We start from the raw sequence: 144179 nt of genomic DNA on the forward strand, positions 1-144179 counted from the left end.
TGCGATGAGGGAGTTCATCTTTAGCACAGACGACAGGATTCCAAGAAGCCGTATACGAACTGTGGTTCAAAAGGTAATAAAGTTCTCAGGTATCCATTGATTTGTGTGTATGTGTTTTTTCTTCTTCTTCACAGGTAATAATAAGTTGTCAATTCGATCCTGACCTTTTGCTTGAAAATGTCTGACGAATGACCGTTTCTTCGTTTCGTCTCCTCACTCTGATTCAGGAGAGCTTCGATACGATGGATCTCTTGAGTGGTTAATGGTGGACAAGAATGTTCACGCAAGTCTTTATACCACTGATGCAACACGTCTTCGTCCGAGATGAGACTCCAAGCTTCGTCCAGATATTCGTCCAATTTTTCTTCTTGACTTAACATCAGGCATTTATCGTGTTGAATTTGACTGGGATGATCGTTTTGACATCCATAGCAATTTTTCTTGATCAATTCTGTCATTTTTTCCACCAAGTGTTTGGCAAAACAGGAGACTAAATGGGCTTCTTGTTCTGGCCATCTTGACTTCATCATAACTTCATCGTCTTTGTCTTGGGATTCTCCTTCCACGGTCTCCTTACATTCCATGTCCAAAGTTTCTCCACTAGGTAAAGAGGGATAACAGTCTTCCATGGTTTCTAGTAATCTAGAATGACTTCTCTCAAACTGTTAATTTCTATGGTATTATCGAATTCTGCATACAGGATTACGTTCACTGTCTCGTCCAGTGGCTTTGCACACTGAAGTTCCACACGAATCTGGCCGGATTTTATAGGGTGGAAATGTCCCTCGTCGCTGCCTTGGTCTGGAGTGAAATCGAAAGCCCACAAAGCGTAGCCTCCTGCATAATCCTCGTACGTAATGCCGTGACTGGTGTTGGTTCCTAACTGTCCAGTGGCTTCGTACAGTGACAAGTACGACCTCAAGTAATTCTTCTTGTCAAAGTTAGGTTCGAAAGGTCGGGTACACAAGGTCTTGCCATCGCGACTGACTTCGATCTTGGACACGTCAAAGTGTTGAAAGTAGAAAGGATTTTTAGCGATAGCTCCGTTGAAGGCTGTATTCTCGACCATACCAACGATTAAACGTTTGGGTAGCTGTCCTTGGAACAGATGATCTTCGATCATGGATCGCTGTCCCCTAGGAATGGTGAAGGTTTTCACTTCTACGCGTCGGATCGGATACTTGGCGGTCGTTCTGCTCAACGTCTGACTGATGTCGTTTCCCACTTTAGGTAACACTTCCACACGGCGTACGTAGAGTCTGGCTTCTTGGATTTTGGTTTTGTAATTATCGTCACTATCAGCTATTAAATGGAAAGCGGTATTGCTGCGATTCAGTCTCAGGCGGACATCCACCCCGTTCAGCAAATACTTTTCTTGCAACCACATGTCCAAATGCAAACGATCCATCAGTTCTAATCTGATTTTGTCTCTTCGTTCTACAAATCCCGCATTGTGTTCTTTGGTTGGATCAGTTTTGAATGTTTCAAATTCGCCTGCATCGTCAGCTTCCCATACCACACAGGCATTGAGATGAGTGTTCTTGGCGTCTATTCCGTACGTCAAGAGATTTTCCAGGTACGCTCGATAAGGGTAAGTATCCATGCTGCTACTGACTAGTTTGTTATTCAAGTACAAGTCCACTCCGCTAAACAAGGAATGCATGAAATTGTTGACGGGAGCTACTGGCTCAGTGTCTATAGCATTTCCATCCTTATCTTGAACTTTGACTTTCAAGTACAAGTAACTGATATTCAGATCGATGTAATCTTCGGGCTGTGCTTTGATTTCAAAGTCGATGGGAGCGGAATCGGTCAATGAGGAGACGGGATGAAATTCCACCCATTGGGATTCTTGCATGGTCATCATGGTGGGTGGCATGGCAAACAGATCCAGTTCCGTCCTGGAACAGGCGCAAGACTCTCGATGCATCATTTTTTGTTGCTGTGTCTCAATAATCGAAAACGTCTAAGTCTCGAACGGTTCTTCTTTTCTTGGTCTTTCTCGCTTTAGACGTGTGAAGTCTGGTGAAAGGATGTTTTCTTCGTCGTCTCTTTCTGCCTTGTCCTTGCTGAATGCCTGACTCGGTAGCGTGCAGGGCATTTATAGGTGTTTCTCGGCGGCCCAAAAGGTCTTTGCCCGTTTTCAGCAAGACATTTTTGCCTGCCCTCATGAAGGCTTCTTTAGGGTTTTGTTTGTCGATGCTGACATTTTGGAGAAATTCTTTGCCTTGCGTCAGTGCCGCATCTTTCAAGGCGTGCAATCCGCGTGTCACCATCGGTTTCAAGACTGGGGCCACCGAACGAAAGGCCGATTTTAACATATCTCCTAAACCGTGTCCTCGCTGCCGAGCAACCCCTCGATACACTGGATACATGACTTACGAGTCGTGAGAGAACCGTTTTCGAAAATGGAGTTTCACCGTGACTTTTCCTTTGGTGAATGAAATATTTTGTCCTAGATCTCCTTTTATAGCAATGTTGACCGTGTCCAAATACGACTTGCTGACAGGCAAATAGTGAGGATGTACAAATTCGCGGTGAACGTGATCAGTGTTTCCACCTTCCTGGTCACTGGTCGTGGTACTATCCACTTTGAAAGGAATGACACGCAGTAACGGCACAGAGGTGTGTCCCACCACGTTGTACTCCACCACATCGGAGTACACAAACATCAAATTCAGTCCTTGGTTCAGTTCTACCGGGTTTCCAAAAGCTTTGTAAAAGTCCATATTACTGTTGATCTTGGGGCTCCAATTGTTTGCGACCATTGTTGGATGTCCACCCAAAATTTCAAACAAACGACCATTGAACCTGAGGGACAACATTTGGGTGTCCTGAAATTTCATCAGTAAGCGACGAGCCACTTTATGGTAGTCCAGGGTGACACGTTTGTTAGTTTGTTTGTTCAGGGCTTTGCCAAAGGCTAACTCGAACCTGGAAGCAATGGTATCCGCCAAATGTTGGCCACTAAAATAAAACCCTGCCGGAATTTTCAAGGTGTAGATACTGAAGGCTGGATTGCTGGATGGTCTTGTGATCCCTGAAAACCCGATGTCATTTATGGCTTGTTGTAATTGTTCGTTCAGGATTTCGACCTCAAAAAAGTTTTCAGTTTCAGTGATGTTTTGGATTTGTGTAGGGTAAATCATTTCTACTAAAGCCACTTCCCAATGGGCTTCGTGATCTAACTGGATGGCTTGAGGTAATTTGGCCGTGTAACAGCACAACGTGTTCTTGGGAAACACCTCCATGGAACTGTCACTGGGTAAGGTTAAGTAAAATTGGTTTTGGTGACTCATAATTCCAGAGTTCTGTGGCTGTCCGAGGGGTTACTGGACGTCAGAGGCGTGTCTCCGCCCAAAATGGGGTTCTGGTTGTGGTTGTGGTTGGAGTGGTGACTGGCACTGGAACTGGACACAAGGTTCCCGTGGTTCCCGTTCGAGGAGAATTTCAGGGAGGGATTGGGAAGCAGGTAACCGATGCAACTGCTCAATAAAATGGTCCACAATTGTTTGTCTCCTTGTTGCAAACTCAAATTGGCGATGGCTGCCCCGATGACACAATACACCACGAAGATTTGACAGAAAAAGACGATTTGCGTTTTAGGCACACGTTCTCCACACCACACCCACAAGGGTTGTTTTTATAAATCTTGCACAGAAGAACTAGGTGAAGGAGGAGTGGTCGACGTAGCTGCGTCTGTGTGAAAGGGCATGATGGTCACTTCTTGTTATAGTCGATGACTTGCGAAGCGTCGATCCAAGAATCAAAACTAGGTGGATATCCTTTCCAACGTACTTTGAATTCTTTGACACGTCGTTTGCCCACTTTACGGGTTCTGCGTTCGAGAATGCTTTCGATGTCGTACACGTCGTCTTCTTTTTTGGTGACACGTTGTAACTCGGGCAAATAAAACGTTCCTTTGAGCACTTCTCCGTTCATGTCTTCCAATTTATAGACGGCAGGATGACGGCCATGCACTCGTCCAGTGACGCGAAACAATTTGGTCGTCCAGTTAGGTAAGTAACCTTTGTCGAAAGTGCGTTTGGTTTTGCCAATGCGCACCCAATCTCCTACGGCCAAGTCTCCACTTTTCCTGGGGACAGCCCTCGTCGGGGACGTACCAAACAGGCGCTCAAACACCAACACTTCGTTGTCGGGAGTCACGTCTTGCGGGGCACGTCCGATGCTTCGATGGTAAGATTGGTTGTACGCTTGCACCAGGTGCGGTAAGATGTCGATGTACTTCAGAGTGTGGTGATGCGTAAAATATTTCCACATGCGCTCTTTCAAAGTGCGTTGAAAACGTTCCACGATACTGGCTTTGGTTTCGGGATTCTCGGTGGTAAAAAAATGAACGTCACGTTTCTTTAATTCTTTTTGGAAAGCTTGGTTCAGAAATTCGGTACCTTTGTCCGTTTGCCATCGAAGAGGGTGACGACCGCTTTGTTTCAACACCCGTTGCAGGGCTCGCACTAACTCGCTGCTGGATTTGGAAGTCAAGGGCACGACCCAGGCAAATTTGGAAAAGACGTCGATGACACAAAACAAATATTTGTAGCCGCGATTGTAGCTGGCCAAATGAGAGACATCGGCAAAATCGGCTTGCCATTGATGATCGATGCCTTCCACTCGGGTGCGACTTCTGGCAAACTTGCGTCGAATGGGTTTGTGTAAAGTGTAGGTAGCTTGTTCTTGTAACCATCGTTGCACTTGAGGTAAACGGAGACTTTTCAGTCGCGTTTTGGCAGCACGATACAATTTTTGAACTCCTGCGTAACCTGCAGGATGAGAGGGATCGTAGTATATGCTGGCTAAGACTTTTTCCATTTTTTATTTTTTGTGTTTGTATGTTAATAAGACACCCACTCTTGGAGGATGCTACTCTTTTTCTCTTGGGGTATTTTCTTGGATTGCAATGCTTTGCGCGTGCGACCAGCAATAGGTGTTGAAGAGGAGGATGTCTGAGCGGGGGATATCGGTTCTTGTTTCACTTCTGTCTTCACTTCTGTCTTCACTTTCTTTTTCTCTTGTGATGAAGAAGGGGTGGCCATCATCTTTTTAATCCATCCAATTCTGGAGGTAGGTGGTGTTGTTAACTTGCGTACTTTTTCTGGTGGAGTTTGAAACCCTTCTTCTTCTTCTTCTTCTTCTTCTTCTTTTTCTGTCTTGGTCACTGGTAGTGGTGGTACTGGTACTGGTACTGGTACTGGTGATGGTGCTGGACTTTTCATCAAGGTCTTAAAATCTTTCAGAGTGGGTAGAGCTGTTTCGTCTAAAGCTTTCTGGTGAAAGAGTTGCAGTCGTTGCAAAAGTTGACCGTACTTTTGCGATTTTTCTGTTTCGGACAAATCTTGGCGATCCATCAAGGACTGCAATTCGTGTTGTAACTGGGACATATCGCTCAAATTGGGATTGGGAGGTAAATGCGGGGTACGTTGTTCTTGCCACCGATGGTATTCCATCCATCGTTTGTATGGCACTAAAGCTAGTTTTCGTCCTTCCATGGGGTTGTCAGGGGTCGATTCTGAGATCTTGGGACTTCCGAAGGCCTTTTTATCTTGCTCCCACCAGTCCTCCCAACATGGTTCCCAAGACTCCTTTCAGTATGGGGCCTAACAAGAGAGGCAAAATGCCTCCACGTTGGACCAACATCTTCTTCTTTTGACGAATGGGAATTTTCTTTTGAACCATTTGGCGAAGAACGTGACGATGTTTGCTTAAGCATTGTTTCTGGTGTTTGGACAAAGGGATCGTGCCTTTCAAGACGTTCAAACAACATTCGCACACGGTATCGATGACCTCTTTGGACGCCGATTGAATGAGTTTTTTTCGTAGAGGTGGAGAAGCTTTGGACAGGATAGATAACATGTCCCCATGTTCGACTAAACGTGGTGATAGTCCTTTACTTTTCTTTCCTTGGGGTTTTCTGGAGGGTGACATCTTTGAGTCTTCAGGAGCACCAAAAAAACACTGATACCCCCGACTTGGTCACAGGCCTTTTTTTATACTGGAACGCGTCGCCACTGATTGTCTTTACGTCGTATTAGTTTGAGGACAGGCATGACACGTCGTGCAGGGGTACGCAACGGACTAAATCGAGCCAGTTCTTGCTTGGACAAATCCAGTAAACTTTGTAACATGCCCGATCTTTCTTGAACTTTGATTTTGGGAGAAGGTACTTTGTGAGCAGCAGCCACTGCCGCTAAATTGGAGGGTCCTGCCACTGGGGAAGTTCTTTTTGGGGTAAATAACGGAGAAGTTCTTGGTGTGATCAACGTCTCCAAGTACTTGGTGTCATCAACGGAGAAGTGGATGAACGTGAGGATGCCGGAGACGCAGTCACCGCCGTGGCAGGTTGTGGTTTGCGAGTGTAAAGTTGCATCCTGGCCGAAGTGCCTCTCTTGCGACTAGTTTTCTTCTGTGGACTTTTCTTTTTCTGGGGACTTTTTCTCTGTTTCTTTTTCTGGGGGCTTCTTTTCTTTTTCCGGGGTGGTGTCTGGTCAGAGGAGGATCCTGCCACTGGAGAAGTTCTCCTTGGGGACCTGGTCTTTTTCTTTTTCTTCTTGGGGCTTCGTTGGACTTTTTTCTTGGGTATAACTTTGGGGGCATTAGGATCCCATCTTAAGAGAGAGCGAATGATGACCCCTCCTAGAGTACCGCTCCCTCCAGGTTTCAAAATGATTTGTTTTTTGGTTTGAGTGACGATGCGGGGATCGGCCAGTTGGACCAAAGCGACTTTGTTTCGATCGAAAAAGCGTTTGGTTTGATGAGGAATCTGAATGATTCCTTGGAGTAATTGACGTGCCGTCACCGTGAACCATCGTAAGACTTCTTTGAGACTAGCTTCTAAGACACGAGCTCGTATTTGTGGATTTTTTTCTCGACTGATGCCATACAAGGCACGAATCAATTTGACGGGAAGATGTGACTGAAGGGACGTCATATTGACGTTGTGTGAGACAGACGAAAAAGGGTCTGAGGTTTTTATAGATTTTTTTATGTGGAGTGAAATTAAGTCGAGGACGGAGACGTGTACAGGACAGGCCCTCCGTCTTGGCACCAGTGGTGAAACAAGTGGGTACGAAATCGCAAATCCTCGGGGGTCGTAGGTTTCAAATCGACGAGTAAATAGGCGTGTGGAGTTTGAGTTGCATCGTCGTACGCCTGAGTCAGCCAAGGCGTTCCTAACTGTTTGGCTAAGACTTGCACTTGCGATTTATCTCGAGGGCTTTTAAACAAGACCACGTAATGCGCATTGAGACTGATGGTACGATGGGCTTTACTTTGTTGAAACAAATTTTGGGTGATGTAAACGACACTGGCATTACGGTGATGCCCTTTGCGCGTGAACCACAGTTTAATTTCTTCTTCGTCTTCTCCTAACATGTCGTCGAAAATGACCAAATGGGTTTGACGGGAGTCAGAGACGATGCCGTCGTCTTCTTTAGGAATGCCTTCCAAAAACACGATGGAAGCGCCTTGACTTTCTCGCAAGAGGCTGTACGCCGATTGCCACTCTTTGTAACACCACACGATCCGCTGAGGTGGCCGATCGATCAAATGATGTTTATGTTCGATCAAACGTTTGACGAATTCGGTTTTGCCTGAACCTCTAGGTCCGGCAATGAGCATGTTAAAGGGATGGCGAAGATACAAAGCCTCCCAACTGGCACGATCTAAGTGTTCGTCGATGACTTTGACAGTAGAGGAAGAGGGAGCAGAGACAGCAGAGGTAGCCATTGTGTGAGAAATGTCACTTGTGACACGAAAAACAAACAAGACAAGAGTTTATATAATTTTTTCAGAACACGTTTATTGAATGTTTTTTCAAACATGAATACGAAAGACAAAAATACATAAAAGCCAAAGGCTTAGGTACAAGGATAAAAGGCACATGATAACCATTAACGTGGAATAAACACAAGTGTCTGTACAACAACATGTTTTGGGTAAAGTTCTGACCAGTTCTATAGTAGGGGGTAAGGTCACACAAGTGTCCTCCCGAAAGGGTCTTTCAGGCCTGTCCACGACAGTCCTGTCCTGGGTGACGGGTTCTTTTGGCACCGTCACCAACACGGGTTGAAAGTAACTTTTTTCCTTGAACAACTCTCGTGCATACTGGGCCACTTCTTGGGTCCAAGCCTCAAAATCCCATTCTTTCCAGGCACGGACATCTGTCCAATGGGGATGTAAGTTACAAGCTACACACACATCGTCATACACGTCTTGGGTAGCTAAAAGTTGACGAATCTTTTTTTCTCGTAGAGGTCGAGAAGTATCCAGATGAAAACGCAAGGCTTTGAGCAAAAGGAGTCTTTGGTGACCATTTAAGGCCATGGGGGTGTGGTAAGTACTGATCGTAAAGAGTCCACAAAGAATCGGCTGGTAAACGAAATCCCAGAAAACAAGTCACTAAGACACACACCACTTGTCGTCCCAAATTGAATGGATACAGTTCTTGTAATAATCGGTGGTAATGATCCACGGTTTGAATATGGTCATTGAGTTCCTTCCACGGAATCTGTTCAATAATATGTGACATAATCCGTGGCATGGCAACTTGATTTTATAGTCTCTTTGTTTCGGAAGCAATAAAGGTAATTTCTAACTAAACATGTTCGTTCTCCAGTAGGGAATTTAAATGTTACATACTGTAACTGAAACGTCAGAGTTTGTCTAGATGTTTCGTCTTTTTCTAAGCAGATTCCATGTAACAAATGTTGGTAATCCTTTAACTCGTTCTCCTCAATACGTTGCAGTAAGTGAATCTCGAAGTATCCAAAATTACGAACGTCTAGTTCATCATCATTCACAAACTGAAAGTGTTCAACAAGGTCTGACCACTGAAAAAATTTCTGACGAATAAGTCCTCTTATACCATTCAGGTACTAGTGGTTAAAGATCTGGTGACGTAACGGATGCAATTGTTCTTTACGTTTCACTTGTATTTTGACCAGTTCTCGGTAAATCCTTTCTCTCAACTCCTCAGGCAAGCCCAAAATGTTCTCTTGTAAAGTATCCATTAGTATATACACTGTTTTTGGAATCCTTGGGTGGTGGCCAATAGCCTTGTTTACCTTTGTGCCTGATGTAATATCCACTCATAATCAGTCTTCTCATACTTTGGAACAGAGCATAATTTAAAAACGGTTGAATAACTTTGCGTTTGCGTTTCACTTGTATTTTGATCAGTTCTCGGTAAATGCGTTCTCTCAACTCCACAGGCAAAGCACGAATGTTCTCTTGTAAAGTATCCATAAACAGATTATGGTAAGTTACTTCAATGTCTCGGTCCCACTAAGGGTAAGTAATGACAATTCGGTGACCATCGAGCATGTTCTACGTAGGCCGAATCTTGCGGTTCCCAGTAATGAAGTGACACACCACAACTGAAGCACTTGACTTTATCTCCTTCGCCCAAGTAGAAAAATCCGGCTCTGGCTAATTCTTCCGGGGTCGGTCCTCCCAGATACTTAGGCCATTTTCCTTTGAACGATTGAAGACGATTTTCAAAGTCGCAGTATTCCGACAAACGCACAGGGAACGAATATTCGTCTTTCACAGGTTCGTTTCGATGAGAGTTGGGTGACATGGACAGGAGTTTGCTCAGGGCTGGATGACATCCGTAGGGGGGTAGACGTGAAGATGAACATTCCCCTTTAAAACGAAACCCAGTAAAATGTCCAAGAGGACGAGCGGCATCACTTTCGCATCCCTCAGGTTTGACACGCACAGCATCCCTTTCCATGATAGGGGTAGTGAGAACAAAGTTCCCATGATGCTTTACGGCATCGCTAAGGTCACAACGTACAGCATCGTACCCATCGCAAGGCTCACAACCGCATTCCACTTCCGAAGCCTCACACTTGAATTGTGCCTTTCTAAACAACTTGTTTTGTATTTCTCTGAAAGTATTCATCTTGTTCGCTCGGTCTTGGTAGTCACAATGAACTATCGATCTTGACCATAGCCCCCTTTTTATACTAGTCACAATGCAGTCTCCAGCTTGTACATCTTTCCTTTTTTATGTTTTTTAAGTCTTGTTCTGGAAGGTACCGTCTCTAAGGTACCGTCAACATTGTACCGTAGTGTGATGGGCGGAAAGGCCATAGAAAGGTAAGGGCAGTGCGGAGACCATCGAGTATGTTCCAGAATAGCTGAATCTTTATAGATACATAGATCCATTCGTAACTTCAGTCCGCAAGCGAAACACTGTACCTCGTATCCCAATCCTGACTCAGGTCCCAAGTAGACAAATCCTGTTCTAGCTAAAACATGCGAAGAAGGTAATCCTTCCCTATCCGTAGGCCATTTCTGAAACGTGTCCAATCGACGGGCACAATCACAATAGTCAGGTAAGAAGACTGGAAAATGGTAGGGCTTGAACTTGGAGTTCTCATCGGGTTTCTCACTCGATTCTTGCTGTGGCGAAGTCATCCTTCTAGCAGGTGACTATCCTCTTACAACCAATGTTTTATACCAACGTGTCCATACGGTAAGGTGAAATGATTGGGAAGTCGCACTCGCTTCTGGTACACGATTTGATAGACTTTTTCCAAGGGCCGACTGACGATGTGGTGAGTGGGTAAACGTACAATCTTGTTGGGTTGATAGGTGGTCACTTTAAAGTTTCCATCCTCTCCGGATTGCAAGGCTTCTTTCAATACCCCAAAGTTGACCACACGACTGGTACGATAATTCAGAGTCAGTCCTTTCACTTTGCACGTCGTGTGCACTTCTCCTTGTTTGTCCCGGTATTCGTAGCCGTAATTTTTAGGACCGCCACTGACGAAACTTAGAATCTTGTCGTCGGGATGCTCGTCTATCCAGGCTCCTAAACGGTCTCCTTCGATGTCAGGGTGCTGTTGACTCGGGTGATGGATGTAAATGCAACTGTCCGTGTCAAAGTACAGGACGCGTTCCCCTAACAGTTCTAAAGCTTCGTACAATTTTAAGCGAGCATGAGCTGTCACGTAAGCCGCAATGATGACATTTCCAAAAGGGTCGTCTTGTACAAAGTCCAGATCTTCTTCGTAATTGACCAAGATCAAATCCTCGCGAACGACGTCCACGTGTTTCATGTATTTGGTTTTGTCGTGAATCATCTGGAAGTAGCGGGAAGGTTCTGTCAAATATTCCGTCTTGGGTAAACACGGTCGTTGTGCCATTTTACCCCACAAGCAATTTAACATCACTTTGGCAAACGATCGCCTGCCTTCGTTTTTTTCGATGTGGTCTAAAGTGATGCCTTCTTGTTCATAGTATTTCTCTTTGAATTGTATTTGGTCTTCGGGAGTGTGACACCAGGACGGATAGCCGCTGGCTTCTTGTTTCAGTTTCAAAAAGGCATCCACGTAGTCGGCGAAAATGCCTTTCTGACTGGGATCACCCTTGTGGTATTGTTGTGTCTTGGGAAAGTGGCAAATTTCGTACACTTCTAACAGTTGGTATCCCATGTCCAGAGCTTTGAACAATTCTACGCTGACCCAGGTTCCCGTCAAGGCACGTTCTTCCTGGGTGTGATGGCAAGGCTGGTCTTGGTTGCACGTTTCGGCACAAGTACGGCACAATGGAAACATCAGTTTGCCTTGACAATGGTGAGGTAAGACGGGATGGTATAGGTTCGTGGGAGGCAAAACTTTACACTTGATCAAGCCTTCGTATTGTCGAATGTTTTTCAGGTCGATGTGTTCCGTCAGCAATTGTGGGTGCCCTACAGGAAAGCGACAATATTTGCACACGTAGGGATACAGCGAACACACGTCCAAGTATTTGATTTCTTCTCCTTTCTCTTCGTCCGCTTGGTACAGCAAACAGGTGGCATTGGTCCTTCCTCCGTACAAACTATCCCTGGGGTTCAGCGGGTCCATGAGCTGGTAACTTTCCACGAGACGTTTAAACGCGGGATCGGTTTTCATACGGTGATCGTACTCGTGTTCCCACATTTCCACCACTTGGTATCCTTCCTGTTCCAACTTTAGACGCCGCTGACATGTGTCCTGGTACAAGTCTTCCATGGTTCGTTGTAAAAACTGATTTTTAGTGCTACGGTCAGGGTAACAGACGGGACATCCGTGAAATAAGCAACCGTTAAACTCGTACACGATCTTGGGGTTTTCTAAGTCCCAGCCATCGACCGAATACGTTCCGATGGTCTTTTCACCCCCTCCGTTGCGGGCATGCTGAATCCACTTGTCTTCCTTGTCGCACAAGTAATGTAACCAACGTAGGGCTTTGACCGAGTATTGACGTTTGACAAAGTTGGTCGTTTGAGGGCTGATGACAGCCACGGTGTGGCATGAATCGTTGTCGATACACTAAGGAACACGCTTTGGCAATGGTGCAAGCTTCTTTCAAAGGATCGACCCCTCCGTGTTCCATGAACAGTTCTCGAAATTTTCCACAGCAACGTCGTAAAATGTCCACGTCGGAACGACAATACTTTAACATTTCTTCCTGAAAGTCGAAAGGGTCCGAGGCGTGAGCCTGGTACCAAGCGTAGAAAGCTTCTCGTTGTTCGGTACGCATGTTGTCGGGGTCGTAATAGTGAGCCTCGGGCAAATGGGGTAGAACGGAGTGTTGATTGGCTTCCGTATTGAAAAAGTGTGGAAAGTACCCTTTAGCCATTTCTGTCATTCCAAACGTTTTAGGCATTCGACTCAAAGGCATGGCCAAATAGCTCATCGAATCTTTAAACTGCACTTGTCCCACTTGCATGGAAATGATTTTGGCTCCGTTCAAAGTCACTTGAGGACGCTCGGTGCCTTGTTCCGTATAGTATCTCAAAAGAAACTGTCCATCGTATCCGGAGAAATTGTGAGCCATCACCGTGGCATGACGATGACAATCTCCGTAACGTTCGATGTCCTCTTGGCTCCACGTGTTGTCGACGGGGTCTAAGACACATTGTGCAAAATCGGCTAGTGTGTTCGGTCCCCGAAAGATTTTTTCACGCCCTCCAGGAATCTTGCTGCAGTGAGGGCAATGACTGAAAATAGGTTCTTGAATGCACTTCTCGCACGCTCGATGAGCCACGCAAAAATTAGGAATGTTAATGCCAGTCTCTTGCATGCATTCGAAATCGAAAAAGATGAAATTGCCTTTCTTCTTGTGACCGTCCTCTTTCTCTGGTGGGGGTTGGTATTTTTGCATGTAGCATTGGTGTTCCAAGTCCACGATGTGGTGACAAATGTGACATTTTTTCTTTCCTCGACATACGTGTGCCTTGGCATTATTGGTAAGTATGCCTTGTCCACAGGTAGGGCACAATCTCATCAGTTGACAAGCACATTTCTTCCGTGAACCTTGCGTTTTCAAATGTTGTTTGTAACAGGTAGGGCTGACAAACGTGCGCAGACAAGTTGAACAAGGCACTGGTCCTTCGCTCAGACAGGGTGGAGAGGCCTAACATCCTGGGCATTTCATTCCACAATGTTTGTGTTGCTCTCGATTATTATAACCACAGTCACATTTCTCACAATAATAAATATATCCCAGGAATCCAGTGATAGTGGTAATGGTATCAAAATGGTCATTGTGATAATAAACATGAATGTATTTTCCGTCCTTAAAGTCTTGGCCTCGAAACAACAGAGGTCCGCGCACTTCTTGAGGGTGTACTTTCAAGGTGTATCGTGGACCTAGGGCATCTTGCAATTTTTACATCTCAGGAATGCCACAGGGTGTGTCTTTGGACAGGCCAGCTTGTTGCAACAGGAGTTCTGCTTCGTTTCGTTGTTTGGCTCGGTCCGATTGTCGAATAGTTTTCCAGGCTCTTTTCCATTCTACCGTATCGTTCTTGTTGGCATAGGTTCGTCCCACCACGATGGCACGGGCTAAACACATCTGGTCCTGAGGGTTGTTAATTTGGACGAGACTCTTTTTGGTGTTGCGAAGGTCGTCCACCAATAACATCTTTTTGCGTCCAGTCCCTTGAGGAGGAGAGACGTGGGTCATGTCCAGTGTGGCTTTTCCATCGGTGATGTCAAACTGGTCATTAGATTGTTGTACGTGTTGAATCTTGTCCATGACTTTGGAAGTGGTCAATTCTGCAGGGGTGCTAAACTCGATCCAAACAGGGGATTTCAAACCGTCGTGTTGTATGGAAAGTCTCAAGCGATCGTCTTCTTTGGGTTGACATTGTCGCTTGAGTGCAGTGAGCAAAGAATCCCACACCCCAGTGATAAACACTTCTGCTTTCTCTAACGGCACTTCAGCCTTGAAATCTTTAAACTTCACCGTGTATTTGTAAGCCGTGGTTCTAAATTTTCTAGAGGAGCGCTTTTCCGTCTCTCGAATGGAATAGTATTTTTCAGGGTTGACTAGGGGTGGTGAACTTGGTTTAGAGGGTTCGGATTCTGGTTCACTCATGTCCTCTTCAAAATCACTGGCATGAATTTGTGCCAAGATTTCAGCCCTGGTACGAGGCGATAGATCACGTTTCTGCCTCTTACTTTCTTCTTCTTTCTTCTCAAATGAATAGGATCGTTTCATCTTGAGTGCAAAACGTCAAATGACTCAAGTTTAAACACCATAGACTAATTTATAGTCATGGCAGACCAGCGTATATAAAAGGGTGTGTGTCTTGTCCTTTCACTATTCATTTCACTCTCAAACCGAGCACAACGATGGAAGAGACTAGCCAAATCGAACGTTTCGTCAGAGCTTTGCGAGGGGTCATTAGAAAATTCTCTTCAGACCAGCCCACGGACTACTCTCCTTCCTTTCGAGATAAAAGTCAAGATACTTGCTATATCTGTCAGAAGAAAGGGCATTGGTCTTCAGAGTGTCCAGACCGTCAAAAAAGAACAAAAACAAGGGCTAAAAAAGACAAAAGTCAAGATACCTGTTATTATTGTAAAGAAAAAGGACATTGGTCTCCAGATTGCCCAAAAAAGAAACAAGAGGAGTCAGAAGAAAAGAGGAATTCTTCAGAAGAAGAGAGGGATTCTTCGGAAGAAGAGAGGGATTTTTCAGAGGAAGAAAGCAGACAGGTGAAGAAAAAGAAACAGGAGAAGAAAAGAAGAAGGGAAGAAAGTGAGGAGGAAGAAGAGGAAAAGAGTGTGACGGTGAAGAAATTTAAAAAACAGAGAGACTAAAGAAGGAGACAGAAGAAGTCAATGAACTTTTTATTAAAGTGTTGTGTTGTGAATTGTGAATTGAATTGTAACAATGGATAAAAGAATAAATTAATTATATAAGGTAAGTGTCTTTGAGTTATGATTTTAAAATAAGAACGTACACTCACGCACTCATACACAGACACGTACTATAGGGGGTAAAATGGGCTGTTAATTATTTTTTTTGTTGAGTTATTGGCAAATTGAAATTGTATTTCTTTTCGAGAAATGTGGGTGGCCCTGAAAAGGGCCTTTTTATTTTGGTGTAGGGGTGAGTTCAAGCGATCAACTTTAACTGCCTTAAGCCTTTGCCACGACCAAGGCCTACTTCTGGACTGCGTAATGTTGATGATGATTGGGTTGAAATCACTAAGGGTGGTACGGTAGGCTTAGTCACAGGGTTAACGTGTTTAGCTCGGGAAGGTCGTATTCTCTTCGGTCGTAATAAAGAAGTCTGATACATTTGTTTCAGACTCCTTAACTCCGCTAAAATGTCCAACATTACCGTGACCGTTTGATTTTCACCCTCTTGTTTCTTTGCTGCTACTTCTTCTTGCTGTTGCTGCTGTTGTTTTTTTCTTACCTCTTCTTCTTGCTGCTGCTGTAGGAGAAAAGCTTGTTCCGCTTCCTTTTGTCGTTGTATAAATTTCTCCAATTCTTCTTTCTGTCTCTGTCTAAAATTCTCCACTTGCGGTAATGAAGAAGGTAACGAAGGTTCCGGAACAAATTCTTGCGAGGTAAGAAAATCCACAAAATCCCAGTTCACCTCTTCTGAAAGTAAGTCCGGGTTCCCTTGGGCAGTCTCCCCTGCTGGTGCACCCCAATGGATCGTTTTCTGAGTTTCCGTCATGTTGAATCACTGTCGCATAGATTAACTGTACACAAGCGCTAGCGAATCTATATAGACCACGTGACGTCACAGACTGATCTCTTCGGATTGGATGCGGGCTGACTGAATTTTGTAACGCGTGTTCGGATTGGTGAATGAACTCAATCCGTTTCAATCCTTCCTCTACCTATAAATAAGCGCAATTCACTGCATTGATTCACCTGTTCTCGTCGCTTCAAGATGTGGACCACAGTCGAATCATCCACCCTTGTGTCTTCCATGATGTTTAGGACGGACATGCTCATGTATGTCCGGTCCAAGTGGACCGTTGTCGACAAGTCAGACACCAGTCTGTGGATACGAAGAGTGTACGTAGAAAGACAAGGTTGCCTCAAGAGGACACTGATTTATGGCCCTCGAGTAAGACGCAGCTTGAGGACAAGAAGATGCCGCAGATGCTCTTTATGTTAATGGATACATTAACATAAACCCAAAGGCCCTTTTCAGGGCCATCCATATTTCTCGAAAAGAGAATGACTTTTCAATTGCCTACCCCTTTTTTTAAAAAATTTAAAAAAAAAAAAATCCCATGTTTAATTCCCCCCTTGTCCCTAAATAGACCCACACTTTATTCCCCCATGTTCAATTCCCCTTGAGGCTAAAGTGACCCAAGACTTTTTCCCATGTTCAATTCCCCTTGAGGCTAAAGTGACCCAAGACTATTTCCCATGTTAAATTTCCATTGGGGCCTAAAACGACCCAAGGGGGGTCTGTAATGCTAATTCCCATTGAGGCTAAAGTGACCCACTATACTACTAATGTTCCATACTAGTTCAAGCTACACTCCGTATTGCAACGAAAGGAAACTTTATCTATGAAAGCACTGCATTGATCTTTAGACTTTGACCCTTGACGTGTAAGACTGTGGAGAACGGGACGATGCTCTCATTATAAGAAACCTTCGACAAGTTATACATATTTGGATGATTCGGATTTCAACACTTTATTAGCACTTCCACACTATAAAACCAGCATAGATAATCATGCTGTCTTCTTCGATAGTATCTCTGGCAATACTTCTCGTCTTCTTGTTAGGAACTAAATGTCTTGAAGGACCGAGCCAGCGAGGTAAGAAAACTTTATACAATAATACAAAATAATCTCACATTTAGCGGAGCATAACTGTCAATGTTCGCTCACTCCTTAATTGACACAACTGATATAAAACATAAATTACAATAAAATATTCAATTTTTGTAGGAAATTTAAAAATGGCAAGAGAATACGCCCTTTAGTTGCCATAAGGTATCGAGCTTGCGATAAATTAAACGGAAAGCATCATCAAGGGTATAACGGCCGTTTACCAATTTAGATATTCCAAATACGATTGTCTTCACAGATGTGGTGCGATTCTTTTGAGTCTCTGGCAACCTAAATGTACGTAGCTAAAGTTTTCGTGCTGAAAATGGCAAAGTTACAAACATATTCTTTTCTTCAAAAATACCGATGTCCTAAATTATTGCACCAGCTATCATTTATAAGTAACATTTTTGATGCAAAATTGATGATACAAAATATTTGTTTTGAAACGGCCATAATTCCAGAGACAATATTTCATTGAATAGGAAATCATAGTAATCAATGGAGGCTAACAGCTCTTCTCTGCGTTTTTTCTCATACCCATATCCAGTTGTCATTAAAGCAAATATGCAGACATTTTTTTTACTAGGATTTCCGCTTATTATGTGATACGTTTAAGTACTTCTGGGTCCGATTGCTTTGTTTAATGAAGATAACATTGCTTGTTTTTGTCAGTCTCACTTCCTTACGAGCAGAGGCGTAGCAATGATATTTTGCGCCCGGGGACGAACTATAAAATTGGCGCCCCAGCCCCCTCCCCGTTTAATCACATTTTTGAATATTACCCTTGTTTACTTATTATAATGTAACGTTGTAAGCCTCATTTTGGCGCCCCTGTACCTTGGCGCCCGGGGACATATGTACCCCCCTGCCCCTCCCAGCTACGCCTCTGCTTACGAGAGCATTTCTTGGATGCAAATACTTAGATTTTAATTTACAATCATTCTGACAAGTCTTGCTCAATGTGTTTGAGAATTTATCGTGAAGAACTTTAACATTTTTGATAATTAACGTTTCACTGATGCGAATACAACAGATTCTCTTGCAACATGTGTGATTAAATGGATCGTGCTGACCACATATACGAAATTTTCCATATTTTAGTACTATCAACAATTGTGTGTCTTAATTGGATAATTATTTTTATATTCCAAATTACATGGTTAAATCTTGCATACAATTACGGTTTAGGTTCCTCTTCATTATGCTTTAGAAATCGACAATATTGAAAGGCGATTGTAATTTACGTTAAAATACATGAAACAAATTTTATGTATCGTATTCCCGGTACCCAGCATTTAGGATCACATTTTTTCAGGTGTAAACTGTTTTCCTCACATGAATCAACAATGGAAACTTTAGGGAAACATTACGTGGTCAGGCTGATTCTCCAGTCAATTTTTTTTAAACATCATCTTTAAACCTGTTAACATTTCCAAGTATAATTTCAAAACAGGAGACTTCAGTTAAATTAAAATGCCATTTACGAACATTGAGGCAAGTAATTTGGACAATAGGTCTTTATTCTTGATATTTAGGGCTATGCTATATACATTTAAATATCTATTCATATTGATAGCTTTCCAAGAGATTTTCTTTCTGAATTCCTCTAAACGTAATTGAACGATTGAATTGCTTCTGTTTTAATTATTTTGTTGTTGTAATTTTTGTAGGGTGACTTTAATGCCATTTTTCAGCACATGGTATACTATACATGGCGGCCATTATAAATGGTGGAGGAAGAACCCGGGAAAACCTCGGAAAGAACCACCGACCCACGAGAAGCTACTGGCAAGCTTTCTCACATACCCACATTGGCCGAATCCGAGACTCGAACCCACGCATAAAGAGGTAATATGGCAAAGATCCGTAACGGTGGGCGCTTTAGACCACTCGGCCACTCGGGGCACCCGAATTATGTTGTAAATTTAAGGTAAATTATTTAAAAATTATTTTAATTTTGATACATAGCCGCATTCGAGGAGTCTGGGAATCATACGAGCCGCCAGGTATTAAGTGATCACTTCGGTACACCATGTTTCAGTGATAAAAACACAAGGTAAGAAATAAGAAGTTGAGTGGTTGTAGTGCTGTGACTCCTAAACATAAACGATTGCTTGTTTTTAGTGTTTGAGCTTGTATTGTAGTTACATGAGCTGAGGACAGCCAAACTAATTGAAAGGATTATGAATAAACCTAGAATGAAAAATACAGTACCATCATTTTATTAGTATTGATGACTGTACTAACTTATTATGTAGCCCACGAGATATCATCTGCATGAGTTAGTAAACTGTAATAGCAAAGTGTTTGAAGAAATTCAATTAAAAATCTTCACAATTGCAAAATAATTTGTAACCTTCGTGTCTCGGACTTTAAATCGGTCTTATTATAGCAGTTCTCCACATTCCTTAGTGTAGATAAGACAGATACCAATACACGTTTATCTTCTGGTGACCTTTGAGATTGCTAGTTCACATTTGTAGTTGCCAGGGAAGATAAAACGTTACAATTACCTGTTAGCAAGAGTTAGTAACAAATTATTCCAAAAGACACGTGTCAATTTCAAACAGTTTTAAGCTGTGCTTTGACTGGTGAGCTATAAGTTCAACAGAACAGTAAATCTTATTTGTGTCAATCACCACTCCATGTAGGACTGCGAATCTCCGATTTTAATGTGATTGAATCCATGCTGGATATGCGTGTGCCGCGTGGGAGGGTCTACACCTAGTATTATATCTAGAGTAATATGGCGTCTGTAAGATAACCAACAGATTTATGTACCGCAAGTCGATTTGCATTGAATCATTAATCTCACAAGCGCACGGCCGCCGTGCACGTTATCTGTGAAGGAATAATCGCATGGCCGCAATGTACGTTGTCTGGAAAGACTAACTGCACGACCAGCAAGTGCCTCGTTAGCAAAGGCCATTTGCATGGCTACATTGTCTACGAACTGGAGGCGGCCATTCGCACAGTCGGATGTATTTAACATTGACGTTAAGACATTCGCACGTTAGTCCTGCAGTTGAGTGAAAAACTAGCTTTATTTGCACGGAAGTCGCGTACTTAGTATGATGAACGTTTCAGCATTTAATAGTTAACGCTATCATAAAACCAAATGTTTAAAAGTATTCTCATTTTCGATATTGATTAACTGTAAGGCCACATTTGCAAGTCATCGTAGGTACAACTGTACAATGTCTAGAGTTTAGACCAACAAGTTGTTTTTTGCCTTTGTTTCCGATATGAAAACATCCATATGAGGACATACTTCATCATCATCTTTATTTCATGGAAGATTACATGATATAAGAATAAATCATCTGAATACAATCAATAAATATTTAAAAAAAAATTCTATATTAGAATACAAATTCTTACACAATATCAATCAACAAAGTGTTCGTCAACTCATAAGTTGCAAGTTTCAGTACCTTATTTACAGAAGATAGCTGAAGTTTTCTTTGTCGATTACTCCTGATGGTAACCTTTTACCTAAAAGATATTGTAGTTGCAGCTCATCTTCTGCATTAAATAACGTAATGTGCAGGTTCAGGGGAAATTTATCAGTAAGGAAATCCCAGAAAGAATTTCGAAAGTTCGACATATAAGGACAACTAACACAACAATGAAGTATCAAGTCTGTATAAACATTTCCACATCTAATACACATATCAAGCTGTGTTTGTGGAACAGCAGCCCATAGTTTAGCTACATATGTAAATACCTTAGTGTGTTGTCTGGTTTTAGCCGACTGCCACACTGAGGAAGTTCGTAAGTATTCGTGTATCGAAGAGAATCTATCAAAATCTGCTTGATTAGACATACGAACTCTCCAGAGGCTATTTTCAAGACCAACAATTTTTGATCTTACAATTTCTTTCCAATTATGTTTATCTGGAATTTCAGAATGATGTAAATAATCAGTTAGATACACGAGCAAGTCAAACTTATTTGAGGTATAATATAAATTTGAAATTAACCCGCAGCTTGACATGCATCCGCTCAAAATGAAGTGAAATAACGCAACGTTAAACACACGTTTAGTATGTACATTGTTAGGCATCAAACACAATCTGTGTAAAAACATCAATTTTCTTCTATCAATTTCGGACTGCGCTGATGTCCATCCTAGCATTCCCAGGCAATGTCTGATCTTGTATGTATTGGAAAACCTTGTAAATGTTTGGCAAAATACCCCAGAGTTTTATCCAATAAAGCGAGGTCACTTTTTGAAATGTTACACCATAAATCACTTCCATAAAACATTGAAGGGAAAATTACCTTTTTAATCAAATTTGCAGCAACCAAAGGATTTAAACCATTCGGTTTAATGCCAATACCAAACAGACCGTGAAAAGATTTTTTCCCTTTCTTGCATGCATCGAGTATTGCGTCATGCGACGTCAGCTTTGAGTTAATCCGGTGACCCAGGTGTGTTGCCGAATCGGTAACCGGCAAACATGACGGGCCAAGATACCATTTCGCCACTTATTACTGTAGTCGTATGCTATATCTAACAGCTTTTGTAGATTGCTAGGATATATAGCCAAAAGTGAAATATCATCAGCTAGGGTTGGATTTCCCACAGCTAAGGATCCAATCTTTGCTCCAAATCCACTATTTTCTAACTGTAGCAGCAAGTCATTTATAAATATTTTGTACATCAAGGTTGACAAAACACCCCCTTGTCTCACTCCTTGGCCAATTGAGAACCAATCTGAAAATTGCCCATTTACAAGAACTTTACTCTGTAAATTTGTATACATGTTAAAAAATATCAAAAGGGATTTACCCGTAATTCCCAACGTGAATAATTTAAAAAGCAGTCCTTCGTGCCACACGGTATCAAATGCCTTTTTTGTATCAAGAAAAGCAGCAAAAACCCGTGAACCCATGTTTACATTATATTGTACTGATTGCAACAGCACAAAACTCGCTGTTGTGCAGCCTAAACCTTTTTGGTAACCATGTTGTTGTGAACTGGGTATACTAGAATTAGTATCTTTGAGTCAAGTTACCAAACGTTCATGAATAATTTTCTCAAAGGTTTTGTAGATAACAGGCAGTAAAGTAACAGGCCTGTAACTTTCGAGGGAGTTCTTTGATTTTCTGTTACCTTTGTACAGTGGTATTACTAACCCTTTTTTGCAATCTACAGGTATGTAAGATTGATCAATCATCCGAGTAAATAAAATTGTCATATACTCGATGAGGTAGTCGCTGCCATAGATCAAATGTTCATTGCAAATTTGATCATGGCCCGATGCTTTTGATTTCTTTAGACCTTTAATGATTTCTCTTACTTCGTTTAAACTGATACTGGTCTGTAAGGCCTCGATAAGGCTTACTTCGTCCTGTAGACCCCGATTTAATTCTCTCTCTATAAATTCATAAAAGTTTCCGTCAAAACTATGGTTTAAATTCCGCGTGTGAATGTCAGCAAGTTGTTTTTTGCCTTTGTTTCCGATATGAAAACATCCATATGAAGACATACTTGATTTTGCAGGGTCCACTTATTATGCATATGGCTTATCGGACCACACGCTACTAATACGTTTTTTTGACTGACATTTTTATCCAGACGGTATGAATAAAGATGCTTCCATTGATCCAGGCCATTAAATCCGAACAAACATTCACCCTTTAGCTTGAATCCCTGTCAGAACGGGACACGTGTGTATTCAGCGGCTGTTGATCTCGTATTTGTATAGCTGATGAATTCTTTAAAATCAGTACCACCCCAAGGCATCACAACGCATTTTCGCTATATTGCGAAGTCTTTATCACCGGTACTGACAAATATGTGGGACGGTTGAGAAAAGTTGCTAAAGGAACATTAATAACCCAAGTCTGATTTCAATATATTGTTCGTATGCCCTGTGTACTGAGTATCTAGGAAAGAATATGTGTCATGTGGTGGTTTGGTTATTGTTATCATGAGGATGATAGACCGCGGTGTTATTGCCCGGATCGAGTAAATAATAAACTAAAATATAAAATTTATAAATAGAATAACTGGAGACCTGAGCCGAAATATAGAATAGCACAGCACCAGCACCCCCCCCCCCCCGCTGTATGCAGAATATAACAAGTTGATCAGTTATATAAACAAAATTAAATCGAACATGACATTTTGAAAGATACACTTATCTAACAAATAATTACCAAGTTTATAAAATTAGCCGTTCTGTTTAAACTGGAAAGACAAATTTAATGATGAAATTGAGTGAACGATCGAACTTAATTGCCCAGCATTCTTGCATAACATGGTTGCGTGCTGGTCCATCGAAACTGAAAGTTGTTGACAGGTTAGATTGGACGTATTCCTTCATCCCTCCCCCCCCCCGCTTCCTTTTTGTTCATTGAACGTAATTTGTGTACTGTATGGGTGCATATTTGGAATTATTTCCCTTGTAAAGTAAATAATATATACAATATTTGTCTTTTGGATTTAAACATGTTCCCCTCTCTAGCTATGTCAGAAATCTTGGTATCGTAATTGAACAGAAACTAAAGCTAGTATGGGTACGTTTGCAGCCTGAAAAATCCTATTACGAGGAGATTAATGTCTTTGCCCAATGGACTATTTTGTACCCCCCCCCCCCCCGGGCTGAACTAAGATAATCTAGATACTCAAAAGACCGGACGCACTGCCGTTAACTACAACGCATGGACTGCCTTAGTTTGTCGGCAGGCAGGCGCTAGATTTCTCGGCTAAAATAATTAACATCTTATTGTATAAGTGAATCAATAAGATTCATTTCATGTCTTAACTACAGTATTTACTAATTAACAATCCATCACGTGAACCTCCTACGAATAGGACTAGTCATTTCTTAGCATAAATGATTGATAACATTTAAGACAAATAAATTGACACAATTATCTAAAGAAATTCTTAGCAAAGAAATAATGTAAGACAGTGGCGTTACTCGGGTTGGTGTCACCCAGTGCGGTAGCTCATGGTGTCACCCCCATGGTCCTCCTTCCGTAACAGACCATACAGAATCCTTAGTAATGACATTTTGGTGTCACCCCCTCTGATGGTGTCACCCGGTGCAGTCCGCACCCCCCGCATCCCCCTAGCGACGCCACTGCTGTGCCTGCTAGTCATGTATTTAACTATGATCGGTTATCCGCTTATGAAATCCGACTAGACCGAGCAGTGTGTGCTCTGTAAAATTTGCAATTTTTCATTTTGGTGTCACCCCTTTGAGATGGTGTCACCTGGTGCGGTCCGCACCCCCCGCACCCCTTCAGCGACGCCACTGATGTAAGACATTTTTATAATAAAAGAGTCATATAAAATTCACGACGAACGAATGCAAATAATTGTTCCGAACACAAAGGAAAATCTATGTATGTATTTGAAACAAAAATAAATTGAAACAAATAAAAATAGAATGTTATCAGGTTGATGCAGATACCTTGTTCTATTCAAGACTGTCTTTCTGTACTTTTAAACCTCTGTATCACTCACACTTCCAGAGCGCTGTCCTTGGACAATTTATAACGAGATAATACTTTCTACTCCGCCGGAGCTAAAAACTTCATGACTTCCGGCAGAACTTACATTGACTAATGTTTCATGGGAGAATACTTAGAGCATTTAATTTTCTCTGGGAAACACCTTCCTTATATAGCTTAGCCAATCTGGATTAAATTTATGTAACCGCCGAAAACTAACAAACACCCATCGAAGTTAAAATAATTCTCTCTATTCGGCCCTAATTAATAACGATTTCTGGAAAATTTCATTTTGTGACACTTATTTCAAATGGCACAAAATATCTCGTGATCGTCTCAACTCTGTCATTTTCACGTTACTAAATACCACTACTTCACCTGGCGTTGTTCATCTGTCTAACTGTTATCAAGGATTCTAATTAAAAATCAATCACGCCCAAAATCAGGGATGTTAGAACCACTGGAGTCTAGCGATTTAATCCCATACCCAAAACCATTCTTCAATTTTAATTGTTAAGTGTCTCGCTGAATACGGCTAATGTACTACATAATATCTACGAAAATTCACGCTGTTACAATATGGAACATTTTCCCCCTTAAATATTCAAATCCTTCTTCTAAGGTCCGAATCAAGACTGTATATTTAGCTCAGATCAAAGTAAACTTCTGTTTATTCTTAATAATGATCTGAATATTTAAACTTCAATCATATAGAATAATAAGATATGAATCATGTTTTTTCTTCTTCAAAATAAGTGTCCCTGATCAGGTACATCAAGAGTCAGGTTTTATAACTCCAAATGGACTCTAACAATACAAATCAATGCCATTTGGTATGATAAATTCTCCCTCAACATTCCAACGTTTAATGAACGTGGTAACATATGGCATAGAAGAATGTGATGATTACATCGACGACGTCATTATATATAGCAACTCCTGGAGAGGTCACCTGAAAACTATTCTGAAATTCATCGTTCGATTGAGTTTGGAAAATCTGACGATTAATTTATGTAAAAGTTAGTTCTATCGAGCTTCTGTTTATAAGGTTGGTCAGGTGAGTTCTTAGAAGAATTAAGTTTATACCCATTGGATGGGTTAGGTCATGTGCGTTCTTCTATGATGCTTGAGTTTTGCAATATTGTCACGTAGTAGTTTGAAAATGCTTTTTCATCTTTTAAGCTTGTATATAAGTACATGTGAATGGACAATTTTTTCACCATTATTTGTTGTGTTCTTGTTGTAACATAAATTCTTTTATTTTGTATTTTGATATTATTTGAGATGAAACATTTGTTTGGATTATTCAGTGGAAAAAGAAAATGCTCGTTAGACTATAATATTATTATCTGACAATCGTTATTTATTGAAAGATGTTCTGGACAACGCATTTTGATATGTCAGAATTGTTGGCGGATAGTGCATTCGAGGATCTAAAATTTATTTGGAACAGCTGAGTTGATTATTTTGGACTTGAATATAATTTTATAGGATTATTTTTATTCAAATCATAAAACTGTAAATTTCTCTTAAAGTTTGATTTTATAACATTGATAATTAAATTGTTAAGATGTACAAAATTTGTTGGGTTTGCTTCTTCTATCACTTAGTTTATGACCATATAATCGTCGCGCTTTTCAAAGACGTTTATTTCTTCTTTCAGAAATCTATCGCCTGCAAAGATACGTAGCTTTCATAGTTGTTCGCTATGATCATTACCTTATGATTCCGATTTTGTGTAAAGAGTTGGCTATCATAATTAGCATACTTATAAATGAAGAGTTGGAAGTGTTGACATTTTTAATTGAACCTTCTTAATAATTGTTTCATCTACTTGGTTTCGCTGTATTATGACGTACATTTCTTGAGTATAAAAAGGTTTATAATCGTACTATGTAAACAACATAGCATTTTCAGTTTTTGTTTTGAACAGCAATGTAAGAAATGTTACCCAATGCATCGTAAAATATTGTTACAGAATACACAAGTAGTTAAAGGTACCACAACATTTACTTGAATGTATTTGGCGTACATACATAAACAAGATGAAATGTGTTTACTAATTTTGTGTGCATCCAATTGTATGTTTACTTTAAATATTTAAATTTATGCTACGTAACGATAGTTCCTTAATCTCAGAAATTAAAGAATGAAACCTTTCTAAAGAATAAAATATATTTATTGCCTTTGTCAAATCGAGATATTGAGATTAGTTTACCATAGGAGAATACAAGATGTAACTTATAAAATCAAGCAAAACAGGGAAGCACGGTCGCGTGACGGAGACATGGTCACGTGAAGCACGATGGCATGGGGGAGACACGATCGCTTAAAGAGTATTTTTTATAAATGACACATATAATGCTGTGTGTCAATTAAGGAGACTTACTTTTATGAGGTTTAATTAATATCTATCGCGTTATTTTCGGTATAACCTAATATTTTTGATTCTTCTTTTGTAACAGAAAAATGTAGTTATATTTATTTTCATACTCTTGTTCACTACGTTTGTATATATTGCTTAACATCACTTTCGAAAGGTCTTTACTTTTAGCGTAACAATATTTGCCTTCTCCGTAGTTGCTATCGCCGGCAGCGAGTTGTGCAGATGACGAATATCTCATATGGAATATAAGAACACATGCTCTTTCTGTATTACGTCCATGGAAGCAAATATGATCTTTAAGGATCTTTTGTTTTTAAAGTCTTTAATATTGACCGTGCAGCATAAAGTGTATTTGTTTGTGTATTTCATATTTATGTTTGCTAAGTATATTTTTCACACTGATAGAAACATGTTTGCTTTGGACATGATACATTGATTATATGAATAAGAGATATTATATTCTAGTTATCGATATTGAACGTGATATATTAGATTTTGTCTGATGTTTAGTGCTATCAGGTATAACGGTACCAATTGCGCAAGTCCAGGTGGGAGGAGCTTAAGGTGTATGGAACATTGTATTCAGAATTAAAGAACAACACTAGCTGTGATTGGTGCATTATGTAAGAGTTGTACTTTCTGTTTGGTTTAAAAAAAATGTTGAGCCTCTTGGCAACATGTGAGTTTGTGTTAATTTCTATCTAGATCATATTTTGTATTTTTTATGATTTTTTTTAAAATATGGTACACATGGCTGAAAATGTGCTTGTTGTGACTAGATAACTCTTACCCCTGTCTAGTTCCAGTAGAGTTATCTCTCTTAAATGCAATGGAGTACCTGGTTATGTCATTGTCAAATTGACAATCTAGCATTGTTCTATATGACAGTGTGTGACACGCATGCCCAAGTAGGACAGAAAGTATATTTATTTCACAAAACATTAGCATTGAGGTATACGGAAAAACAATTGGTACCGTGATACCATCAACAACCTACTGACGAAACTAAATAGGAAAATCATCTTTGTGTGGCTGCAAATACGTCCACTAGCGACGACTTCTGTCTGACTACTAACCCAAATCCTAACCCAGCTATTAAATAAGCACCGAATAAATATGTTTAAGGTTCCTGGCTATTGTTGTCTGTACGTGTGCTCTATCTGACAATACCGATACACAATGCCCTGGTGATTTCAATCAGGATAGTTGCTTTTGTTAATTACATTCATAAATAACGCTGTTTTTTAAATTTCAATTGGACTTTGTCCCACCTTCGCCATTTTCAATAATGTTGAACGTTCTTTTCATTGTCTTTTCACTTCGAATTAGTTCTGCCTTTGAATTTCTAGTCTTAGACTTTGGAATTCGTTTTGCCTTCGCCATTTTTTGCTGTTGGGTCCAGCATCTTTGTGATTTTTTGTACTATATTGCTTGCCTCATTTATCAGCCTTCAATGCGGTAACGTGCTTTACTGGATTGCTCGGTTCTCTCCTTATAGATACCTTCTATTACGACTGTATTTCATATCATATCCCCCACGTAACAGACCATACTACTCAATTTATTTTGAAATGCCAGTTCATGTGACCTGGTCCAAAAAATGGAAAATTACTTAATTCTTCTAGAACCGTCCAAACCCCACCAGTCAATCAAAAATTAACACATAGTCGTCATTATGTCTTATTATTAGATTTGTCAACATATACGTAAGAATCGATTTATAGATCCGACGTCAGTTTACGTTCTTAAGATTCTTGAAACAAACGCTGCTAAGTATGCAAAATTTAACTAAATATATTAGGAAATTACTGCAATTTACAACCAGGAATAAAAATGGCAAAAATGATACAAAATCATGTACCAGGAATTATAAAAGCATAGAGATACATAGCACATGGTAGCTCGATAGTATTTAATTTGAGTAATCTCATGTACATAATTGAAATATATGTCTACAGTTATATAAAGTGCTCCAGAAAGTCCATATGATATACATCTGAAATATATGCAACCATATTGTTCCAGCGTAACATCTTGTTAATTGATGACATGAAAATCCAAACATTGCCTTTATAAGAGGTGTCATGCTTGCAATATTCAAATATCATAAAAAGTGATCAACTTACAAATACAGAAAGATACAGGACTATTATTGTGCTGACTTTTCTTCAATTCGCATGATTTCAGAAGAGTGCATAGATGTAAAAACGTTAAAATTTAAAATTAAAATAAAAAACGTAAAAAAAACGTATTTTATTCTCAATAAATAAAAAACGAAAAAAGTTCCAGTGGTTTTTAGGCAACACAAAAATCAATATTTTACTTATTTACACGCTACATACCAGTTTTAAAGTTTCAGTGATACAAATATGAAAAAATGTCAAAAGTTTTAAACCGTAGTCCAGATAACATTGAAATTTATTACACTCAATGTCGTTATCACCATCTGACTGATGTGACCACTCTATGGTTTCCTCCATATAATTTATATTGTCCAGCATTTCCTTTAGGCGAAGATTTGCATGCACAAACACTACATCTCGCACTCTTTTGTACTACATACGGTTTCGCTTTTTCGTGTGAATGAAGTCATATAAAAAACGCAAAAAAAATAAAAAACGTAGAAAAACGCGTTTTTCGAGGTAAAATAAAAAACGAAAAAAAACGTTTTATCATCCATGGAAGAGTGATAATGATTTGTGACGTCTACCTATGTTTATATATACACCGTTATATCAAAAGATAGTAAATAAGTTCTAAACCGCTTGAATAACAATCTGCAGTCTCAACCACATAGGTTACACAACACACATGGGTAGTTAGTATCTTTGAGTTTCTCTTCCTTCCATAAGATGCATGGGTTTTGGTGGTATCCACATCTGCTGGGAACAAGTACGTGTTTTTCTTAATTGCACCAAATGCGTTAGTACAATCACCCATCACTAATTTGTCGTATTTGAAATGCACTATTTCCGTCACCGATAACCTTTTCCAATACAGGATTAAATAAAGTTTTATGCTTGAAGAAATCAAACAAGAAACTCATCAGCTTTGCGAACGTAAAAGGGTCGCTATTCATATTGTCACTGAAGTATCATTCTAGTCGTGGCTTTCGTTATCAACAATGTTTTCATTTCCATATATGTTCTTATAAATTCCCTCCTTATCCTTGCATCTTTGAAAATGGCTGGTGTAAGTTTCATGGATTGGTATTACCTTTTGAGATGATTTCACTTCAAAGTCATATAAATCCATTTAAACCATATTAGTTATATAGTGTTTAATCGTCCGTTCAGTGTTCTCCCTTTTTAATCCATGAGACACAAGGCGGTCTAGTCTTGGTTCTCCCTTTTGACCGTACTTGGCGGCTCAGTCTTCGGGAGACCATGCGAGTTTCGTCTGTCTCTGGGGTTTTGGCATCGTCTGCTGTGGCTGTGCAGGAACAGTCCCTATTGCAGTTGGTGTAGGCATATTGGGAAGTCTGAGTTATTGAGGTTGTTGCCATACTCTTCTTTCTGTCACGTTTCTCTTTTGCCAGCTGGTCTCTCCTCCAGGTGCCTAGGTCCTAGGACTGCACTTCCCAGTCTTCGGGTGAAATATCGCATGCTTTCAAGTTCTTTCTTGCACACATCCTTGAAACGGAGTGAGGGGCGGCCGACTCTTCTGGTGCCAGTGGCCAGCTGTCCATATAGGATGTCCTTTAGTAGCCTTCTATCCACCATGCGTCGGACGTGTCCCAGTCATCAAAGGTTGCGATTGCACAGCAGGCAGTACATGCTAGGGATACTTAAACCCTGCAGGATCTCGCTGTGTGTGGCGCTGTCTTGCCAACTGATTTTCAGGATGAGTTTTTAGGCACCGTATAGGGAAAGAGTTGAGCCGGTTCTTTTGCCTCATGTAGGTGCTCCAGGTCTCACTTCCATATAGGAGGGTGCTGAGAACGCAGGCCTGGTATGCTTGGATCTTGATGTGCTCTGACAGCGCTTTGTTTTCCCACACCCTCTTTGCTTGTCGGGCCATGATAGTGTTTGCATTTTCAAGCCTTTTGTCAAGCTCCACATCGAGCAAGAGAATGGTGCTGATGGTCGAACCCATGTAAGTAAAGTTGTTGACTGCTTCCAGGGTGACATCTTCGATTTTGATGGATTAGACAGTGGTGGCATCTTGACCGCTGCTTTTCGTCTTTTTCAGGCTAATGGTGAGCCTGAACTGCTTGCAGGTATCAACGAAACGGTATCCCAGTCTCTGGAGGGCAACCCTGGTGTGGGTCACAAGAGCCACATCATCAGTAAAGAGGATCTAATTGATGAGCACTGACCCCACTTTGGTCTTCGGGCGCAGTCGTGCCAGGTTATACAGCCTCCCGTCGGACCTGGTATACGCTATCAGTGGACGAGTCCAAGGCTTAGAACATGAGCAGGGAGAAGAAGATCCCGAAAAGGGTCGGCACCAGCACGCATCCCTGCTTCACTCTGCGGTTCACGGGGAATGAGTCTGAGAAGGATCCATCATGCAGGGCTGTTCCCTTCATATCGGCATGGAAAGAGATTATCATGCTGCGGAGTTTGGGGGGGGGGGGGGCAGCCGATCTTACTGAGAAGTTCAAATAGGCCCTTTCTGCTGACCAGGTCGAATGCCTTGGTGATGTCAATAAACATCATGTAGAGTGGCTGACCTTCCTCTCGTCTAATTCTTGGAGATGACGGAGGAAAAAATCATGTTTGTTGTCGACCTGCCTGCTCTGAAGAATTACTGGGATTCCGGAACGCACGGTCCGTCAGCAGCCGAAACCTGTCTAGGGCGATGAGGGTATACACTTTACCAACGATGCTCAGGAGCGAGATCCCTCTGTAATTGTTACAGTCACTGTGGTCACCCTTGTCTTTGTAAATGGTCATAATGGTGGTGTCGCGCATGTCTTGGAGAAACTCTCCTTCCTCGCAGCAGAGGCAGAGTAGCACATGCTGCGGCTGAAACAATGATGGTTTCCCACGTTTGATAGTTTCTGGCTGGATACTGTCGCTACCTGTTGCTTTGTCGTTTGGGAGGGAGTCGATGACTTTTGCTGAGTTCCTCTAGGATGGGTACTTTGTGAAGCTCCTCCTTGGTGGGCAGTTTCTGTATGCTGCTAAGGGTCACATCGGTGACTGACGTTTTTCGGAAGTACAGCTCTGATTAGTGCTCCACCTATCTGGTCATCTGTTGCTCATGGTCTGTGATCTTTCCCGTCAGAGATTTCAGGGGGCGACCCCTTTCGTTGTAAGGCCTAGAGCTTTCTTTATGCCACTATACATACCTTGGATCTTTCCAGATTCGATATGCCTTCACGCAGTTGCTGACAGTACTCGTTAACTCACTGTCTAGCTATGCGTTGGGTGGTGCTTCGAGCACTCCTGAGGTCAGCAAGCGTCCGTTCATTGGAGAATGTTTTGTAAGCTATGAAGCTTTTCGTTTGTCCTAGATTATTGGTTCCATCCTTGAAAGGTGTGCGTTGAATCGGTCCTGACTGGGCCGTTCCTTCCTGCCAAACGTAGACATGGCTGTGCTGTAGATGGCACCCTTCATGGAGTTCCACGTGGCTGTGGAATCGTGGTCTGGTAGGTCCTTGAGAGCCTGGTCCAGGGCAGACACATACTCCTCCACCTTGGAGGGGACCGGTATCTGCGTCGTGTTGATGCGAATGAGACATTTTGGTCTGGAACTGTTTAACGTGTGTGGCTGTAGACGCACCCTGCTGCTCACGAGCGCGTGGTCGGAATTGCAGTCTGCACTGTGGTAGATTCTGGTGGAGACGGCAGAGCACCTGATGATGACCAAGTCGACGTGGTGCCAGCGATGAGACCTGGGGTGTTTCCATGACACTTTGTCTTGTGGCTTACACTTGAAGAAGGTGTTTGTAACGCACAGGTCGTAGTAGATGCACAGCTACGGCAGTCTCTGACCGTTCTCACTGGTCTTTCAAGTGCCATAATGTCTGAGGCAGGTAGACCATGACTCGTGGTCAGCACCTACTCTGGCATTAAAGTCGCCGAGGAGGACTAGTGGCTCGCCTGTAGTGCATCCTTTGACTGTTCGTGCAGCTGCCCATTGAACTGATCCTTTTGGTCATTTGATGACATGAGGGTGTGGGCGTAGACGCTGACGATGTTGACATTACCTGCAGCAGTGGTAAGGCGAATGGACATGAGACGCTCATTGCCCCCTGATGGAGGCTTAACCAAGGCTAGGAGGGTATTTTTGATGGCGAAGACAACTCCTCAGGTTCTCGACTCTTCCAGAAGATAGTGTAGTTTTCGTCTCTGAGAGCCGCTGCAGGCAATCCTGGTTTCCTGGAGGGAAGCTATGCTGACATTTAGTCTCTGTCAATGATGGCCGTCTTCCTTGTGTCGTCCACCTCCCCGAGGTCGTCATAGATGCTTGTGAACATGGTGCGCACGTTTCAACTTGCGAATCGAAGAGGTGGAGTCTTCTTTGTTAGTTTCTTGTTTCTTTTGTCTGGTGCGGAATTTCTGTCTGCTTGTCATGCTGAGCAACACACTGAGCTCAAGACACCCACTGGAGCAGGCAGACGTGCCAACACCTTACTGACCCTGGGCTGCTCGCCTTGAGGCGGGCGGTAGTCGGCCAGTGGTACGCGATGATCCCTCCAGCCGTCCAATCTGACCCGTGGTTCCCGTTACCTACGCCAATCGGGTGGGATTTATAACCCGTAGACTGCCAGTTTCCGTGATGTTTCCTCACTCATAAGCCTCTCCAGAGCGCAAACCTGGGCTTGGAGTTTGGAGACCCTGGGGTGCCCAGATGACAAGAAACCCATCTTGCTCTTGTTGGTTCGGTCCAAAGGAATAATGATTATGACATTTGACACCAGTTCGGAAACAGAAGATGCCGGAAAGAAGTCGTAGTTGACTCCCAGCCGCCTTAGGTGCTACACTTCGGATTTTCTGTCTATGTTTACTCCCGTAGCCTTTCCTTCTCCCGAAGATATCCACAAGGCAGCGGAAACATCCAATAGCTGGGGCACTTCGTGGTTTTGAAATCAGAGTTTCCTTCTCCTAGACAAACTGCCTGACAAGGCAACGAGCTCCATTTGCCCGGGGTTGGAGTCAGAGTTTTCCTTCTTTTAGACTGGCTGCCTACAAAGGCTAACGAGCCCAGTCTACCCATTCAGTTATACCACCGGGCACTCGGTCGAGCCACACCACAGCAGGCTTTGAAAACAGGGGGCTCTGCATGGGCGTGCTGCTGTGGACACAATAGTGTAGGAGAGGCTATATGTAAAGATCCTCCTGCCCAGCAGAGCCAGAAGTGGTCCCGCGGCGATCACAACACCTGGAAAGGAGATGCTGTGAGAGACGCTTCACTTTCCTTTGACCTCGCGCACTTGATAATAATGATGATGATGATGATGATGATGATGATAATAATAATAATAATAATAATAATAATAATAATAATAATAATAAATAAATAGATAAATAAATAATATGCCAGTATGCCAATATGAATTTATTAAGTATTTACTTTGAAGAGTTGCATGATGACGTGCTCGGTTCATTTCCTAGTCAAGATAATTATATTAATACACTGACACAACTATTGGCTGAAAACATTACCACTACAGAATATCTTCACTGTTTGGTTCATGATAGTATATTGACTGATAAGTACCAACTCCTCCATAAATCACAGTCAGGTTTTCAACAGAATCATTCATGTCAAACTGCATCGACAAAACCTTATAGACCAACGGCTATTAGTAATAGAATCAGGCGAACTTACTGGCGTAAATTTTATTGATTTTTAAAAAGCATTCGATTTGGTCGACCATTCGGTACTCATTAAAAAACTTTCAGCCAATAAAGTTTCTCCATATTATGTTGCCTGGTTCATGTCGTATCTCACTAACAGACACCAGGTTGTTTGCACGGGTAAATATACATCCTAACCAAGTCATATCTTATGTGGTGTTCCTCAAGGATCTATATTAGAGCCTCTTCTTTTTCTACTATTTATCAATGACTTAGCCTTGTATGCAGCTCACTCTAACATAGATCTTTTATCTGACGACTCTACATTGCATTTATCTGGTAAATCTCTAGACTTTATTAAAAATAAACTTAAAATCGACCTCAGCAATATATCAGTTTGGTGCCAACAAAACAAAATGCATATTAATATCTCTGAAACGAAATGTATGACAATCGGAACAAGGCAGTAACTATCTGCTAACTTTTAACTCAAAGTCGCTTAGACGTATATATTGTTACTAATAAAAAGTTTCTTGGTATCTACATTGATCAACATCTGAGCTGGAATGCATATATCGATCACCTGTGTGCCATGTTAGTCAAAAGAATAACTATGTTTAAATTGCTTTCGAAATTTCTACCGCCCCAATCATATGAACTTTATTTTTCGGGATATATACTACCGCTGATTGATTAAAGCGTATCATATGGGGAAACACATCCAATTATAATCTGTCCAGAATTGATAAACTCCAGAAAAGCGAAGCCCAAATAATTCTGAAACTACGTATTATAACTCCCTCCAATGTTCTATTTTGACATCTGCAGTGGCTACCTATACAAACACGCATTCTTTATTTTAAAGGAATCGTGATATATAAGTCTTTAAACGGTCTTTCTCCAGATTGTATTTCTAACCGAATGGACAGCTCCGACCTGTCAATCAAACTGGGCACACTGACCAATCAAAAGTAGATATCGATATCACTGCGTAGTTACACGTTGCTATCGACCATATTTGCTCACAAAAATGAGACCACGAATGATTACTCGTATTACATTGCAGAGGAATTTGAAAGTTTACACAGAAAATCACTGAAAATTTATCAGAAAAATGATTGCTTGGGGCACATGAGAAGCAGATTGTCAGTATTATGAAAGGATTCAAGAGGGAGTTATGAAACAAAATATCTCAACTAAACACCAACATGGAAAAAAGTCGACTTTGGAAGTGATGAATTATTCATAATTTTAAATGTAGCTATTTTCAATACAGTTTTTATTATCGAAGGTTTTAAAAATATTTTAAATTTTTGAAGAGGTGAAATAAAATATTTTTTTTTGTCTTTATTAGGCTGGGGACTGTAAATCACCTATATTCTGCCACTGATATATAGTTTTGTCGTTTTGACTTGAAGTTAAACTAATCTCTTACAAATTATGATTTTAAAACTCCTCCAAAATCTTATAACATCCATATAGTACAATAAAACGAGTTACACTAATTAGTGAACAGAGGTCAAAGCGGATGCCAATTTATCCCGCCAACGTGCGTGTTATTGTTCATTTCGATTTGTCATTATTATGTCCTTCTTTTTAAAGAGATTATGATAAATGATCGTTTTACATGGATATAATTCAAATTTACTGTTTTCTCAATGATACCGTTATGAAATGTTTCACCCGTCCAGCGGAAACATGTTACCGCAGCGTAAAAAACGTAAAACATTTCCTTCAATCACTCAGGTAACTTGGTATTACGTGTTTATTTATTTATTTATTTACTTTAATATTTGTTTTCCTAAACGTAAAGAAATTATTAATTGTATATATAGAAATACTTGTTTTATTCTTATATGACAATTATACATGATATAAATGTAACAGGTACATTACAAAAGCTTTATTTATTTATCTTTATAAATTTTAGAAGCCATTCTAGAAAATCTGATAATTAATAAATATGCATAATTTTGCAAGAACAGAAAGATTTTGTTATTTTGTCCTTTTGTAGCAAATGTTATCTTCTACTTTGTCAGGATGTTCGTTCTTTCACACAGATCGCCAGCAATATGTTTTAACTTTTACCTGACTTTCGCCATCGAAAATATTAATATCATTAATATATTATTATGTATTGTAATTTAACCTTTACTTGAATGCACGATCTGAAAATAATCTTGCAATTAGGAAAGAAATTTTCAAAAATTTTGTCGAAATTATCTTCTAATGAGTATGCTTTTAATGCTACTGGATCCGCCATTTTCGCGATAGCTTGTGGGCCGCATCAACAGTAACTAAGTGGGCGGATCTTACCGTTCAAAGTCGGAACTGTCCATTGAACTACGATCATCAAATGCTGAGTGTAATCTCCTATCGACGACTAACAACGATCTCCAGATTCCGTGGTCGAAAACCAATCATTACAAAAGCAAATTTACTGTATCGAGACCGACTGTATGGAATTCCTTACCACTGAGGATACGTAATTCAAATTCACTTGCTTCTTTTAAAATATCAAAAAAGAAATTCTTTCTTGACAAGCTAGAATGACATATTAAAGGGTCCGAGTAGAAAACTTTACCATTATATCCATAACCAATATGTCCAGTTCTTATTCCATATACATAAATGTACTCCTTATGCTGAAATGTATGTACCTGTATATAGAATATTGTTCATGTGTGTATATGTTTCCCAGTAGAGTCACACACAGTCATTCATGTTAAATATGTATGAATTAGTGTGCGACGATACCTGATTATGTGTATGGTCTTGTTTTTTTTAAACATTGCAAATTACAACTACTGAGGACTACATGGCAGATGGGTCAGTCATGACCAAATGTGTTATCTTCGTTAAAGAAAGTTTTATTATTATTATTAGTACTCATATTGAAACTGCTGTTCTCTTACTAAATTAAGAAAGGAGTGAATCTAAGATAATACATAATACGAAGTATTTGAAATGCAGCATCCAAAATGATACCAAAATGACAATTTTTACCCACCTTAATCCCCAACAATACAAACTTATACAACACTATTATAAAGCAACAGAATTTGTGGCGTCATTTACTACCATTACGTTTACGATTCTCACAGTAAGCTTGCTATAAGGATACTACGGCATGTTATTATGCTGGTTTGTATGGGAGTATATTGGACGGGGGTGAATGGAAGTGTATTGTTGAAGTAGCACCTCTAGTGGGGAACAGTCCTGCCTCTTCGGGGGTAGCTCGTACACCTTTAGTCCTCGCATGCACTCTGCTCTCACCTGTGGCTCCAAGAAGCTGTAACATGCGCAGCGGCCACGTCCTAGTAAAATCGCTTCAAGTGGCGTGCTAAACCAGGTGAGGATAGCTGACGGGTCTTAAACCCTTGGTGAGCTATGGCTTACCTACGCAAGCATGTGAAGACTTGATTCGGCGGAATGCGGGGAGGAAACCGGTAGCTAACGCAACGGACAGGAAGGCGATTCCAAACAATACGTTGTGGAGACCATAGAGAACGACGAGGCACGTAGGAAATCCAGGCTCATCCCTTGCATCCAATTCCATCTCCAGCCGTATTGACCTTGTATTGCCACTGGATCCAGATTGTCTTGGATGAGAGAGCGAGAAGGACGAGCATTTCTTCCTCACTTTAAACCAAGTTATCGCACGAGTCACTTGGTCATCCTTCTCCGCAAAGTCATGGGGCGACGGACGAGCGACAAAGCAGCAGGTGTGTGTACATTGACAGCCTTTGCCGCAGACCTGCACACAGGCAGCTGATACCATACGATCGTTCTTCACTGACAAGGAGCAGCAGTGGAGTTCAGTAGCCCCTGAGCGACTAAGCATCCCTTATCAGGATCGCACTGCTCACCTCCATGACGAGAGGAAGGAGTTAGAAAAGGTGCCCTAAAAATTGCCTAGGATAATCCCCGACACGTTAAAGCTGACTGCTCAGGACAGGGGCATGTAGTTTTCCTCCATCGGAAAAGGTGATGCAGCTTGAGAGGCGAACATGACAGCCGCAGCAGAACAACAGAGGCAGACTAGGAAAGCCCGAAACAGTGACCCCACAATCTGTGTTACTGCCATTACCTGTCCACACTGCCGTAGAATATTCAAAGCGCACATCGGCCTCTTCACCCTCATACCAATTGATCCCCCTTAAACACTTGTCATTATTATGTCCTTCTTTTCAATTTAATTTTAATTTTAATTGGTCTTCATCGTCTCGTCAAACGAAATGGAATGCTCACTGATATTATACTACAGCATATTATTATGTAGGCTTATGCCGATAATCGATTCATTTAAGTATGTTTTTCAAACCCTTTGGTATATTAATAGGTAGCTTTTATAGCAATTATTTCTGCGAGACTGCGTCGTTATTATCGTTCATTAATACATGGTCATGTTCATCACTGATCACCTCACATTCATTAGCTCCAAGATGCGATCTGTCTCGAGCAACTAGACCAGAGATTCCCACGTGGATGCCTTTACAATAAAATCAAAAATACAGCTAGCATTGATTATGATATTAAATGAACTTTTTCATGTTTAAGTATATGGATTTAAAATTAAAGTCGTACATGTTTCTTGTCATCGTCGGTTGTACATACCTAACATAAGAATTTATCCTTTTTGTTCTCTGCCGTGTAATACTACTACTACAACTTCTACTACTTCTGCTACTACTACTACTACCATCACCACTAATACAACTACTACAACAAGTAGCACCACTATCACTACTTAAACCAGCACCACTACTACTACTACTTCATCTAAAATCAAAGTGTCTTCAACTTCTAAGGTCTCAAATATACCGACAAAATAACTACTAATTCTGCCTTTACTATTAACGATGAGGAAAGGGATAATGACGACGACAATGATGATAAAATAAGCAGAGAACATTTTCAGTAATTATTAATCCATCGTTCGTTTTTACGAATCAATATATTACAGATCTCCCAAGCAATGGCAAATTAAAGGAAATTCGGGCTACAGCTCATCATACTGTAGAACTGTATCTGATTGCCGACTATAGCCTGTACAAAGAGTAAGTATAAGGAATAAGTATTTTTAAATTTAAATTCTTATATCGAAAAAACAACAAATTTGAAAACTATATTGCCTTATCCAGGAACACATAATATAAAAACATGCTGGTAGAAAGACAGGCATGAAAGAAGAAAACTGGTTTATTCATTTGGCTCAGTATGTATGTATGTATGTATGTATGTATGTATGTATGTATGCATGTATGTATGCGTGTATGTATGTATGTGTGAATGTGGATTTGGACCTGTCTGTTTATCTGTCATTCAGATTATTCATTCTTTTTATCTAGATAACTTACTGGTTACCTATTGTGCAGCTATGCATTCAAATACATTAGTCAGCCTCTCTGTCGGTATTTATTTCGTCAGCTTATTATCAGGAAAAAATGGTGGAATAGACGTGGAACGATCCAATAATTTGACTCTGATTGCAGATGGTACGACAGAACGACAGGTATAAGTGACACAACAGAACACCAGAAAACTACCATTACCAATCTAAAGAAATATCTTGGTTCTATGATTAATACGGTGAGTTGTAAAAATTACATGCTATGATTAATACGGTGAGTTGTAAAAATTACATGCTATGATTAATACGGTGAGTTGTAAAAATTACATGCTATGATTAATACGGTGAGCTGTAAAAGTTACATGCTATGATTAATACGGTGACTTGTAAAAATTACATGCTATGATTAATACGGTGACTTGTAAAAATTACATGCTATGATTAATACGGTGAGTTTTAAAACATACATGCTATGATTAATACGGTGAGTTTTAAAAATTACATGCTATGATTAATACGGTGAGTTGTAAAAATTACATGCTATGATTAATACGGTGAGTTGTAAAAATTACATGCTATGATTAATACGGTGAGTTTTAAAAGTTACATGCTATGATTAATACGGTGAGCTGTAAAAGTTACATGCTATGATTAATACGGTGACTTGTAAAAATTACATGCTATGATTAATACGGTGACTTGTAAAAATTACATGCTATGATTAATACGGTGAGTTTTAAAACATACATGCTATGATTAATACGGTGAGTTGTAAAAATTACATGCTATGATTAATACTGTGAGTTGTAAAAATTACATGCTATGATTAATACGGTGAGTTGTAAAAATTACATGCTATGATTAATACGGTGAGTTGTAAAAATTACATGCTATGATTAATACGGTGAGCTGTAAAAGTTACATGCTATGATTAATACGGTGACTTGTAAAAATTACATGCTATGATTAATACGGTGACTTGTAAAAATTACATGCTATGATTAATACGGTGAGTTTTAAAACATGCATGCTATGATTAATACGGTGAGTTTTAAAACATACATGCTATGATTAATACAGTGAGTTGTAAAAATTACATGCTATGATTAATACGGTGAGTTGTAAAAATTACATGCTATGATTAATTCGGTGAGTTGTAAAAATTACATGCTATGATTAATACGGTGACTTGTAAAAATTACATGCTATGATTAATACGGTGAGCTGTAAAAATTACATGCTATGATTAATATGGTGAGTTGTAAAAATTACATGCTATGATTAATACGGTGAGTTGTAAAAATTACATGCTATGATTAATACGGTGAGTTGTAAAAATTACATGCTATGATTAATACGGTGAGTTGTAAAAATTACATGCTATGATTAATACGGTGAGTTGTAAAAATTACATGCTATGATTAATACGGTGAGTTTAAAAATTACATGCTATGATTAATACGGTGACTTGTAAAAATTACATGCTATGATTAATACGGTGAGTTTTAAAAATTACATGCTATGATTAATACGGTGAGCTGTAAAAATTACATGCTATGATTAATACGGTGAGTTTAAAAATTACATGCTATGATTAATACGGTGAGCTGTAAAAGTTACATGTTACCTTCCTAATTTAATAAGGTTACTCATCATTTACTCATTTAAAAGTTCTTAATAAAATACAGTCCATTATTAAAATGATTCCAAATGCTAAGATTATTTGTCCGTTGTACAAACGGTCAACAACAGCAAATAACCCCATAATGTGTTATGATTACGTACACGTGACATTAAGATCGAAAATCTAATAAAAACCTACTTTTTCGATGAATGTTTAAATGTCAATTACATGCATCCAAGAGTTTTATATATTTATTTCTCAAAATATACCATACACATTACATTACGTTTAGATAGATCGGTTAGACATTGATAATAATGTGTAATAGGAAGTTATTTCAATAACAGATTAAGCAAGTATCACTAGGTTCCAATCGTTATGTCGTCTAATATACTTGCCACTATTCAAGTATAATCTCCTTGAACTTCTTGGCAATTAATGACAATCGCTATTTGTATACAACTTTTGCTACGCGATAAACCAATCGAATGTTCTACATGACATACCTACTTAATGTTCTAAGGGATACACCAGCTTAATGTTCTACGTGATATTCTCGGGACAGAGCAACTTAATGTTCTAAGGGATACACCAACTTATTGTTCTACGTGATAGACCAACATAATGTTCCAGTAATAGACCAACTGAATGATCTACCTGATAGACCAACTTAATGTTCTATTTGATATTGTACGTCATTGATCAAATGAACCTTCTACGCGATAGACCAACCGAATGTTCCATGTGATAGACCAACTTAATGTTCTATATTCTACATATATATTAATATTCAATGAGTTTGGCTGTTTTTCGCTTAAACAATCTTGTCTCTGTTTTCTGCCTATGTAAGTAAGACAGTTATATTATCAATTTTACGGCTGTCTACGTACGTGCGTTACCATATCACTTCGCCTACTGAATCACGTAAAATGAGGAGCTGTTAACATCTGACAAACATTCAGTATTTTGAAAAGAATTATGTTTCAATTTCAGTGATATATTTATTACAAATGATTTATTATATTCTTAAAAATGTAAAATTGCCAATTTGCATACATTATTCTGCATTATACCACACTTATATTTGTAATGCAAATTCCATATTGTAATAACCTGTGTTGTATTTCAGTCAAGAAAATCAATTTTAAAGCGCCTTAAGAACATATTCTTGAAAAAGGAATTTAACCAAAAGAGATGTTAATGTATTTAATATACAATCTTATCATTATTAGTTGTAAACGATTTTTTAATGTTGCCATATATTTAATTAATTCAAAATATATAGCAAAATCTTAAATAGTTACTGTTTAAAATTACACTGTTTGGCATAAGTATTGTAAGGTTCTACTCTGTTCGTGAGATGGAATTTTGAAAGTGATGTATAATGATTTAAAAATGTAAATACGTACTTACTGTATCGGAAAATAAATATCTGACAGCACTATATGTTTAATTTCTTTATTATTAATTACATGTGACATCTCTCATACCGCCTTCATTTCAGTGGCTGAAAGTAAAGAAACACTCAGGTGTCAGAAAGATTGAAACGGTGAAGCATTAATTTTGCGACAAGTCAACATTAATATGTAACTTTTCTAACTTCATATTGATGCAATCTGGGGCTCGATACTTCCTATATAGACGATAAAGCAAACGCAAGAAAGCTTGATATTAGGGGGTTCTCCAACCATATTACTCACATGTTCAGTTTTACATATTTTCTCAAATCTATTTTGTTCTTAAATTTTCATAGACAGAACATGCTTTACATACATTTGTGAAAACAAACGTGTGGTAATTGTATCCATGTTCAGTTGATTGTGTGGGCGAAGGCAAATCTTTATCCATTTAAGCTTCGTCTAGGTTTCGGGAAAGGAATACTTATAATTCCTTCATTTAGACGAAATGGATATCGACTGTTAGAATTAGAAAGCCCCACATGAACTCCATTTCACCACTATTAATTGAAAAGCGACAAACCGTTGCAAAAAAAGTTAATATTTATGGTAACCATTTCATTATTGCGCCATTCAGAATGTCGGAGGAAACGGACATAAGAGATGCTTTGAGGAGTGATAATTTAAACCCGCAGATTGGTTAATCGAACAGCGTAATTGATAAGTTGTTGTTGTTGTAGGATTTACCACCATTTTTCGGCACAAGATATGCTATACATGGTATAAATGGTGGAGGAAGAACCCTGGAAAACCCCGGAAAGAACCACGGGCGCGTGAGTGATAAGCGGCGATAGGTCAGTACAATGCCACTCTTGTAGAACACGTTTTATGCAAGTAATTTAATTGCTTTAGACGACACCACTTAGTGGAATAATTTTGTTTATGAACTTACACTGTCATTTATCTTTACACACTCTCTGTTTTATAGGCCGATATGGCTTACAGGAGTCTCGAGAAATATGGAATATATGTGAAACTAGTTCTCACTGAAATTCAAGTTATAACGGTAGGTAAACCGTATATGTGATCTTCTTGTTCCAAATAGCAGTAGTTATTCCATCATACAAACGAAAATCATCTGAATTTTGTGTCTTTTCCTTCAGAGTTAACTTTTAAACAAATGCAGATTTCGTTTATCCTTAGTGAGCTCAAGTACTTTACGAATTGGGATAATCGAGGTTTCCTGCATGAATATATTTGATTATTATAGGATTTGCCATTAACTTGAAAGGTTTAATTTCTTCTGAAGAATTCAGATGATGTTGCTTCCAATGTCTACAGAAACAAGAAATAAGCTTATAGCAATATAATTTTCTTATTTTAATTTGTACTTTTAATCCTTTAGCTTATGTTAATTAGCGTAATTATTAGGATTAAGATGACCAGTAGCAATGATAATACAGTCTATTAGATAATCTGATTTTATTAACTTTTCATAGCTCACATAAACATTACTAATAATGACTGATATAATAAAGATAACAAATGAATTTACTATTATTATCATTATAACCACCAACACATCTACCTCGTTGTCTTCGTCCTCGTTATTATCGTCATCATGATCATAAAAGTTAGATGCTTCTCCAACATAATACGCTTTTACATACTTCTCGACATAATACGCTTTTTCATGCTGCTCGACATAACACGTTTTTCCATACTATTCGACTAACACGCTTCATAGTGTTTGACATAATTCGCTCATTTATACTGCTCTGCATAATACACTTTGTCACACTGCTTGACATAATACACTTTGTCATACTGCTTGACATATCTGAAATACTACAATTTTAGTCAGCAGACCAATCCCATTGGACAGAAAATATCAAACTGATGAACGGCAGTAAATATCAAGTGAATGGTTTTCGAACTGTGGATGAGTTGACTAAGACATCGGCTTCTCTATTAGTTTCCAAACCACATGACCATCTAATGCTTGTCACAGCGTAAGTATTGATTTCAGCTGTATTGGTGTTATAGTTCTTGTACGAAATCTCTGTATGCCATTTAAATATATCACCATCAACTATAATATCAGATAAGAGCTATGAATAATAACAAACAAGGCGACGACATCGATGATAATGACAATCAATACTTATTGTAAGCAGATCAACAACGACAACTATTACCACAAAAATAATTCTCACGATGACATGACACTTTCTTCCTATGCTGAAAGCAATGAAATATTGTATTTACAAAAAAAATTCATTTTATTTTTGTTTTTATTTGTTGTATATTTTGTTGTTTGTTCTTTAAATAGTTTATTATTTTAGATTAAAATAGTAACCAAATTTATTTAATGCATCAATTTCAAAAAATCTCGAGGCATACGGTACGTTTTCATGGTACTGATATCGTATTGGTATATTACCTACCAAAGTAAGTTTGTGGAATATTTAAATATGTCCCTTTTCTTTAGCATTTCTTTTGACAACGAAAAATACCACGTGTAAAACATTTTGCCATTTATTTCTTTCAATTTCTAAAAAAGGAAATTACTATTCATGTTTGGAGTAAACATCTCAGACTAATGCGATGCAACATTACATGATAGTAAGCTAAACTGTATTGTATATGGAAATTACAATCATTTATATGATGTGTTCTTTATAAAGGAACTTCACTGCATCACCAGAAAGGGGAAGAGAATTATAATGAAAACTTTACAGTTAGTAAAGAAATAATATTCCCTGGTTAATCCGCTTTGTATTATTATTATTATTATTATTATTATTACTACTACTACTACTACTACTACTAATACAATTGATTATTTTATGCGCAAGAGTTACTTGGTCAGTATTTAACTTTAAAGCCCCAATTCCGCCATTTTTAAAAAAATTCACCATTTGTCCACTCTAACTAAAGTTTGGAAGTAAGGAAATTCGTTTTTAAAAATGGTATTTACAATAAGCTATTCTTAGAATCAATTAAGATGTTAGCCATAAACGACGTTCAAATATTCAGTTTTGAATTAAGAGGTGCCACGTTTTAATTCCGTCGCCGAAGTCGCTCGTAATTCCGTTCTTTTTCGGAAGTGCTCCAAAAGTAGTGATGTGATACATTAGACAAATCCGGCAGTGACGAATTTAATAAGTGCAACATTTGCACTTGGCAAACAAATTGTATCCAGAGGGAATGAAGAAAGGCATGTCTGCTTTTTTCAAGCGGATATGAGAAAAAAAGGCGAGCATTCGATAAAAATAAGACTCAGGTGAATACTGGTGATCAGCTGTGGCGCTGGATTACTGTCAAGGGCGAATTGGGCTGAAAACAAACCCAACTGTTGCATATTTCCTTATTAACTGTTAAGCATACGATACGGCCTTGTAAGAAAATATTGTACGGCCTTTAAGGAAGAAATAATTATAAATGCTAGGAGTACTGCATCATATAAAAAGCAAAATGATAATAGCATATGACATAATAATCACCTACCACATCAAATATTAGCGTGGTGGTGGCTTCTTATATTTGCAACGGCGAAGTCATTAAAATTTTGTGTTCCATCTATCGACTGAGATCGGTTCACTCATGGATGTCTCCGAACATCGGATTATCTCGTACACGTCTGAAAAATGGCTGGGTTTCTCAGTTCGAGGGAGAAATTATATAGCTCTTAATATGATGAAACACCGATATTATCTATTTTAAATTCATCCCAAATATGTTTAGGACCAATGTCTTTCAAGATAAAGTATTATTCAGATATTTTGACATATACAACCTTTGCGCGTAACGGTGGCACTGGGCTTTAATATCCATACTTTGTTAAAAATTTCTGGTAAAGCGTTAATTTGTAATGTCACAGACTTGAATTACGATGGAATATAATCACCAGTTACAGATCATGAAAACTAATATTATATGGCATCAGAGTAAACATATTCTGGACGTTTATTGTTTGTTTATTTAAAGAAAAGAAAATAAATATGATTTTAAAATATATGTAAAACAAATTACGCATTGTATTCGAAGAAAGATGAATACGGGAAGCAAAATCTATGGAGGAAAACAGTATCCGTTAGGTTAATCACTTCATCAGACACTTTGTTCGAGAGACATTATTTTCTTTTGTTTATTTCGTTTGGGTCTCATGCCGAAAAAACGTCATAACAAAGGTCATCAGAAACGTCATCAGACGATATCGGACGATTCGATTCTGTACAGAATTAGTGAGCATAACATCTTTAAAAATATTTTACCATCATATGAACTGTTTCAATTTTAATGGCGACAATTTGCAACAAGACACCACAACCACAAAACAGCATTATCAGCTTCATCAACGACAACAAAGAATATCTTTATAAACAATAATGACAATAACAAAACAATCATATCATAGGTAACATATCTGGAGCTGAGATTCATCAGCTCCATTCCCATTCTTCTTTCGGTTGATGGTACTAAAATACTTGCATGTTCATTAGTGTTAGTACTTTCAAGACTGGATTATTGTAATTCACTCCCATCTGGTTCGCCTCTGTAATCGTCTCTGTATCTACTACAGAAAATCTAAAAGGTTGAAAACATTGCTGCTTGGATCACACTTTGTGTACATCCCATCTAGAAACTTACGCTTCTCTTCCGACACTCCTATTCTCAATGTTCTCATTGTTAAAACAAAATCATACGGACGTTCTTTTACGTACCAGGGCCCAGCTTCGTGGAACAAATTGCACAAAGATCATAGACACAAGTGCACTGTGATCTGATTCAAAATTGCTCTTAAAAATCACACGGACTACAAGAAAAGACAAAAATGTTTATTACCTTAATTATTGTCAGCATGTTGTTTTGTTTCGTAATCTTGTCGTTGTGTATGTTCATTGTGTAATCTAATATTTTAAAGTGCTTAGAGCTTATACAGGTAAGCGATGTACAAAATCCACATTATTATTATTATTATTTTTATTATCATTATTATTATTATTATAAATGATAACAACAAGAGCAGCAACAACAAATGATATTAATTATCAAGCCGCCTGTGTAATGATTTATTGACGGCGAATCTTTGCTTTTAAAATGCAAGAAGCAAGCACCTTGAATATCTGAATTAATTTGTATCAGTCTATTTAATTATGATTGTAACGTCGCCCTCTTAGTAAAAGGGGTGGTTAAATGGATTCGGCTGGCGTTATCTAGAGGATGACCTCCCTCGATATTATAGCTCGGCGGGAGTGAAAGAAGAATGGAATTTCAACAGAGAATTGAGCGAGAATACTACGGAGAAATAAAGCAATACGAGCCCCCTTTGACAAGAAAATAACAAATTTAATCAGAGCAAATTAATAACAGCAATTCCAATTCAAGTTAGATTATATTAATAGAATTTAACAGGTGTGTCTTATTCGGATCTATTTCATCATCATAACGAGAGGTGAAAAGAGCGCAATGTCCACGATTGATTGCATCACCTTCCTTCCCTTTGGGCGTATATCAACGTCTCCTAGTTCATCCTTCCTAAACTCTTTGCTTTGCCCCTTCATGGACTTCCTGGTCCTTTTATTCTGACCTCGTCCTTCTTTCTTTCCCCGGACTCATGTCTCCAGACTGTCTCATCATTCTCTCAGAAAGCTGTTCCTTATTGCTGTTCTCTTTCAGTACTTCCTTATTGCTGTTCTCTTTCAGAACGTGTGCGTCCTAGCTCTAAACCCTGTTTTTCTTTTTACAAGACGACCACCTGGTCTTTTTCTTGATTTACGAGGAAAGCACTAATCTCTTTATGCTTTCAACGGAGTCGAGACTAAGTTTCCTCTTCTAGGAAATTTTCATACTAATGAATTTCGACTAAAGTCAAAATTTGACACTTCACATAGGCCCTTCTTTAAAAGTAAAATCAGGGATTTCGCTCTCCGAATTTTGACCCTGTATTTTCCAGTTATTGTTTTCATGTCCTGAAGCGACCCCTTTACCTCAGAATCAATGAGTCTACTCATACAATCTGCTCCTACACTGGCGCTTCCCTTAATGTAACGCAATTGAACTTAATATTGCTGGAGAAATAAAGGCCGTCTCATTAAATGTCCATTTGTCAGTTTAGCTTGGGCCAAATAAGCAAACGGTTGGTGGTCAGTTTCCAGAACAAACTTTTACCCATACAGATAGAGCTGAAATTTAGAGATTCCAAAGAAAATCGCTAGGCATTCCCTTTCGGTAACAGAATAATTACACTCCACTGGCGACAACTTCCTGCTAACATAAGCAACTGGAAATAAGCTCCCATCATATTCCTGCAGTAAAACTGCACCAAGACCCCTGTCAGAAGCGTCGGTACGTAAGACAAATTCCTTTGTCACGTCCGGTAGTCTCACTACGGCGTCAGACGTCAACCTATCCTTCAACGTCTGAAATGCTGTCTCACAAGCGTCTGTCCAAATAACCTTCGTCTGAGCCTTCTTCCGTGTCAAGTCAGTCAACGGACTAGCAATAGCGCTGAAGTTTGCGACATACTTGCGATAATAACCTGCAAGTACTAAAAAATATCTCATTTCTGTCTTCGTAGTTGGACGTGCGGTATTCCGAAGTTGATCGACTTTAGTGCTGTCTGCAGTTAATGTATCTTCACTGAGTGTGTGTCCTAGATACGTCAGTCTCCGAAATCCTAGGTGACATTTAGACGGTCGTTCGGTGAGCCCTGACTGTCTAAGTCGTTCCAGAACTTTTCTCAGTAAGACCACGTGTTCTTTCCAAGTAGGTGTCGCCAATAACAAATCGTCCATGAAATTTGAAACTCCGGTCGCTCTTAAAAGTTCTAACAGTTTCTTTATCAATCGGGTGAAAATGCTGGGTGCATTCTGGACCCCGAACACCATGACTACCGATTGGTATATCTCGTCTGGTGTTGCAAAGGCACGTTTTGGACGGTCTTAACTACGAACTGGAATTTGCCAATATCGCTTGGACAAGTCTATTTTAGAGAAATATTTGGCGTTGGTTACTCCGGCAAATATGGACTCAGGCTCCGGGAACATTTCGACCTGAAATTCTGTGATCCTGTTTAATTTCCGATAGTCGACGCAAAAGAGGTGATCACCATTATTCTTCTGGACCAAAACAACTTGTGAACTATATGCAGATTCGGTTGGTTCAATGTCCCCAAAGTCAAGCATAGTTCTAATTTCGTCCCGTACAGTTTCTAACGTCGCATGAGGTAGTGGATAGGGTTTCAGTTTCACAGGCGTTTCATCCAGCAGCTTTAAACATAACTCTTCCAAATCCGTCATGCCTGGTCTTTCTTCAAGACACTTGAGATGTCGTTGAGTTTCTCCTCAACCTCCTCACGTTGTTCTGACGTTAACGTTGCGTCAAAGACGACGTCGACGTAGGTTTCAACCTTCGTCAAACTACAACTAGGAAGTACTACCGTCACTCCTCCGTTGTCGTCGGGTTCTTCAGTCACAACTGTAGCAACCACGAACTCAGTGGGTGTCTCCCTCCCACGATAGCGTTTAAGAAGGTTAACGTGGTACAACTTCTCTTTATTTCCTACCCGGACAAGGTAGTTCTGTCCACCCTTCTTTTCCGTTACAACGAACGGGACCGAAGGGGACCCTTCAGGATACGTAGAGTTTGTTGTGCTCCAATGAACAACAACAACACCTTGTCACCCACTTCAAACGTCCGTTCCTTCGCCTTCTTTTTGTAGTCCTTGGTTTGACGTCCCCTTGCGTCACTGAGATTCTTCTGGGCCAAGTTGCAAACTTCCTCCAGTTTGTTACGAAGATCAGCAGCATAGTGATACGTTGCTCGTACTTTATCGGATGCCTTTTCATCCGTCATCAACTGTTTCAATACAGCCATGGGTCCTCTCACTGTCCTCCCATAAACTAGTTCGAAAGGTGTTAATCCTAGATTAGCTTAGGGTACTTCGTGGTACGCGAAAAGGATCGCGGGAAGGTATCCATCCCAGTTCTTGGGTGGACCTTTGTACAACTTCATCAGAGCTTGCTTCAATGTCCCATTCAAACGCTCTACTAGACCATTGCACTGCGGGTGATACGGGGTAGTAGTCAGGAGCCTAATGGAAAGTAACCGGTTCACTTCTTCCATCACCTGGCTAACAAACTGCATCCCTTGGTCGGTTAGTATCTTTTCAGGTACACCAACTCTGGACCTAACTCCTAAACAAAGCCTCAGCCACCGTTACTGAATCAATGTTTTTTAACGCAACGGCCTCCGGGTATCGGGTAGCATAATCGACAATCGTTAACACAACGTTTACCACTTTCGGACGCAGGCTTTATCGGGCCTATCAAGTTCATCGCCACCCTCGAGAAAGGTTCATCAGTCAGAGGGGTGGTTCCTAGTGGCACTGGGCGATGTGAGGTCTTAGGTGCCACCCGCTAACACTTGTCACAAGACAGACAGAAGCTCTTTACATCCCCATTCACACCTGGTCAGTAGAATTCCCTCACTAACCTATCTCTCGTCTTGGCTACGCCCATGTGACTACCAAGTAAACTCTCATCTGCTAGCCTAAGCCCTTCTTCTCTCTTGGATTGATGAACAATTACTTGCTTATACCTCTCAAATCCCTTCCAGGCGTATCAATACAAGATAGCCCGTTTCAGCACGAACTCTACCTCACCGTCTGGCAAGTTCTTCACGGACTCCTCCTTTGCATACCCGCGTATCCTGTTAAGGGTATAATCTTCCTCTTGAAGTATCCTTAATTCACCAGGTAGAAATTGTCTATGGGCGAAGTCGAGGGGTACAGCTGCTTCGACCCTGACCTTTGCTTCATAGACCTCGTCTCTATGGACCCCACGTGTACAGGTGTACACGTCATAGGATTAGGTTGTGGCAACACATACACACATCCTAAAATTACGCCGTGCGACAACCTGGACAAGCACGCTGCTTGAATTCGTCCTTTCACATACGACGAATCAAGGTCTATGTAGACAACTGGAAGAGAATATTGAGCCCTGTTAGCAAATTGAACTTCCACTGTATCACCTGTATAATCTGCAGATTTGAAAAATTTGCTATCCACCAATTCAGGAGAACTACATCCAGTGTCAAACAACACGGTAGCCTTCTCTCCATTTACCGTAGCTGTTGCTGTATTAGACCATTCTACTGGTTTACACCTTCTACCAGTGCCTGATGTCACTGCATTTATCGTGGGACGATATTTCCTGCAGTCTTTGAGAATGTGACCAGGTTTGTTGCAGCCGTAGCATACCACTTCAGCTTTCTTAGTAGGGGTACCCTTATCCACCCTTTGGCTTTTTCCTGGACCACGGAACTGATCACGGCTGGGATTATCAGCCCCTGGCTTCGCACCATTTTGACCATTCCGCTTATGAGGTGTCAAACTGTTAGCTCTCCTAAAGTCAGTGGCGCTGGATCGATCCCTGCCACCCCAGGTGGTTGGACGAGAGTGTGCACTCTCATATCGCTCAGCTATCGCAATGATATATTTTAAGGTAGCGAAATCACTCTCCGCTAAGAATACGATCAGGTTTTTCCGATACGTACTGAGGACATGTTCTTTCAAGATCTCTTCCCGTATACATTCATAGGTGAGCGCGGTGCTTGTCATTTCAATCCATTTATCGAAAAGCACGCGTCCGCGAATATGAAAATGAGTGTATGTCTCCGTTGTTCGCTTAGAGGACTCCCTGAAAAGTTTATGAAAACTCGTAGTGCCTTAACAGCGCTTCTTGAAATCGTCGTAATCATCTACTTCTGTCGGTGACATATTATGATAGACATCATTGGCAGGTCCTTGCGAAAATGCAGAGATATTAATGGCCCACTGGTCTTTGGGTATATGATGGATTAAAGCTAACTTTTCAAACTGAGTTAAAAAGTTATCGATGATTTCGTCTCTGTCGTTAAACATCGGCATTGTTATCTGGACGACGCGTCTATCCTCTGATCTTTTGCTTGTGGGTCCTGAATGTCCATTGAGTTCTTCACCCCTCCTAGATCTCGCTTCGATCCTTAGATTCTCCATTGCTAACGTATGTTCTCTCTCTCCCTGGCTCTTTCCTCGGCCTGCAATCTGGTTAACTCGATTCTGTCTCTCCCCTCGGCTTGTCTGATTCCTTCTCTCTCCTCGGCTTGTCTGATAATTTTCTCTCCTCGGGTTGTCTGATTCTTTCCTTCCCCTCGGCTTGTATGTCCTTTTCTGCCGCCTGTTGTCCTCTGTATTCTCTGAGACTCCACTCTACAAATTCCGCTAATTGGGTCCCTTCAAGACCTAATTCGTCTCTACAAATAGATTTAAACTCTTTGACCAACTGCCTGTCAGCTACCATTCTAGTAAACACGACTGTATCACTAACCAATTTACTTATCTTTAGTATCTACTAACTCTTACTGCCTTACAAGAAACAGTTTCCTTAAGAATACTTACCCGTATTCGAATCCAATAAAGTCTTAACCTTCGGACTTACTTAAATTACTCTAATGCATCCTAACAGCGTTTGGCAGTACAAAATTTGGAATTTACCTCTAAATTCAACTTGCTCGCACCAACAATGTGCAATTGCTCCCTTGGGATTTTCTTAATTATCTCTTCTCGCAAGAGAAACTAACGGCAATATTTCTTTCTGAATTACTTTAATTCAGACAACGACCACGCTATCACAGCACAGAATCTTAATTTCTTACAATGTCATAACATGCATTAAATAAATATCAAATAATGACATGCATTAACTTCAAAATGCATTGATATTCACTCTCGTAATTTCTTGCTTAACAATAACCAAATTTATCACTGCTATGGTACTCTAATTTCTATCCAATGTCCTGCTTAGCCATTGTCACTCACACCGTTCAAAATAATCCTGGATGATAGACACCAGTTTGTAACGTCGCCCTCTTAGTAAGAGGGGTGGTTAATTGGGTTTGGCTGGCGTTATCCAGAGGATGACCTCCCTCGATATTGTAGCCCAGCGGGAGTGAAAGAAGAATGGAATTTCAACAGAGAACTGAGCTAGAATACTACGGAGAAATAAAGCGATACGAGCCCTCTTTGATAAGAAAATAACAAATTTAATTAGAACAAATTAATAACAGCAATTCCAATTCAAGTTAGATTATATCAATGGAATTTAACAGGAGTGTCTTATTCGGATCTATTTCAATATCATAACAAGAGGTGAAAAGAGCGCATATCAACGTCACCTAGTCCATCCTTCCTAAACTCTATGCTTTGCCCCTTCATGGACATCCTGGTCCTTTTATTCTGACCTCGTCCTTCTTTCTTTCCCCGGACTCCTGTCTCCAGACTGTCTCATCTTTCTCTTAGAAAGCTGTTCCTTATTGCTGTTCTCTTTCAGTACTTCCTTATTGCTGTTCTCTTTCAGAACGTGTGCGTCCTAGCTCTAAACCCTGTCTTTCTTTTTACAAGACGACCACCTGGTCCCTTTCTTGTTTCAAGATGAAAGCACTAATCTCTTTATGCTTTCCACAGAGTCGAGACTAAGATTCCTCTTCTAGGAAATTTTCATACTAAAGAATTTCGACTAAGGTCGTCACTTTAATGTCTGATTGCTCTAAACTGTACGCCCTAATTTATTCTGCCCAATAGTAGGCAGCTGTCCCTAATTTTTCCCAAAGAAATAATCCCTTTCATCAGATTTAAACAGCTCGGAATCTGTCAACTACAGTGCGTGACAATTTCCCTTTGATAAAATGATAAGTGGACATAGATTCATACCAAGCTGTTAAGGTTGGTAGCTCAAATGTTTAATTTTCTAAGGACCGAGTTAAGATACGCTAGTCAATTTCACTGGGTCGGAATTCGGTCCCTGTGAAGTTTCCACTGACATGGGGAGATGAACGAAGAACAGCCGAAGAGAACATTCACAAAAACTTTTCTGGCTTAAATGTGATAAAATTGTAATGCTCAATTCACATAGCACATTCACATTACATTCAACCTTAAAACTTTCTGTAATTCAAAATTCGACACTTCACAATGATTATTGTTATTATTATTATTATTATTATTACTATTATTGACCTTTTTATCAATCAATGTTTTGTGCTATTATTGAATGCTGGACAAGAAGGACGATTACCTTGAGAAACTTAATACCTTTTATGCCTATATTCAGTTTCAGTGATATTTTTTTTACTATGCTCTACATTTATTTTCTAGAACTCTATATTTAATCGATACAATACAGCCAACATTGCTCAGACATGTCCATAAGTCCCCAACGTAATCATGAACTTTAAGCAAGGAAAGATAAGAGAGAAACAGCCACCGAGTGGACAGTATCAAATTACCTATTATTTCCAATTATTAAAATTGTCTTCTCCTCCTTCTTTCATCAACATTATTATTATTATTATTATTATTATTATTATTATAGGTACGATTTGCTTGGACAAGGGAACGAAGATATCCTAGGTATATATTTAGACATTCAATGTATGTAAAAGCACACCTATTGTATATAACTCTTTTGAAATATAGACCCAAACCATTGATGTAGTAGTTATGGTAGTAATAATTGTTGTTACATTAGGGTGAAAAGAGTAGTCATTGCAGCAGTAGTCATTGCTATAGCTGTTTTATCAGATCTCAATAAATATGAAATAAGCAGATGTTTTAGCAGCATTACACGACATAAAGAATAAGCAGAAGTAGGTGAAGAACAGTAATAGCAGTGGAAGTAGACGGAGAAAGGTAACAGCGGTGGAAGTAGAAGTTGAACGGTAATGGAAGTCATAGTAAAAGAAGAACAATTATATAGGCTAGAGTAGAAGATAAAAGGTAATAGTAGTAGTAGTGAAAAATGGTTTATTAATGGTAGTAAAAGAAAAAAGGTAATAGTAGTAGTACTGGAACATAAACCGTAATGAAAGTGACAGTGTAAGGAGAACTGTAATAGTAGTAATATACGAAGAATGATGACAGCAGTTTTAGTTGAAGAAGTAAGTTAATAGTAATGGTAGCAGAAGAACGGTAATGGTAGTGGTAGTAAAAGAACGGTAATAGTAGTAGTAGTAGCAGAAAAGCAAAGGTCGTTGTTGTTCTTGTTATCGGGTTGAACGCCATTTCTCAGCGCATTGACTATATATGGCGGCCAGAATAAATGGTGGAGAATAAGGCTAGATAAACCCCGGTAAGAACAGTCGACCCATGGGAACCTACTGGAAACTTTCTTATATATCAACACTGGCCACCACGTAAACCCCGGTAAGAACAGTCGACCCACGGGAACCTACTGGAAACTTTCTTATATATCAACACTGGCCGAAGCCGCGACACGAACCCACGTGGACAGAGGTGAAATGGCAGTGACCGGTAAAGGGTAGAGCTAAGACCACTCTTCCACCCTGGGCCGAAGACGAAAGGTTAATAGTACTGGTAGTAGAATAATAATAATAATAATAATAATAATAATAATAATAATAATAATATCAGTGCTAGTCTAGGGAGAAAGATAATAGCAGGCCTAGTGGTAATGGAAGAAGAAAGGTAATAGTAGTGGCAGCTGAAGAAGAAATATAATAGTAGCAGTAGTAGAAGACGAATATGGGTAGTAGTTGTCATAGACGAAGAAAGGTAATACTAGATCTAGTGCAAGAAAAACGGTAATATTAGTGATAATGGACAAAGAAAGGTAATAATTGTTGTAATAGACAAAGAAAGGTAATGTTGTGGTCGCAGAAGAACGGTAATGATGGTGGTAGTAATAGTAATGGTTGTCGACGGAAAAACGTTAAAAGTATCGGTAGTGGAAGACGAACGGTGTTAGTAGTGGTGGTGGCAGAACAACGGATATAGCCGAGGAAAGGTAATATAAGTGGTAGTAGAAGTGTGTGTCTGTGTGTGTGTGTGTCTGTGTGTGTGTGTGTCTGTGTGTGTGTGTGTGTGTGATTTTGATGTTTAACGTAGCTTTAACAGTTGTTCAGTCATATCAATACGATGTCTTCAGTTAGTACCATTTTTATAAGTCTTTAGCATGACTCGGCCGGGGTTCGAACCCGCGACCTCCTGCATCCGAGTCAGACACTCTAACCAATAGGCCACATGAGCGGTCGGTAGTAGAAGAAGAAAGGCACTAGTAATGGCAATAGAAGAAGAAAACAAATATAAGAAGAGAAAAAAAGAAGAAGAAATAGATGTTGCAGCAACAGCAGTAGTAATAAAAGAGGAAAATTTATGATTACCTGTTTTTATCAAGTCCTCAAGGAAGTTGAACTTGAAAAAAACAACGTGAAACTAGCAGTGTTTTGTGATGCTACGTAACGCTTGTATGGTAAAACATGTCACAGGCTTGTGAAATAAACGTATGTGGTAAACATGTCACAAACAGACACTTTATAAAGTTGTATCAAGCCACATTCACATTTTATTCTAACATTATTTGACATTTCAGTTTATTGACCACGATAATCAAATAACGCATGTCTTTCGAATTAAACTTCATAGTATTCAATTATATACAGTAGATTTGTGTCAAAGCAGATTTATGTATTCCTTTGTTTACTGAACAGAAATTAGGTATTTGTTCAAAAGTGTATTGGCAGCAGGCAAGTTTTACTGCCAGCAAATACATATGTAAATTTCTCAATAGGTGTTACGCATAAGGCTGGCATTTGCACAAACCTTCGTGTCTCCGTGGTGGAGGACAGTAAACACATCCAAACGGCCCAGACTATGGCACATGAACTGGGACACAGGTACGATTTACATTATTCATCAATAAAAAGAAACTGTTATGTAATAATCTACATGGTGTAAGCAGAATTGAAAAATAATATGAGTTTACTGCATAGACATGATGATAATAATAATAATAATAATAATAATAATAATAATAATAATAATAACACTAATAACAATAATAATAATAATAATAATAATAATAATAATAATAACTTAGGTTCTAAAATATTCCAATCCAATATCACGGCTTTGTTGGTACTAAATCTGTTGGAGTTTACGTTTAAAAATAAAGAAAAAATAAAACCCAAACCAAAACAGCAATAACACCCCCCCCCCCAAAAAAAAAAAAAAAAACACCCAACAAAACAAACAACAAACAAGCAAACAAACCAACAACACCTAACGATCTTTCAGATGCATTTGGACAATACACTGTACGTTATATATATGAAAGAGATAGTGCGTTTGTGATTTGGATTTTTAGCGATGCTTTATCAATTGTTCAATCATATCGCTACGATGTCTGCAGTGCTGCAGTTTATTGTGATGCCTAGATTTGGGATATCATGTCACAGACATGTAGCATCGTGTCCCATCCAGTCACATTATCCTGACACCAGGATGTCCAATGCTAATACTAACCGGATACTGCTGAGCGTCAAGCAAGGAAGCTGTTTGTATCATTTTTATAAAAAAAATTCTATGACTCGACCGGGGTTCGAGTGCGCAACCTCCCGCATCCGTGCATTGCTCTAACCACTTAGGCCACCGGAGCGGTTCTATGATTATTAACTAAACAAATTTCAAACACCTTAAATCTGACTGGATGGAATTTCAGACCTTGTACCTGTGGACAGTTAGACCCGACTTCTTGTTATGGCACCGCTGTGATCGCTATATATTCTACAGCAATATTTGTATAAAAATAATTAAAGAAATCTCACATGTGATCTGTAATTTATAAACAATTTAATGTTTACAAGTAGGGAATAAATGATTTTGAATTCGGTTGAATATTGGGTAAATAGTTTCAGAATTCTTACGACGTAGTGCTTTAGTGCTCTGAGATATTTTCGTGAAGTTAGAAATTGTTGGACTTGCTAATATTATATCTGTCGTGTCACTATCAAACTAAGTGCGTGTGTTTCACTCTGAATATTTATTTACATCTGGATTGTACAGCTGTTGGTAAAAATTGATTGTACAAATGGATTGTGCAAATGTTACCGTTAGTGGCATCAGTCATATAATAGCACAGTTAACTCTGATATGCTTAACCGTTGTTACCTCAATGTGCAATATACCATAAGACAAACATTTATCTTAAGCGGATCTAGTGACAATCTCTGGCACGATAATTAGAATGTGCATGGATAAACTTTAAAAACAAAGTCTTCTTATATTTATTTTACCAAAGAATTTCTTCTTTCGAAGCGTCTAAATTATCCAAATAAAGCCCCAAACCCCTGTAAATGTTACAGACTGGTATTGATTTGTAAATTTTCAATGGAAAATGAATGATGTATAATAATATATTAGCGACGTCCTACTGAATCAACAAACGTTTTCTATAACTGAACCGATACAAGGAGTTATTCACTGCTCTCTCTCTCTCTCTCTCTCTCACACACACACACACACACCAAAACGATGTAGATCCTACTGAAACAAATGTCAAAATATGTGGTAAAAATATATGACAATCACATTGAATACTAATCTTGGATTGTTTTTCGAAAGAATTCTGCCTTCACCACTCGCTTCATGAAATTTTTACAAAGAGATATGTATTGCTATAAAATAAATAATGTTTAGTTCCATTATCATTTCCCTAAAATCTCTGCCATTACGATACTCAATCAGTCGTCGTTTTCTAAGGTTTGGTGAAATTGAGAGGTTTAGAAAGATATCGGATTTTCTGATGCATGGTAATTGAGGCAGATATCATTAATTAAAACACTTTATTGTAAAATGATGGTCAAGGAGGGGTCGTGCGAGGGATTTGAAATTCACAATCAGTATTGCGTCACCAAGGGGATAATGCGTACCGACAAAATCTCGCGATGTTGATCGGGAGTAAAACACAAGAGTGGGCGCGAAGTAAGTATACGTCAAGAAGAAAGAAAATATCATTTAATTAAGCATCAGTGTTTGTATTTTATTTGAAAGTTCTAAAAGGATCATTCCCATAGTATCTTTGTAACCAACTTGAAATGTTTCGGTGAAAATGGGCCAAAAACAAACCTGCCTCAGAATATTCCAGGTTGGTCACTGTTTATATTTTGTTAAACACCTAGGGTATGTGTTATTTAAAGTTTCGTCGTCGTTTAAACTTTAGTTGATTTAAGTGATTAATGGTTGATTAGAGGGAGGTGGTGTATTTCTCAAAGCCAGTAAAATCAGTTTATATGAGTAACAGTATTCATCAGACTTTATGGTAGTAGGGATTAGTTTCGTAAAATGAAACCTCCCTAAGTTTTCAAAATAAGGAATTCTCAGGATACTTTCAAAGATTTATAATTCGAGAAAGGGGTGATTGTTCAAATTTCTTGTTTGGGGCGAGTTTTGTGTCGTATGGCGTAAAGTACCAATCTTGGAATGACTTACCGATGGGTTATACATATACGAAGCAAGATAACTCACGCAACTGTGAAATTAGAAGCTCGTGGTTTATGGAAATCATGTGATTAGGGTAAAAAAACATGTTCAGTATTAAACACCCTTTTGTAGATAATGACCGTTGTGTTGAGGTCGTTGGAAAGAAGGGAAACATGGATCTCAAGCCAGACTCATGCAGGATTTTTTTGGTTCTCCCGTTACTGAGATCCCTTGCGTGTTACAATATACAACCTTTCTCAGCATAAAGTGTATGTTTTTGCTGCAGATTGCAGAACTTTTTTATATGATGTAAAGTAGCACATGTAGTTAGTTATTCATTAATTGAAAACTCAAACTTTGAAAAGGACCAGGCTTGTAGGAGTTATTATAACGAATTGAAAAGTTAAACGGTAGTTGCCAATGTCGTTGGAAACTTATTACCGGGACTAAAAAGCTCTGAAATGCCCCTGCATGTGTAAAACTTGACCAGAGCTATAACGAACGCAATATGATACAACAGTTGAGAGAGTTTTAAATCTCTTAGCATGTACAAGTCCGTTTCTATTAGAACTTGAATTGTGATCTTCTGACAAAGAAGCTTTTTGCTGATTTAGCCTAGGTGCCCAGCATGATGGGGAAGGCAACAACTGCACGACCACACTCGATTTCCTGATGGCACCAGAGTTGGACAGGTCGCACATATTGAGAGAATGGATCTTTTCTATCTGTTCAGCTGGGCATATTATATCAACGATAGAAAAGCTGAACAGGTATGTTTCGCATGACAGGGATATATATGCAGAGAGAGAGAGAGAGAGAGAGAGAGAGAGAGAAAGACAGAGAGGCAGATAGATAGAAAGGCAGGCATACATATAATACATACATACACACACAAACATACATACATACATACATACATACATACATACATACATACATACATACATACATACATATATACATACATACATACATACATACATGTAATTAAGTATTATGTATATATTTAAATGCTAGATGATACTTACTGTTAAAAATTAATTCATACCCTTTGTTTTCTTAGGGAGAACAACAATTGTATGACAGTTATCAATAACCACCACCCAGATCAGCAGGTGGCAGAATACACAAAACTGTTTTTCGGAGACCTATACAGTGCTGACGATCAATGTAGAATGGTATATGGACCGGGATCCCACGTGTGCCGAGTAAGTAATCTAACAATACAATACTTGATGAGTTGTACGTGCAAATGTGCGTGTGCCGAATAAGTAAACTTTCAATACATTACTGGAAGTGTTGTACGTCCAAATGTACGTGAGCTGGGTAAGTAATCTTTCAGAACAGTACTGACAGTGTGTTATATGTCCAAATGAATTTTTACTGGTTGTCTAAAAAGCAACAGTAGCTCCGTTGGTGATGTGTTGATCACATTATATAAGGGGAATTGGTTTGATGCCCACCGTTGCAATCCTGGGTAGGCTGCTTCGGTTTGTCTTTGGAAATGGCATTTAGCTGTAATTTCCTTGGCGTGATATAGCTAGCAATATGCTAACAATGCAGTTCAACCCAACCAATCAAACAATGTTTAAGAGATAGCACCAATAAGCAAACTACTCTAATGCTTGAGCAACTATTGTTATATTTATAAAAAAAATTCACGTGTACAACATAATCATAATCATAAGTAGCTTATATCATGTATTTAATACCGCTCCGGTCGCCTAGTGAGCGTCCGCCTAGGATGCGGGAGGTCGCGGGTTCGATCACCAGGCCGAGTCAAACGAAAGACTTACAAAAATGGTACTAACAGCTGCCTCGCTTGGCGCTTTAACAGGTTAGTGTTAGGACTGGTCGGCCTGGTGTCAGGATAATGTGACTGGGTGGGACATCATGCTACATGTCTGCGGCATGATGCCCCAGTGCTAGACATCACTATAAACTGCCACACTGCAAACATCGTAGCGATATGACTGAAACATTGTTAAAGCTACGTGAAAAATCCAAATCACACACACACACACACACACACACACACACACACACACACACACACACACACACATGTATCTAATAGATACGAAATTTATTACTTTTGGTTAAACTAACATCTTTTGATGACTAGCCCTGACGGAAGACTAAGTATTGTCGAATGACGTGACTTCCTTTCTGGAGTGATGCTCTTTCCTAGCAGCAGGGGGGGGGGCGAATCGGACATTTTGTCCAATCGTTATTTTGCTTAATTATTACTTCTGCACTCAGCGGATCCGGTGTAATCAGCGCTGGTAAAAAAAAAACGACGTCGGTCCATCCTACACGATGGTGACGTCATTTGGTTTAATTAACACCTTCTGCGCGCCGATCCCCAGCGTCGTCAGCGTCCGGTAAGCACATCGACGACCGCGTCGATGTCATTTCCCCCCCTGCTGCTAAGTGGTTATTTACAATGATCTTACAAACAGAGTGATCACTAACTCCTCCTCTTGTAGATCAATTAGGTTATTTGACTGATCGGTAAGTCTAAAATTAATTCTCGTTAAAAACCGATCATGGCATCGCATATAGACCGGATTAATCGGACTCTCAACGATTAAAAATCCGGGAGGGGCTGTTGGTGAAAATGAATAAAGGATATATCCCTGTTGAGCTTGATTTGATTGCTTGGTATCCACCTGGTAACTCCCTTCGATAACATCACACACTAGATTGATTGCTATCACCGATGCAATATTTACGTTGTATGGAGCAATATGCCTACCACCATCTCCGTTATTGTGTCCGAGGATAGTTGATGGGGCGAAAAAATCATTAAGAGACTTTCTTAGTTCTGGCACGTTGTATTCCGGAAACTTGAAATCGGGTAAATCGGCTTCTGTGATATTATACTCGGTTAGGAATTTTTGTTTATCATCAGTTCTGTTAGCAGATATTGTCTCAACGATTCGTTTATTAATATATTCCATGTCTGATATAAGTTGATTTAACACCTCAATGTGTTTTCGTGCTTTTGTTTTCCGTAGCTGTTCTAGTTGTGATTGGCAAATACGATTAATCTCGGCAAACATATCAATGATATCATTTAAACTAACTGTGATCGCGACTGATGATTCAGGGGTTTCCTCATGCTGAAAATACCATTGCATGTTATTCCTGTCTTGAAATGCAAACCAATTGAATAATGACGTGCCTTTCATAACAGACAATTTATCTCGATACCAGGGGGTAATCTCATGATACGATTGCGCATTCGTGGGGGGGGGGGGGTCCGCGGCGATTTCATGAGGTGGATTCTTAGGCCATCCTAGTATGGTTCTTATTGAACTGTTATAGATATCAACCGTATACCCCGGTGTGCTTATTTCAATCGTCGACGATAACGTCGGTTCATGAACCGTAATAGCGATTTTTGATTCTTTTCCTGTGATCGATTTTATCCTGCGTTGAAATTCTTCATTAATTTGTTCTATTTGGTACGACCCAGTTGGTATTGTAACCTCCTTCCAGTCTGGGGTTCCATCGGGTTTACTTGTCCATGCAAAAACCAGCGAGTTATTAGGTTGTTGTCCGTTAAATGCGTCCGCTCGAATATTAGGCCAACTGTGATATACTCGCAATTTTGCCAGCGCTATTTCCTTCACTGGAACCGGTGATGGGAAGTTCACACTGAATTCGGGTTTCGTTGACGTTATCGATATCATATTTGTTTGTACCGGAGTGGTGTTCTCCGCGATCCGCTGAAGTAATTGAAACCCTTCGGGGTTCAGCGACATTATTATTATTTGTTGTCTTTAGTGTTTAATATTAATAACCAGAGCCCATTGAGGTGGTTCCGGCTTCCAGTTGAAAATCCTCGATTTTTGACATCGCGGAGCTATACAACTGGACCATCGTGGAGAATTCAACATCGGATACGAACAAATTATCAATCGATAACGAGATCAACCCGGATAATTTCGAGTACGCGTCGGATACTATTTGATGTTTTACTGTGTACTCGTCGAGTTTTTTCTGAAAACACGATGATATCTTCCTAGTGATTGCGTTGGCAACTCCAGCAACTGTTGTCATCGCGGAAACAGCGATTGGAACAGCGATCGGGGCTATCGTGGTTACCGTGGATAAAATAACACCGGCGCCAGCTACTATGCCCGACACTGAGTACACGACCGCGTCGATGGCGGTTATTTTACGACGGTATTTTTTTATTTTTGCACGGTATTGTTCGGAAAGCGTTTTTAAGTTCGCGGAAAATTCTTTTGCGGTATCGAATCGATATTGATGTGACGTCGGTGATACCTCTGATTCAATTTCCTTGGTGGTCATTTTTATTTTAAAAGAGCTAGTGTTTTTAATTACTTAGATTCGCTGCAAATTCCACATACCATGTAATGTTTGCCCCGGCTAGATTTCTATCAACGGCATAAATTGTAAACAGTTCAGTTGCGTTCTTGTCTATAATTGTTGATATTGTATTGTTAAACCCGGATGAACTCGACGATAATATATTAAACTGCATCATTGAAACCAGTGTCAATCGATAAATACCCTTAACAGTTGCGGTAATATTTACTGTATTCTGTGTAGGAGTCCAATCGAATGATCCATGCCGAATTGTGTATACTGTGTTGATGATGTTCTCATGAGGGATTTTTATTTTTTCGAATTGCTCTGCTACTCTCGGTAGTCCGTCTTTAATCGCTTCAACATCAGTTTTAATCGTTCCTATTTCCTGTATATGCGTGTCCACATCTTTTTTGTTCGCTGCAACCCTAGTAATGAGTGTATTTATTTCCTGTATATGCGTGTCTATACTTTTTTTGTTCGCTATAACATTAATTTTGAGTACTTCTATTTCCCCTTCATGCACGTCTATACTTTTTTTGCTCGCTATAGCATTAATGTTAATTGTTTCTATTCTCTGTCCATGCGCGTCTACATTATTTATGATCGTTACAACATTAGTTTTGATTGTTTCTATTTCCCGTGTATTCTCGGTCATACTTTTTTTGTTCGCTGCAACATCAAGTTTGATTGTTTCTATTTCATATGTATGCACGTCTATACCTTTTTTGTTCGCTGCAACATCAGTTTTGATTAATCCTATTCCCCGCCAATACGCGTCTACATTTTTTTTGTTCGCTTCAATATCGGTTTTGATTGTTCCTATTTCCTGTGTATGCGCGTCCACACTCTTTTTGTTCGCTTCAATATCGGTTTTGATTGTTCCTATTTCCTGTGTATGCGCGTCCATATTATTTATGATCGTTGTAACATCAGTTTTGATTGTTTCTATTTTCCGTCCATGCGAGTCTACATTATTTATGATCGTTGCAACATTAGCGCCGATTATTCCTATTTCTCGTTCATGCGCGTCTACATTCCCTTTGCTCGTTGCAACATTAGTTTTGATTGTTTCTATTTCCTGTCTATACGCAATGATATCATTTATAGTTATTGTGATTTCATCCGGCTTGGTATTTTTTTTACCAAAGAATTTATCAAAGTTGTCATCGATCCTGTTAACATTTTTTCGTAACGTGTAAAATTGGCCCGACAGCGTCGTAAACTCCGAAATAGTATTCTTTATTGTTGCAAGATTTGGTTCGGTTACCGTCGGGGTCCCAAAAAAACTAGCGGTAGTGAGTTGTATATCGGTGACAGATTTTTTCACCCGCGCGTCGAATTCGATCATAGATATATTCAACGATGTAAGTCTGTCTCGAACGGATATTATCTCATTCATCACCTCCGATATATGTTTACCCGGTTTGAGTCGTCCGTCGCCGGTATACAACGCGATAGTGCCATTGGCGACATTAGGAGGTCGTATTAAAACGTCATCCAGCGACACATTACTGGATTTCAATTTACCCTGGCGGTCTTGAAATACAACTATTTCACCTGGGTCAACACTTGTTAAATTCAACGTATCAGCGATTTCATCCTCGATTAGTTTTTTTATGTCATCGGTGGTAGGCGTTTCCGTGGGCTTTTTCAGCGCCGAAACCGGTCGTCCCCAAATATCAATCATTATTATCTAATGTAATTGTCTCTAAATTTCCCACTAGTGTATTCGTTTACAACCACATGAGGTGGTTTTCGCGATGATGAAATCGCCGCAAGTACGTTTAATACCTCACGACCACATATCGGTGGGTCACTTAATCGCTGTGTTGGCAGCGTGGAATAAAAAACCCGGGCTGAACACGCCCGGGTTGAACACGCCCGGATATACCGCATGAACTCTTTCGGCGGGGCTAACCCGTATGAATCAAAATAGACGATCGCACGCGGATCAATCGCGTATGCAACCCAATGAGTTCCCGCTCCGGAGGACCCATCGAGGTTAATTATGCCTGTTTCAGTATTCCTTGCTGCCGCCGGTAATTGATCCCTCATGAAAACACCTCTGAAGTTTTTTATCGCTAACGCGTTTGCGGCGTCTATTAAATCAAAATTAGACACTGGAGTCATTGACTCAGGAGTCATTGACTCCCGAGTCAATAAACGGTTCCCGGTAGTCTTAGACCCTTTCCCGAGTACCATGAATACGGGGTTCCCGGTAGTCTTAGACCCTTTCCGGCCACGGGTCGTTTTTTTTTGTAGCCTTTCCCGGTTGCCTTCTTTAATACCATTCCCGCCGCGGTACCAACGGCCTCCAACGCCGCCGCCTTAGCCACTGCTGGTGCGGCCGCGGCAATCAATGCCGGAATCGCAGCTAACAACGGAAATATCCCACCGGTCTTTTCCATGTTTTTAATCGCTGCGGCTGAAAAAATCTATTTGAACACCCTTTTTATTCTTCATCGCATCATTGAAATGTTTTATTTGACGCGCCGTCAACGATATCTTATGATTACCACCCGCCATCTGCGACGGCTTCAGCGTTATTGTGGTTCCGCATTGTTTAGCCGACTTTGATCGTAATTTCTTGACTTGACCATCAGTCAACTCTACACTGACGACACTATACGACATTTATTGTAAACGCGTTTTGTGCTTTCAATTACATGTTTTCCACTGGCGCATCAACGATTCTCATTCGTCCACCAACACCTTCTAGCAGCATTGATTTATCGCTGAGAATGACAGCAACCGCTCTATAATTGGCACCAGCCGGGGCTATACGAGCTCGGAAGTGTATATCAACGACGGATTGTCTCGTTAAATCAAGATGTTCCAGCGAAAAATAATAAATCGGATACAGGTTTTTAAAATCAAGTTGTGATATTTGCAAACCAGTGTCGACGTTTTGATCACGACCCATATATGACAGCAATCGATGATACACACGTGCGATATGGTTGTCGCCGTAATTAAGCTGTATATCCTCGGATGGTTCCTGTTGTCCGTTTATTCTCAGCGAAACATCCCTGACTCCTAATTGATCAAATATCATATGGCTGCGTTCTTGACTGCCCAATCGTTCCCTATTCTGTAGCGCTATGAATATATGACGCGGGGCTGAAACACCCTGTTTTGATGCCAGGTGCCATGTAAACGTATCGGCGACGTTATCCTCTTTAGCATCAGTTGTTACCGCTAGCCAACTCAACAACGATTTCCCTCCCTGTTCCATAAATGCTAACAATCGTGCTTCCGTGGTAACTGATGGAGTCAGCACCGGCATCCACAATGCCATTTTAGTTAAAATGACTTTACCGGCAGCGACGCCAGCAGCACGCCATATTGCATTGTTATCATCGCCCCTTCGCGTCAGCGCGATTGTATGCTTAGCCCCATAGATGACTTTTCTAACATTTCTGCAGAATCCAAATATGTGATGGAGTGGAATCGCGCATGAAAACTGTCGGCGTGGTCCTTGCAACATCCCTACTCGTGTTGCGAATCCCATATTGTAATTATCGTTAAGACTTTTTGTAACAGTGAAATCAGCGTCCGGTTTTGCTCTGCGGTCTGGATTGGCTGCTTCAGCCTGATCACCTGCGATATCTTTTTTCGCCAGCACGTTGATGTACTGAAGATGATCAGCGCTATTAGCGGTGTCCTTCGCAAACATCATAGATGGACCCGCCGATCTTGTATAATCATCCGAGTATCTCGCTAACCCAATTATCGTCGTTGCAACATCAACCTCGCGTTCTATTGATTCAATTTCTCGCCCGTCAATAAGATATCTGGCGCTCTCAAATAACGCCATGATACCGTTGTTGACGAAGCCAACTCGAACACGATGGTCATCTGCGTATGGTGCATTATCGGCGGCATTTGTCACGAGTTCTCCCTCGATTTCGATAAACGCTTCACACGGCAGAAAGTATTTACTGGTATCTTGGACCTGAAGTTCAATTCGCGATCGTAGGTCAGGTTGCGCTGCATAATAAGAATAATATTGATAATAACGGACAGAATCATCCCTGCGCACTGGGGCGTCCATATCAAACGCGGGATCAGCGGTACGCGCAAACATTCTATTATTTATCATGTTGATGTTTTCAATTGCGATTTTTTCGTCGTAGACCACTTCCCGCTATCGCGTTCATGAGCGCGTTGGTTGCCGCATCGGCGGATGGCGAAGTCGCCAACGACGGAGTCGTCACCAACGACTCTAATTTTTCTTCCACGGCGTTATTTATTACTTTACTGACATTTGCAGGCATCACTATCGTTGATGGCATCTGTTTTCTTTTTGAGAATCTCTTGGATTTCACCAATGACATTAGTTTGTTCCGCGCGGCTGAAAGCGCCTTTCCGGCAACATCTCCAATGGCACTAATACCCTTATCACGAATAACATCAATAGCCTTCATTCCTAATTGTTTGGCTAACGGCGCTACTTTTGGAGCCATTCTTGTAAATAACCCCGCAATGGTGCTACCGAGACCATCTCCATAGTACGCGCGGTAAACAGGCAATCGCGAGTTTACCACGTAGACGAGTACTGGTTTATCATGGTTGTAGTGTATGATCATCCTTATTAAAAACACCAGTTTTCCAATTAATCATCCACGAGCTCGTCTATGAGCGTTCGATATGCATTAATGTCCATAATACCGCCTGTAAATAACCGCTTGCAAATATCAGCGGCCTCATTGATTATTTCCGTAGAGTTATTTCCGGCTCGTTTTCCTCCGATTAGTACTTCCAGCCGTGATATATCACTGAGAACACTATTAGGGCAGGTAACGCCGTAGGATTCTTTACCAACAGGGTATCCTTTTCCTTTTTTTGGTGTTATACTCTTAACTTCCTTGCGGAATGCGTCGTAATCGGATTTACTACGATGTGGTAATGCATCTTTATGTTTACTTGCTAAATACACTATTCTTGCCCAGTCCTTTAACGACTTTATATTTTTCTCGTAACCGCTATTGATATGCTTCTTATCTCGTATGCTCTTAGCAAAATTGTTGGCTGCAAAATTAATTAATTCTTCCCTGTTGCTGAAGCCTCTAATTTGATCTATTGTGCTCTTCTTGAGTACAATACGGGGTATATTCCCTTCTTTTTCTTCCGGTATTTCTTCTTCTGGTATTTCTTCTTCTGGTATTTCTTCTTCTGGTTCTTTCGCAGTAGCGCCTAGTTCTTCCTCGTCGGCCATTGTAACATAAGGTTCTTGTGGTTCGGTTATAGCGAGTGGTGGTGGCCTCCGTGTTGTAGCAGCCGCTATTTTTGCAGGGAGTGTTTCTAAAGACCTTTTTGTTTGTTTTGTCTCTGCCGCTATCTTTTCAAGCGCACCAAGAACGGGTACAGTTACCGCCGTAACATCCTTAGTCGCTTTAGTTACCGGGGCAAATAACTGTTCACTTCCAACAGCAAAATCAGTTTGCATTTGTTGTCGCGTTTGAAGTTTCTCTCTCACTCTGTCTCGTAACGGTATAAACTTTCTAAGCGTGGCTAGCCGCTCTCTGGCTAGCCGAGTAGTAAGCGATTCACCTACCATTATTGTAAATTGATCAGCAATTTTCTAATTTTCCGCCGAGTGTACCATCGGGGGCTCCACGGAGTTTTCGTCTATAATCCTTCTAATGTTTTTGATCTTACTAGAAATCTCCCGGCGTCGTTCATAAACACGTCCGAGTTTTTTTCGTATTATTTCAACGGCAGTGAATAGTCCAATGAATGCATTTGCGTCATTGTGGTACAGGTTCTCATTAATCGTATGTTGTAATCGTTTTATAAAAAAGTACTCGCGGGCCAGGGTAAAACGCCCCCGTTTCGACTGTTCGTTAATAATCTCATAATCGGATAATATTTTTTCACTGTCGAGACCATCAGATAATTCAATTCCTTGATTTTTTAATTTTGAAATCTCAGTTAATATATTATTGATGTCTTGGGAATCCATATTCTTATAAACATCTTATTTCTAATATCAAAAATTTTAATAAAATTTAAGTTTAAAGTCATTTTTGACCCCGTTTTTTGTATGGACAGTACAATGCCGTAAATCTCCACTCGAGTGTTGTGGCAGATTACAGGCATACATGGACAGTACAATGCCGTAAATCTCCACTCGAGTGTTGTGGCAGATTACAGGCATACATGGACAGTACAATGCCGTAAATCTCCACTCGAGTGTTGTGGCAGATTGCAGGCATACACATATACTTAATTAAGGACATTCACATCTTGGAACCCCAAACATACATCTCCGGGAGGGAGGCCTAGGGTGACAAACGTCATCGTAGACCGCACAGAAGATATGCTTGGGGGACATCACTACATGTACTTAATTAAGGATGAATATATTTACAATGAAATGATTGATGGATGATGGGGACGGCACAAGACAGCACAAACATAAAACGGCGGGGCGGAACTCTACGGCCAATTCAACCAATCAAAAGCAACCCAATTAAATTAACCCGGTTGCATGATTGTGAACAAAAGACAACCACACGCCCGGGTCAAGAGCGTGGGTTAGTTTTGATTAGTTGAATTGGCTTTCGAAAGCCCCAGGCTTATAACGAGTCATCTTATATATAAAGTGACTAATACAGCGGCGTCAGTCACAAGGTGTGTGTTAATTTGAATTCCCTTGAATCGTTAAATCCTTAAATACTTATTAATGGTGTTTCACGGCATTTAAATGAAACCAAATACTCAAATAAAACATTAAAAAAAGAATACAGCTGTTAGATAACAGTGTGTATTTCATTAGTTTTCATCGTAAAATGATTAATTAATCGCAACATTAATTGGACTTCAAGGGACATAACTCTTGTCATGCGACGCTATCACAAAACGAGTTATCTCCCTTTGATGTTATATATGAAAATCGAATTCTGTGTCCGGTCCTTTTTGAGATCGCTGTTTGATATACTCGTTCTGTAACAAATTGTATTGAGGCTCTACAAATATCGAAATATTTTCCTGCCTCATTCATCGACTGAAATATTTTTTTCCTCGTGAGTTGTTGTATCAAATGATTTTACGCTTTTTGCTTTTTTTGAGCATTTACCAGTTTGGCCTTTTTTACTATTTTCACTCTGAGAGATGGCTTGCAGATTACACAGTCTGTTATTTTGAGGACATCCATCAATATGATCAATAACGAGACCGTCCTCGATTAATCCGTTGAATGCTTCAAATACCACACTATGAACATAATACTTCTTCTTTCCGGCACCAAACATCAAGTATCCGTGATTATTTTTCCATCCAACCGGCTTCTTCAGTCTGCGGTTTCTAACAATACCGTCGCGAGATGCCTCGTAATTAACGAGCACGGGATGCGGCTGAAATTCTTGGTCCATTTGTATAATAATACTACTTGTCTAATTCATTATTTGGTTTAATTATAAACCTTTCAATGTAGTCTTGGGGGGTTTTGATGACGAAGTCGGCGGTGGGGTCAATGACGGCGTTTTTTATTCGTTTATCGTAATAGCGTTTTAGTTCCCTGTATCGCTTTCCGCCACAATTAATACACAACTGCGATTTTCCTCTTACACCAACGTAGCAAACCAAGCACGGGAGGGGGCCAAGAGAACCATTACGAACGCTTTGTAAATGATACCCGCAGAATTCACCTCTACATGATTTATTGCACGGAGTTGTCGACCCAATCATCAACCATTTGCATTTATTCATTATACTATATTCTTTTATTTAAATACTTGTTTTAATTATATGGATGAGTTTGAGAGATTAGCAGTAATTAAGCCCTGGAAAAATATTAAGTTCAATCTCGATAGAGTCCTCAAGGACACACCAAAAGCGTTAATAAACGATAAAACCCTGTTGAATAAAATACGCGATTGTATCAATGAATTCAAACGTGATGGTGCATCTCATAGTTGGTCAACATTTCGAATTGATGGTGTTGTTGATGCTACCATGAACGACAACCGCGCAGCAATGATAATATCACAACTTGACGGTAAAAGGTATTTCTTCAGAGTAAAATTCATTGTCCGGGTGGAATCAGGCGATTGGATCATACGTGATAAATTTGAACCAGTTTTCAGCGACAAGAAAACAGTCACTGTCAGCCGCGACTCCAAGCCGGGGTTGTTAACCGGAATTGACAGACCATACTATGAACGAGCGTATCCTGAAACAGCAGTTGTTTATGGAATATACCCGTTAAATAAGAAACCTGATATCGGAAAACTGAAACCGATGAAACAGTCAACGGGGATAAATTGTGTAGCAGAACGAATAATAGAGCATTTTACAAACGCATGTCGAGGAAACAAATTGACTGATTTACGACGTAGCAAAATCAACCAGTGGGAACTAACCGTAAAAGAGCGTGGAGCAACCATCAGCGACATAGCGAGATTAGAAACGTCGTTGAGATTTCCAATAACCGTTACAACGATAACCGGTGAAGTATTATACGAATCGAAGTATAAATCGAAGGGAGCCCCAATCAAAATTATTGATCATAACGAACACGCATGGACGCCCGCGATCACAATATTTCCACGGGATAGAACAGTAAAGTATATACCCGAAGAATTCCTGGGAGAACAATTCTCCAGGGATGGTTTTCTCGCGGAGAGGAAACTATTTGATGCTATTGCCTACTTGTGTAAAAACGACCCTGTATCAGTGTGGTTACTTCGCAGCGCTGAAAACGATGCGGATACCTTTGATCAGTTTGTAAGACCAAACGGCGAATTATATCGCACTGAAGCATTTCACAACAGGATGAAAAAAACCGCCATGGAATTTGAAGAGCATGATGAACAACTGCTAACAAATTGTTTTACGATTCCATCGGTTGTAGCTCATGTTGCAGCAAGGAAAAATGCGTGGAGACCAACGCACAAGGAATTTCTGCCGGATGTACAATCCAGTTGTTTGGAATACTATCACGGTGGACTATGGAACACTGAATACAGCCGCGACGCTATGATCTCGGTTGATATGGTTGCCTGTTATCCAGCGAGTTTTCTCGGGTATGGATCCGCCGCTGAGTACTTTAGACGATTTGGACACCCCAGTCATGAAATGACTCGTGTTGCTATTAATGGACCACTGCCTGATTTTGATTTAACCGGATTCGCTCGCATAGTATCATTTGAATTCGCGGCAGGACTCCATCGCTGTTGCTATATTTGGATCGGTAGACACATGGCTGAAAAGAAGTGGCTGCCAATAGCGCTGCTACGGTATATGATTGATTGTAGCATGCTAGTTTCGTTGATTGTCAGTGACGCGATTATATCATACCGGGCACAGACTGAAGTCTGGTTACCAGAACCGGAGCGTCTAGATAGCATAATTGACGAGTCCAGAAAAAACATTGATGCCGACGAGGAATATATCATCGAATGGTCCAGGAGGATATTCAACCAACGAAACCGCGAGGCAAAAGATCTCGGTAGAAGAATAATTGGTAAGTTCACACAAGGTGGAAAAAACCACGACTACAAACGATATTGCTCACGGCTGATTATAGATGACGCAGAATATGATTTCGTAATCAAGGACGCAGTGGCAAAAAATAGATACGTGAACTGCAAAACAGCTGTCTTGTCCAATGGAACGAGGTTGGGTACAGTTGTTACCTACAGCGACGGAGACAGCCCGGCGTATCCACATTTGAGGGCGTCTATGCTGGGTTATGCCACTATTAATTTATTCTCGATGATAAATAGATTCCCCGACACCGCGGTTAGAGTAGCCGTTGATTCGTTTTATGTTGACGTAGCGTATAAGGAAAACGTAGCCGGGTTTACTAGTCCGGACGAGAGTTGGGGTACATGGAGAATTAAAAATGAAATACGACGCGATTATTCCCCGTCAGCGGATGTCACCGTTGAGAACAACTACTTACGCGGTGATAAATTGTCAGAATGGTCTAATGCACCATCGTGTTCTGATCCAATTTGTAGACACAAAACAGTTTATTTAAGCGGCTGTGGCGGGTCAGGAAAGACGACTCGGGCAATTGAATTATTTCGAACGCGGGCAAGTATAATCGTGCTTACACCGACCCATAGACTAGCGCGAGAAATAAAACAACGAAATGTTGACGCCGTTACTTATCACAGCTTTTTTCGATACAGCGGCGGTGAGTGGACTCCTGATCGAATGGGTGAAAAATTTATTCCTGACATTATCATCTGGGATGAGATATGTACTGTTTCGTTAGATACTTTACAAATGTTTCTTGAGTGGTTGCTGCGCGCGAATACAGCGGTAATCATGTGTGGGGACCATGGCCAACCACCACCATTTGTCGGCGAGGGTCCACATGATTGGTTGAGCGGGTTCGTAGACTATTATGAAGAAACCGATACTGATTATCGAGCACTTGATGAACAACTGCGCGAGGTTAAAAAACTAATCAGATTACAGCCGGATAAAATTCAATGTGAAATAATTCGCGAGGTGATTCCGGAAACGCCGTTAAATGAATTCTGGGAAACATGGAGACCAAACGATTTGATTGTAGCGAGTAGAAAGATAGTCAGAGACACACTTCAGCGGAGGTTGTTTACGTTGCATAAGGAAAAGTTTCCAACGCGTCCAGTGCCGTTATGTTATAGACCCGCGGACACACGGCGGCAGAACATTGAAGTTGAAATTCCAGCCCCGACAGCGTCGGGGACAAAAAAACAAATTCTCGTGCTGAATGATATCGTGCTCGTTGATATCGGTGTCGTCGAGGACGCGCTACGTGCTGATAAATCCCCGTGGACGCTAGGATACGCAACAACAATACATTCCTCGCAAGGACTAACCATCACGGACACAATTGTTTGGATGGTTGATAATCGCATCGAATGGTCGAATCTAGTCTATCTTGCAGTGTCCAGAGTACGAAGGATAAATCAGCTTCGAAGAATTGTTGTTGACGAAGTCAGTGACGGAGTCACCAACGACATTATCGATGCAAGCGTCATTGATAGAAAACTCTCGGGTTACCGCCAACAGGATAAAAAAAAACAGCGGCGTTTTGATATTGATGCCGAATTAATAATCTCGCTACGACAACAACAGAATAATCACTGCGCGAGTTGCAATTGTATAATGAGTTGGCGTTATTCGGATAAAGACACTCGCCAATTTACCGTGGATAGGATCGATAACAGTCTCGGTCATGTTAAAAACAATGTGAGGTTGACCTGTCTTGAGTGCAATAGACGCAACGGCGCTAGTTAAGACCACGCGGGGGTAATTGAGTATCGTCAGGTATCACTTGTAGTTGCTCGCGTGTAAATCCGCGCTGAGGAGCAGTTGAATCCAGTCTGTAGATCGGTGGTCTACCAGTTGATCGTGTTATCGTTGATATGTTATGTGTGGTAACACTCCAAATAGGATCAGTAGCTCTTTTTTTTACCGCCTTCAAGCTCTCCTGGTTCATATAGATATCTCACGGTGACATCGCCAAGAATCGGCTTGGAAACGCTATTTATTTTTGATTTTCCGGGTATATACTCGTATTTAATCGCGTCGCTGGGCTTCATGTTGATTACTCGGGTAATCTCGTTATTTAACGCTGCAATTACACCTGGCAACCTTTTAACCCATTCACGAGATCGTTTTTCTTGGATGAATTCCTTCGCGTATTGATATCCAAATAACCGTTCAGCGAGAGTCCGATTGAATCGTTCAACAATTGCCTGATCACGATGTAGCGCAGTATGACCTCGTCGTACCGCGACGCTATGATGTTTTAGCGTTGATAAAACAGCGCCGCGAAATTCACTACCGGGACCAACTTGTAATAGATTTGGCCAGCGCAGAGAACCTCTTTGATAAATTCTTTCAAACGCAGCGGCTACTTCAGTTGCTGACTTTGTTTTTAACGGCTCCGCTTGTTTGTATCGACTCGCAACATCAACTACGGTTAGCGCGTATTTGTAACCGTTGTCATGCGGCAAAAATAGTATATCAGCCTGATGAACTTCATTAGGTACGCTGACATCAAAGCGCGAGAAGTTGATTTGTTTAGGCGGTGGTAGATAGATTTGCCATATAGCCTGTTTGGATAACCAATTAGCCGCAGTGGTCTTTGTTACCTTTGCAGCGCTTGCAAGCTTACCAATTGCGGCCTTCCCCTTCCAGTATCCTCTCGGAGAATAATAGATGGATTCCATGTTGTTATTAATTACCAGCGCCCATCATTAATTTACCTTTCATAGCCGATTTCACCAACCATGAGGCCAATTTTTCTTTGACGGATTTATCAGGAATAGCATTTAATGCGTGAATTAATTTTACATCCGCGATATGACGCTGTTGCAGATCGCTACTTTTGTAAGCAACATCATGAGCATGACACGCCTTATCGATAGCGTTTATTGGATACTCACCGGGTTTGGGCTGATTTTGATCATCGAGTCTGATATCTAATCGTGTTCCGGGGCCACAGTAGTTATATCCTGGGAGGTGCTTTTCTCCTGGATACTTTGCCCACGGTGTTCCGGGGAGTTTTGCCAATTTGGCTGCGATGTCACCTCCTCGCTTTTTTTTAAAACATCCCCGGGTCTAGCAGAAATAAATCTAAATTTCTTTGTACCGCATTGTACACACTTACCAGTAAGCGCCGATCTATTATTTCTTGTTGTAACGGTTGTCATATCATTTGTGCCAGTACGCACTCTACACTTCACACAATATAGATCCATAATTTATGTATAGAAATATGAATATAATTGATTTTTCGGCGACTAAAACAAGAGAACCAGTTAAGCATGTTGCAGCGTTACCAAACTCGATCCGGATGATTATCATCGGACCATCTGGATCCGGCAAGACACAATTGTTACTCAATTTAATAATGAGATGGATGAAGTGGGATAAGTTGTATTTGGTTGCTCCTAGCGTAGATGATCAACGATGCTACGAGGTGTTGAAAGATTTCAACGAGAATGCATCAGCGATCGCTAAAAAAAATGTCATCGAGTTTATTACAGATATCAATGATGCACCGGGTATTGATGATATTGATGGCGACGTTAACAATCTAGTCGTGTACGATGATGTTATGTTAGACAATCAAAAAAACCCAGCTAGGATATTTTCCAGAGGCAGGCATAAAAACACTGACGTGATATATGTCACTCAACGATACACTCAGATTCCAAAAGTAATTAGAGACAACTGTAATATTCTTGCTGTGTTCAACGGCGTTGATACACACACGCTACGAAATATTTGGCAGACATGGTGCGGCGGTGACATGGACTTTAATGTTTTTCGAAACTTTTTTAGTCATGCTCAGTCGACCCCACATGGATTCGTAACGATAAATTTACATGATCCTCGGACACGATATCGTATCGGACTTGACCAAATATTCGGTTAGTTGTAAATAATTTTCATTGTAAATAACCACTTAGCAGCAGAGGGGGCGATGACATCGACGCGGTCGTCGATGTGCTTACCGGACGCTGACGACGCTGGGGATCGGCGCGCAGAAGGTGTTAATTAAACCAAATGACGTCACCATCGTGTAGGATGGACCGACGTCGTTTTTTTTTTACCAGCGCTGATTACACCGGATCCGCTGAGTGCAGAAGTAATAATTAAGCAAAATAACGATTGGACAAAATGTCCGATTCGCCCCCCCTGCTGCTTTCCTTGCATACATATATACATAGTGTTAACAGTATCAGGCAACACTATTTATACAATTATTTCGGTAATTGCATGGAGACAGTTCACACGCACCAATTTTACCCAATATGCCAATGGGTTTAAACCTGTTATGCAAATATCTATACACAAGGACAATCAGTATAGTTTGAATCCCTTTCGAAATGTAACAAAGAAAGGAAAACTGGAATAAGAAAAGAAAATTATTACAGAACCTATTATATTTCTAGTTAAAATCATAAGCATTGTTATGTATATTTGATTTAATTTAATTGTTTATTTGTTAGTTTTAATTTTTGTTATTCCATTACATGCTATTGTAATGTAATTTTGTTTACTGGATTTGACATTTTCCAGAAATTAATTTGACCTGACTGTTTGTTTTCGTAAACACTTAATAATAGAAACTTTGTATTTGATGCTGACCCTGTTCCTGACCTTGGTTCAGAATCAGTAAAAGTTGAAGTAAACAACTTCCTTTTTATCTTTTTTTATTCTTTCTCGGAGTAAAATCATTGGTTTTGGTCAAGGCCATACTGAGAGTACGTGATGATAGGCATGTAAAAAGCTTCAACGTTGTTCTAGAAACATGATCATGTGACCCTCATACTGGAATCTGTTTTGCGTCTTAAATTAGTGCATAACTATTTTCTATAGAGAATTTTAGTCAGTTGGGCTATAAACCATTAACACTTTAAGGTGTTTTGTTGCGATCAGTTTGAGCTGAAATTCTATTTTATGGAATTATTAATTCTTTTTCCTGGAAATATTTATGAGCTCATACAGAATTCTTGTGCAAAGATATTTATTGAAATTTTATTCGTAATTCAAAACTGGAATATTATTTTATGTGGTTCAACAAGGAACTGTTGACACATCAGGACAACACTGACCACATCGTCCTCCATCTTGGATTTCTTGTATCAGGTCTCTAACTCAGAATCATTTAGGACTTTTTATTTCAAGGATTTCTATTTATTAATTCTTGGATTTTTCTTGGATTTGATTCGTAGAATCGTAAGTTCTTTTTCTCATTTTTACCTAGTTTTTCGAGGGAAATAAATTATTTGTTAAATTTTACAAAGCTTGTTGTCTTCACTCTTTCCATGTTACTGTATTAAAGAGCCCAAAACGTAACAGTGTGTAGAATATTTGATGTTTGATACTGGGATTATTTTTACATTAAAAAAAAAACTTTTGATTAATGGAAGTTACAAGAATCTTCATTTAAATAAATGAGACTTTCGTCTAAAAATGCTTCTTCCAACATGCACATGAGTTATTTCCCTTTCATATGAATACCTCATTCATATTCTGATTTCATCAAGTATCTGAGCTTTTTCTGTCTACGTTAGATTTTTTAAGAAGTATTGTGTAATAAAATGATAATTGCAAGACTATTTATTTCATTTGCATGTAATGGACGTACATACGGAAATTGAACTCAATGTCTAAGTCATAGTGGTTACAAAAGTTTACATCCTATCTAAAATCTTCTACGCCATTCATATTCCAGTTTCGACAACAAATGGTAATACAACCAATCTAAATTGTTGCAGGATCAATCCGCAATATTCCGATATTTCACATAGCAATCTTTTTCAATAAGTTGAATATTTCTGTATATTGAGTATTCTATCTTTCCAATTATATTTTAAATTACTCTGTTCTAAGAAACCTATTATAGTTATGTACACTAAAGAACAGACTTCATTTCTGAATATGATGTATTTCAGAGACAACTCTGATCATTGTTGATAGTTTTAATTGTGAACATGTTTCCTATATTTCCTTGCATCTATTCCAAAGTCAATTGACCCAAATCGGGATTGAAAGTTCTTCCAACGGATATATCTACTGAAATTGGCTATAGCTGCGAACCTATGAATACCAAAGGAACATTTGATTTCGTTGTTCTGTACAATATCAAATTTTGCTGTATTTGTGTACACTCAAAGCAAATGCAATATAACTCATAAATGGAAACATTAATGATAAATATTTGTTTCTGTATCGAAGTGAAGATCTTGAAAAAGATGCATTTAGGAATTCGTGATCCTAGTGTAATATCTCCAGAATGTGACAACATTTCCCAGAATGCAACAACAGTATTGTAATTGGTGCCAAAAAGACATTAAGTAGAGATACGATCATTGATTCTGGATCATATTAAACAGGATGTATTTTGGCTTACACGTGACCTCAACTGCTTATACTTAATTTACTGTTTTCTACTCAGTTTAGCAGACACCTTATCGGAAAACAAAATCGGAATTAAAAGAAACGACACCGATCATATTCGTTACATTTAAGACTTTCCTTGATTGTATTAGCCCATATAAGAGGCATGTAATGAAACGAGCAAGGCAGCGTTAGCAATAGACTATCATTTTCATATAACATCTGTTATACACGTGAACCAAAATTTACATTGTCCCCAGATTGACCCAAGGATGTTTTTAATGGTAAGTCCCACTGTCCCTAGGGTATCCCTATTCACTACTGTTATACACGTGAACCAAACGATGAGTGTCCAGCTTTCTTTAAATAAGTTTTAATTCAAATACATATAGTTGGAGATTACAGCATGGGCAATGTTGAAGGTAAAGGGTTAAAACGAAAGTGAAAGGCATATGGCATTCGTATCTTTGATTGTAAATGAGAGAGAAAACAAAAATGGCAGATGATACTGAGTTTTAATGAAATAGAAAAGAAATGCTGAATAGACAAATTGAAGAGTTTTTTGTTGAAACAGTAAGTACACAAAGCACTAATCACAAAGATTATACATGAAAGAAAGAAGGTACTCGGTAAATAAAGATAATTAAAGTGTAAAATGGTGAAAAACATACAGTGGTATAAAGTAGAAGAACAAAAGAAAGGAAGACTAAATTTGAGATTAAAAGTAAACAGTAATTCCTTGTAAAAGTGAATCGTGTCAGTCATTGAAAACTCTAATTACTATGTTATATTACGTTCATGCATTGTTTAGATATTGTTAGTGATTCATTTTTAGAAGGATTTAAAGGTTTAAGCCAATTATTTAATCATTGAATGATTTTGTCGAAGTCATAGTCCTTGTTATTAGTTAGACTTGTATACTCTGGAAAAGTAAACTTACACTGGAGTGTACATCATGAACAATCTATCGTATATATATATATATATATATATATATATATATATATATATATATATATATATATATATATATATATATATATATATATATATCTGTGTGTGTGTGTGTGTGTGTTGTGTGTGAGTGTGTGTCAGGTGGTACATCTCATTGTGTTTTCGGAGTGGAGATATATTGGTATTGATCGGCCTCAATGTTTCAGGTCCTTTAGAGACCCATTGAAACCTATAAATTCTAATGTATCTCCACTCCTAAAAAAACAGGAGAATTACCACCCGCTGACGTCTGATTCTGCGATGGCTAGAAAAAAAGTTTTTAAAGGCCTCGTATGATGCTAGCAGCTTTACGTTTATGGACGAATCCATTATGTCACAAGCGATCAAAAGGTTTACTTATACCACACAACACAATCTAATTTCCTTACCTGTATCTACTGCTTTGCAAAACATATCACTCGCGTTTGTGAACTGAGTGTCTGTAGAATCCAGGTATAAAGCCACGCTGGAAAGATATATAGAATATATTTTCTTTTCCTGTGTTAATACCAGATATATTTCATCGTGTGGTATCAACAATATGATATCTTAACGAGTGGCATAGCCACGAGTTAAAAAATATAGTTTTTGGTACCACAAGATTAAATATATTATTTATTATTGTAGGAAAAGAATATTTGTTTTCATTATATCCCAAACGTGCTCCAAAATCGAAGTTTAGAAGAAGAAAATCACTCTTCGGCATAAAACACCCCCTACCCGGATTCGTCAATTCACCTGACTTTCATAGCTTGATCATATACTTGACTTAAGAAAGACGTAGGATGGGGTTGACATAATCTGTCACAGTAAATTACATTTTTGTCATTTTGTAAACTATTCGATGCAAATCTGATTCAGCAATGCATCACAACGGTTTCTGTCATTGTTATCAAGGAAGTAAGGGGAGATAACTTGAGCGTGAAGCTAACGGCTGTGGTCAAATTTCATTATCAAAGTTTAATTTCTATATCTGAAAGGTAAGGCAGTTTCTATTTATTTCTTTTAGCTCAGAATGTATTCCTTTTTGTTGTTGCAGGTTAAAGTTTAAAAGGCACACAATCAAGGGTGCATGGCATGATGGGAACTCATATAGTTTTACATGTGAAGATATAATGATATATTTTTTCATGTGAAAATATACGGATATATTTTTATATGTGAATATATATGAATGACGAAAAAAAATATGAAAATTATTTTCGGCAAAAGACCGCTATGTGAAGATACTTCACATCTAAGTATTTAATAAAAATATTACTTTCGCGAATGTAACTAAATACATGTTTACACACCCATCATTCAATCATTTTGTCAACAGCATTGAGAAGAAATATTGGTCTGTATTAGTCAAAAAGGAAGGGAAGTGACAAACGTTTACAAACTGGAGAAACGCTTACTTCTTTCTAACTTTGTGGAAAAATAGCTGCTCTAAAAGACTGGTTAAAAAGCGAACAAACGTGGATGCTATAGTTCATTAGCAAAAACGCGCATAATTTATATCTACACACAATAGGGACCAGAAGCCATACCAGGAAGAAGGCTTTTGAGAATATTTCTCACTTCGGCAGGCGTCAGATATTTAGACTAAACCTTGCCTCTGCATACAAATTATATCAAGGAAAAATGTTATCTTATATACATTGCAGTATAAATGTCGCTCAATGCTTCAACTTGTCAGTTCTTTGATGATTATCGACCGTTATATTGAAGGCAAGAAATACATGTCTGAGGGCTGATGAGAACATTTATGGCAGATACAGAATCTTTAGAACATGTCGTGGATTTCAGATTTGTTGATAATTTTTCAGACTGTATGTTAGACTTGTGGAACTAGTGATAACTTCTTTATTCTACAGGAAACAAAATTTAGTCCAATGTGAGGGAAGGTCAGATTGCTTGACTTTTCGACAGGGTCCAGTACGTTTGCGTATTGACCTTTTTCATTGTCGTACATTATATTGAAGATCTGATAATTTAACTTTGAAGGTATATTTCAGAATACGTTCCTCAGATATCAAGACTATGTTGTAAGTGATATTCATTGGCGAATTTATATGTACTCTTGCGTTACGTCTACAACCAGTTGGGATAGATCCCGATGGTTTTCGCGGGATGCGAGGATTGTTTGTCATGTGTCTTGGCTTTATATATATTGCGTACCGTAGACCTAAAAATCTCAAAGACCATCTGTTACATGCCAGAGTATCTTCAAACAAAACCACATATTCAGGCACATGCCGTTGCAAAGAAAAGTGTTGCCTAATTTGCAATCATATGCCCGAGACTCTCCCTTTGCGTCTAAACAAAATTATCGCCAGTCATCAGTTCTGCACCAGACGCAAATTTTGAGCTAATATCTACCTAAGTAATTACATTTTGTATGACTTTTATTGTCTTTTATATTATTATTATTATTATTATTATTATTAGTAGTAGTAGTAGTAGTAGTAGTATAGTTCTTGTACATTATCCCGACACACTATTATCCTAACGTCTTTCCTTCAGAACCTACTTGCATAACTCTACCGTGTTATAATTTCTTTGCCAAATCTTTTATTCGCGTTCATCTCTCACCAGGCTGTGTTTCCTTCCTTCGTTCACGACTTACTGGTTCGCTATGTGACGGACACAATATGCGAGTTGTTTTATTTACCCCACTGACGAGGAACTTGTTTAACCCAGAACGTTAAAAAACCGTTTCGAATTTGAGCCGTTATCAATTTTTCTGAACAGAGAGAGAGAGAGAGAGAGAGAGAGAGAGAGGGAGAGAGAGAGAGAGAGAGAGAGTAGTGCGGTTGGAAACACCATGTGTTTAATCCGGCAGTAAAAGAACTGTTAAGATGTTTTATATAGATACTATTTAAATAACTATTACGGTTGTGACGAGATCTAGAATGAATCCATTCAGTCTTTCAGTCCTGGAAAATATTTGAAAATGGCTGAAAGAAGAAACCGAGATTATGTAAGTGAGATGCAAGTGTGAGTAACAGTTCGAATGAAAGTTCTTACTGTGAAGTTGTAGAAAACTCCAAATTTATTAATAGATTGGAATCGAATCAACTTTGTATTTTAAAGGATAATATTTTTCAGTGTGAACGTCAACGATATGCCCTATATTTTTATCTTTGCAGCATGCTTACATCAACTCAACAAATCCATATAGCGGACTTTGCCAGCGTTTTGTGTGTTACGATCCCAAAAGGAATGACTGCTATACAAAAATTGCCGGTGATCATACTCTTTGCGGCAATCACAAGGTTCGACTCTCTCTCTCTCTCTCTCTCTCTCTCTCTCTCTCTCTCTCTCTGTGAACAATCTTCTATTTATTTCGATTGCAGAATCCATGACATTTTAGTGGATATTCCTGAGTTTAGTTATAAGTTACGTGGACACAGACAAAAATTTGAAGTTAAAACTTTCTTCCCTTTTCGGCAGCATGAATCACATCAGCCATGTTGTGGGGTTTGGTAGGGTTGGGGAGGGGTGCTCCCAATATAAGATTTATATTACCATAGAAGTCCCACCCCGGGTTCGATTTTGTAGGGAGTGAAATTAGTAACAGAGAGAGGTAGGGCTCCGAGCCCCCAGTCAGCAATGCCGACAGTTAAAGTATTGAGAACACAAAAGGTGAAATTCAAAAGAATAACAATTTAAAACAATTCAATATTCAAATGATAATAATATCCCAATTACTCTTCTTCCTCGCGACTAAATGATAGCCTATTGCATTCTTTGATTGATAGTGTCAGATCGCTTTTTCACCTGTCCTAGTTTTCTACTCATCTGTATCTCTCCTATCCCGCCAGTTTCTTCTCTCCTTCCGACGTCCCTCCTAATTCCTTCTCCTTGACTGCTCCTTCTCCAATTCCTCCTCCTCGACTCCTTTTCCTCCTCCTCCTTGACTCTACTCTGTTCTCCGACTAGCCTTAGATTATTTCTCCACTAGTCTCTATTCTGTCTCTCTCACCTAGAGACTCGGGACTAAACCACACCGGAAGTCTGTCCCCTAAAAGCTTCCCGTGAAAACACAAGGACGTTAGCATATTTCCTTAGCCATCTTGTCTCACACTAAATCAACAATCATCAAATAAAGGCTTTCACATTTTTCGGTCACGTATTCGTGCACATCGAAATACCCATACGTTCTTGTATGGTAAACAACGTCGTAATAAAAGCACGGTATCAACTACTTATCATACAGGCATCAGTAAATTGCGTCACCTCGGTATATATATATATATATTCTTAATCTCATTATACTGAACAATAGCACAACAATCAGACGCATTTCTGTACATTCACTCCCACTAGTGTACATAAAAAATCAAATATCCATAGTAACTCATTTTACACACTGCAACCATTCTCCAAAGTTACAATTCAATTCAACAGTTGCAAAATCTAAAAATATCACATGAATAAATGCATTAGTTTACTACGAAGTAACCCAATAGCGAATTGCAATATTAATTCTAACCACGATCTAGCAATCTACATAATTCTTTACATAATCATGGCTCATTTCTCAAATACGCATGTAAATTAAACACTACAAAGGTAATTCTACGTACTAACGATTCTAGTAATAAAGTATACATACTGCACATAATTACAATTACAATGCCGTAATATTCTGCAACAATCGAGCAAATAACTCACTGGCCTTTACGAAGCTTTGACTTTCCTTAGAACTTCCTAAGTTTTCCCACCAATTTACGAGTGGATTTCCCGGAGTTATTGCTTTAACTTTCCAGCACGATATTTCACAATTACTGAAGTTTCTAGTCTAAATTACTCAATTAAATTCGGGTTGAAATGGTGACCACACCCTCTTTCAATTCCGATTGAATATCGATTCTACCCTGTTTTATTCAACTTAGCAGACAATGCTCCGGCCGTATGTCAACGTGGTGAAATTTACGACGCCTATAAGGGTCCTTTGTTCTTAAACAAAGCCTTCAACATTCACATGTGGTTTTTGACACCCAACAAAGCTGGCTCTCGTAACAATTACGAACAGGACCACTATAGCCGCAGGGTCTAATATATATACATGGCTTCTAACCAGTTCCTTTGTTCTTAACTTACGTAATCGCGGGCAGGCAACTTGACACATGTAGACAAAAAAAGACCTTCTATTTTACAGGCCACTCCCCCAGAGCAGCAGGGAAGTTCTACAGACCAGACTGCCAGACCAAAATAAAGCCTCCTACGAGAACTTTCTCCGTAGAAGCCTCAGATTTCAAAAATAAGCCTTCCCACGAAAATTAATTTGCGTAAATTCAACCCCGATTGCAATTTTTGTGTGCAAATTCCGATGATTCTGGACAAAGATTTTTTTGGGGGGGGAAATTTATTCCGTCGACGAAGTTTGCAAAGTTTGGCTGCGAGTCTCATGAATAAATTTGATCAAGACCGATTCGATATCTACTACGCGGATCGTGAAGATTAATCGTGATAAAACCGTGCGGTGTTGCCTGGGCGCGGCTGAAGAAATTTTTGAATTTGTTTATGTCCATATCGCCGTTGCACCAAGTCTGATGAATATTTCTCAACGTGTGAGTATCAACGCCATTGAAAACCGACAAAATATTACAATTGTCCCTAATTACCTTTGGAATTTGCGTATATCGCTGCGTCACGTAAATAACATCGGTGTTCTTGTGTCGGCCACGCGAAAATATCCTAGCCGGATTAGTTTGCTTATCCAGCATAACATCATCGAATACAACAAGATTATTAACATCGCCATCTAAATTTTCCACGGATGGAGTTTCATTGATGTCTGTGATGAATTCGATTGTGCCTTCGTCGGTATTGTCGCTAAATTCCTTTAGCACTTGATAACAACGCTGATCATCAACGGACGGTGCAACCAAATACAACTTATCCCATTTTAACCATCGCATTATCAAATTTAGCAACAACTGCGTCTTTCCAGAACCGGACGGGCCAATAATTATCATCCTAATCGAATTTGGTAACACCGCGTTGTGTTTCACCTGCTCGCGTCGCTTCGTGGCTGAAAAATCAATTACATTCATGTTACTAGAATACATGGATCTATATTGTGTTAAGTGTCGCACGCGCACAGCTACGATAAATCCAACCGAAATCGTCACACGCAATAACAGGAACGCAATTGCAGGAGAATGCGAAGTTTGTAAGACGCGCAAATTTAGATTTGTAAAAAAAAAAATAGAAGAACCGGAGGAGATATTACCGCCTCCATGAAAAATCTACCCGGGTTGCCCTGGGCGAAATATCCCGGAGAAAAGCATTTGCCAGGATACAATTACTGCGGACCCGGCACAAGGCTCGATATAAGACTCAACGATAATAATCAACCAAATCCCGGCGAAGATCCAGTAAACGCCATCGATAACGCGTGTTACTATCACGATCTTGCGTATCGTAGCGGGGATTTACAACAAAGACATCTAGCTGATATCAGGCTAATTCACGCAATAGACGCGATTCCTGACAAAAGTTTCAAAGAAAAATTGGCAACTTGGTTGATAAAAGGCGCGATGAAAGGTAAATTAGTACTCGGTGCTGGTAAATAATAATGGAGCAGATATATTATTCTCCGCGAGGTTTTTGGCGAGGAAAATCAGCAATAGCCAAACTCGCCAAGGCAGCAAAAGTAAAACAGTCCGTTGCTGAATCGTGGCTATCGAAACAGGCGGTCTGGCAAATTTATCTTCCTCCACCAAAGAAAATACCGTACGCGAGTTTCTCCGTCAGTGTCCCTAATGAAGTTCATCAGGCTGATCTCATGTTTCTTCCTCATGATACCGTTGACGGAGTCACATACAAATATGTCCTTACCATCATTGATATCGCTAGCAGATACAAGGAAGCGGAACCGTTATCGAATAAAACAGCAACAGAAATTTCAAAGGCATTTGAGAAAATTTACTCGCGATCTCCGCTGACCTGGCCGAAGCTTCTCCAGGTTGATCCAGGTCGAGAATTTCTCGGCGCGGTTACTTCATTGATGAAAAAGAATAATGTTAAAATCCGTCGCGGTATTGTAGGTGTTCATCGCAATCAAGCTATCGTTGAAAGATTCAACAAAACACTAGCGGAAAGATTATTCGGATATCAGTACGCGCGAGAATTCATCCAAGATAATCGATCTCATGATTGGGTAACAAGATTACCTCACGTGATTAACGCGTTAAATAACGAGACAACTCGAATAATAGCAATGAAACCCGCAATTGCGATTACAAGATCGAAAATACCCCTAAAGCGAGATTCCACAATTCCGCCTGTGCTAGGTAGCGTCACTGTCAGGTATTTATATAAAGAAGGCGAGGTCGAAGGAGGAAGAAAATGAGCAACCGATCCAAACTGGAGCGTAACAACACACAAAATATCAGCCGTAACAAGATCATCGGGAAGACCAGCAATTTATTTCCTAGATTCGCTAGCGCCACAACGCGGATTTACCAAGGAAGAATTACAAATAATACCGAAAGATACTCAACTACCGCCAGCGTCATTAATGTGAAACCGAATTCTACCTAACTGAGATAATTTTCTTACTCTTGACACAGCTAAATACACTAAATTTGACCAGGAAATTCTATCATCGACAATCCAAACTTGGCCATCCACGGTTAATCCCTGCGATGAGTGTATCGTTGTTGCGTATCCAAGTTTCCATGGCGATCTTTCTGCGTTTATCGCGTCATTAACAAGATTAATATCAACAAGAATAATATCGTTTAGTACCAAGATCTTTTCCTCTCCGCATGGTAAAGTAACACTAATATTTTGTTTCCTGGTATCAGCGGGCCTGTAACACAACGGCACCTGTAATGTTGGAAATTTCTCGCAATGAAGCTTGAATAACATATCCTGAATAACATCGCGAACAATTTTCCTACTAGCAACAATCAGATGATCGGGACGCCATGAATTTAGAAAAATATCCATCGGAGTCTCGTCGATTATTCTTCTCATCACATCGCATTGAATTTTATTCGGTTGTAATCGAATTATTTTCTTAAATTCAGTCAGTAAAATATCATCGGATCTATAATCGGCGTCGATCTCTTCATAATAGTCAACGAAGTTCCTGAGCCACTCATGAGGAGATTCACCATCAATAGGATCAGGCTGGCCATGATCTCCACACATTATCACGGCGGTATTTTTCTCCTCCAGCCATGTCAGGAACGATTTTAATACAACTAAATTTACTGTGCAAATTTCATCAAATATTATAATTCTGTTGATATATTTATTTCCCATACGAGCCGAATCCCATAATCCACCGCTGTATTTGAAATAACTATGATACGTACAAGAATCAACGCCGCGTTGCCTTATTTCTCGCGCTAATCTGTGAGTTGGAGTCAACACTATCATATCGGATTTCGCAAATAAATTTATCGCTCGCGTTGTTTTACCGCTACCACCAGGACCATTCATGTAAACGAATTTACTACGTGAAATCGGGTCAAATGCAGATGCAGCCTTTGATATTTCCTCGCATTTATCTTGATGAAATTTATCGCAATCTTCGACATCGGCGTCCTCACAGTAATCTAGGATATCCTCGTTTTTTATCCTCCAAGTGCCCCAAAAGCCATCGGCGATTAAATTTTCTAGCCTATACTGATATTTCTTATCGATATAAAACGAGTCCGTTGCGACCCTTACCGAGATATCAGAAAATTTGTTTATCATCGATAGTAAATTTATACTCACATAAGCGAGCATCGATGATCTCAAATGCGTATACTGCGCTGATTCTCCGTCGAGATAGCTAATTATGGTACCCAACTTTACTCCGTCAATGATAATATTCTCTCTGTTGCAGAATATCCCTCGCGATACCGTATCGGCAATAATAAAATCCATCTCGGCATCGTTGATAAACAATCTAGCGTGTCGGTGTTTATGATCAACGGATCCTCCTTGAGTAAATTTGCCAATTATTTTTCTTCCGATATCCTTCGCGTTTTCACAATCCGTCGGTAGCCACACCTTAGTTTGTTTTCTATACGATATAATCGCCTCGCTAACCGTCAACGATATTAACATTGACGAATCCAGCATATACCTCAACAACACCGTAGGGACCCAACGACGCTGCGATAAATGCCGACCAAACCAAATATAGCAAATTTTATGTAAATTTTCAGCAAACTCGAATGAAGTAACACAAGCGAATCCGGTCATGACAAAATCAGGCAACGGTCCGTTAATTGCTACCCTTGTCATTTCGTTGGTGGGATGGCCAAATTTAGCAAAATAATCCGCACAATCGCCGTATCCGAGGAAACTTCCAGGATAGCACGCGCTCATGTCAACGGATATCATGTCTTCGAAATAATATTTGGTATTCCACAATCCGCCATGGCCGTATTCGATACAGCTAAGTTGAATATCATTGAGAAATTCATTCCTTGTAGGTTTCCACGAGTTTCTTTCTCTGGCAGCGTGAGCAGCAACAGATGGAACAGTAAAACAATTCGTTAATAACTGATCAGGATTTGACGAATATTTCACCGCGATATTTTTCATAGATTCATGTAATTTTTCATCACGGTAAATATCTCCTCGCGGCAATATAAACTGATCATATTTTTCTTCGCTCGAGAATAACCAAACTGATATTGGATCAGATGCGGCTAATATTTTGATATATCGGAACATGGCATCGGAATTGTCTTTTGCGCCTTCCACGGGATAAAATTTAACAACCCGATCTCGCGGGAATATCATTACCGACTGCGACCACGCATGTGAATTATGATCAATAATTTCGATTGGTACTCCTCGTGATCTATACGGCGACGAATATAATATTTCTCCCGATAGCGTTTTCACGGTAATAGGAAATTTAAGTTTCTTACTCAACACAGCAACATCATCAATCGATGCGCCATCAACAACTGTCTTCGCCCACGCGTTAATTTTATCCAACCTCAACTGTGTCAGACCAGATCCACGACGAGCGTTTTTCATGTGCTCGATAACACGCTCAGCCACGCAGTTTATCATCGGAGATTCTTTCATCGCAGGTAGATTTTTCATGTCAGGATTATTATTTAGTCGATAAATTCCATAAACAACAGCGCTAGATGGGTACGCCCTAGCATAATAAGGACCATCGATTCCCAATAATAATCCTGGCTTCGAATTTTTATCAAGGATGACGTTTTTCTTACCGCCACGCACGGGATCTCGTTTATCGCGAATAATCCAAGTGTCGTCAGGCATTTGTGCAATAAATTTTATTCCAAAGATAAATCGTTCTTCCTTGTGTTCGAATTTTATGTGCTCGATTATCTTCTTGGCCCGTTTCAGATTCATCGTAGCATCAACAGAGTTAGTTTTCCAAGTCGACCAAGTGTGAATCGCCCCATCATCGAAAAATTCTTTTTTGGCGCGATCGACCTCAGGAATGATATATTCTGCCTCATCAAGATCAAATGTATCCATTATTATATTTTAGACAAATGTTTAAATTATATAATGCAATGCAAATGGATACCAATCGGATCAACAAAATCATGCGACAAATCCTGCAGAGGCGAATATTGTGGTGCTCACATATACGCGATTCGACGAGGCAGTAAAGGACCACAACGGTGTTTAGTTTGCCAAGTTGGCACTCGAGGAAAGACTCGATTGTGTTTATCCTGTGGAGGGAAAAATTATCGGGAATTGCTCAGATATTACAAAAAGAGATCCTCGTCGGTGATAACTTGTGAATAAGATTATATTAATCGATTCAAGGCAAATTACGATTTAGACAAACAGAATATTGTATATGGAACTGAAATCAACGATTCCTGCAATGAAAATCACACACGAGTATAGATCTCATCCAACCATCGAGGGATACGAAGCGTCGTCCGATGGTATCGTCAGAAATATCAAAACGAAGAAAAATGTTGGTAGGGTTAGCAATTCGGGTTATCTGCTAATGTTTGTGTTGGAAGAGTCGAATACCAAACCGGAAGTCTCAGCGAAGACACGTAGTTGATAAATTCTTTCGGTGGTGCTAATCCGTACGAGTCAAAATAAACGACTTCGCGAGGATTAATCGCGTAGGCAACCCAATGCGTGCCAGGGCCGGTATTTTCATCGAGATTTATTATTCCTGTCTCGGTAGGGTTTGGTTTTTCTGGTAGTTGATCTCGCATAAATACGCCTCTGAAAATTTTTTTTTTTTTTTCTTTGCTTCGTTGATTAGATCTAAATTTGATAGGGGCGTGTTAATCTTAGGCCGGATCCGTACAAGGGGGGTTGTCCTAGTCTTAGGCCGGATCCGTGATGATATTTTTTTTTACCGTATCGTCCTCCTGTAACTTTTTCTAATATTTTTTTAGCCCCGAATCCACCCAAGGCCGATACTGCGCCTGTTATTAATGGAGCCAGTAAAGGAAGAAGAAAAGGAAGAAATCCGCCTATTTTGACCATGTCTTTGATTGCGCCTATTGAGAGATTCAGATGAACGCCGGAATTCGCTGATTTGGCTCTGGTAAATCGTTCACGTTGACCTCTAGTTAGTGATAGTTTGTTAGGCCCACCGTGAATCTGATTGTTTTTCAAGGTTAATTTCAAACCGCTTCGCTTTGCTGTTGCTGATTGGAGCTTTTTTATCTGACCCGGGGTCAGAGTTACGCTGACGTGTTCGTATGGCATATTAATAATCGCTTAATCTAAATTTGGAATTTATCACATGTTCTCGACAGGAGCATCGATGACTCTCATTTTACCGCTGATTCCCTCCAAGATCATTGTTCTATCGCTGAGGATTACCGCGATGGCTCTTGCTGCTCCGGCTGTGTTAATTCTGGCTTTGAAAAGGATATCGACAACGGATTGTTTAACCAGGTCGAGATGCTCCAAGGAGAAGTAATAGATAGGATAAAGTTTATTAAAATCCAACTGTGATATTTGCAATCCGGTATCGATATTTTGATCGCGGCCCATGAAACTTAGCAATCGATGATACGCGCGAGCAGTCGAAAAATTTTCAAAATCGATGGCTATTTCCTCCGATGGTTCTTGCTGACCGTTTATTCTCAGTGAAACGTTTGTTGTTGCAAATTTGTCGAATATCATATGACTGTGAAGTTGATCGTATCTGTTTGCGGCTTGAAGAGCAACGAAGATATGCCTAGGTGCCGAAGCACCCTGTTGTGACGCAGTTCGCCAGGTAAATATTCCATTGATATTAACATCACAGGAGTCTGTCATCGTTGTCAACCAGGACATGACGGATTTTCCGCCTTGATTCATGAATGATAATAATTTTTCTTCCTCGATCATCGATGGAACTATCGCTGGCATCCACAAGGTAAATTTAGTTAGTAGTACTTTACCTTGATCAACAACAACAGCGTCTCTCCAGATGGCTTTGTCACTGCCAGCAGCGTCTCGAATGAAAGTTATCGTGTGTTTTGCTCCGTAAATAACTTTTCTGAAATGTCTGCAAAATCCAAAAATGTGAGATAACGGAATTGCACATGAGAATCTTCGTTCATCTCCCTTTAGCATAGCTCTCCGCGTGGCAAATCCAAGGTTATAATTATTATTGATGCCGAGCATTACATCAACGTTTGTGGCGGCAGCGCCAGCGGGAGATTGCGGTACACCGGTGGTATACTGGATATGATCAGCGCGATCAGTATTATCTTTGGCGAACATCATACTAGGGCCGGCTGATCTGGTAAAATCATCCGAGTATCTCGCTAGTCCTATTATCGTTGTTGCTATATCAACGTTGTCCGTGATTGATTCGATTTCTCTTCCATCGATCATGTAAGTGACACTCTTGAATAATGCCATAATGCCGTTATTGACAAATCCGACTTTAAAATCTGCTCCATAGTCGGTATTATCGTTTTTCTTAATTTTCCCAACAACTTCGATATATGCCTCAGATGGAAGAAAATATCTTGTTGTATCGTGAACTTGAATTTCCAAGCGATTAGGTGTATTTGGGTCAACTGCATCGTACGAGAAATACTGGAAATCCCGCACGGATATGTCTCTGCCTACAGGCTCGTCCATGTCGAACACTTCATTTGACACTTGTGCGAACATTTATTATTAAGAATATCATCTAAAACGAAGACCACTACCTGAAATGAAGCTTGTATTTGCAACTTCATTTGCGAGATTTGTATTTGCAACTTCCTTTGCTAGATTTGTCTTAGCAACTTCCTTTACTAGATTTGTCTTAGCAACTTCCTGCGCTAGATCGTTTATTTTTTTATTTGCCGCGTCGTTTATGACTTTACTGATCTCGGGTGGCATTTCTCTGGTGCTGGGTAATTTGACGGGTTGTTTTTTACGCATTAAATTTAATATTTTACTTTTGACAGTATTGAAGCCTTTACTGGCCAAATTACCGATACCAGAAATGGCAGTCTCGCCGATCTTTCCTATTGCTTTTGACGCGAATTGTTTGATCGTGGGTCCGATTTTAGGTATTACTCGCGTAACGAGACTTCCAATGATATCGCCGAATCCATTGCCGTGTATATATTTGTACACGGGTAATCTAGAGTTTACTATGCGGACCTGTTTGGGTCTGCGTTGATGTTTGTGAACAATCATGTTATTTCAATTGTGTTGTTTTAATCGATGAGTTCATCAACGAGTTCTTTGTAAATGTGAGAATTAATGACACCACCGCGGAATAACCGCTGACAAATATCTGAGGCTTCGTTGATTACTTCGCGAGAGTTATTTCCGGCTCGTTTTCCTCCGATTAATACCTCGAGGCGAGACACGTCGTTGACAACGCTGTCAGGGCAAATGGTATATCCGCTACCTGTTTTTGGTTCTGGTGTTGATGGTTCGCTAAACCACTCCGATAACACGTCCTCCTCTTCCTCTTCTTTTTCTTTTTCTTCTTCATTTTTTTGTATTATTTTTTTGATAAAATCTTGGTAACCCGGGTCATCAAGATTGATGGATTTTTTCTTTGAAGCAAAATATACCGCGGGAACCCAACTTTCTTTAGTAAATTTATTAACGCGTCCCGACTTCAAATATTTACCTCTTTCATCGAAGCCAAATCTGGCAATATCGATTAAAATATCCTCGCCTTTGTTGAAAAAATCGGAGGAACTTTCGTCGAAATGTGTGCGTGGAAAAGTTCCTGAGATATTGGTTCCCTTATCTGTTGGAGGAAGTATCTGAGATGTATCAGAGGATTTTATTTGGGGTATTTTCTTTGGTTTCGAAGATTCAGGTTTTTCTTCCACCCTCTTAGGTTGACTCATTTTATGCGTGAATCTATCCCGTGCTGATTTACGAAATTCATTAAAAATCGCGTCGCCCTTAGGTATCCTGGATAAATTAAATCTAGCTCGGTATAGATTTCTGATCCAAGATTCTCGCGTTTTAATTTTATCTAATCCATCCTTCGTTAAAAACTTGTGCCTAACATTAAATGAATCTTCAGCAAATGCGCCAAGTTCAATAAGATCATTACCAGATAATTTAAATTGCTTTTCCATTGTTGTCCAACCATCATCAGTAAATTTATCTTTTATTAATTCCCGAGACTCTCTACTGCTTTCCTCTTCTTCTTCTTCCTCTTCTTCTTGCTCTGGTTGTTCTTGAGGCAATTGTGATTGTTCTTGCTGCAATTGTTCTCGCAGCGCTTGTGTTTGTGCTCGTACTTGTGCTTTTGTTCGCGCCTGCTGTATTTGTCCTTGTAGTTTTTGTGCTTGTGCTCGCACTCGTGCTTGTGCTTTTTCTTGACGCGTTTGTGTTTGTTCTTGATGAATTTGCTCAAGCTGACCCGGAACCGCTCTAGTGTGTTCCTCAATATCTCTCGTCATGGGAATAAGCCCCTTCTTCCTAAGTTCCTTATCTTTCTTTTCATCACCGTATGCGACTTGTTCAATTGCTCCAGTGACTGGACTCAACAATTTCGACGATATCTCACCGAGATGATATTGCGAGTCTTCGTAATCACGAACTTTTTTCTTAAATAATTGCTTTGCCGGGATAAGTTTCTTTACTGCCGCTAACTCTTCTCGCGCTAATCTGGCAGAATGAGGCTCTCCAACTCTACTAGCTTTCCGACTCATATTATTTTCAACTATATTGTTTTAATGCGAGGTAAAATTAGGATTAGCAGCCAAATCTTGACAAACTTCGTCGACGGAATAAATCCCCCCCCCCCTAAAATCTTTGTCCAGAATCATCGGAATTTGCACACAAAAATTGCAATCGGGGTTGAATTTACGCAAATTAATTTTCGTGGGAAGGCTTATTTTTGAAATCTGAGGCTTCTACGGAGAAAGTTCTCGTAGGAGGCTTTATTTTGGTCTGGCAGTCTGGTCTGTAGAACTTCCCTGCTGCTCCCCCAGCGACAAGATCGAGCTAGACGAAAATCTAAAGTAACAACAACAGTAGTAAAAAAGACAAATCCATCATGGATAATAATAATAATAATAATAATAATAATAATAATAATAATAATAAAGTGATATAAAAAGTGTAGAAAAACTTGAATGTTTATGATTATAAACCATTCTAGAAGTTGCAGACAAAATGCTATAAAGTCCCTGCTTTTTTCCCATATTTAAACTAGACTGTTCAGTTAAAATTATGCCATGATAATTTTTCACTATCAGGTTCTTACTCTCAGTAAAATTTAAAACATTTTGTTTAACACTCACGTTTTATCATGTTGCAGTGGTGTGTGCTTGGGCAGTGCCTGCCCGATCCTCATGCGAGTGCAGCTATCGGTAAATACTGTAAACCCTAAATGCAGTCACGTTGTACCAACTACACTTACTTCAGCTATTCAACACGGCATATCATCATACGTTTTACTAAGTATTACAGTTTATCCAGCTCTCCAAGGGGACGGGATAGTAAAGAGAGAGGCATCGAGTGAAAAGAGAGTGCAAGGGCTCTAAATCTTGTACACTCTTTCTGTCTGACTTCTCACAAGATTTGGTAGATATTAATATATTATAGTGTCAATGAAATTCATGCTATGTACATTTAATATTTCGACCGTTCCAGTGGTCTATTGGTTAGAGCGTCCGCCTCGGATACGGGTGGTCGTGGGTTCGATCCCCAGCCGAGTCATACCAAGGACTTACAAAAATGCTACTAACAGCTGCCTAGCTTGGTGCTCAGCATTAAGAAGTTAGTGTTAGGACTGGTCGGCCTGGTGTCAGGATAATGTGACTGGGGGGACATCATGCTACATGTCTGCGTCATGATGCCCCAGTGCTAGACATCACTATAAACTGTCACATTGCAGACATCCTAGCGATATGACTGAAAAATTGTTAAAATTCCAAAATACACACACACACACACACACACACACACACACATTTAATATTTCACTCTTCTTACAACCACAAGGGAGAGAGAAAAAAATTATATCCATCCCTCTTGCAGATGGCTGCCACATGCAAAAAACAACTATACTGTGTCAAAAATATTTACCCAGACGTTTAAGAGATGCAGTGGAAGATAGACCAGTGGCCGGACAGACGGAGGATATCGTATTATTCCAAAGTCTTAACGTTAACTAAAATGTCTAAGTACTGGGACAATCGAATTACATAATAACTGTTCCTTATGGATAATAAATATCTTTCCGATCATCTGCATGGCTAACCATACAAAAACAGAAAATTTGGGATGGCCTAGAGAGGAGAGCGTCTATTGCTTATTTCTTCGTCTATCGATATATCTAACAGGAACACCTAGCAACACATAACATTCTCTCATGTAGTTTCCAGCGAGACAGTACTTGATAGGTCGCTCTGTCTTTTATGGTCAATACTATTTATATAAATCACATTTCATGAAAGAATTTCTGTTGATATATCATTATAACGTTTCTTCACTGAGTACGCATACTACTACTACTACTACTACTAAATACTCTTCTGTTTCACAGGGTGGAAGTCGACAAGAATGTGTTTTAGTGTCAGTGGACACTGGCGGTGCCACTTAAAGCTGAAATAAAATAAAATATTACGATTAAAGAATGCAAGCTATAACACGAGAGAGAGAGAGAGAGAGAGAGAGAGCGAGAAAGAGAAAGAGACAGACACAAGTTATATGAATGAATTAATCTTTCAATATATATATATATATATATATATATATATATATATATATATATATATATATATATATATTCAAATCAAAATACAGGGATTGACAGAAGACCATAATTAAGAATGGTAAATAATTGCTTCAAGCGAGCTATCATTCTCTTATTAACATACAACTGACAAATAATAGGAATCCACGAGGGAGTAGTTTGCTCAATGCCCAAAGAGGAAACCAAAATTATCATTTTTGATCACTATTTCAGATAGTCATGGAACATTAAAATTTGTTAATTATTGTGTGTCAGCAGTTACTCTATAACATTCTTTATTATCCCACTGCAGCTACTTTGTAAAATTCTAAATTATCCCACTGTAGTTACTCTAAAACATTCTATAGTATCCGACAGCAAAAACTATGTAATCTTCTACATTATCCCACTGCAAGTAATCTGTAAAATCCTATATTAACCCACTGCAAATCCTCTGTAAAATTCTATATTATCCCACTACAGTTACTCTTTAACATCCTATATTATCCTAGTAGTTACTCTATGTACCTTTTTATTATATGGTTTCTTTTGTCTCCGTTAACTTTACACTGTGACAATCGTTCAGTATTTTACGATACTGAACACCTTGATATTGCACGCACGTGCACAACACGTGTGCCTAAAATATTGTAGTGTATTAGGAACTACTTTGTGACCAATCCGTGCTCACTCGTGTAGTAGTCGCTTTAGGGTTTGGTTGACTAAATTTGTCTGCAAATGAACGACAACATCTGTTTCGTCCATTTGAAAGTATAGATGATAAAGTTAACGATGTGGACGATTTCTCTGAGTCAGAAACGAACTTTCAAACAAGCACACGAATGAACGTGACATTCACAATGTCAACAATAAACGTGACAGACGCAGTAATTGGAAATACTGTTCTCATCATTGAAACGCTTACTTAGGAGAAATATTGGTACATTTTCGCAAATAGAATGGTTCAGACTTGACCAGTGTTCTCTAGGGTCTGTAAAAGTATAGCATTGAAAAGCATCTTGAGGCCAAGGACAATCGCATCAATCAGAGACGTAACATTTTACAAGTCTGTCAAAATACTAGATTTGACAAAAAAGTGAACCTGAAGGTTTTGGTAGGACACTAATAACATCAGAACCAATAATCCAAGACGAAGAAAAAAGTGGACTGTCACACAAAACACCTGCTTTGCAAACTTCCCCGTGTAACTCTTCTGATACAGTGTTTTAGGCTAGTGATAGAAGACACACTGTATGATACACTTCATTGCTGTGGTCTCTCCAAGAGCGTTGTTGTGGGGTTTAACGCCATTTTTCAGCATACGATAGGCTATACATGGCGGCCAGTATTAATGGTGGAGGAAGAACCCGGGAAAACCCCGGGAAGAACCACCGACCCACGAGAAGCTACTGGCAAGCTTTCTCACATACCCACATTGACTGAATCTGAGACTCGAACCGGCGCAGATAGAGGTGAGATGGCAGTGATCCGTAACGGAGAGCGCTTTAGACCACTCGGCCACTCGGGGCCCCCTCTCCAAGAGCGAGATGCAATTGACAGGACATAACCATATGTCTTCCATAGCCGGTAATAAGAATAGTAATAAATATACTTACATTTATTCATCTTGAATTTCCTCAAAATGTATATTTTTTAAGTTTGTAAATCCGAATGTCATGTCCTGGAAACCTGATACACACCGAAACTGTACTAGAATTTCGAGTACATTTCCAGCGGATATCCATTCTCGTTACTGCACTAAACTGACCCAGTAATTCAGTCGATAATAATCAGTAAAGCAGAATTTAACTGGATCAACACAAAAGCAAATTCCATCCATTACAGACCAAATGGAAAAGTTCTAACAATGGGGATTCATTCACAATGTGACTCAAAATGTCAATTTTAAGTAGACCAAAACGACAATTCTTTTTTAAACTATTGCCGAACGCGCGACGAACTTCAAAGGTCGCTAGGTTGTGTTATGTGCGCATTAATATTGTTATTATTTATTGATGAATCTACATTTGTGTATTTGTTTTGGAATGCAGCATAATTTGAATTACTTTGCTTCTTGTAGTGTATTATTTATAATTAAGCCTTAGGTAGAATTAGAAAATGAGTATATAATAAAAAAATTACTGCATTTGTAAGAGAAAAGATGGATTCCACAGATCCGAAAAACTCGTTCGTATTTTCCCATACAAATACAGTAACATATAAATATTATTCCAGTGCAGATACTCTGTACAATTCTATATTATCTCACTGCAGTTACTTTATAACTTTCAATATTATCCCACTGCAAATACTTTTAAAATCCTGTATTATCCCACTGCAGTTACTATATAACATTCAGCATTATCCCACCGTAAATACTTAACAAAAATCTGTATGATCCCACTACAATTACTCTGTAAAATTCTGTATTATCTCACTGTCCGTACTCTGTAAAATTTAATATTATCTCACTGCAAGCATTCTGTAAATATATAATCCAATATTATGCTATTGACTGACCTCTGTGATTATAGTTACAAGGAAATATTCGTTAGAACATTTACCTTGACGGTACTGTGTTAGTTTGCCTTTTACGAGCGTAAACTGATCATGGGATTGATGTTCATAATTTATGGACATGTTTCATTGCCAAGAAACGTAACCTGACAGGACAAGCGTTACACTAAATTACGAATACAACGCCCTCACTACTGACATTTCATCCAGGTTTCATCAATACATCCAGATTACAGTAAATTCCGAAGTAGACAACATTAACATGGTCTAACACGTTGAGAGAAACTAGATTTTATGTATCTATACAGTTTACGAAATGAACGTAATTTTAGTGTTCGTACACATTGTTTCATCTATGGAAGAGGATGTCTAGAAGACCACGTGCAACTGTAACTGTAACTGTAATTGGTAACTGTGTGAAGATCTCATAATCAGATGACATAATAATGATAAATGCTTGCAATTTACATTTCCATATAGAAAGGTTAGGTAGAATATACTTCAATGGTACATCCAGTTGTGGTCAATTGTGTTGTCATTGGTTTAATGTCATTTCCTGCTAGTTGTATGCTACATATGGCGGCCAGTAAACCTGGTGGAGGAAGCAACCCGAAAAAAAAAAAAAAAAAAAAAAACACGGGAAGAATCACTCTCTCACCGGTAGCTACTGACCCGTCCACTTTTATTTCGAACAATATAATTGCATTGGAATAAAATAGTTTCCCTGACAAATTGATGAATATAATTCATTGCAAGATACATGTATGTGTGCATGTAATAACATCTAGAATAGATCGGCAAAGAAAGAATGGTAGTCTTTAACAAGATTTTGACTGATTGTGAAAGGTTGATTATGTATGACTATCGTGATCATGCAAAATAAATGATTGTTTAAACACTGACAGAAATGATGACGTATCTTTTTGCAGAGGATTGTTTATATGGTGATGTCGCTGGAGTCGTATACAAAGGTCAAACATGTGCCGATTACATCAGTGACCAACCCGCTTTCTATTGTTCTGAAGCATTCTATAGAAGTCAGTGTTGTCAGTCATGCGCAAAACTGGTCACAAACATTCCAGGTATATATATTTATGTGTGTATCCATGTCTGAGTGAATGTTTGTGTATGTATGCACACATGTGTCTCCATTTGTTCCTTGGACAGAACACTAACATGTTTCGCCATTTTAGTCATATTTAGATCAACGGTTTATTAACATGAAATAAATGCAAACTACGTGGGACTTAGGACTTTGCTAGAGCAAGCGTTGTCTACACGTCTCTTTGAACGAATCTTCCCATACAATGAACATTTAACTCGAGGAGATTACAATGCGTTCACTGAAGCTTCATATAGATCTTGCAATGTTTTTATTGATATGAATCCCCAGAGTGATTTTTTATGTATGTTTATATTACGTGCTTGTCTTTCTTGAAGAAAAACGTTCTGATCCGTGATCGTCTTTTGGGTGTCTGTGGCTTTTATCTGGCATGTCTCAGGCCATTTTCGAAATTTGAAGCAGGATCTGTAGCAGGTGGGGTCGGATGCTGGAAACATTCCTTAATGTTAAGCAATATTTCATCTGACGGCATTTCATAGTTCTGTTTGTTCTGTTTCAAAATGAAATAAGTGTTGTCTATCAAATGCACCATACTTCCCATTTAACTTATCTAACACCACTGATGACATGGCAAAAGGGGTAATCAAGAAACGTTTCTTCACTTTCCTTGTTTGTATCGCGCAAATCGAAACCGACGGCGTGACTGAGAACTGGCAATAATAACTGAGATATATTGATAACACTTGAAACAGACAGAATGCGTTGGATTTGTTAAAATGGTGAGTCGTATTTCACAACATATATTTCACTTCTTCGAATAGTTTTGTTTTTCAGTTAGCTAAAGAAATTTCTCACAGTCGTATATACTAAAAAAGTGATATCGTTCTATTTCGCGTATTTGTTGCTCGTTCAGCAGAGGGGCACTGACTATAATAGGTCACTAGGTTAGTGCACTTAAATGCTTCGTCATGTTAACGTCTTTAACTCTGGAGAAGACAGTTTCTTATTACTAAAGATATGTACAATGTTTGGGATCTAGGACTTTTCTGAAGCAACTCCTCTGACACAACAATCGCCACTAATTGTGTTATAATAACATAATTAATGCCGAGGTATTTACAAATTTCGAACCGTTGCCGATATTGTCCGTATTCCTTAGATAATTATTTTCGAAATAGCTTTCATATTTTGCATTTCTATGTTCTCATATTTGAAATATATCCCTTTATTTTCATATGTAGATGTAGAAGAATTCCTATCATGCCATGCGATGCCTGATTACTTGGGCTGATAGTGTGTGCCTACACACATCTGTTATACACGCAGCTAGAAGGACAACCACACTGTGAGCTAGAAGAAATAAATATAAACTATTACATTTGAAACAAGGGAGGTATTTTCTGCTAAAGAAATATGACTCAAAGTAATGGATCGTTCGTGATCTTGAATGTTCAGTACATACCATTTTTGACATTTTGTAGAAAATATTACCTATCTAGTACCTGACCAGTTTCGATTCAGCATTGAGTTACAGGAATTTGCCACTGTTGTGCAGATAGTAACCTTAAATAACTTCATCGAGGCGCGATGAGTATCGAGTCAACTTTATTTAAATAATTATGTAATAATAATTAAATAACTAGAGAATCAGTTTTAGAATTTGTTTATTTAGTGAAAATTTAATCTCTTCAAGGATAATTCATATTTTGCCGAAGAAGATTTAAAGTTGATTTAAATTTTGCAGGTTGTCCGTACGGAGACACCGTTAGCTCTTCTATATGTTTGTCAACGGTACCAAGAATGTGCTATAGCAGACGCTATGCACTTATGTGCTGTAAAACCTGCCATGACCTTGAATCTGCTGACCCAGGTAAACCGCCGTTATATTTATAAAGATAATAAACAAATACTAGTTCTTTGTGTACTGACACGAAAACATGTAGCATAGAGAAAGCACACTTAAAGGTTCGATACGCTACAAGCAACTCGCTCAATTGATGCTGGGCCTTTTGCTCGTTTCACGTAACATATGCGGACTGCAACTCTCGATCACGAGTTACATTGCTGCACGCTTTGGTTCAACAACTGAATTTTGTGCAAACTATGAACTTTGTAGGTGTTTGGTAATACAGAAATTTAAGCTTTCTTACTGGACAAACCACATGTAAACTAATGAAAAAGGAGATTAAAGTACACCACTTGCGATGGCTCGACAAGCCATGAATTTCAGTAGATGGTATTCTCGTTTGAACGTTAGCAAGTAAATAAAGAGAAGCATCTAACCTAGGTTAGTTAGTACGGGTATCAATTCATATCACACTGCTCACATAAGTTCCAAAAGTACAACCTTTTAATGTTATATGTCAGTGCAGACATTCGGTTGGAAGAGGTAACTAGAAGAAGTATAATGAATGTCAGTCACAGCAAATAACAGATGCTTTGCTACATAGGACATTTTTAAGTATCTATATAGCATTAATGCGGTTGATTCTTAAGCTATACAAATATCGAAGGTAAATAGCAAACATTACCATTAATGCAGTCCTCATATAACATGTAGTATCCTTACTATTTGTGAAATTTGCAAAACAAATAGGAAAGATAAACGAGGAAGCTCAGTAAACTGGAACTGCATTGATGATGAGTTTTGTTCTTGGTTTTAAAATATAGATATATAATCCACTCCCAACATAATCCTAAATTTGCCCGTATAACGTAAAGTGTTTAATTGCATATGATTACAAAAGAAGTTTAACATATATATTGAACGTGTCTACAAATAGTCTCATATAAGTATGCAGTATAGATGAAGATTTTATTCATTCTTTCATCTCTCCTGGCCACTGATTCTAAATATACATAAAACTGCTCTAACCATACCTCACCCAATGGATCTGATTGACATTCTAATAGATTGTACAGAATCATATTCTAAATTTTAATGCATAGTCGGAACCGTGGGTGAAGAGTAAAGTTATATTGCATACGTACTTAGGCACAAATGTCACGAGAGGTATAATTCCACAATCCCCTACCATCTTTGAAAAATAGGGACATCGTAATACAAAATGCAGAGCGGGTGATTAAATAATATGGAACACATGGATATGCCAAAAAGTATCACAATCATAGTTGTTACGTGTCTATGCTCTTAAAATAAGTATAAAAAAGACAAGTTTTGTAAAATTTAACAAATAATTTACTACCCGAGAATACAAATTGAAAATGAGAAAAAAGAACTTATGGTATTGCGAATTATATCCCAAAACAATAATAGAATATAGACACAAGTCATAATAATAAAAAGTCCTGAATAAAACTCAGTTCAAGTCCCGAAGAGAACCAAAATTGAAGGCGACGACGTGTCTGTTATAGCATATAAAGTGCTAACGTGTCAACAGTCTCTTGTTGAATCACAGAAGTATTATTCCAGGTTTGAATTCAGTATAAATTCCAATGAATGCCTATCCAAGAATTTTATGAGAGCATTTTTGTATTTCTAGAAAAAATAATCACTTGAATTCAATAATTTGAAGAAAATAAAATTCAGCCCAAGCTGATCACAACATAATACAACTAGAAGGTGTTGGATGTTGAATCACGAGTTCTTCTAGTTTACCTGAACAATATCCACGATAATAAGCTCATACCAATAGAGAATAATAAAGATATTATTAGTTGTTTACATAAATGAAATTAAAAAAATTCAGTCAGGTCAAGTAGAAATGAACTCAGGTTTGGATACGGTCAAGTTCAACATACAATGTTACATAACAAGGGCATGTAATACAATAAAAAATTAAGGAATTCTTAGATTTGTGTGATTACTTGTGTGATTATTGAAATTCGGCGCAACGGAAATATCCTGAGCCCGAAATAATCAGCCAATTACTGGGAGAAAACGTCACGGAGTGAAGTGCAAGTGAGTTTCCAAGATGCCATGGCTCACTAGTAGTGAATTCCGGCCAAAACCGAATAAATGTCCCTGTCGTAAGATAGTCCATATTAAAATCTAGTGGTGTAAATTGGTGGTGTGACTGCAGTGGCAGTATTTACGGTAGGAAACCGGTAAATTACACGAAGGAATAAATAAGAAGGGATTTGGCAGATACCGATTATGTCTCCATGGGGGCAAATATGGTGTAGTTATATTGGCGAAATGTGCCTGGAAAACATACATTGACTGGCCTAAGGTGGCGGAGTTAAAATAGTTCCCAGTGTTAGGGGATACTTCTAAGGCGTGAAAGTTTGGCGGTACGGAAACATGATGAAGATAAGCCATGCAGATGTGCGGTTGATATATATTTGGCAGTTTGTTTTATCTGTGGTCTTGCATTAATTAGAGTAAAATTTAGGTATAGAATGGACACGTCGGGCTTTCGAATATACAACTGAAGTTGTATGGAAGTCTTTCGAAAGTTGCTGTAAACTTATGACTTCTAGCGAGAATCGCGCCAGGGTTTGACAACCGCTCGGTCAAGTAAGGACCCTTGTCTTGTAACAATAACATAGTGAAGCATTATGAATAGTAAAGCGACACAGAATAACCTGACGCAAATATAATCACCACAGGTTTTAACGACACGACCGGATTTAGGACATTTGAAGTCATAATACCTAAATGTAAAGAATTTTATCATCAAAGGTTAGTTAAGAGCTTAAACTGCAGTCTAGAGTCCAGCAATATGATCCAATGAAATTTAAGCCTGACTAAAATACAACCAACCAGAGACCCCAGGTGACCGAGTAGTCTAAGTTAGATCGCCTTTACCAATAATTGGCATCTCACAACTGACCGCATGGAGTAGTCATATGGGGCACTTGGGTGTCAAATGTGAATTAATATTAATCAAACGATTTTATATTTTATTTGACACGTGCGTATCAAACGGGAATTAAAATGAATATGACACATGGGGATCAAACGAGAAATTAACATGGGGAGACACTTGGAGCTCAAAAGTGTTTATAGGATCAAATGGTAACAATGTTACAAGTGGCTAACCTCAATTGACTGGTGACTTAGTAACCGTGTTCGAATTGACCTCAATACGCGCCACTCTAGGTAAGTATCAGGAAAACTATATTAAATGTGTCCATAGGCTTAATATGCGGGGACACTTTGGGGTAAAGCTTAGCTGTTATGTTAGCCTCAAGTTTAAGAGAAGGAGATGAAATCTAACAAGCATACTCTTATACGCTACATAAATCGTTAAACCCCCATACACACATTGTTCGAAACATCTTGTGGTAGATTAGAGCTTAAGAAGAGATGAAAACTCAAAAAATACTCTCTCATACCACCTATTACAACAAACACACTATACACAAACTCTTATACTCATTGTCTAGTCTTCACATACCAAGTATCAGAACTAACAGTCAAGGATCGAAAATAAAAGACATGTAATCCAAAAAACATACTGTCAAGTACACCAACTTTACGATCGAAAATTCCAAACGTAATCCAAATGCCATGGGCGGTGCTCAAAATCCCACACCGACCACAAGAAGAAATTAGTATTCTGTAAATAAAGGAGAAGAAATAGCACATAAATGCTACCCATCACATCATCAATACAGCGCCTTTAAAATCCACCCTGTCCAAAACCCCTGTACCCCATCATTCAATGTTGTGTGCGAGTACGTGAGTGTTCATCCAAACTTTAAACATCAAGACAAACAGGCATTTACGTTTTCTTTCAGGTACATTCTCTCTTTTGGAATCACAACAAACATTTCACAACACATCAAAAAGTCTGTATTCTTATTCTTTCACTCTTCCTCTCCTTTTGAATTTATTCACCGATACGATTTATTCCGCATTTCACTTACACTTTTAGTATTCTGGATGTTGTTACTATTAATGACGGGAATAGCTTCTCCATTTTCTGAAAACCTCTCCTTTTCTACTTCCATTTGCGTCTTTTGTTTCTTATTTGTTTTTCTTAGGGCACTCAGAACGCCAATGGACTTTCTCCTGCCAATGATAACATGTATATTCACCATTGTCTCTCGTTTCACCTATTTCTTCTTGGCTTTTAACGTTGTAGGTATTGTAGAGCCCAATATCCTTTCTCCTGAACGTTGTAGCAAGTATCTTGAATGTATCTCGAGAGGAGTAGTAGTCCGCTGTCTTCCCTGCTCTATACTTTCGTATTATGCTTTCTAAAGTTCTGATCACAACAGCAGCTTGTGTGCTAAATCTCTTATAAGAAGGCTGATCTGTGTTGTCTATTCCATCTTCACTGCTTGAGAGTTCAATTAATGTTATGACTCAAAGACAACTAGAGCTATATATACAGGGGTCAGCTGCATGTAGAACCTAGTCAAAGGAAATTTTGCAATCAAGATGAACGTTCGCACGATTTCAGTGAGAAAGAAGAGGAAGGTGAGAGGCAACGAAGAGACATATTGCCTCACACACGAGAGGAAGTGATGGCTTAACTCTTTTACCGCGATTTTGAAGACGACACGAGTGAGCCTGAATCAACACTATTGAAGTCTGCCCCCAAGACTAAGAGAGCTAACCGCAAACGAAAGTCAGTGAGTAGCTTCCTAAAATTATTAGCACGTTCGAGAGACACAAAAGTGCACTTCTAGAATGTTTAGAATAATGGCTTACATGTACACGGTGAAATGTAAAGCTTTTAAGTCTGATTTGCCACCCGAAAAAGAAGGTTTAATGGCCGATTTGTGGGATTCCTAGTTAGAGACACAGAAACTACAATGCCAATCCAAAGAAGACGATCGTTTGAGATCCTCCATTCATCACGTCGGTATGATGTGACCCATCTGGATCGAGTTAGCACTCAGGCAGAATTGACACCCTCCAAAGTGATCGAAAAAATTCAACGAGTTCAGTAATCCAATGATGAGTTTCAGATCACCGATGGAAAAGCTAAACTTGACATAACCCACGTTTCCCGTCGAGAAAGAAACGGACGCAGAAAAATTGGTATTGGTGGATGCCATCTGCACTACCAAACGCAGCATCGTCCAAACAAAAATTCCCAGGACTACATGTCGTTAGTCTGGGCCACTGCCGTGAGTAGAACGTATGAAAAGAAGAGGGAAGCCACGAAACAGTTCGTTATCAACACCATCCACAATAATTAGAACGTTGATTATGCAGGAGGTCATGCTCTGTGGGCTTTTCATTTCACACCTGATCAAGGCAGCGACGAGAGCCATATCCGCCCTATAAAATCAGTCAAACTGCGCGTGGAGCTTCAGTTGGCTACAGCTCTAGCCAACACGGAGAACGTGATCTTGCATACAGAATGTGATAATACTCTGGAAGTCACCAGTTTTAGAGAACTGATTCTGGACTATTTGTCTAGATTATTGGAAGCTATGTAAGAATACAAACCATCTTTTGAATGTGGAGCATCTCTGGAGATGGGAGGCGATGGTGTCTTTGAGCCAGCACAAGAAGAAGTAAAACAACCTACATAAGAAAAAGTCAAAGACAAATTCATGAAGCTGAGGTGCCATCACGAAACAAGAAAAAGTTTTAGACTCTTGTTTTGCTAGAAACCTTGCAGAACAAATTAGAGGTCTCATACTTGGCAAATGTACATTACCATGGGGCGAAAATTTGAAACTGAAGATGCTGACCCAAGAAAATAAGTTAGAAAAGTATCTGGATACGGCTTGGAATCTCGTCTGGAAATGGTATAAGAATTGCATAAAGATCCCTACACTCCACTGAATTGTCTGGAGATCCAACGCATCGAAGTTTTCTTTAGACAGAGTATAGAGACATGGCGTCGTTGTGAATCAGCTTTCTTGACAGATATTGACAAGGAAAAAGTCAAGAGTGAATTGATAACTCTTAATTGTTTTGTTATTCCATATGATCCAATAAACAATAATTACAAGTGAATAGAATCGATACCTGGGAACTTCATTAAAGTCTGTCGCACAGTGGTTACACTGTTTCTTGGAATCCTTTAGTGTGCTAAGGATGAATTTCCTCATCGTATACCTGAAGATAATCCAGCCTATCTCATTAACACATGCGACATTTATCAACTAGGAACCCAATGGGTAGCCGTCTACTTTCATGACGATCACGATGTGGACTATTTTGATTCTTAAGGATCATCGTCTTTGGAAGGTGCTATCATTGTCTGTATGAGACGAAATGCAAAATCGACTCGATTCAACAAAGCGAAATTACATGGAACAAATGCCATGGTCTGTGGACAATAGCGTGTGCATTTTCTTCATCAATGCAGTCTAGTATAACCCTGAGAACATTTAGCGACTATTTTTGCCGTAAGTGTTAAAACCGATGATAAGTTAATATGATGATTTCGTGAGGATGATGGTTCTTGTTTGTATTCAGCTAGGAAACGTAGCGTACATCAATATAAAAATGACCTAGATAGGTAAAGTAAAATTTTACTCCACAAAGATGTCAGCCTTGTAAATATGTTTCCATTTGGAATTGTTGACTTGATGATTTGTATTTTATGTATGATAAGCTTTTACTTGAAATTAAATATGTTTTTTAAATGGTGTTCTGTTTATTAATTGAAACTGTATGAATATATGCTATTTCATCTCTCTCTATACTCACAGTGAAAACGAAGGGATATTTCCCTTCACAAATTCTCTTTAAGGCATGCAAAGAGGTAAAATTTGTCAGTTTGACCAGCCATCATTCCTGTATCTTGATGATTTGTTATACTGTGATTTAAACAATATCACACGCACACGCTGAGTATTGAACGATGGTGTAATGAGACCTTGGAATTTATTTGTGGTTTTCTGTGTGTGTCGATTGTTGGATCGTATATATTGTGTGACGGACAGTATTTTTGCGAGATATCTTCTTCGTTAACACGATATCCATTTTTGTCTGATAGTTGGTGTGGGACATTATACAAGGCGTTTTGGATAATGTGTATGGAATCTTGGATGGTATAGATAGTGTGACAAATAATATTTGTTATATTTAATTTGTTTTTAACACTTCTACCTTTGGTCTGATATTTGGTATGCAGAAACTAGACAGAAGGTTTTGTATTGTATGTATACGGTGGGGTGTGAGAGTAGATTTGTGAGATTTCATCTTCTATTAAACTCTAAACTACCACAAAAAGTTTTAGATAGTGTGCGTGTTTATGTGCTGGTGGACGATACAGGTGGGGTGTGAGAATATGTTTGTGAGATTTATCCCCTTCTCTTAAACTAAAAGCTAAAACAATACGACTTGGATAGGGTGTATGGTGTGCTGGATGGTATATGTGGTGCGATATGCAACATTTTTGTGAGATTCCATCTCCTTATCGTAATATTAAACTAACACAAGACGTTATAAATAGTGCGTGTGTCTTTGTTCCTTTATTTGTCTATGTTGACAACTCAATCTTTAAACCCTGTATTGTTACCCTTCCTCTCTGACCCCATAAACCCTTTTGTTGTATATGTGTTCGTTTGTTTATTTTGAAAACTCAAACTGAAGACCATTTACCATTGCACTTCCACTTGGACTCTACAACCTCTTTTTGCATTAGTGTTTGCTTGTTGGTCCCTATTATCAAATTTAATCCTGTGTGCTAATTTTGACCCCCAAGTGTCTTGTTTGATCCAAATTATCCCGCATATTAAGGCTATGGACACATTTAACATAGATGTCCCCATACTTACCTAGACGAACTCGTTTTGAGGTCAACTCCAGCACCGTTACTAAGTCACTACCCGACTGACGTCGGACACTTGTAAGCCTGTTGCATTTGAACCAATAAACTCTATTGAAATCCAAGTATTTTCCCATGTTTATTTCTCGTTTGACCCCATGCGTCATTTCTAATTTAATTCCCGTTTGACCCACAAGTGTTAAATAATACTTTCGATTAATGATAATTCATGTTTGAACCCCAAATGCCTTATATCACAAGTCTAAATTTAATACGTTAAAAATCTTGCCAATTGTTTTACGTGGGTCGGTGATTCTTATTGTGGGTTTCCGTGATTCTTCCTCCACCAGCGATAATAGCCGTCATGTATAGCCTCTCAGGTGTTGGAAAATGGTGCTTATCCACAACAAATACAACAGCAGTAAAGGGAGTGTCTTGAGGTTATAGTTAAAATCTTAAACGAACTGATGAAATAAAGGTCTGGCCGTGGAACTAGCATAGATTAATAATATCTTTAAAAAAACAATTAAAAAAGAAATGTAATTTCAGGCTGCCGATGGGGTGATAAGGCTACATTTTGCAACATTCTGAAGTCACAAGAGTGCTACAGTAAAGCAGACACCTGCTGCTTAATTTGCAATACTACCTACAAAACGGACATACCTGGTGAGTAAGATTTAGACGCAACAAGCAGCTACACACACACACACACACACACACACACACACACATATATATATATATATATATATATATATATATATATATATATATATATATATATATATATATATATATATATATATATATATATATATATATACATACCTGAATACCTACCTTGACAAATACGATTTCATTTACATATAACATCAAACCCCTGATCAGACGAATCAGAAATATAACTTTCTACTCGGAGGTATTGCAAGAAATAGGCACGAAACTTATGGTCGCTGTCAATGAAAAATTAAGCAACAGAAACATATAGAGCTATTCCAAATGTTCTAGTTTCCAAGTTTTCATGATCACGATCATGTAGTGATACATTTGATTGGTCAGACAAATCCCAGTCTGATTTTATTATTGAGAATAATGAGCCATTGATGTCGAAGGATTCTATGTCATTTAATGGTGATTCTGCCGATCCTATCCCTATTAAAATATTAAAGAACACAGAGTCTTTTAATGTCGGTTATTTTGCCTTTATTTGAGAAAAATTATTTTAATGAAAGGTTTTTTTTTTAGAAAGTAAAGTGTGGCAATGTCATCAGACATAGCTCAGGGGCCTATCACGGTTGGAGTGGTAGGTTCCTTGCCAATGAAGGGTGTTAATTTAAAGCTAGGAAATGATGCCGCTAGAGATAAGGTTGTGATAACTGACAAGCCTTGTTTAGATCTAAAGGCTGACACTACTGAAAATAAAGCCATTTTTTATACCCTGTTTGTGCAGTGTTACTAGATCTAGGGCAACCAGAGCTCTTGAGAACAAAGATAATCAGGAAATTTTTCCTCTGGCTGACATATTTATTGGTCAGCCTTTTGATAAGGTAACTTTTGTTCCTGTGACTGATCAGTCAAAAGGTATGGATCATTGTGATCTTCTTTTTAACACTTATTTTCTCGTTTCTAATTATGGTAACTTACCAAAATAAGTTGTCGTCGAACAGTAAAAGGACCCCGAGGTCTCCTAGTTGTTTCAGAGGGCTTTTATCAAAGCTGATTATGCGGAGGCACAGACTTGCTATTTTTAACAAAACGGGATCCTATGATAAAATGTAGACCACCTGAGGGACCCGCTGGTGACGAGTGGTCAGTGAGGTATAAACTATTTGTTCCAAAGTCGTATAGACAGAAAATTCTTAGTATAGCCAAAACTCTCCATTGACTGGTCATACAGAGTAAATGAATCTTGTTAAAAAGTTACCCAATAATTTATAATAGCCAAAACATAAAGATATGTTTCCAAATGCTGGAGATTTTGTCTCAATTGTCAAACTGTAAGAAAACCCAACCAGAAGATACCCAAAACTCAATTGCTACATATTCTTGCATTTGACGAACCATTTAGCAGAATGACTGTAGAGTGTGTAGGTCCCTTACCTAAAACAAAGTCTGGCAATACTTGTTGACCATAATGCGTGAGTCGACAAAAGTTCCAGATTCTATTTCGTTGCGGACTATTATGTCTAACACTATTGCAAAAGCCAGAATAAAGCTGTTTACACTTTTTGGTCTTTCCAAATCCAACTGATTTGATCAATGTTCTAATTTCATAACAAGGATCTTCCAACAAATTATGCATGCATTAGAGGTATCCAACATTTAAGTCCTCAGAATATGGCACTAAAAATCATGGGGCGTTGGAAAGATTTCATAACACTTAAAAAAAATGATTTGGTTCATGCTAGAAAAGACTGGGAGGAAGGTATTCATTTACCATTGTTTACTGTTGGGGGGCAGTTCAATAGTCCTTAAGAGTTAGCCTTTCTGAACTTACTTTTGGACGTACTGTTCGTAGATCATTGAAGTTGTTGAAAGAGAAACGTCTTTTAACAGAGAATTCTGAGATTAATTTACTTGGTTATTTCTCAGATTTTAAATACAAGCTGTCGATGGCTTGTAAGATAGCATGAAACAATAGTCAGTCAGCCTAACCACAAATGCAATTAAGCTATGGCAGAGATATGAAGGAAATACATTTTCAGGATAGTGATAAAGTTCTGGCTTTCTTGCCCGCATCTCAAAGTCACTCTTCAGGCTTTTTATCATGGCCCTTATACAGAGTAAAAGAAACTGAGAAAAGTAATTTATATTACCAACACTCATTGGGGCGGGAAGGGCGGAAACAGAGACAACATTGCCACATAAATACGTTAAAGGAGTATGTGGATAGAGATAGCTACGTTAATCATTCAGTCAATGTAGTTGTTCCTGTGCCCAACAGTGTAGATTTAAATGATCACGTGCAACCGTATTATGTTGAAATTAGTATAACCAGCCTTCGACATCCAGAAATATTAAAGTATGTGGAGGAGAAACTTTTAAATCAACAGCTGCAAGAAAAGAATTAATTAAAGCATCGAATATTTGAATATGAGAGCTTATTTCCAAATGTTGTAATTCGAACAAACAAAGCCTAACATTAAGATGAAAGTGGAAATTCTACACCTGTATAACAGCACCCTTACAGGGTGAATCCTCTCAAGCAGGAATGTTTGAAAAAGGATATTGAATATATTTAGAATAATGTCTCTATTGAACCAAGCAAAAGTAACCGGAGTTTACCGCGTACACTTGTATCGAAACCAGCTAAGACTTTGCGCGTGTACATTGACTATAGAAAGGTGAACAGTGTCACCGAAATAGAGTCATTTTCTATACCTAGAATTGATGACTCTAGTGACTAAATTGCAGATCAAAATATGCCAGTTTGACCTAAAAGTGGTTCTGGCAGATTCATCTAACAGATTGCGCAAATAAAATGTTGGTCTTTGCAATTCTAGATGTATTCTAATTATATAAAGTAAATCTACTTGGTATGAAAAAAGTCTCCCTCAACATTCTCGCGTTAAATGAACATTTGGTGTAGATAGCTGTGACGTCATTGTGTATAGTGAATACCTGGAATGATCACCTGAAAACTATAAGGAATTTCTTTGTTCGACTGAGGCAAGTTTGAAAATCAATTTAAGTAAAACTGAGATTGCAGACCTTGTGTTACACTTTTAGGATATATTGTGGGACTTGATCAAGTTAAGCCTGTATAATGTAAGGTTAAGGCTTTATCTGAATTCCCTATGACCATTAGATAAAATAAATGATCTGATTTTGGGGTATGGTTGGATATTATATGAAGTTTTCATCAAAGGTTTCCATAATTGCTGAGTTCCTGACCTATTGTTGAGTAAGAAGACTAAGGTTTATAGGTCTGACAAATGTAAAGGGGCGTTCGATAAGTCAAAGGCCACACATAAATGTACAGCGGTTCGTTCAGCTCCATATTTAAATTAATCATGTAAAATATCTGTTGATGCAAGCGATGTTAGAACTGGTGGTGTATTAGTTCAAGAGGACGAAAAAAATGGTGTTGATCATCCATTGTGGTATTTCTCTAAAACTTTAAAGAAGCACCAATGACTTTATTCCATTATCTAGTTTGAGTGCGTGGCTCTCATTCTGGCTTTACAACACTTTCAAGTGTATATCAATTCAACTACTTCTCCGATTACTTTATTCAGTGACCACAACCCCCTTATTTTCATCAATAAAATAAAAATATAAATCAGAGATTGTTTAAAAATATAAATCAGAGATTGTTTAGGTGGAGTTTAATTATGCAAGAATACATCATCAACACTAGGCACACGAGGAGAAAATAGAATTTAATCGCAAGTGCACTTTCACATGTATTGGAGTTATATAGTGCTTTATTTTGTATAATTTTTGTGTATATTCATTATACATCCTACTGAGTGATTTCATCATTATTATCATTGTGTACGTAAATCTTTATTTTCCTTATGAATGGAGGTGTTATGTAGATCTATAAATTTTGTAATTTATGTTATTGTAGTAGGCAATTATAGCTAAGTTTAGTATATGTGAATAAGTTCTATTTTAAGATATTGAAAATGCAATATTGGATTGGATCTTTAAATAGATGCTTACGTAGGTGTTTACAATTATTATTAATATTATTAATAATGAAACCTATTGATAAGTCTGGGTTTTTTCCCATTGGATAGGTCGTCGGATGTCTACTTAGATGAATTGCAATAATCACCACAGTTGTCATGTTTTTTAATTCGCAAAAACCACCAAAATGAAACCAAACAAATTCTTCAGTTTATTATGAAATAAATATTACATGTAAGGGAATAAATACTCTGATCAGATGGTGCTGAGTAAAGGATAGAATGTAAACAGTTTTGTCTGTGTTGAATACGATGCAAGATTAGTACTAGTACTAGTTACGTATAAATTAATATTAAGTTATATTCTTCTTCTTCTTCTTCTTCTTCTTATTATTATTATTATTATTCCTACAGGTTGCATGTACGGAGACAAAATCAACACTTGCGACCAGATTATGTGTCCAACATATGACCATGACAAACTGTCTCTTTGCTGTAACACATGCCATGATTTTGTCCCTCCCATTGTAGGGTAGATGACCAGTAAATACTTACGCTGTCCTTCTCATCAGTCTAATCAGAATACGCTGTGAGCACTACATATATTAATGGCGAGAAAATAACGCTTAGTGATAATGTCTATGTGCACAATATTCATTCCGAAGAGAACAAAAATCTTGGTCTACAGAAAGTCATCTTTGATCTGACATATCTTATTAACATTTAAACAAAATTCATTTGTTTTGCGTGTAGCATACATCAGTATGAAGGAATGGATGATAACGTATATTAAAACACACGTGCACTTGGTGTACATTTAACGCATTCTGATAATTTAGGTTAACTGTATTTGCTTGTTAGTGAAATATAAAAAATACACAAGTCCTCCAAAGTAACTAAATACTTCAATATTTCTAAACAATCTATACTATAAGAGATACACGCATTACTCGTATTCCAGATATACCGTTATACTAAGGAAATAATGCAAATTTGCATTCAGATATTGTTATTACTTGTCAATATGACTGTGCAGTCAAAAAAGGTATACATTTGTGTCCTATCAAATTCATAATTGACACAATATAATCCTTAAGTATGATAATATTACTTACATTTTTACCAAAAAATATGTTAAAAATAGTAATTGCCAGATGAAATCTGTTTAAGTTTGTTTTTCTGCAATTTGATTTGCCACAGGTATACAAATTTACCAAACGTATCAGATACTAGTGGACTGATCTGTCACTGCCTTGTTACAGACACACTCTGAAATAAACTCTAATGGCACATGTATCATTTTGTCATTTTTGTATTTGGTTTGGAACCATTAACTTAACGCAAACACATGTTTTTAAGCTATGAAGTAATTTAAGAACACCGAGTCATTGAAGACAATGCTGGATTTAGTGTTTTAGTACCTACTTTTATGGATGCTTGGAATTACACGACTAATTCCATAAATTTGTCCAGACGTATTGTTTGCACATCTATCACTGACCAAACAAGAGTGCAGGACGGCCTCACCGCCCATGCGTTGCACAGCAGGAACCCCACACCCATGATTTTCAAGCTCAAGAAAGAACATTATCGACCATAGATGTATGCAAGATCAAAAGCCAAAAACATAACACTATGTATTGATATCATGAATATATGCTACAATCAGTACATATATATATATATATATATATATATATATATATATATATATATATATATATATATATATATATATATATATATATATATCTATATATATATATATATATATATATATATATATATATATATATATATATATATATATATATATATATATAATTTGTATTTTCTCTAGATGTTTGTCCCGAACAGCTGACAAAATAGCCACACCCCTACCCCCTCAACCACGGCAATATTTATAATTTACTCAAGCTTATCTGAGATCTATATGAATAAACAGCGATGTTTACAAAGAAGGATGGTGCTTTTACGTTTTTTTTTAACAAACATTTTCTTCGTTCAATTAAACAATTGTGTAATTATTTCCTGTAAATGTGTATCCATTGGGAAGCACACATTGTCCTTTTTCCATCCCATTAACACCCGAGGCGACATAAAGAGGCGCCAAGAGTAAGAATTAAGAAAGTGTACACGAGAATTGAATTATCCTTTCAACTGAAAGATACGTGTACTTGATGAATGCTGGGCATGGGCTATACTCCCAAACTACCGTACGAATTTTCACGCATTACAGGTGTACATTCTCAAGACCCATGGATTATTTTCAGTCAACAGCGCTGTGTTGGCTCAGTGGTTGGCGAGTGAATGAGGACGATTCAGGGACTAGGGCAAGTACTATGGAAAAAGTGCATATTGCATATAGGGACTATGTAAATTAACATTAAGCAAAAAACATTAGTTTTCCATAGTCCCTGAGAATATTTCCTATAAGGCATAGGCATTATAGGGACAAGGGGAATTTAACATGGGAAAAGAACATTAGTTTTTCCCATTGTCTCTATAACTGGACAAACATGACAAACATCATAGGCATTATAGGGACAAGGGGAATTTAACATGGGGAGTACAGAGTTTGTACCCTGGCGTCAAGGGGAATTTAACATGGGAATAGATCGTGGGACTGTCTAGCGTCAAGGGAAATTGAACATGGTGGGACTATATAGCGTCAAGGGAAAGTGAACATGGTGGCACTGTCTAGGGACAATGGGGAATTTGTATAGGGCCTGTCTAGGGACAATGATGGTGGAGGGCCAAACACAACAGAGACAGAGACAGACATACACTAGTACAAGCCTAGTACAAGCCTGAAATTTATATATAAAGCATCACCAAGACCTGAAATTTTGCTGGGATGTTCAAAAATTTGCATAATTGTAATGATGCTATCAATAATTATGCAAAAATTTGCATAATTGTAATGATGCTATAAATAGCTATAATCAAGGAAAAGCTCAACGCCAAAATGGATGTGACTAAAAGTAACGTTAAAATGACGAAATTGTCCCAGAATTTAAAGGAGAATAAACATATCCCCGAAAATTAAGTTACAGTGGTTTAGACTAAAATGGATAAACCTAGTTACTACTTACAATATCAACTTGTGTGACGATGGTGGATAAACACACATGAATCTATTTATAGATATAATCTGTTGAAATTCCTATGAAATCTCACTATCTATTTATAGCTAGAACTTGTGAAAAAATCCTTTTGGAAAACCCCACTATTTATAGCCTCAACTTATGTGACGTTCCTGTTTAAAAACCATAGTATTTATTTATAGCTTACAATCTGTTAAAAAATCTAAATCTATATTTATAGTCTCAAAATTTCTAGCTTGAATGACCAGACTGTACTGAACACTAAATGAATAATGGCAACATTGTTGCAAGTAGCTGACCTGAATACGCGATACTGTAGGTAGGTAGGTAGAATGTATTTGATAGGGATAAAGGGAGTTTTATAGGGAAAAACAGAGACCAATACACACACACACACACACACACACACACACACACGTAGGCGCGCAGACATACGAACAAACACACACACACCACAGAGGGAAGAAGTTTAAACAAACCCAAAATATACTATTGACACAAGGAAGAGGATGTGATGTGATGTGATTTTGATTTTTAACGTAGCTTTAACAATTTTTCAGTCATATCGCTACGATGTCTGCAATGTGGCAGTTTATAGTGATGTCTAGTACAGGGGCATCACGCTGCAGACATGTAGCATGATGTCCCACCCAATCACATTATCCTGACACCAGGCCGACCAGTCCTAACACTAACCTCTTAATGCTGAACGCCAAGCGAGGCAGCTGTTAGTACCATTTTTGTAAGTCTTTGGTATGACTCGGCCGGGGATCGAACCCACGACCTCCCGCATCCGAGGCGGACGCTCTAACCACTACAAGGAAGAGGAAAAAAACAACAAATATACTATCCACACACGGGAAGAAAAAGGAAAAAACAAATATACTATCCACACTATCTTACACACACACACATACACACACACACACACACAGAGGGAAGAGGAAAATAACAAACCCCAAATATACTATCAACAGAGAAGGGAGATAATACAAACCCCTAATATACTATTTACACATGAAAGAGGAAGAATGCAAATCCCATATCTACTATCCACACAGAGGTGAGATGTAAAAAATTAAACCCCATATCTACAATCCACGCAGAGGGAAGAAGAAACAAATAACCCAATATACACTATCCTCAAAGAGGGAAGAGAAAAAAGCCATAATACTCTAGCCACACAGAGGGAAGAAGAAAACCATTATACACTATCCACACGGAGTGAAGAAATAACCATTCATATATACTATCAACAGAGAGTGAAGAAAATAACCCATTATATTCCATCAGCACAGAGTGAAGAAGAAAAAGTTTTTTGAAAGCACCTAAACCCTCACCTGCAATGACCAACTGTGCCAAACACCTACACCCCGCCCCCACCCCAACACTACAAAACCCATTTAACCCGTCATTTTATGGCATCAGTGTGTTATTTTAGGAAACATCAAGACACAAAATGATGGATGAATAGACTGACTATTGTTTACCGCCTTGCATGCCTGAAGAGCATGCATGAAGGAAAACATCCTTCCATTTCAATTCTAACTAAAACATGATCCAGAGAGATAGAGAGAGGTAAAAGAGCACAATTTCATGAAGTGTGAGTAAAAACAAAACACGCCATCCTTATTATAGAATGTCAAGACCAAGAGACACTTACGTTTTCTTTCTGGTCTATTTTCGTTTAGAAGGTAGTATGAAATTTCACATCAGGCCAACGCATCGGCTCACATTGTCAATTTTTCCATTTCCATGTCTTCACTGGCACAAGTTCTTCCTCATCTTCAATTTCTTCTTCTTCGGAATCCCTCTCCTCTTTTTCGTCTTGTTTCTGTTTCTTCTCTTTTCTCTCAGGGCACTATGAATCCCAGTGTCCTTTCTCCCGACAACGATAATAGGTATCTTGACTTTTGTCTCTCTTTCTTAGACGAAGCAGGTATTCTGGAGACAAATGCCCATTTACCTTTGCAGATATAGCAAACTTCATCAGCACTTCTACACTTTCGTATGACTCTCATCAAATTAACGACCAAAAGAGTAAGTTTTGTTGCCACTTTCGCCTGTGAATTATGCTTTCGTATGACCTTTAGCAAATATTTGACCAGCAGGTCGATCTGTGCTGACTCTTCCATCTTCTTGTTCGTTTGAGAGTAGAACGAATACTCTGACTCTAAGACACTCCCCCATATACAGGGACCTGCTGCGTATGAAACCTAGTCAAATGTAATTTTGCAATAAGATTAAACGATTTCATTGAGAAAGTAAAAGGCAATGACGTGCCGTGTCGTCTCACACAAGAGCTGAAGTGTTAGCTCAGATCCGTGTCAGCGATTTCAAAGACGAAATAACTGAGCCTTAATCAATGCTCTCCACTTATGCCACAAAACCACGAGTCCTGATTCACGCCAAAAGAAATTTCGTTCGGTCCATAAAAGAATAGTATAACATTTGAGAAACGCAAAAACGAACTTCCAGAAAACTGAGAACGACGGCTTGGACTTACAACGTGAAATGTATGAGTTCAAGTAGTGCGTAAAACTTAGTGAAATTAAATGTTTATAGCCAAGACGAAACGATCTATTTTCGAAGAAGAAAGCAGACACCAATCCGTGTCACACAACACCTTTCAAAATGTATTATTAGAGGTTTGTTCTAGCGATCTGCACGGTTTAATTAAATAGTTTACGTCAATGGTTTCTATTTGTAATTAAATATTTTGTACAAACGATATGTATGTAAGAGAAAGCTAACACACACACACACACACACACACACACACACACACACACGTGTTACTACATTGGGTGACAATAGAACGGACAGTACTTTAGTCTGGGGTGTTTTGAGAAATGGGCAGACTTAACATTACATTGGCGAAAGAAAGAATGGTAAAGAAAAACATAGGACACCATTTTTGGTTTGTTATTTTTTGCGGTGTTATTGGACAAAGATAACTAAGACTACCTCACATTGTATGTGAGAAATGTTCATTGTTTTCATTCATTCATCAATTTTATAAAAAGGTATTGTAATATCTATTGTCAACTGACTGCTGAACATTTTGCTGTATTTCTCAAATTTAAGAGATGTCCTGTGTTTCGTAGCACACGCGACTAACAATGTTGAAGAGTTTTCACAAATCTAAGGCGGGGAAGAAAGCAGCACCAAAACGCGCCCTGTTCTAAGAGTCACGGAACCAATTCAGTCCCCATAGTAAACCTATGCAAACTCCATGATCTTCAAAGTTCAATAACTTACAGTTTTTGAGTACTCATGATCAAACCTATATTTATCAGTATAGATGAAACCTGGATGTCAGCTTCTTTGTAGAGGAAAGGATATGAGCCGCGGCATTTTCTGGACCTGCATTTGTTTGAAACATGTGCTTTCAATTCTGCACCAAAGAGTCAGGTGCTAATTTTAGTAATGAGTGTTTCAAACTCAAGAATGTTAAAGGACTGAAATTCCATCAATGAAACAATGTCTTTATTTTTTTTCACTCACAACTAGTATAAGCTCTCAAAAGGTTCTTTTTCCTACAACATAACTTACATTATTAACCAATCCTTGTAAGCCTAACCCATATAGGCAGGCTGGTTCCTATTTTTCCATACTATTAGTACGTGTGTCCTCTATCGACAGTCTAAACTGAGAGAAAATAGGTCGAACATTGGTAAATTTGTTTCTGAACACATGTTTTGGTTTTAGAATTCAGAGTTAAACATAGGTAAGGTTATACAGTGCAATGACACTCGCGTTATTCTTTAAAAAGTCATGTGTTTGTTGCCTCTCTGAGAAGAAAAAAACGGTAGACCTAATGTAGACCTAATGTTGCAAACTTTTCCGTGACACATTGCGGTGCCAAAATAAGGATAAAGCTAAGATACATGAATTGTCCAAGTTCGTCAACTCAAGATTTTACTTCATCCAACGATTTACTGATAGAAACAAAATCATCGTTATACAATTGTTAGGGTGTAAGTTTTTTGGGAAAAAATGAGATGACAAACGGAACAGCTCACCTATTTATGGTAACTACTGATCACATTTTTGGAGAGGTATCTTCAAAATGAACAAATACTATTAAGATTTCAATAAAAACTACTATGAGACAGCGAGAGAGAGAGAGAGAGAGAGAGAGTATTTTATTCCTACTTTTAAAAAGAATTACGACAATTACGTTTGTTGTTTTTGTGGCATATTTTACCTAAGAAATTTTCAAGGAAACACACATTCCACTTACAAAATAAAATCCATCGGAAAAAATCCACCATTGTAAAATATCACCAGAGTGAACTGCTGACAAATGCGACTAAAACGTACTCACAGAATATTACAATTAAACATCATTCCTTGATGTATTTTGCAATAAGACTGACACAATTTCCATGGGATCGCCCATGGTACGATTGTTCGTGCATTAGTTTAATTTTTTTAAATATTTTTTTTTTATAAATCGCCTATAGAATAGACCCAGTAAAGCATTGCCATGCTCATCACTGTGTGAATAGCTACTTAAGTCAATTCGAAGTGAACGCGGTAAGAAAATAAGTACTGCCAATGAAATGGCTTACAACGGGTGATGCATTGTTTTGTTCTAAGGCTGTGTGGCAAAATAATTCCTACGCTCTTGCGTTGTTACCATTACAGTGCAGACAGACCGGAAAGTGAACTTACAGGCCCTCTTTGTGTATTGTACCATTTCTTCTTACCACATCAAAATACTGAGCGTCACAGTATTGGTTCACGTTTTCAAGCTGACCATTTTTTTAATATCTCACTTAAACATTTTAACATAAACACTCACACTCACATTGGTAGAGTCAGAACAGACGTGTTACAGTATTGAGGGGCATGTTGTCTTTTTTTCTTTCTTCAAATTAGTGACTTTGTGGTTTTGTATGAAGTAAAGAAGCGAAAGCACAGTGAACCTCAAGGATGATGACCCAATCTGTCTGTCTGTTGATGTGTGTATTTACTTAAGAAGAAATATGACGTCTAAAACACAAAGAGATACGGCAAGCATGATTATAATGAACACAACGATGTTTCCTTCACGCTCGTGTAATTTAGAGTTTCAATCCTCTTTCAAGACAAACTTGGTCCCCTTTTGTAGGGCTTGAAATAAAAAAAACTGAAAAATCTTAAGCACTTTTCTATAGATAATTTCATCAACAGACTAAACAACATAAATACCGTTACAACAATAGAAAGCCTTAAATCTTCTATCAAAAAGAAATGTATCAAAAAATAAAATTAAAGATTAACGATAACTAACCAAAGAAACCGAATTTAACAAAAGCAATGACATGTGAAGAAATGCCTCTCACTTTGGAAAGGTAGGCGAATGTAATCTGTCATGCGCCATCAACTTGAAAAAAATTATAAACAGAGAGAAACCTGAATTCAAAATTCAGTTTTTTTTTTCAAAATTGTTTCGTTTCTTTTTTCTTTTTTGGAACAAATCTAAGCACTAATATGGAGTGGAAAAGGGAAAATACATAAAAGCTTTGATATTTCTGGAAAAAAATGAGAGGATATTCCTAACGTTCTTAACTACCTATATATGCTTGGACTTGTCTGACTTATCCACAAAACAAGAAGTACAGATTTCTGGTTACGCTGCAAGTGTGTGCATGTTTTGGAAAATGGTAAAAATTGGATATACAATTTTCTCGTGACACTTATAAAGTGAAGAGTCTGTGCAAGTGTCAAAAGCCAAAGTCATATAACTTTTGTATTTTGTACGGCTTGTAAAGATTTCCACTTTAGAAAATGTGAAGTATCACAAGTTATTATCACAAACAGAAGTGGAATATAGGGGCTTGCAAGAAAGAAAAAAAACCCAGACAGTTGGTGTCATCAAGAGTGCTAGAGACGGTACCCGAACTTGCTTGCTTGCTTACTTGAATTAAAGTGATTTTCGCTCCAATGGAGCATGTATCACTGGTTCAATCACACTCATCTTTCTTATTTGGATTGAAATGCCTCAGGTGTCAACCCAAGCAGCATGTAACTCCCGCTACGATTGGTCGGCAGCGATGACGTCACATTAGGACAGATGGGCGTGTGGCAGGTGGAAATCGTTCCACATTCTGCCACGTGTACGATGTCCGAGCGTGGTAAAGGAGGAAAAAGGTGCTCAGCAAACCAGCCATGGGTGTTAAGTACTCCCCAAAACGCCAGCCCGTACTTATTTCAAATCAAGTCGTGTCACCAAAAAAAACGAAGACGACGTGTACGACATCGAAAGCATTCTCGAACGCAGAACCCGTAAAGTGGGCAAACGACGTGTCAAAGAAGTCAAAGTACGTTGGAAAAGATATCCACCTAGTTTTGATTCTTGGATCGGCACTTCGCAAGTCATCGACTATTAAAAAAAGTGACCATCATGCCTTTTCACACAGATGCGGCTATTACTGCTACCACTCCTTCACCCAGTTCTTCTCTGCAAGATTTACAAAAACATTCCTTGTGGGTGTGGTGTGGAGAACGTGTGCCTAAAACGCAAATCGTCTTTTACTGCCAAATCTTCGTGGTGTATTGTGTCATCGGGGCAGCCATCGCCAATTTGAGTTTGCAACAAGGAGACAAACAATTGTGGACCATTTTATTGAGCAGTTGCATCGGTTACCTGCTTCCCAATCCCTCCCTGAAATTCACCTCGAACGGGAACAACGGGAACCTTGTTTCCAGTGCCAGTGTCAGTCACCACTCCAACAACAAACCCAACGCTGTTTTGGGCGGAGACACTCCTCTGACTTCCAGTAACCCCTCGGACAGTAAAAATCTCAGGAAGTATTATGAGCCACCATAACCAATTTTACTTAACCTTACCCAGTGACAGTTCCATGGAGGTGTTTCCCAATAACACTCTGTGCTGTTACACGGTCAAATTACCTCAGACCATATAAAATTAGATCACGAAGCCCATTGGAAAGTGACTTTAGTGGAAATGATTCACCCAACACAACATCATCGAAAAGCAAAACACTTTCCAGGTGGAAATCCTGAATACCCAATTGGAAGAAGAAATCAATAAAATCGGGTTTTTAGGGGACACAAGACCAGCCAGCAATCCAGCCTTCATTATCTACACCTTGAAAATTCCTTCAGGTTATTATTTTAGTGGTGAACATTTGGTGGACACTATTGCGGACAGGTTCAACTTAGCCTTTGGCAAAGCCCTGAACAGAGCCAAAAAAAGTGTGAAGATTGACTACCATAAAGTGGCTCATCGTCTCATGATCAAATTTCAAGATATGGACACATTGTCCCTCAGGTTCAATGGTAGTTTGTTTGAAATTTTGGGTGGACATGCAGAAATGATCGCAAACAATTTGAGCCCCAAGATTAACAGTAATATGGATTTTTACAGAGCTTTTGGAAACCCGGTAGAACTGAACCAAGGACTGAATTTGATCTTTGTGTATTCCGATATGGTGAAGAACAACGTGGTGAGACACACCTCTGTGCCATTACTGTGTGTCATTCCTTTCAAAGTGGATAGTACCACGACCAATGACCAGGAAGGTGCAAACACCTATCACGTACACCGCGAATTTGTACATCCTCACTATTTGCTGGTCAGTAAGTCGTATTTGGACACGGTCAACATTGCTATAAAATGAGATCTGTGACAAAATATTCCATTCTCCAAAGGGAAAGTTACGGTGAAACTCCATTTTCGAAAACGGTTCTCTAACGAATTGTAAGTCAAGGCAGCGACGAGGGACATTTCCACCCTATTAAATCCGGACAGATTCGTGTGGAAATTCAGTTTGCACAAAATTTACGCGCAGATAATACGGTGAACGTCATGCTGTATGCCGAATTTGCCAATACGATAGAAATCAACAGTTGGAGAGAAGTCATTCTAGACTATTACAAGCCATGGAAGACTGTCATCCCTCTTTACCTAGTGGAGAGTGAATGTGAAGAGCCTGTGGAAGTAGAACCCCAAGACAAAGACGAAGAAGTCTCTTGTTTTGCTACAGTCCTGGGAGATAAAATGAAAGAATTTATCAAGAAAGATTGCTATGGATGTCAAAACGATCATCCCAGTCAAATTCAACACGATAAATGCCTGATGCTGAGTCAAGAAGAAAAACTGGACGAATATCAAACGAAGGTTGGAGTCTCATCTCGGAAAAAGACGTGTTGCAACAGTGGTATAAAGGCTTGCGTGAACATTCTTGTACTTCATTAACAACTCAAGAGACCCATCGCATCGAAGCTGTCTTGGATCAGAGTTGGGAGACGAGGCGAAGAAACGGTTACTTGTCAGACATTTTCAAGCAAAATGTCAGGATCGAATTGATCACTTATCATTACCTATGAAGAAAAAAGCACACAAAACATGGATACCTGGGAACTGTATTACCATTTGAACCACAGTTCTTATACGACTTCTTGGAATCCTGTCGTATGTGCTAAAGATGAACTCCCTCATCGCAAACCTCAAGATCATCAAGCTTATGCGATCAACACGGACGACAGTCACCTTCCAGGAACCCATTGGGTAGCCGCCTATATTCCTCAAGAAGGATGTGTGGAATATTTTGATTCGTATGGATAGCCTCCTTTGGAATACGATATCAGTGACTTTATGAGAAGAAATGCTCAGACCACACGATTCAATAATGTGAAATTACAAGACACAGATTCCTTGGTGTGTGGACAATATTGTATTTTCTGCATCATCGCAGTCTGGACTATTCTTTAGAACATTTAGTGAATCATTTTGACCCTCGTTCTTCTTATTGAAATGATGTGAAAGTAGATCGTTGGTTCTGTGACCATTATGCTTATCTTTTGTCTCAAGCTAGGAAACGTAGTGTCCATCGATGGCCTAATGACTTCCAAGAGTGGAAATCAAAATTTCATTCACAACGTTGTCAGCCCTGTCCTAAATAATGTGTTAGTTGAGAAAAAAATGTTTGTTATTTAAAAAAAATGTCTCATGTTATATTGAATGGTTATTGTTGAAAAAAGTTGTTACTTGTTAGTGTTAAGTGATTTTGAATAAAAAAAATGTTGTTTTGAAGAAACAAAATGCCTTTGTCTTTTGTTTAGCTATAGGTTTCCTAATTCATGCTCCTTGACTTCTCTCTATCCCTCCCATGACACTCATTGAACGTTCCGACTCGAAAACCGTGTAGGGATGTTTTCCTTCACGTCCGCGCTTTGACAATAAAACCGGGGCAGTCTCCAGTCTAACCATCCATTATCGACTCATCCTCCTACGAAGATGTGCTCCAGACTAGCTAAGCTAAACGAAGCCTACGTGAATTTGCATAGGGACAGACACAGTCTGATACCGAAGCCAGAAGAGATAGAGAATGTGAGAATGTTAAAAGTCACTGAAGTCCTAATAGAGGAGCTCTTCAGAGAAGAAATTAACAGGGAGAAAGAAGAATGGACAAAGTAGTACAGACTTCAGAAACAGCAGAGAGAGCAGCAACAGCAACAGCAGCAGCAGCAGCAATGTGAACCTGACAGAGGCTTTGTCGACTGTCGTATCGATACCAAAGAGTTCTTCTTCTCTTTCCGAAGAAGCAGAACTTATCCTGTGAGAAAGCCTATCGTCAGAGGTGACCGCCATCTTAGAACCTAAAAGATTGCCATAGTTTCAAGTTCACAAAAAAACAGTCCTTTTCTGTGCTACCCCCAACTTCTAGAAAAGAAATAATTTTTGATTTGCCAATGTGTAAATGTACAGTAGTGCAAATATAAACACTTACTCTTTTCTGGTGTGATTGTATATGTTTACGTGTGTGTGTGTGTGTGTGTGTGTGTGTGTGTGTGTGTGTTTGTGTTAGCTTTCTCTTACATACATATCGTTTGTACAAAAAATTTAATTACAAATAGAAACCATTGACGTAAACTATTTAATTAAACCGTGCAGATCGCTAGAACAAACCTCTAATAATACATTTTGAAAGGTGTTGTGTGACACGGATCGCCATTGTCGATTGGTGTCTGCTTTCTTCTTCGAAAATAGATCGTTTCGTCTTGGCTATAAACATTTAATTTCACTAAGTTTTACGTACTACTTGAACTCATACATTTCACGTTGTAAGTCCAAGCCGTCGTTCTCAGTTTTCTGGAAGTTCGTTTTTGCGTTTCTCAAATGTTATACTATTCTTTTATGGACCGAACGAAATTTCTTTTGGCGTGAATCAGGACTCGTGGTTTTGTGGCATAAGTGGAGAGCATTGATTAAAGCTCAGTTATTTCGTCTTTGAAATCGCTGACACGGATCTGAGCTAACACTTCAGCTCTTGTGTGAGACGACACGGCACGTCATTGCCTTTTACTTTCTCAATGAAATCGTTTAATCTTATTGCAAAATTACATTTGACTAGGTTTCATACGCAGCAGGTCCCTGTATATAGGGGGAGTGTCTTAGAGTCAGAGTATTCGTTCTACTCTCAAACGAACAAGAAGATGGAAGAGTCAGCACAGATCGACCTGCTGGTCAAATATTTGCTAAAAGTCATACGAAAGCATAATTCACAGGCGAAAGTGGCAACAAAACTTACTCTTTTGGTCGTTAATTTGATGAGAGTCATACGAAAGTGTAGAAGTGCTGATGAAGTTTGCTATATCTGCAAAGGTAAATGGGCATTTGTCTCCAGAATACCTGCTTCTTCTAAGAAAGAGAGACAAAAGTCAAGATACCTATTATCGTTGTCGGGAGAAAGGACACTGGGATTCATAGTGCCCTGAGAGAAAAGAGAAGAAACAGAAACAAGACGAAAAAGAGGAGAGGGATTCCGAAGAAGAAGAAATTGAAGATGAGGAAGAACTTGTGCCAGTGAAGACATGGAAATGGAAAAATTGACAATGTGAGCCGATGCGTTGGCCTGATGTGAAATTTCATACTACCTTCTAAACGAAAATAGACCAGAAAGAAAACGTAAGTGTCTCTTGGTCTTGACATTCTATAATAAGGATGGCGTGTTTTGTTTTTACTCACACTTCATGAAATTGTGCTCTTTTACCTCTCTCTATCTCTCTGGATCATGTTTTAGTTAGAATTGAAATGGAAGGATGTTTTCCTTCATGCATGCTCTTCAGGCATGCAAGGCGGTAAACAATAGTCAGTCTATTCATCCATCATTTTGTGTCTTGATGTTTCCTAAAATAACACACTGATGCCATAAAATGACGGGTTAAATGGGTTTTGTAGTGTTGGGGTGGGGGCGGGGTGTAGGTGTTTGGCACAGTTGGTCATTGCAGGTGAGGGTTTAGGTGCTTTCAAAAAACTTTTTCTTCTTCACTCTGTGCTGATGGAATATAATGGGTTATTTTCTTCACTCTCTGTTGATAGTATATATGAATGGTTATTTCTTCACTCCGTGTGGATAGTGTATAATGGTTTTCTTCTTCCCTCTGTGTGGCTAGAGTATTATGGCTTTTTTCTCTTCCCTCTTTGAGGATAGTGTATATTGGGTTACTTGTTTCTTCTTCCCTCTGCGTGGATTGTAGATATGGGGTTTATTTTTTTACATCTCACCTCTGTGTGGATAGTAGATATGGGATTTGTATTCTTCCTCTTTCATGTGTAGATAGTATATTAGGGTTTGTATTATCTCCCTTCCGTGTTGATAGTATATTTGGGATTTGTTTTTTTCCTCTTCCCTCTGTGTGTGTGTGTGTTCGCGTACGTTGTGTGGATAATATGTTTGGTTTTTGTTTTCTTCCTCCCGTGTGTGGATAATATATTTGGGGTCTGTATGCTTTAGCGACGTTGTGTGGATAGTATATTTGGGGTTTGTATGCGTTCGCGTACGTTTGTATGGATAGTATATTTGGGTTTGTTTTCCCTCCTTTCCGTGTGGATAGTATATTTTTTGTTTCCGCTTCCCTCTGAATAGTATACTTTAGGTTTGTTTTATTCTTCCCTCTATGTGCGTGTGTGTGTGTGTGTGTGTGTGTGTGTGTGTGTGTGTGTGTGTAAGATAGTGTGGATAGTATATTTGCTTTTTTTCTTTTTCTTCCCGTGTGTGGATAGTATATTTGTTGTTTTTTTTCTCTTCCTTGTAGTGGTTAGAGCGTCCGCCTCGGATGCGCGAGGTCGTGGGTTTGATCCCCGGCCGAGTCATACCAAAGACTTACAAAAATGGTACTAACAGCTGCCTCGCTTGGCGTTCAGCATTAAGAGGTTAGTGTTAGGACTGGTCGGACCGGTGTCAGGATAATGTGACTGGGTGGGACATCATGCTACATGTCTGCAGCATGATGCCCCAGTACTAGACATCACTATAAACTGCCACATTGCAGACATCGTAGCGATATGACTGAAAAATTGTTAAAGCTACGTTAAAAATCAAAATCACATCACATCACATCCTCTTCCTTGTGTCAATAGTATATTTTGGGTTTGTTTTTTCTTCTTCCCTCTGTGGTGTGTGTGTCTGTTTGTTCGTATGTAAGCGCGCATACATATGTGTGTGTGTGTGTGTGTGTGTGTGTGTGTGTATTGGTCTATGTTTTTCCCTATAAAACTCCCTATCCCTATCAAATACATTCTACCTACCTACCTACAGTATCGCGTATTCAGGTCAGCTACTTGCAACAATGTTGCCATTATTCATTTAGTGTTCAGTACAGTCAGGTCATTCAAGCTAGAAATTTTGAGACTATAAATATAGATTTAGATTTTTTTAACAGATTGTAAGCTGTAAATAAATACTATGGTTTTTAAACAGGAACGTCACATAAGTTGAGGCTATAAATAGTGGGGTTTTCCAAAAGGATTTTTGTCCACAAGTTGTAGTATAAATAGATAGTGAGATTTCATAGGAATTTCAACAGATTATATCTATAAATAGATTCATGTGTGTTTATCCACCATCGTCACACAAGTTGATATTGTAAGTAGTAACTAGGTTTATCCATTTTAGTCTAAACCATTGTAACTTAATTTTCGGGGATATGTTTATTCTCCTTTAAATTCTGGGACAATTTCGTCATTTTAACGTTACTTTTAGTCACATCCATTTTGGCGTTGAGCTTTTCCTTGATTATAGCTATTTATAGCATCATTACAATTATGCAAATTTTTGCATAATTATTGATAGCATCATTACAATTATGCAAATGTTTGAACACCCCAGCAAAATTTCAGGTCTTGGTGATGCTTTATATATAAATCTCAGGCTTGTACTAGGCTTGTACTAGTGTATGTCTGTCTCTGTCTCTGTTGTGTTTTGCCCTCCACCATCATTGTCTCTAGACAGGCCCTATACAAATTCCCCATTGTCCCTAGACAGTGCCACCATGTTCAATTTCCCTTGACGCTAGACAGTCCCGCGATCTATTCCCATGTTAAATTCCCCTTGACGCCAGGGTACAAACTCTGTACTCCCCATGTTAAATTCCCCTTGTCCCTATAATGCCTATGATGTTTGTCATGTTTGTCCAGTCATAGGGACAATGGGAAAAACTAATGTTCTTTTCCCATGTTAAATTCCTCTTGTCCCTATAATGCCTATGCCTTATAGAAAAAATTCTCAGGGACTATGGAAAACTAATGTTATTTGCCTAATGCTAATTTACATAGTCCCTATATGCAATATACACTTTTTCCATAGTACTTGCCCTAGTCCCTGAATCGTCCCCATTCACTACTTTGGCGTGTCCAAGTCAGTAGTTAATAAGTTCGAATTCTATCGACTAGCTCGGTTACGTTCATGGGTGTGACTCTTGGCAAGGCACTTTGCTTCCTTATCTCAGAACTAAGTAGTTTTCCAGTCAGAAAGCCCGTTGCAAAACTGCAGGATGTATTTGTTAAGGTACAGCAATGACTGACAAATTACGTATTTTCAAAGAACGCATTGCAAACTTCTAGGAAGAAAACATTTGCAGATGCTATCGACTTGCTTTAAAAACACGCCTAAAGCTTTCTATATGCGTAGACGTATATATCTACTACATAGGGGCCACTATCAAAATGGGCGAGAAGTCTATTATCAAAATAATTGCAGGATAAATTAGTCATCTGAATAAGACCCGTATTACTTGTCAATTTGTAAATCCTGTCTTTGCGACAATACGGATAAAACCGTAGAGGACACTTTTCAAATCTCATCCGCAATGAGGGGTTATCAAATATTCTTCAAGATCTCAGTTCAGATAATATATATATATATATATATATATATATATATATATATATATATATATATATATATATATATATATATATATATATATATATATATATATATACAAATACCAACCGGACTTCAAATGCAATAAATTGTTCTAGGAAACCCAAAGTTTCGATGGAAAAGTCCACTAACTCATGAACTTATGACAAAAGTTAGGTAGGAACTAATTCCATTCACATCATTTAATCACGATCAAAAAGCAGACGTGAGAAAACTCGATACTCCATCACAGGCATATGTCAAGCACGCACACACACACACACAACATATATATATATATATATATATATATATATATATATATATATATATATATATATATATATATATATATATATATATATATATATATATATATATATATATATATATATATATATATATATATATGTTGTCAAGCATTTCTGCGCACCTAAGGCTTTCGTTTCCAATACTGAAGCAAAACGCATACCGAATTCGAGCGGTTGACAAAAATAAAATGCAGCAATGCTTACCATTGGAAAAGATGCAATTGTCACCATAATATTCTGTTCAAAATAATATTAATTTTGGACACAGTGTATACCACACCCCTGTTTTCCTGATTCACGAAGTGTCGGCCTATTCTGCGCATATTTGTGAAAAGATGTAATGTTTATCCATCTTGCTATAGAAATGAAATATATTACTTTGGACTGTTTCTGTCAGAAGTTCAGTCGAGTAATTAGGTCAGGTTTATAGTTAGTTTTACAACATTCAACGTAAAAATGCCCATAAATGGCAAGATATATTAAGATAACTAAACCGATCTTGTAAAAAAGTTAGTAAAGTTCAACATTTTATGAAAAATAAGCTATTACGTGGAAGAGAAACAACGATGAATAGGATGTAATGTGTTTACAACGTCTTGTTGATGGGGAAAAATTACTACAGAATTTAGAAACAGACTATACGCCGGGGGAATTTGTTGAGAATTTTTGATTTAGCGGCAAGTAGAAGTAGACCCGTTGGGTAGCAGGCGATTTTGTACGTGTGGGACAATTTCTTGCAAAATTGGAAACTTGGATTAAAATACAGTTTGTTTTAAGGTACACATTTCCATCTTTTATATACTGTGTTTATTTGTATGATTTTCAAAGATGCATAGTAAATCGAATTTCTGGGTTACAGGTTTAAGAAGGTCATGAAGTGGGTCTTCACGTTGCCATTTAAAAATCACACTTTTATGTGTATTTCGAGTCTAAATGTGGGATATTTTTTATACACTTTATGAATATAACTTTTCTTAATTAATGTACAATTTTTCTTTCTGGATACAAAATGGATTTTTGACCCAAAATAGCACGTGATCAAATGTTTACAGAAATGACGTATCGTTGCGCAGAATTACCCGACGCGCAGAATAGACCGACATGGCGGTTTATATATATATATATATATATATATATATATATATATATATATATATATATATATATATATATATATATATATATATATATATATATATATATATATATATATATATATATATATATATATATATATATATATATATATATATATATATATATATATATATATATATATATATATATATATATATATATATATATATGTATATATATATAATGTTATACACAAATATAGGCAATCTTTATCGGATAACATATGCACGAATCAACAGGCACCGCAAAAATGCAATGAATTATAGTCCGATTACGCTAATTTCCCACACACACACACACACACACACACACACTCATTTCAAATAACAGACAAACTCGGACATGCCTATATAACTTTTCCACACACAAGTGGAACCTTACTATTCACTGGGGAGAACTAACTTTTTCATACAGTAAGACTAGGCCTTCGTGTATTCTATCTAGATGAAAAAGAATGCCGGCAGAAAATCGCAAAGAAATTTCCTTGCCAATCGGTCGGTATACTTGTCTTAAGTATAGATTCCATGTCCGCAACCACTTTTATTTAGTGGGACCGAAAACGTTCAGGTTTCGCTTTCATTTTCTTCGCATAAAAGGCGCTTTTTGAGCACTAACATTAATTCGTGAATAATTCCAATTAGTATAAATTGACTGCGTCTTCTAAGCTTTGATTGTACGTAAACGGTCACGTGATACTGATCTGGATTTTTTTTTTACACATCAATAAATTCTTCGGACTACTTTTGGTTCCCTGTTATCAAATCATTTGATGTGAAGTTTTATTTATATCAACGCCTTACACCCTATTAATAATAACAACAAGCTCCCACCCACCCATTCCTGTGATTTCCGATAAAAAAAATGGCAAGCCACTGCTTAAAATGGACCATTGGAAGTTAAAACAATGTAATTGCACAGACCTTCCTGCACTTCAACACTCATCCCTTTTGCCGAAGAAGGAATATGGCAGCCAATCTTAGGAAATTATTGCATTTCACCTCGACAACGTGTTATAGCAGCGGTTGTTAAAGGTCAGGGTCATATGTCAACCAAGGGATGTCACTAAAAATGGACACGAATTTGCTTTTGAAAGATCGAAATTCGTAGAAAGTAACAATGACGTTGTTATAACAACACGTGCCATACGCAAGAGTAATTTTCTAAAAAAGGAATATTCCTAGTTTAACCGCAACAACCATTTGTTTATATATTAAAATATTGATCATAACAGTATATCACTGGCATGGCCCGCAATGACATTCTACCTCGTATCAGTGTATGAAGAATCGATGAATCTAGGCTAGCGAAGATAGGGCTATGTATTCTATCGAAGTTAAGAGGCTAATGAAAGAAAACTTCGATGTACATAAAGTGAATGTTTCGTTGGTTAAATCCGCTGATCTGATGTTAGAAGGGAAGTAAATTGGAATTATAAGGATTAAATGATCATGGTTGGGTATTTATCGATGTGTCAATTTTACTACTGACAAAGTAAATAAAGTCCGAAATTTTACCTAATCACTCACAAAGTAAATAAAGCCCGAAGAGCTTTATGCAAACTTTGTGAGTGATTAGGTAACATTTACACATCGATAAATATACAACCATGATCATTTAATCCTATAATAACAACTATTTCGTGGTGTTCTTCAACGACTGGACGCCCCACTGGTCTAGAATAAAGTCAATTGTTTGCACTGCTGATGCTAATGTTGTAAGTCAAGTCAGGTATATATATATATATATATATATATATATATATATATATATATATATATATATATATATATATATACCTCACACATGCCGCCCATGTTCTTTTTCTACTTGTTGGCTTTGGAAATGTGTATTAAACGTCATTGGTCATAATCTACAAATAAACCTTTACCTAAGTCTGTAAACTGGGGAATATAGGTCACCGTGACTCTCTTTTATGGTCTAATTGCGGTACTGATATAAATATATAGAATCATTTAGTTTGATTACTGTCATGAAACGTGCTTGAGATATAAATATAATCTACAAAATCTGTTCAGTCAGTGAAGCGTAAAATATATGGCACAGTGACTACTTTTGTGATGAGGGTATACTACTCATGAAAAATCACCCCCTCACAAAGTTACGTAAGTTCAAGTATAACAGTATTCGTCCTGTGAGAACAAAACCCTGAACGAAATGCAAATACTGAACTAAAAATGTACAATTAATGTACACTTTTGTGCAAATTTGGTCCTTCAGCTGATACTGTGAAACTCACTTAAACTATTGCGTCTGACCTAAGAAAACGGAATTATTGACAATTAATGTTGGTGTACGCATGCATATGCGTTTATTTGTAAAGTCACCGACGTCTAAGATGGTGCGCTAAAAGTGAATAAAATCTCTAAACACATTACTTCGGTACGGACACATTAGGTCCAATACATTAATTATTGGGTAACCGGCTAGAATTTAAAAAAAAAATGCACGGACATGATTAGTGTGATAAATGAACGACAATATTCTTCTTTTTATACAATTAGTATACACAATAATTTTAAACATCTAACTGATACGTAAAATGTGAAAGTTAGAAACATTATTAAAGACAATATATGTATATATATATTCCTCGATTATCTTGTCAGAATGTAATGAAAACCATGGTATATGTTAACAGTTGACAATGAACATTAATATGTACGTACAAATAAATATACCATTTACAATCAATCCACAGTTTTGTTAGCTATTTTCAGTGTACATGTTCACTACGACTTATTTTAATGCAATCCAAGCGTAAACGTAAAGGCATAGCAAAACACTTGATACAAAACATCCAGCACGAATTAAATATTACTTTTTGAAAATATGCGTGCTTTACAAGATTGACTGGAATACGAACTTTAGTGGCCAGTGCCTGAAAACTAAGATAACGACTAAAATTACCTTAGCGAATTCGTCAATACTATATATTGTAAGTGACAAATGAAAACAACATCTGCAAATAATTATCATTAAACAACATTTCTTTTCCAATTGTTAAAACTTGCGTGTAGAGCGCCAACAATGTGATAACACAACACTAACAAAATGGTAAAAAGTATATGTGTACACACATTCGTTTATTGAGGTAATATAACACAAATAAATGGGAAGAAATAAGTTCTTGAATACTGTGATTTTTTTACTGTAATATAAAACAAGTAAATGGTAGGAACAAAGGGTGCGCAGAGCGCCAGTAATATGATAAGAAAACAAAACAAAATAAAATACAAAACCGCACTAGCATGTGGTAGAAAAATGCGTGTGTAGAGAGCATCGGTAATGATGTAAAAACGCACGCAAACAGTACAAGCAAAGTGGGTAGTGACACTAGCCAAAAAGGGATAATATAACAAAAAGGAAAAGGTGCAAATCAAGCGCGTGCAGATCATGATTCAGTGTGATACTATAACAAAAGGATATGGTAGAAGGGACGTGTGGTCCCTAATGTGATAACTTTGTACAAGCAAATTGTATTAGAGAAGAGAGGACAGGGCATTAGTAATGTAATAGGATAACAGGAAGATATGATAGATAAGAAATGCGTGGGAAACGTCAGCAAATTCATAACATAATTCAAGCTGATGGTAAAATAGATGGAATCGAAATCGTTAAATAAGATAATATGCATACAAAGCTAACATACTAGAATTAGTATTAAAATCAGTTTGCGTAATCGCTTTCACATTAATCCTGTACCTTAACAACTTGACTCGGGGCACCAATGATAAAAAATCTTTATCTCCAGTAAGTGTTTAACAGCTGTGTGAAGTAGGGTCGTGGTCTTCTTGCTCGGTGTAGCAGCCCTTATCAAATATGTGAACTAACGTTTCTTGTTGCGAGCAACAAGGACAGACGTTTATTTCATAGGAGCATGGAATTTAGATTTTGAATAAAAGAGACTAACTCTGTAGAACATATCATAGGAACGGAAGTGACGAATGATTCTAGAATAACTTGGTCAAGGTTAATCGTGAGGTACGGCACATGCTTGTCTCGATAATGTAACCCGGACAGAACTTTAACCGACATTTAAAGGAAGTGTCCTTTAAATACTATAAAGATGTATATGTTCTTACATTCTGTGCATCATTCGCCTTTAGTCATTTATAAATAGATAAAATATTCCATCGTTGGTCCTAGCGACGATTTGAATGTATCATAGGGAGCAATAAAAAAACAGCTGTATAATATGCCGATAATTCAGTGCAATTTCAAGCAAATCATGTCAATATAAAATAATTTGTACTTGTACATGTTTATATCTTCGGAAGAAACATGATGGTGGTTTAAATTTTTTGTGGGAAGTGTTCACCAAGAAACTGTCTGGAATCATTATTGTTGAATACTTTGCTGAAATATCAAGCTGAACTGATCTGATCCTGGTATTAAAATAGTCTTACCTTTACCTTAAAAAAATTAAAAAATCTTCAGATTGCAGTCTGGGATATTTGTCTGCTTCCAAGAAAGGAAGAAGTATATGAGTGTAGAGATCGTAAACAAACTCCAGGATATCTAAATTCCAAGTACAGAATCCTATTTCACACCAAAAATACTAGAATTAGTTTTCGGAGTACCTCCATGACAATGAATTATGTGTAACCAAACTTTTAATTGAAATTAAAGCAGCAGCACACAAACTAAAGCTAACGAGCTCTACATAATCAACCGATAGCATGAATTTGAGAGGGATTTACTTTCTTCCAAATGCTGTGCAATTTCTTTGAAAGTTTGCAAAGAAAGCATTAGTTGTTAACATTGTTCGAATCAATTAGAATGTTGGTATTGTTATGCTTTTCTATTATGTTGCAGCAAGCTGAGTCTGCAATTTCAAACTTTTTTTATCAGGTTTGTTTGCCTGTAAAGATCTAATACCGATATCTTTTCGACATTCTGTGGTGGTCATTACTTTAAATGTTTGGACAATAATTCAACAGCCATCTTATTGCCTTGACCCTGTTGAACGAAATCAAACCGATGTGCAATGATAAGTATATAGTGGGTCACTGAACCTACGCGAACTTTATACATTCACTTGAATGGCCCCGGAAAAGACCAATCGGTAACAGTTAATATCTCCTTGACGTTCCATATCATCTTCAACTGCATTCATTATTCCAAGGAAAAGGGAATGTTTACCTATCAAGAAATTGGATTGACCTTTACTTTTTGACCTTTCTTTGTGTAAGATTCAGGAGAAAAGGACGAACCTATTATTTAGGAAACTTTTGACAAGCTATAAATACTTGGAATATTCAGATTCGTAAAGAAAAGTTGTCTACTTTGAAGAGACTGCAAAAATAATCATGATGTCTTCTTCGATAGTGTCTCTAACATTATTTTTTGTTGTCTCTGTGTTAATAACTAAATGCGATGCGGGACTGAGCCAGAAAGATAAGGAAACCATTTTGCGTAATTCGGCGTAAAATTTCCCATTTCAGGATCCCGAAATGCCGATCATTTCAATTGATTAAGCTGATATAAAATGCATATTAAGACAAATGTTTAACTTTGTTGGGGTAAAAAGTACCATAAAGCCTTATAAAGAAAACAAAAAGGCCTTACCATTGTAATAATGGCGAATGTGATGTATTGCAAAGAAAGGATTGATGTACTGGAACGGGTGAAAAGAAAAGGTCTATATTCTTCTGAGTTGATGGCAACGTAACTGTATGTAGCAAATATGTTCTTCTTGAAATTGTTGCTCATAATGGGTAAGTGAACACACTTATGTAAGAATTTAAATGTATTCGTGGATATTCCAAATTGTTTTACAGACAACATTTATTTAAGAAGTATTTTGATGCATAATTAGTTATCATAATATTTCTGTGAAAAACTGATTTTGATCTGAGGATTGCTTACTTTGTGAATAAAATCACATTAATCATTCGAAAGTTCACGGTCCTTCTACGAGAAAAACCTCAACAGCTAAAGATATTAAAGTAATGAAGTCAATATTTTCACCCTTACTATTTCCACTTAGTGTACTCTCAACCTTTTAAACTATGCTAGCTTAATGAAGACATCGCAGTTAATTTTATGAAAAGTTCAAACCCTTACCTCAGAGTTTTCTTGATACAAATATTTAGGTTTCGATTTATAGTCAATCTGATAGACAAACGATGAGTCATGAACATTGCAATTGAAATATATCTTGACAAAGTTTAAAACAACATATGAATTGGTGTTTCATCATCAAAAATTCATAGCAATTATTGAATTAATGCAAATAAAATATTTAAAAATATTCTTAAAAAAAAGCGGTAAGCCATCCGTTCAATAGGACAATCGACACAAGTGTTAATCTTATATTCACTTTCGTTGAAGACAGACGTCATATGTGCGTTTCCATTTATTGGGGTGTTAATTTCAATGGTTACCTTTCTGAATGAACGAATTAGGCTGACTACAAAACGGAATTTTCCGCCTTAGGTGGATTTTAGTCTTTATTTTGGAATACTAACAGATGATCCAAAAGTACGGACTTCTTTGAATGTTTTTAATTACATGGCTAACTCTTGCATTTATTAATGGTTTAAGTACCTTATCAATATGCTTTGCTAACAAGAAATATTAAAAGGCGGAAGTGATTTATGGTTAACATAGTACATCATGAATTCTATACATCTTATTTTTTTTTGTTGCTGAGTTTAATTATAGTGGCGTGCGCACAATTGTGCATGTGCCACTTTTTTCTGACTGCACGGCAGTCTGCTAGTTGTTCCTGGGGAAGGGGATGGTGCCACCTCCCCCAGGTTTTAATGGATTCAAGGAACCCGGATAGTTTGGCCTCAATCTGTGGGTCCATAAAGGTCCCTACAGTTGAATGGTTGGCTGTCATTAGTGGGAAGGAGAGCTCGAGAACGGTCCTGCTTGTTTTACATCGCTAGTTTCTTGTTGCATTTGCCTGGTGTTTCTTGCGATTTTGTTTTCTTTTTTTTCGACTTTTTTTTTTCTTCTTCAAAATATTCTAAAAGGGGGGGGGGATGTTCTATGCTGTTTATAGAGGTTCTTAGTAGAAATCATGTATAAAGAGAGATTTTCAAGGTTATTATGGTATTACTAGTCGAGGTGTTTAGGGTGTGCTTCCTACGTTATGTTATTTATAAGTTTTTAGATATTACCTCTTTAAGTTATTTAATAATTAATATTTTTAGAGATTGAATGTTATTTATACTTTATTTAGCAAGAGACCGGTTACACGGTTCGTTAAGGACATCTAGGACCGGAATCCTAGCTGATTACTCGGTTCGTTAAGGACATCTAGGACATCCGATTTTGCGGTTTCCTTAGTTTTTAATAGGTGCTTCGTAAGTGAATTATTTATTAAAACTTTTTAAAATTGAATGATATGTTATGGATTTTTATGTGGTGGATTCTAAATTTATTTAGCTAGTTACTGGGTCTTTTGCTTTTGTGGGGATAGTAATTATATTTTGTTCCTAAGTCCTGCTGAGTCTATGAATTGATTTATATTTTTATATGCTGATTGTTTATTTTTATTAAAGTCCATAGGTAACTCTGGGTATGTGTGTGGTGATCCAATCTCTTTTTGGTTTTTGATAAATATTTTCCTAGCGGGTTGATATTTTGGGCATATATTGAATACGTGGTGTAGATCTTCGGTGGTGTGGCAGTTAAAGCAGTTAATCGTTGCTGGTTTGGGTCCTATAAACCTTCCAAAACTGCTTGCTAGTTTAGTTTTTCCAGTTATTATCCTCTTTATGGTTTTCTGTTCAAAATAGGTATCCTTAGGTAGCTGTATGTTCCTATCTACGTTTTTTGGGTTTCATGGTGCTTTTTACCTTTTGTGGAAGAGTTCCAAAAATCTTGCCATGTTTGGTCTATATATGTTTGTGCGAAGCTTATTGCTTCTGTAGAGCTATAGTTAAGCTTGATAGAGTTTTGATCTCCTAGTTTGGTTTTTGCAACTTTGTCTGCTGTTTCGTTACCAGAGATTCCAATGTGCGACGGTATCCACATGAGCTCGACCAATTGATGTGCTGAGGTGATATCGTCGATTAATTGGCATGCTCTGTCGAGGAATTGTTCCCTAGAGTGTGTATTGCGATTTTGGATCGATTTGATAACGCTTAGGGAATCGCTTATAATGACTGCTTTAGGTATTTGGTTGTCTTTGATCCATTGTAGTGATTCAAGTATAGCCCAGAATTCAGTGGTGTAAATGGAGCAATAGTCAGGTAATCTGGATCCCGTTTGTATATCTTATTCCCTGTACGTTTTATACCGAGTGTGCAATCGGACATCTCGACAAACATATTGTCTTCCTCAGCCTAATTCACCGATCAAAAGCGACTTAAAACATAATTAGTAAATAATAGTTATCATTTGGAAGAATATCCAAACCAGCAGCAGTAAAACGTCCATAGAATGAGGAGAGTAATTTCTGTAACTGCATGACGTAATTTCAAAGGCGTGCATGAAATGCATCTGATCTATCAAAACTTAATATTTTAACGTATGTTATTTTTTTCTTGTCACCGCTTCAATGTAACGATTTCATGGAAGACTTCACATAGAATAGATCGCCATTCATAGACTTGCGACCTTGTAATTTCGATTAAAAATGTTTACTCTTGATATATATATATATATATATATATATATATATATATATATATATATATATATATATATATATATATATATATATATATATATATATATATATATATATATATATATATATATATATATATATATATATATATATATATATATATATATATATACACATACATACATACATATATATATATATATACACATACATACATACATACATATATATATATATATATATATATATATATATATATATATATATATATATATATA

The 144179-nt window shown here is 38.4% G+C and overlaps 1 protein-coding gene across 1 annotated transcript; it reads left to right on the top strand.

Annotated features, from left to right (window-relative positions):
- Positions 1 to 16875: 16875 nt before the first annotated feature.
- LOC149794475 (A disintegrin and metalloproteinase with thrombospondin motifs 12-like) lies at positions 16876 to 117748 on the top strand. The gene is made up of 15 exons (XM_089966573.1): positions 16876 to 17079; positions 39668 to 39761; positions 40197 to 40293; positions 44064 to 44141; positions 44936 to 45087; positions 55495 to 55532; positions 57709 to 57814; positions 61013 to 61168; positions 61462 to 61606; positions 84731 to 84856; positions 97294 to 97345; positions 102159 to 102311; positions 104037 to 104162; positions 112492 to 112608; positions 116991 to 117748. The coding sequence occupies exons 1-15, from the start codon at positions 16995 to 16997 to the stop codon at positions 117110 to 117112; spliced, it is 1647 nt and encodes a 548-aa protein (XP_089822699.1). The 5' UTR covers positions 16876 to 16994; the 3' UTR covers positions 117113 to 117748.
- The last annotated feature ends 26431 nt before the right edge of the window (positions 117749 to 144179 follow it).

Source organism: Sinohyriopsis cumingii, chromosome 8 (genome assembly GCF_028554795.1).
Source record: "Sinohyriopsis cumingii isolate HCF-2022 chromosome 8, ASM2855479v2, whole genome shotgun sequence".
Taxonomy (NCBI): domain Eukaryota; kingdom Metazoa; phylum Mollusca; class Bivalvia; order Unionida; family Unionidae; genus Sinohyriopsis; species Sinohyriopsis cumingii.

Bases quoted from the DNA above. Each gene is read 5' to 3' on its own strand.
- LOC149794475 (XM_089966573.1), top strand. From the start codon at position 16,995: ATGCTGTCTTCTTCGATAGTATCTCTGGCAATACTTCTCGTCTTCTTG. The intron at 44,142-44,935 runs GTAGGTAAACCG...CTACAATTTTAG, and splicing joins CTGAAATTCAAGTTATAACG to TCAGCAGACCAATCCCATTG. The intron at 97,346-102,158 runs GTAAATACTGTA...ATCTTTTTGCAG, and splicing joins TCATGCGAGTGCAGCTATCG to AGGATTGTTTATATGGTGAT.